At 40.6% G+C, this 143,737-nt stretch overlaps 3 protein-coding genes across 14 annotated transcripts; all 3 read right to left on the bottom strand.

The window, feature by feature from the left end:
- Positions 1 to 41,851: 41,851 nt before the first annotated feature.
- Positions 41,852 to 71,805, bottom strand: treh (trehalase (brush-border membrane glycoprotein)). Of its 7 annotated transcripts, none has more exons than XM_048264469.1 (16): positions 71,557 to 71,802; positions 64,356 to 64,456; positions 64,120 to 64,267; positions 63,864 to 63,951; positions 57,568 to 57,668; positions 57,351 to 57,443; positions 53,261 to 53,377; positions 53,056 to 53,178; positions 52,903 to 52,952; positions 50,234 to 50,434; positions 49,547 to 49,764; positions 49,034 to 49,145; positions 46,599 to 46,711; positions 46,172 to 46,208; positions 45,003 to 45,054; positions 41,852 to 41,981 (listed from the first exon to the last, which is right to left on the bottom strand). In XM_048264469.1, the coding sequence occupies exons 1-15, from the start codon at positions 71,643 to 71,645 to the stop codon at positions 45,008 to 45,010; spliced, it is 1,638 nt and encodes a 545-aa protein (XP_048120426.1). In that variant the 5' UTR covers positions 71,646 to 71,802; the 3' UTR covers positions 41,852 to 41,981; positions 45,003 to 45,007. The 7 variants fall into 7 exon arrangements, 5 of the variants coding, with proteins under 5 accessions (XP_048120426.1, XP_048120425.1, XP_048120424.1 ...); XM_048264468.1 differs by having other exon boundaries at positions 46,155 to 46,208; positions 71,557 to 71,800; XM_048264467.1 differs by having other exon boundaries at positions 44,885 to 45,054; positions 46,155 to 46,208; positions 71,557 to 71,791.
- A 146-nt stretch (positions 71,806 to 71,951) lies between these two features.
- Positions 71,952 to 97,343, bottom strand: ddx6 (DEAD (Asp-Glu-Ala-Asp) box helicase 6). Of its 4 annotated transcripts, none has more exons than XM_048264475.1 (14): positions 97,200 to 97,343; positions 82,815 to 83,399; positions 82,564 to 82,627; positions 82,380 to 82,484; positions 79,235 to 79,364; positions 78,994 to 79,140; positions 78,807 to 78,901; positions 78,589 to 78,711; positions 77,712 to 77,840; positions 77,049 to 77,165; positions 76,831 to 76,894; positions 76,585 to 76,686; positions 76,307 to 76,488; positions 71,952 to 75,413 (listed from the first exon to the last, which is right to left on the bottom strand). In XM_048264475.1, exons 2-13 carry the CDS (start codon positions 83,003 to 83,005, stop codon positions 76,313 to 76,315), a joined length of 1,443 nt encoding a protein of 480 aa, XP_048120432.1. In that variant the 5' UTR covers positions 83,006 to 83,399; positions 97,200 to 97,343; the 3' UTR covers positions 71,952 to 75,413; positions 76,307 to 76,312. The 4 variants fall into 4 exon arrangements, with proteins under 4 accessions (XP_048120432.1, XP_048120428.1, XP_048120431.1 ...); XM_048264471.1 differs by having other exon boundaries at positions 71,952 to 75,566; positions 97,200 to 97,342; XM_048264474.1 differs by lacking the exon at positions 97,200 to 97,343 and adding an exon at positions 97,001 to 97,023 and having other exon boundaries at positions 71,952 to 75,566.
- Positions 97,344 to 101,679: 4,336 nt separating this feature from the next.
- Positions 101,680 to 124,952, bottom strand: bcl9l (bcl9 like). 3 transcript variants are annotated; one of them, XM_048264464.1, is made up of 10 exons: positions 124,814 to 124,883; positions 123,014 to 123,132; positions 112,384 to 112,474; positions 111,854 to 112,210; positions 109,822 to 109,944; positions 108,921 to 109,080; positions 108,717 to 108,801; positions 105,845 to 108,224; positions 104,794 to 105,048; positions 101,680 to 104,601 (listed from the first exon to the last, which is right to left on the bottom strand). In XM_048264464.1, the coding sequence occupies exons 4-10, from the start codon at positions 112,131 to 112,133 to the stop codon at positions 103,406 to 103,408; spliced, it is 4,479 nt and encodes a 1,492-aa protein (XP_048120421.1). In that variant the 5' UTR covers positions 112,134 to 112,210; positions 112,384 to 112,474; positions 123,014 to 123,132; positions 124,814 to 124,883; the 3' UTR covers positions 101,680 to 103,405. The 3 variants fall into 3 exon arrangements, with proteins under 3 accessions (XP_048120421.1, XP_048120422.1, XP_048120420.1); XM_048264465.1 differs by having other exon boundaries at positions 123,035 to 123,132; XM_048264463.1 differs by lacking the exon at positions 123,014 to 123,132 and having other exon boundaries at positions 124,814 to 124,952.
- Between the last annotated feature and the right edge of the window lie 18,785 nt (positions 124,953 to 143,737).

The raw sequence follows: 143,737 nt of genomic DNA, 5'->3' as shown, positions 1-143,737 counted from the left end.
CTGTGTACTCTATCCGCCTCTGCAATCAGTGCACCTGCCTCAGTGTTGGTTTGTCTAAACACACATTGCTTTTACTCAGTGCCTGCCCTCAACTGCTAATTTCTTGCTCTACCTGCCCCCCTAACTAACCCCTTGTCCTAGACAGCTGTGCCACGTCGATATCTGTTTCAAGCTCTCACATCCATTAGTTTCATTCACCTAACTATTAGTCAACAGATTTGTAGCCCATGGGTTGTGTCTAACATGGATTATTGAAAAAGAATTAGACAGAACTGGGGGAGGCAGAGTCCTGGAACATTTAGAACAGTGGTGGGTGAGTCCATTATGTCTCGTGTCGTCATTGATTGCTGGGGAGATGGATGTGGTTAAGGTAGGTCAACTTCCGGATTCCTCACATCAACACACAGATAAGGAATCCATATGACAAATCACAAAGATTAAAATGTATACTTTTCATGTGGGTCCCCGAATGGCCTACTCACCCTTAGTGTGCCTTTTAAGCTAATAGTTCAGTACGACTAGCAACTAAGCACATTTTCAATCTACATAACCATAGTTAACAGTAACAAATATTTATGTATATATACTACTACTACATATCTTGAATTTTCCATAAGAGAGATTTTACATCAAATCTAAAGCTATTACTATACAATCAGTCCTACATTGATTCACTAGAGCAGTGTTTCTCAAATTGTGGTCCGCAAGCTATCCCAAGTGGTCCGTGAGCAGACGTGGTAAAATATAATACAGATAAGTTGTTTGCAATATTGAACCAACTTGTATGTAAATCCAAACGGTTCTGCAACACTATGCCTAAGTAAGCTATGCCAGTATAAATCATATGAATCCTCTGACACAATAAGCAAGATGCAAAGACAATAAGCAAGTTCATTGAGTAGGCCTATTGTGTAATATACTGTTGAAGTATGTCTCCTCTTTTTTTAGCTAGATGGTCCCTGAGTTTTTTTATTGGTTAAGTGGTCCTTGGTCTGAAAAAGTTTGAGAAACACTGCACTAGAGTGAAGTGAACAATGTACAACACATAATGAACATGATTTTGTAAGTTATTAGCATCATATATTCAGAGCCAAAGCTTCCAAGTTGGACATTTCAAAATTGCAGGAGCCAATATGAGTATGAAGGTTTTTCAACAAAATCTCAGTAGTTCTGTATATTCTAAACATGGGCACCTATGCTATAAGTTGAGGTACAGTATCTGCCACCAAGACAAGCCAATAAATCCATAAAATCAGTTATGAGTCTTATAAATCAGGTAAATACTTAGATAAATAAAATCCAACGTAACAAAGAAAAATCAACAATCCCAGTCATAAAGAACTCAGCAGGGAAGCTAACCAGCTCACCTGAAGAAATAAGGTGAAAAATGTTTTTTTTACCAGTTTTACAATAAACTATATTCTTCAGAAATAAACCCCAACCAGGAATTCATAGACTCTTTCCTAAACAGCATCAAATTAGCACAACTCAATGAGACCCAAATAAATAACCTGGAATCACCTATAACTCAACAAGAACTGTTTGATGCCCTGAAACAGATGCCCAATAATAAAGCACCAGGTCCGGATGGCTTCCCTGCTGAGTTCTACAAACAATTTTTGACCATCTTAGCTCCACTTTTCACCAGAATGATTAATGAATCAAAACAGAAAGGATGTCTTCCAACTAGTTCCACCACAGCCTCAATTTCACTGCTCCTCAAGCCCAATAAGGACCCAACATTGCCATCCAGCTCCCGGCCAATCTCTCTCCTCAATGTGGACAATAAGATAATCGCAAAAATGCTAGCACACAGATCAGCAGAGGTCACCCCATCCATTATCCACCCAGACCAAACAGGCTTCATTAAAGGCAGAATTTCATCCACCAACACCCGCAGACTGTTTAATATAATGTATCACTCCACACATTTTCAAGATAATACCATCATAGCAACTCTGGACGCAGAAAAAGCATTTGATAGGGTGAACTGGAGTTTCCTTTTTTCCACTTTAGGGAGGTTTGGCTTCGGGGAGTCGTTCATTAACTGGATTAAACTTCTATACACCTCTCCTTCAGCCACAGTAATCACCAATGGACATCACAAAGTTTCACTCTTCACCGGGGAACTAGACAGGGGTGCCCACTCTCCCCCTCTCTATTTACAATCATGTCTAAATGACTACCGCCCAGTAGCCCTGACGTCTACAGTGATGAAGTGTTTTGAGAAGCTTGTGAAAAACATTATCTGCTCATCCCTCCCTGCCTCCTTCGACCCCCTCCAATTTGCTTACAGAGCCAACAGGTCTACAGAGGATGCCATCTCAAACTTCATGCACACCACCTTAACTCACCTGGAGGAGGGGAATGGGAATTATGTGAGGATGCTGTTCATTGACTTTAGTTCAGCATTCAACACGATAGTACCTCTCACCTTGGTCACAAAGATAAAGGCCTTATGACTGAACACCACACTGTGTCACTGGATATTTGACTTCCTCACCAACCGTTCACAAGTGGTTAGAGTGGGGGGTCTGACATCTGACTCATTAACCATCAGCACTGGTGCTCCCCAAGGCTTTGTTTTGAGTCCACTGCTGTACAACATCTACACACATGACTGCAAAGCCAACAGTAGTCATACCTCCATCATCAAGTTTGCAGATGACACAGTGATCTTGGGCCTGATTAGTAAAAACAATGAACAGCTCTACTTGGATCAGGTTGATGAGGTGGCACAGTGGTGTCAATCTAACAGCTTGACACTGAATATCAATAAAACCAAGGAAATGGTAGTGGATTACAGAAGGAAGCAGCAGAACTACAGTTACACCTCACTAATGATCAGCGGGCAACCTGTAGAGAGAGTCACAAGTTTTAAATACCTTGGTGTCCACATTACTGAAGACTTAACATGGACTGTTAACACTCAATATGTTCTGAAGAAGTCCAGACAACGACTCTACTTCCTTCGTCAGCTAAGGAAATTCAAAGTTTCTACATCCATCATGAAGGCCTTCTACACTTCAACGGTTGAGAGTGTTCTAACTGGTAGCATCATCACCTGGTATGGGAACTCCACAGTTAGAGATTGTAGTACTCTGCAGAGAGTAGTGCGCTCAGCCAGAGACTTTCTAATGTGGAGACACGGCACTCAAAAAATACTCCATAGAAATGCATGGGGCTAGTTTGTCACGCCAATATGGCCGTTGTCTACACATATCCCACTCCTTCCTTGGCAAAATGTCGACATGTGAATACATTGAGCCAATCATGTGGTGTGATGTGAATACATTGAGCCAATCATATGGTGTGTTGTGAAGACATCGTGCCAATCATGTGTTGTGATCTCGCCGCTGGAGCAAGATTGGTGTCGTGAAGCCTTGCGCACGCGCAGTTCGACCCAAAGACTGTGCTCGATGAGTGCCCATAAAACGTTGGTATATGGCCGCCGAGTGGAGGGACTTGCCTAAAAGGACTTTGGCTCAGCTGAACGTACTATAAGAACTCAACTCCCTGCTCTACAAGATGTCTATGCCAGAAGAGTACTCCTAAGAGCCCAAAAGATTCTGAAGGACTCTTCTCATCCTAACAATGGATTATTCCTACCGCTGAAATCAAGAAGTCACACTATATCTGACTTTCTCACACTATATCTGAACTCACACTATATCTGACTTTCTCCAACTTTTGCACATCTCCATAGAACTTTTTATTTATTTTTTTGATTTCTCCTCCATCTATCTACCCATATCCTTGATTGCCTAGCCTTTCTGCCCCCCACCCCCATCCCCAACACACACACTTACATCATCACTGTCATCACCTCTATACATACAGCACACTGCTAGCAACAGTAAGCCTCCTCTACATACTTGCTGCACACTGCCCCCCCTCCCTACATACACAGCACATTGTCTTCAGGATCTTCTCCAACACACATCCTCTACATACTTACAGCACACTGCCCCCACCTACCCACACACACACTACACACACACACAGTCACTGCTCCACTCCCGCCCACACACACATCTTCACTGTCATCACTCACATACATCATACATACAGTACTCTACTTGCAATAGTAAGTCCCTTCACCATACTTGCAGTACACTGCCCCCCCTCCTCTCCCCTACCTACACAGCACATTATTTCATCAGGAAGCTTCTCCAACACACTTCCCCAACATTCTTACAGCACACTGCCCCCCAATACACAGCACATTGTCTCATGAGGAAGCTTTTCCAACACACATATTGCACACTGCCCTCTCCCCACATACACAGCACACTATCCCATCTCCCCTGTCATCCCCCCAACACACACACCAAGACCCCTGGCAGTTGGGTTAGCCCCTTGAGCCGTGGATCTGCCCAAGGTTTCTTCCTTGGTAAGGGAGTTTTTCCTTGCCCCTGTTGCTCTTGGGTGCTCCTTGTTGGTGCCCCCCCCAATCCCAATCCTCCCCCACCTTTCTTATGCAGCCCTTGCCACTTAATCTACTAAACCCCTCTAACCCCCAATAAATGCACAAATAGGCTGACACCAGACATAATTTCACTGCATTTCTTACTTCCAGTAACTATATGCATGTGATAATAAACTTCCTTGTATCCTTGTATCTTCATTGAACCCCTAGCAGCTGCCATCCGTCAGAACCCCCTCATCAAGGGTGTCCAGACTCCATATATGCATCATAAAATCAGCCTTTATGCCGACGACATTCTTCTCTTTCTTCAAGACCCCACAACATCAGTAAAAGAAACTATCAAACTCATTGACACATTCTCTAAAATTTCTGAATACTTAATCAATTGGAATAAATCTGCAATTCTTCCATTACATCCCAACAGATGGGATGTGACAGCCAACTCTTCACCTATTCCACTCTGCACTAACTATATCACTTACTTAGGGATAAAAGTCTCCCCCAGGCTGTCAGACTTATTTAGCCTAAATTATTCCCCTCTACTCACTTCAATAGATGATGACCTTCAACACTGGAAGAACCTCCCATTATCCATCATGGGCAGAATCTCAGTAATCAAAATGACAAAAATAAAAATAAACTATTTACTCTCTATGATTCCAACCCAGCCCACCCCACTCTGGTTTAAGTCTCTCGATTCATTAATCACTAAATTCTACTGGAAAGATAAGACCCCAAGGATCAAACTCACCACTCTCCAAAAACCAAAAGCACTGGGAGGACTAGAGGCCCCACACTTCCAGCACTATGCCCTGGCCAACCAGCTCCACTTAATTTACAAATGGCTACACCCCACCCCCTCAGACAACACCTGGTTAGACCTAGAACAAACAATCTGTAAAGAAACTAGATGTACCGCAGAGCGGTACAAAACATGACCGCCGCCCAGTCCAGCACATTTTTTCCACAAAAATAAATCACTGTCTCACTAAATTGCATTATCCACACTCAATTCTCACTGGTATCTGCTAGACAACAAGTACCAAAACATGATTAGTTCATAGATTTCACATGTAAAATTCATTTTATACAACCCCACCCCCATCTTGCCTGTTCATAATTCTGAGAAATTCTTGAATTGTGCATGTGTGCGTGTACACGTTTATGTTTATGTGTGTGGGTGTGTGTGTGTGTGTGCGTGCTTGTGTGTTTGCCTGCGTTTGTGTGTTTGTGCATGTGCATGCATGTGTACATATGTCTACATGTGTCATACGTATGATTACTGTGAATGTATGTGTGTGCGTGTGTATCTGTTTATGCACATGTGTGCACATGGAATGGGTTAACATGACCCCTGGAGACAAACATAAGGAAAAAATTGGTCATCCTAGGCCCTACGGTTCTCAAGATATTCACAGAAAACTGTGTCTTTCTCCAACTTTTGCACATTTTCACAAAACTTGGCATGCATTCGGAGGGTGTCATAATGATCCTACACTTTGAATTTCTTGCAGTTTTGACCATGTCAGCCAGAGATATTGTGATGAAAACACCTAATTTTTTGCTTTTTAATTTTTAACTAGGTGGCGCTATACATGAAGTGGTAATGGGATGGGTTGACATGCCCCCTTAAGACCAACATACAAAAAAAAGGTGGACCTCCTAGGCCCTACGGTTCTCGAGATATTCACAGAAAACTGTCTCCCGCCCACATTACAGGCCAGTTGGTGTATAGTAACATAAATTTATGTAACATAATTTATTGTGTGGCCCCCATGAACGGAATTCCACCTAAACTTGGCGTGCATTCAGAGGGTGTCATAATGATCCTACACTTCCAATTTCGTGCAGTTTTGACTATGTTAGGTCACAGATACCTGCGACATTACAACACCTCATTTTTACTTTTTTTGTGTTTAAATAGGTGGCTTATACATGAAATGAGTGGTTATGGAATGGGTTGACATGGCCCCTTGAGATCAACATACAAAAAAAAAGGTCCTCCTAAACCTTACGGTTCTCGAGATATTCACAGAAAACTGTGTCTGTCCTACCCTACTTTCGGGGGGTGCAGTCCAGCGGGGGCTACAGATCAAAACAAAAAACGATGGTTCCATGCTATCCATATGGGGTTACATGCCCACCAGTTTTAAATCTACCCCGGTCTTTCAGTGTCCGGGAATCCTTGACGAAATTTGAAATGCTTAAAAAAGAAAATAAAAAAAAATTAAAAAAAAATAATCTGACTAAACCTATATGACCGCCGCTTCGATGCGCGGCGGTCATAATTAAAATCTCAGATCTCCCTTTCTGCAGTCAGTCAATCAAAAAACATCCATCCTTCAAAGCCCCAACAATTTCATCTACTCTGACAGCCTGGTGGAGATTCTACCACATCACTGATTCACCTATAGCACCATCAATTCAAGACCCCAATTTGGAATAACCCAGATTTCACCGGCCAATAAAAAAAACACTTAACTTTCACACATGAATGGGAAAGGGCATCACTCACCTTCAACACATTCTTCAAGACAATAATCTGGCCTCATTTTCCTGTTTGGTCCAGAAGCACGGCATCGGGAGTAAACACTTCTTACAATACCTGCAAATTAAATAATCTATCCTAGGAAAAATTAACATCCAGACAGCTAACCTTGACATTCCCCCACCAATCTCAGAGCTGCTTAATATTCCCTCTCCCAAATTTACAAAACTTATATCTCGTTCAGAAAAAACAATTGGCCTGCCATATCACAAATGGGAATCGTACTTATCAATTACTCCCGGTGCCGACTTCTGAACCAAAATGTGCAAAAACTTCTACCTCATGACAAAGAATAGTAATCTACAACTAATACAATACAAGGTTCTTCACAAATTTCACTTCACTGCACATAAATTGGCTAAAATGGGGTTTGGTTCGGATCTATGCTCTCACTGCACACAAAATAACCCAAACACATACATTCATGTGGTTTGGCATTGCATTCCAATCAACCACTTCTGGATGAGTGTCACAAAATCTCTCTATTCCATCTTTGGCTGTCACATTCCAGCATCCCCTTCCTTATGCACACTTGGTGATACATCCACTGACTATCGCCAAAAAAACAATCCTCATGAACTGGAAATCTAGGAACAATGTTCACATCACTCATTGGAAAAACTTGTTAACAGACTATATATCATTAGAAAACCTATCAACTACAAACTTAATCAATACTCAGGATACAACCTCTCCTTGGTACCCCTTTATCATCTACTTACAGTTCTGACCCTCTTTGCCTGAGATCCATCTCCACACCATCATAACACACTTCATCAATAGATACACATATCATCGAACACTGGGCAGGGGATGGTAGCTGGAACTATTATTGTTATTATTATTATTATTATTGGGGGCCAAGCAGCGAAGCTGCGAGGCAACCCATAGTGATTCTACGTGTTATTATTATTTTAACGAAACGCTAATTTGCCATTGAACCATACAGTAAAAAGTTGGGAAATTTGGCACATTGATTCGGTTCAGTCATATGTTTAATTTCACAAAGTTTCATATCTAAACTTCTGAGTGCTCTAGCGCCACCAACGTTTCAGATTTTTTATTACATCTATGCACTTAACGTTTCAACCCTACACCACATTTTGAACATTAAGGTATATTTGGAATCCTTGGATGAGACCGAACTCGACGCACCCCATGACGTCAAATTCCGCCATGTTGGATCTTCCACCATATTGTATTTAATCAAAAACACTTAAGTAATCACAGGTCACAAAGTTTGTCCGATTTTCACGAAACTTGACGCAGATGATCTTCAGACCATGACTCACAAATGCATTGCTTTTTGGAGCCATTTTCAAAACCCGTCGCCCTCGTGACCAATCTAGTACAGGAAGTAAAGTGATATCTCAGCAAGGCTTTCGCGTATCAACACCAAACTCAGAACATGGTCTCAGGACCCAATTAGGAGGAGGCTGAATACATTTGATGACTTGATATTTGGTGGCGCTATAATTAGGAAAATTACATTTTGGCCTGCAACAGGTGATGTGTTTGGAATTAAAACTTACTAGTGGTGTCTATTAATACTGTGGGAGGTCCTAAGGCTGACAGATGTGAATTTGTGATGTCAACGTAATTGATCAGGCTGCCATATTGGATTTAATCAAAAACACCCAAAAGTTTTCAAAGGTCACAAAGTTTATCCGATTTTCACGAAACTTGAGATGATCTTCAGACCATGACTCATAAATGCATTGCTTTTTGGAGCCATATTGAAAACCTGTCGCCCGTGGTGACCAATCAAGTTTGGCGGCAAAGCCAAACAGGAAGTGAAGTGATATCTCAGCAAGGCTTTCGCGTATCAACACCAAACTCAGTACATGGTCTCAGGACCCAATTAGGAAGAAGCTCAATAAATTTGATGACCTTTGACCACTATGTGTCATATCTCAGCAATGCTTCCACGTATCAAAACCAAACTTGGTTCATGGACTCATGACCACATCCTGAGGACACACAATAATTTTAGCAACCTTTGACCACTAGGGGTGATATAATTTGCAACACTTTCTCATATCAACGCCAAACTTGGTATGTGGACTCCTGACTACAACTTGAGGACGCACAATAAATTTGGTGACTTTTGACCACTAGGGGTGCTATAATTATCAACACTTTCTTGTATTGACACCAAACTTGAATTGTTGATTTGTGACTACAACCTGACTTCACACAATAAATTTGGTGATGTTTGAGGTGTGCGTATGTGTGGGGAGCTATTGGGGTGTGTGGGGGAGGAAGTTTATCTGTGTATATGTGTGCGTGTGGGACGGGGGGGTTAATTGGGTGTGTGTATAATGTAGCAACATTGGGTTGCCATGACAACTCCTGCTCAACTGCTTGGTTTTTTATTATTATTATTATAAATAGCAAATAAATAGCATCCCCTTCTTCCCCTCCCCCTTTTATTTACATCTCTGATAATTTTACTAATTTCACTCTTTCTTTCTGCCTCTCTCATCGTTATTCTGCCGGGGCCCCATTGGATGGCTTGGGAGACTCGGTCCTGGCGGGTCGCTGTGTGGGTTTGGCATTGGTTGGGTCCTGTGGGTTATCTATTGGCCCTAGGCCCCCGTTGTGCACCCTCCTCATATGCTCATGCACACGCCTTGTCCTGGAAGCACACAGCACACTTTACTCTCTTTAAATTGCACTACATGTTAGGTGACATTCATCAAACATAAACAAAAACTACAAAACAGGCTAGGGTAAGAGTGGAGTGCAGGTAGATGCCTCATCAGGTGTCTGTCTGCATGCCTCACTTATTTTAATGCACACATTACAGAGGAGGCATACATCTTACACAGGGTAAGTGTGGTGTGCATGGGGAAATCATGACAGATATTCACCATGCATGCCCACTTCTTTTAATGCTACACACTAGATAGAGCCCTCAACCTGGCCATTCACATACATATTTAGGTCAAGAGTGGCGTGTTGGGTGGAGGTCTGGGGGCGAGGTGTGGTTGGTTGTGGTAGTGGGGGATGTGTGCATATGCTGGGGCGATGGGTGGCACGCAGGTCCTCCCCTCTGTCAGCTCGTCGCCGTATAACTGCAGGGGCTGGGTGGAACTGTGGCCATTAATGGGTGCCCAGGTTGTCAATCAGTCAGGCAATCAGTTATTCTTATTATTACACTTATCTTTAACAGAATAATTACAACTCCTCTCCTCTGAAACCCTCCCCCTTTGTGTTCCAGCTTCTCTCCTCCTGGCCCAACAGCAAGCCAGCCTTACACATTTGCACACACACACACACACATCCTCACACACTCACTACCCCTCACCCCCCACCCCCATCCCAACACCACCTCATTCACACCCTCAGAGCTACCATCCGCACCCCCCCAGCCCCCCTTCTTTTCATTCCGGTCATCAATTTCATCCCTGATAATCATATCTGTAATCATCCTGGACGCAAATCATCCTTAGCCTTTCTGTTATTAATGTTATGTTGTGTTAAGAAGCCAAGTCAATGTGATGTCTTGTTAAGTTACAGTATATGTGTTTGTGTAATGTACATCTGTTTGTCTTATGTAGTATTCTTGTGCATGTCGTAGTGTTGCATTTTCTGTTATGTTAAGAAGTTATGAGTCTTATAAATCACATGTGTTTACTTAATTCTTTACATATTTATGGACCCATCCAGAAAAAAGTAAATTAAATGCTCATCTTTATATTATAAATTTGACTTCTTCAGGTTAATGCCATTCAATGAAATACAAGCATCCAATATTCAGGATCTGGCCATATACACTATACTCAGACACTTACTGTAAAAGATCTGAACACAGGTTACTATGACTGAATCCTATGTCTATGGCAATGTCTATAGCTACAGTAGGTACAAAATATGGCATGAAATGTGAGCTGGTAAGACTTTATTTATGTGACCCAGCAGTTAATTCTTTCTGCGTAGGCTGTTTTTGTTAGATCATCTGGTCCAGAATAGGTTTATGCTGCCTCTTAGTGGAAAAAGACAAGCACTGACCCAGAGTGCTACAAAATGCCTGGTAACTTCTGGGCAATGGCCAGCAGTAGAGAACAGCTGGATTTAATTTAGTAGCAAACCATGACAGCCTAGGCAAAGTTCTTTTAGAATCATCATTAGCAAGCCTATCTCAGGAATAGTGCATAAAACATTAAGGACAAGTATACAAGTCTTTCTGTGTCTGGATTTATCTGTAGGAAGACACTAAGGATAGAGTTATTGTTGCTCATTCCAATAAAAGAGGGTACTTTTCTCTATACCAATTGCCGAGTCACAAGCTCTTGGAGCAGGTCTTGAATTTTGCTACTCAGAAACTCTGGGACACAGGGCAGGTAAGATGTGCATGTTTTGATGGGCAGTCAACTATGTTACCCCTTAGAAATGTCACTCTTACAAACCTAAAATGATTCAATAATCCCTATGATTTTGCTTCTCTGGGCTGCCTAAGTGTTAAAAGGGATTAGCAGAGTTCAACACTTGTCACCCAACTCATTATGACACCTTCTACAGACTCAACAGCAATATTGTCTGACTGCCTTTCACATGCTAAGCAGCAAAGCCCCCAGCTGAATGACATTTAACTTTGAAGATTAAATTCCTGCAACACAATTACTCAGTGACCTTTGAATATGCATTTAATTTCCACAGTAGTCTTGTACATTGCTATCAACACAAAAACTGACAGCAGATAGGCTATTACATGGATATTTGCACACAGTGGGACAGAGTCCGACAATTTATTACAAGATGTCATCTGCCAGCTAACCAATATACTCTACTGAAGTAATTCCAGGAATATGTGGATTTAGGAAATTTGTACCCAAAACAGAAGATTTGGGTACAAAAAGACATAAACTAGGTTATTATATGGCTCTTCAGAAAGCTGCAGAAAGTTCCATTGACATGAATGGGCCTTCCCAGGTACAGAGATTCGATAATTCCATATAATAACCGCTGTACAAAATGAACGACCACTGTCAATGGTAGCGGGTTTTGTGTTTCTGATTCATGTCTTTCATATCATTCCACAAGTAATCCCTTCACTTATCGCAATGGAACTCCATTGAAAGTGAAAGTCAGCAAGTAATACAGTATGTTGTTATGCAACATCTGAAACTTTTGCATTATATTGTTGTGGCAAACTATTTGTTTCTCAGCCATGAAAAAGGGTCCTGTTTGCTCTCTCGAGGCATATTTTCCAATAATGACCAGCGGACAATACATTTTGTCTTAGTGATTATCAACTATAATTACCCACAGAAATGTCACTCTTACAAACCTCAAATGACCCCATTGTTGGCAAATACATGAATGGAATGATGTGTATATGTTCTTTTGCTCTTTTTAGATAGAAAAATTGGCAGGAAAACAAGCAAGCTCAGCCATGCACTCGCCCAGACCCAGCAAACAGCAGCACCTCGGATCAGGAGTCGAGCATGCTAGCAATGAAGCTAAAAGCCCAGGCTGCTAGCTCTCTTGCCAGCACTACTCTTAAGATGTTGGGAGGGAGGTTCACCACAACCCAGTCTCACGGCAGTTTGTAAAGGCATCACATTAAGAAATCTACTAGAACAGGGATTCCCAAACATGTTTTTATGTAGAAAAGGTAGCATGTTCGCAATTTCACCAATAAGTCCTACACTACCCAAGATTCCAATATTGTTGATGCCCCAATATAAAGATCTGGCTGCAATTCCACTCTGACTTAGCCATGAAGCAGGTAAGTTTCTTCTCACAATTTACGTTGTGTGTGTATTAGATTAGCCTGGAATAATCCAAACTCATTCACAAAGTGAATATAGTCTGGTGATTTATGATTGGGATTTGTTTCCAACACTTGCATCGCAATCTTTGAAATCATTGATCCAGCCTTACCAATCACATTGATCAGAGATTCCTAACATTACTTCCTACTTTGCCTAAACTTTACAAACTAACAATAAACAGCCAATTAACAATGTATGTGGGTCTACCTTTGCTATAAATAAATGTCTGCATTTTTCCAACTGCAATTTTTGATGTTTGCAGGTAAGTTTTGGTTTCGTCTTCCACTCTTGTCGCTGATTGGCCTAACATTTTTCTTGTCTGAGGGAAACGGTTATGAACTATGGTGCTCCAGTAGCCTGGCTCCGCCCATCTACGTACTTCCGCTCAATTTAATTTTTCTTCAGTACTCCATCTGGGATAGCTTACTTCTCCCTCGTTTTTTTGGCTTCAGGACGTCTGATCCAATCTGCGAACAGAGGGCGTGGCTGATAGAGATTACGTTACACAGACATGGCCTCTGAATTTTCTACATCCCCACCCCCGAAGCAGACCGCTTCATCAACGTGGGGAGTGAAAAGAGCTCATATACTTATGAAATCTTTGACCAAATGTAAATAAAAGGCACAAAATAAGGTTGGGGTGAGAGTTATCTGTGTATACATTGAATTTAGGCAACCATATTTTTAGCTCTTTCCAGTTACAGAGTAAACTATTCTTAGCTCCTTCCACTAACAGAGTGTCACCAACAAAGTCACAGTCAAGCTGTCATACCTTCTATCACTTGTACAATTCTATCACTTGAAATACCACTAAGATGACAATTGGCTATGTTATACCATCCCCCTTCATGCAGACCAGAGAAAACCTTCGCTGCATTAATTGGTCATTATGTCTTTCTGGATTTGTTGAGGGGTTTTTGGAAAATTTTGTCATTATCTGTAAGTGTTTATGACCATTTCAAGCCTAATAGTGTAATTTTTTAGTGTTTGGATTTGTAAAAAAAATAACTTAATATCAGACCATGCTGCTGCCAGTTATATCCGGTTGCTAGCATGCTAGCTAGCCTCTTAGCTAAAGTAACATTTTAAACAGAGAAGTAATTTGTTTGTAATTTGCAATGACAACTAACTGAATGCAATACTGACATTCGTTAAAGTGGATAGTTTATCCTTAAGTGAACTTGCAACAGTATATTAAGTTTAAGTAAAGTTCCTCAACTGCTAGTCACTTGCGCATAGCTGTATTGCCATAGCTACTGCCATCCACTTGTAGGGGAGAGCCGGGACGATTGAAACACAGGACGAATGAAACATTCCAGTTTTCTCTGAGTGTAATTATGATAGACAGACGTCCTTTGGTCAAAACATAGAGCATGTTAATCTCCTTCAGCCAATCAGCCAAATATCTTCCTGCTATGTCTTTTATCACGGAGTTACAGGCGATAAAAGTAAACTTCATTAGCGGTTACATTTTTTTGATTATTAATGAGTGTTTTTCATTTAAAGGTTCGACTTTGTGTCCCAGTGTCAGTAGTAACATATGTTCTTACCTTAACTTTCACGAGTTGAGTCATATCTCTCTCATCTGTGGCGGTCGATTTTGATTTCATGGCGCCCCGCCACAGATTAGTCAATGTATGGGAAACACTGATGAAATCACTATAATACTTCTGCTTCTTATCACAACCCTTCACAACGCATGTTATAACCATTATTGTTCACAATCTACTTAACCACTACCTGCTACTTTGTTAAGTCAGCTCAAACTAACGCCAGCAGGGCAGGTTGTCTCTATTTACGGAAATGACTGTGTGTGGGCCTCGGAGGGGGAGGGGTCAGCTGAGGGGTCGATCCAGCTCTGTGGTGGATAGGATCTACAATTAGGTGTTAACTAATATTACCACGCTAGCTTAGCTAGTACGCTAAGTACTCCCAAGTGCTATTGCAACACACATTGTAGTTCTCCTGTTTATTCGCTTGGAAAATCACCACGTTTCATGTTGTGTGACCTTACACATTTTTATTAACTACTCGTGCAACTGTATTTAAGTAAGGAAAACGTGAATGTTTTTTATTACTGCTATTTTCCTCCCTCTATGGCTACGTCTGAGCCCGCTAGCATAGCAACATGCTAACACATTCGCGCCGCACACCAGAGCGTTTGAGTGCACGTACGACACGGGAGAGGTATGACTCAACTCGTGAAAGTTAAGGTAAGAACATATATTACTACTGACATTGGGTGGTGTGTTCCTTTAATGCTTATTCAGTAGACCATTTAGTGTTCTCCACAATCCCAGACTTTCATATCGCATGCTTGTTTACATGGACAGCAAAACAAGCTATATGACATATGTCTTTGTCGAGCCTATTGCCGACCAGGCTGTAACTCCATGTATTTTAAGTAAATGCACTAATATCTCTGTTTAAACAATCATTTATGGAGGTGAGACATGGAAAAACAGTTTTAGGAAGATGGAAATGTAGTGTGTACCATGTGAATAGACTGTTTTTATGGAATTATGTTATGAATTATGAGAACTGTAATATTTGCAAAGACTGGTGTATTTGACATGTGTGCTGTTTGAGGCATTTACTTGAAACGAACAATGTGCATGCCTGTGGGACAATGGCTGGGGTGATTTGTGTAATGGACAGAGATTGTGGACACCTCTGGGAAAGGGGAAGCTATCAGGCATTGGTTGATTAACCGATTGCTTCTACCTGAGCAATGGGGATATTAGGTGAATGTGTGTGAGGTGAGGAGAGACCCACGGAAGGCGGACAGCACAACGAGCCGGGCGAACGCGGGGATGACGAGCTGACAGAGAGTCCACCGGCAACGCACGCTAAGTATCCCATTAGGGAAGTTTATTCTTCTGTAGCCTTGTGCAGGGGTGTAGCGATTGGGGAGACGATCGGGGCAGCTCAGCTGATGAGCGTTGTTGGCTGTTTACAGTGCAGGAGCGGAGCAGCGTGGTTACGAGTCAGAGGGAGGAAGAGGAGAATGAAGGAGGCTCTTCACCTCAACGCACGCAAGTATTCCGTTGAGGCAACTCTTATTTCTGTAGCCTAATCTAGCCCTGATATGGTGTGTTGTAGGCCTATGAGCCCACAGATTGCTGACAGGAGTTTTTGGCTTAGCCTACAGCTTCTGTGTTTATCTGCCTGGGAGGCAACGAGTGTCTGAGACTCACAGCGGCTGCAGTGTTGGCAACTATTTCAAATGGAAAGTACCTAAAGCCAGCTCCAAAAGTCGCTAAATGTCGCTAGATGACATCACGCACTAATTTGCATATCAATTACATCACCAGGTCGTGACCCCCCCCACCCCCCCACCCCCCAAAAAAACAGTGATGGCCCTTTAACTCATTGAGTGCCAAAAACGTAATATTACGTTTTTCCTTCCCATGCGTTGAGTGTCAAAAACGTAATATTACGTTTTTAGCTTTTTTTTTAAATTACGAAACTAGACACTCTAACACACCTTATATCTGATTTTGGGAACTCTGTGATGAATGGAAATAAAATATGACGATCGAAATCTGGACATTTTATCATAACTCGGTTGCCGCTTTGGGTCGAACCAGTGACGGATGCACGTCAAGTCAAAACTAGGCCATTTTCATGGGTCTATCACTAGGTGGCAGTCTCGCCATGTCTCGCTATGTCTCGCTGATCACTTCCCGGAAAGTTTACACAAGACGCTTCATATTTCATGAAAGACGTTATATCTCCATTTCTAGAAAAAAAAAAACAGCGATTTTGATGAAAACTAGCCACTGTTTAGCTTGGGATTTCTCAGAAACAGAGGCGTGTAGAAATACACGGTTTGCACCCACGAGAGCTTAAAGTCTCACCTTTTAATCGAGCCATTGTATGTGTTCATAGCAGTCAAATCAGTCATTTCCAACCTATTCCCAACTGCAATTTGCTTTGCACAGCTTGAAGTCTGATTAAAACTTCACCAAAAGCTACACACAATTTAACCTTACAAGAATAGCTATATTTTGGATTTAATTAGTTAATGTCCGACAGAATTTTTTCCCCTTATCCGACAGTCTGTCCTGCATTGACAACATTGAGGCTACATAGCCTGAACGAATGCTTTAGGTTTTTCTAACTTGTATGCTCGATTTTGAACTATCTGCTTGTGAATGAAGTTGTAGCCTACTTTCCTTTGTTGAACGGTGCTGGAAAGCGTGTCCCTGTTTCCCTGTCATTGCTCTCGTCTCGTTGACTCTGGTTGTAATCTTACCCGAAGTTGCTGCACCTTCCAATAACGTTGGAGCTGTTAGATCTATAGAACATCTACGTGGATAACATGGGCTGATACAACATAGGCCAGTCATTACTTTTATAATCATGGGGCAACGCTTTGGGCGAACTCGATGTAGGCTAATTCACAAATGAAACAGGCATGAGACTCTTACACAGCACAGCCGAACTCACTACTTACTCAGAAGAGTAAAAAGGGACGTTACATGCCATCACATCAGAGTCTCAAAAAGTCTCCAAGAACGCCAGAAAAAGTAGCTAGATTTGTCGCTAGTCACTTTTTACAAAAAAAGTCGCTTGGGGGGTCTAAAATCTCGCTAAATATGGCGACAAAGTCGCTAAGTTTGCAACACTGAGCGGCTGGGAGCGAGGCGATTGGTCAAGGGGAGGGACTTATACTCCGGCATTGGCCTCGGCTGGATTTCCATGACCTCCCGATTGGATTATTAGTATTTGTTTTTTCTTTCTTTTTTTCTGGTCGGCGGGGGAAGCCGACCAGTGGACATTTCTTCTCTGTTATCTGTTTGTCTGTCTGTCCGTCCGGATTCTGCTGCTACCTAATGCTGGACAGGAAGCACTGTGGGTGAGCTGGACAAGGAGTGTGTCATAGTGTAACCTGAGTGGTGTGCGGTTTGTGCTTGTGTCACTTTTATTGTCTCATGAGTGTGTTGGTTTATGTGTGATACATTTAGTGTGCAACTTGAACTATTTATTCACTTGGCGGCTAATCTTTTAAACTATGTTCTTGCTATTTGTGTAACTTAGTTACCGTTGTCCATGCCTGTCCCACCGCCCTATGTAGTATTCCTTGTTAGAGCACTTTAAGATCGGTGGCAGAGAACTCTGTTGTTTGTCTATGAATTTAGAGCCTGTTAATAATAAAAGTATTGCCTTTTCAAATTTCTGTGGTTTGTGAGTCTGGGGGGAGTTCATTGGCCTGTAGTCCTGTTAAAGGGCAGCGACAAAAATATATTTGGGCCTGGGTAGGGGGTTGAGTTTTCCCATGTGAGAATGGAGACTGACGGCCTGTGGGTCGTTAAGGGTACTTGGATGTGCAGTGGCCTAATCCACCCCATGTAAAAAGCTAGTGAAATGACATTTTCAACAATAGAAACATGATATAAATAGGAAAGTTTACTGTTCTAGCTATAAAAATGGCAGAATTATCCACAGGGCATGATATCAATAAACCACTTCATACACGCATCACGATGATGGCAATGAGTTGTTAACAGACATGCACGAAGACGTATAGCCCTGCAACAATCTATCTAAAATAACACCTTTTGGGAGTACCATTCATGATATATCCCAGATAGCAAAATCAGATTGGCAGATAGCGGACCGCTGGTGGTATGCCACCGGTGGCGTGCCACTTGTGGTCCGCCGTTCGACCACCATCTCTTTAAATTTAACTAAATATTAACACTTTGAATGCCTATTCCGCACTGTTTTCGGAAGCTTTGGAGTGCCAGCAATCTTGATCATTGTTGACGATTTTTGTAGAGCCACAGCGTATTCTATGTTATAGCTATGGACATATACTATGGCTTGTTTGAAAGGTGAGACTTTAAGCTCTCAGTGGGTACAAACCGTTTATTTCTACATGCCTCTGTTTCTAAGAAATCCCAAGCTAAAGAGTAGCTAGTTTTCATCAAAATCCCTGTTTTATTTCTAGAAATGGAGATGTAGCGTCTTTTATGAAATATGAAGTGTTGCCTGTAAAGTTTCCGGGAAGTGACCTAGCGAGACCTGGTGAGACTGAAAATGGTCTGGTTTTGACCTGACGTGCATGTGTCACTGATTCAACCCAAAGCGGCAACCATCAAAAGCAGAGTTTTAAGATTAAATGTCCAGATATGTCCAGATTGTACATTTTCATGAGTTTTCGATCATCATATATTTCATTTCCATTCATCACAGAGTTCCCAAAATCACATATAAGGTGTGTTAGAGTGTTTTTGGCACTCAACGCATGGGAAGGAAAAGGCACTCAATGTGTTAAGAAAAGTTAATAAAATGATATATGGATGTGAGAAAGTAAACCTCACTTCTCACTGTTACGTACTCCCCCATTGACTTTGAATTGCGTTACCTGCGAGAGAGGGAGAATCTTTGGACATTTGCACACGCACGTACAGTACTTACACCCGCACGCTCCCATATAAACATTGACTGCTTAAATAATGATGTTATTTTGTGAAGGTGTATGGACGACTTATGAACACAGGGGTGATGTGTTTAAAGGGAAGGCCGGCGCGGGGCTATGTGCCATTAACGCATTTGCGTTCATTTTGTTTGTTTGTAACGCGGTTAGTCCGCGAACACTCAAAACTCATGTGTCACTGCTTATACCTTTATACTTTACCACCTCCATGACATGTACTGTAGTGCGGTACCCACTATTTCATGTCCCATTTACTCCCTCTTTCTGTTTAAAATCCTGGTTAACTCATACATACTGTTACTCACACATTTCCTGGTTCGCGGTCCGGTGTGACTGTTCCTATGCGGATGCGTGCGCCGCTGTAGGGGCAGTATTTCTCCCCGTCTTAGGGCAGAGGGGGCAAAGCATGGTACACAGGGGTGTTCGGTTTGTAGTAATGTTTTGTATGTATATGTGGGGTGTGAATAGCTGGTATAAATGTTGTATAACACGGTTTTGATATAATAAGAATAGTTTGTTTTCATTTAATGTTTATTTTGTATTTTTTGCCTTAGGCTAAAAATAATACCCTCATTGTTGGTATGGTCCAATCAGTCCTGAACGGGCCAATTTAGCCTAATACTTTGGCCTATTTAAGAGAGCCTCATTCTGCATTAGGGGAGAGAGGGTGAGTACTAGCTTGCTGTGAGGCTACAGTATGTACAAAGTATTTTGTTTGCCGTGCTAGCGTTTGGAGCTAAAAGCATTGTGCTATTTTGATTTTTTTAATTATTTTTCTATCTTGAAATTTGATATTGTTTTGGATACAACGTTGAGCTCTGGTTTCCGTGTTTTCCACCTCCACCATCTAAAGCCAGTGAGCCTACACATCCCAATACTTGGGGTGACGCTCCGGTCCCTCACAGTTAGTGGCAGCGGTGGGATTGTACGCTGACCGACACTGGCTAATAGAGGAGGAAAACGGCACCAGTCCCGGCGGAAAATGTCATACCAGAGACTAGCCAAAGATGACCCGAAGGAGGTTGAGAAGGACACAGATGAACTCCCAGATGGCGATGCTGGGGCCCAAGCATTGGGCGGAGACCAGACAGAGGGAACTGACCTAGCGTCCTTGCGTCATCTTCTTGAGAAGTCTCTGTAGACCCATGAGAGGTAGGCGTATAAGCAGCGCTGGAGGAGCGTGCAGATACAGCTGAACCAGTTGAGGGATGAGGTGGACGCAGAGAGGAGGCAGCCGCCTATAGCTCCACCAGGGCCTCAACCAGGAGCGCCAGTTCAGCCGGCAGCACCAGTACCAGCGGCGTCGGCGGTACCAGCACCTGCACCAGCAGCTCCAGTTCCGGCTCCGATTCCAGCTCCAGCGGCCCCGGTGGCACTAGCGGATCCTGCATGTCCTGCAACTCCAGCGGCCTGGGCCAGCTCTGGCATTCCAAGGTTCGAGGAGGGGGACGACATCGAACAGTACCTCACCACGTTCGAGCGGTTGGCCACTGCTTACCGCTGGTCCAGAGAGGACTGGGCAGTGTTTCTGGTGCCCTACCTCACCGGGAAAGCCCGCAGCACCTATGTGACCATGGATATGGACCAATCAATGGAGTACGACAGTGTGAAGGAGGCAATACTGCACAAGTACGAAATCAACGAGGAGGTGTACCAGAGGAGGTTCCGTGAACTGGATGTCAGGTCAGGAGAGACCCCCCGTGAGCTGTACACCCGCCTCAGGGATTTATTTCAGAAGTGGATTAGGCCGGCAAATAAGTCGGTTGAAGAGGTCGCCAAGATGCTCATCCTGGAACAGTACCTCCGCACTCTGACACCAGACATTCGAGTCTGGGTGAAGGAGCACAATCCCCAGAATGGTCAGAGGGCGGCGGAGCTGGTGGAGAACTTCATGTCGGCCCAGCGGGGCCACAAGCACTTCCGACTGGAGTCACAGCCAAGACCAGTAGCCCAGAGATAGCCTAGAGCCAAGAACCGGAGGTCCGGTGGTATGCTATTTTTGTGGTCAGGAAGGACACATCATGAGTGCCCGAACAGGAAGCCCAAGCACTCCAGCCGTAGCTGTATGCCCCGTCCAGAAGAGGGCGGTATAGGTTGTATGGGAAAGCTACAGACAATGCCGGTCCTTGTTAATGGAAAAGATGCCACTGCCCTGCTAGACACAGGAAGTACCCAAACACTTGTGCAGCCCCACCTAGTGGAGAAGAGGGACTTTGTGCAGGGTAGGAAGCTGAAGGTTCTGTGTGTCAATGGAGATGAACATGAGTATCCGACAGCAGAAGTGTACATACATATTAGAGACCAGATGTATCAAATGATGGTTGGTGTGGTAGAAAAGCTTAGCCACCCTGTGGTAATAGGCCAGGACATTATTGTGCTACCAGAGTTAGTGCAGTCCAGCAAACTGCACTGCACTAAGCCTGTCAGAGTTGCCTTTTCCAGAGGGGGAGAATACCCCTCCAGCCAAAACAAGGAGCAGAAAGACCAGAAGACAGCGGAGGCAGGCTAGGCTAGTGGGCAACCTGGAGAGAAATGAGGAGCCTTAACTCACCCAGCCAGAGGATGATTGGGGTGAGGTCCCAGATAATTTTGAGCAGCTGCAGAGAGAGGACCCCACATTGCAGAAAGCATATGACAGGGTCACACAAGTAGATGGTATGTCCACTGACATGCCTACTTCCCTGTCTGGAGAAGGCTATGTAGTGAAGGAGGGATTGCTTTACCATGAGCCAGGAGAGGGCAGAGCAGCTGGTGGTTCCGAAACAGTTGAGGGAAAGGGTGTTAGCCATGGGGCATGCCATCCCGTGGGCAGGTCATTTGAGCAACACCAAAAGCTATGAGCGTATTGCAGCCAGATTTTATTGGCCAGGGCTTTATAGCGAGGTGCAGCAATACTGTAAATCCTGTCCCAAGTGTCAGTTCACCAGCAAGAGGAAAACTAGCCAGACCCAGACAGGCAACAAGTACATTCTAGTCATCTGCGACTACGCCACCAGCTACCCTGAGGCATTCCCTTTGCGCAAGGTTACCACTGGTCCAATCGCACAGGCCCTTTTGCAGCTATTTTCTAGGGTAGGCATTCCCCAAGAAGTCCTAACCGATCAGGTCACAGCCTTCCTGTCAAAGACATTAAAACAGGTGTATAGCTTGCTAGGCATCAAGGGCATTCGAACCACCCCGTACCACCCTCAGACAGATGGGCTGGTTGAATGCTATAACTAGACTTTAAAGGGCATGTTGAGGAAGTTTGTAGCGGCCAATGGTAAGGGCTGGGACCGCTGGCTGCCTTTGAACTTCTGTATGGGAGACAGGTGAGGGGGCCTTTGGATGTCCTGAGAGATGCCTGGGAGGGACCTCAGACCTCCAAGTCTCACAGCATCCTCACGCATGTCCTCAAAATGAGGGACAAGATGGAGGAAAAGACCGAACTGGTGCGAGCTAACCTGGAGCAGGCCCAAACGCACCAGAAGGCCTGGTATGACAAGGCTGCAAGGCAGAGGCACCTCAATCCAGGGCAGAAAGTTTTGCTTCTTCTGCCCACCCAGGTGGCAGGGTCCATACGAGGTGGTGCAGAAAATGGGTCCAGCCACCTATGAGATTGACCTTCCTGGGAGAAGAAAACCCAGACAGACCTTTCATGTCAATCTCCTGAAAGAATGGCATGAGAGGGCCATGCAGCCAGGATTACAGCTCCGGGTGCAAGCTGTGGCGGAGGAGATAGATAAATAGATATCCAATTCAAGTGTCTCAGTAGCATACAGACATCACACACAACATGCACTTACAGCAGAAATGGTAAACATAAGTATAAATATAAACTAGGGCTGTCAATCGATTAAAAAAATTAATTGAATTAATTACATACTCTGTGATTAATTAATCTAAATTAATCGCATAAATATTTTTTGCTGTGAAAGTATTTTAAATATTTAAATTCAAATGAATCATTGAATAATCAGCATTAGTGACATTAAAGTTCAAAAATTCTTTTATTATTATTTTCACTGTTCAAATAATGGCCATAATAATCTATGATATGACCTAATATGCTGAGGAAATCAATTCAAAAGTGCTTCGGGAAGAAGTTTTTTTTTCACATACAAGGCATTTCAGGCCACAGATATAATCTAGGGGACACAATGAAAATTAATTAACACTCCCCTCAATGTCGACACTTATTTCTTTGCATTGATGTGCGACTATAGAGTTGATGAACTCCGGTGATATGCAAATACCTTGCTGCAGACATTGCAGAGGACTTCATTTTCAACACTTTATTTTTTATTTACACCATCAGGCCATTTTTAATCTCCTCTCCTTCATTTTACAGTCTAATTTTTACTGACTAGAACGGCTCAGGGTCAAAGGTCATACGGAATCGATTAATCTGCACTAATTTTTTTAATCAGTTATTTTTTCTCAAATTAATTAATTGAAATTAATCAGTTATTTTGACAGCCCTAGTATATAAGTATAAGTATGTATACTCTTTTGATCCCGTGAGGGAAATTTGGTCTCTGCATTTATCCAAATCCGTGAATTAGTGAAACACACGGAACACACAGTGAACACACAGTGAGGTGAAGCACACACGTAATGAGCTGCCTGCATCAACAGCGGCGCTCGGGGAGCAGTGAGGGGTTAGGTGCCTTGCTCAAGGGCACTTCAGTCATTCCTACTGGTCGGGGTTTGAACCGGCAACCCTCCGGTTACAAGTCCAAAGTGCTAACCAGTAGGCCACAGCTGCCCCCACCACCACTGGACTGGACAAACCTCGAAATTTGTTTAAGCCATTTGCCAGTGACCATGCGTTTTAGATCGCCAAAATATAGCCCAATATTTCAGTTTTTCCATTTCTTCTCTGTCCAGTGTAGTCTCTGAACGGCTGTAAGGGAAGGCAAATGACAGGTAGCAGCTTCCATGGTAGTACACATCCACAGCAAACACATCAAATGATTGTCCACTCAAAAGAAGACTTAGGGCCCTATCTTAACGATCGGAAACACAAGTAGCCTATCAAATGCAAAACGCAACTAGCTTTGTGGGTGTATCTCGGGCACTTTTTCTATTATACCACCAGGATAAATTACTCTTGTGCCCGACGCAAATCTAAAATGGGTTGGCATTACTCATAGGTGTGGTTTGGGCGTCACATGCAATAAATCAATTAGAGCGTCTTCTCACATTCCCTTTAAAAGCAGGCGCGCTTGTCCCATGGTGGATTGCTATTATAATGGCTGATTTGCCAGGTTCACGCCAGGAGTGGTTCACAGCCAATGAGACCGACGTTCTTGTCAGGGCCGTAAAAGACAGAGAAGTGTCATTGTATGGGACTTATGCTTTGGTTGAATAGGCATGGGAGGAAATTGCCACAATTGTTTCCATGGCTGGCATTTTTCTTTGTACATGTAAATAAAGAAATGTCACAAAGACATACTTTCCGATGTTTTGAGCTCACTCTCACTGAATCACAAGGTTATGAATGCATGGTGATATTTTTGCACTGTAGTCTAACATTAGATCGAGATTACTTTGCTTCACTATACCTCACTATAGACAATGCATCTCTTCTGTCAGATAAACTCTCCTCTTCCGTGCTGCTGCTGGGGCATTTGGGTTAAATGGCATTGGCACATGCAGTTCAACATCACGTCTCCTTAAGTCCTCTAATATTTGCTCATTTATGTTATCAGCACATCCATGATTAATGGAAATGTTGTGTAAAACACAACATGCCACAAAGACTGCTGCGACTTTTTTCGGACTGTACTGTAAAGTGCTACCGTGGAAATCCAGAGTTCTCGCAAAAGCATAATCTGAATTGTCTCTGCGAGATACTCTGGCAACGAGTAATGATGCATGTTACTTTTACCCCTTGCATCGCGAGGGACCAATCACGTTGATGTAGATGACGACAATGCTGCAATGAATCAGTCAGTAAACATTGGTCGTGGTGTTATCAAATTGCGTTGAAGTCCGGAATCAGTCAGTAAACATTGGTCATAGTGTTATCCAATTGCGTGCAGTAAGATTTTCAAATGCATGCTTGGTGTCGGCCTTCGAGTTGGACCATTTTCATTATTCGTGGCCAGACCCTTAATCTTTCTAAATTACCAGGGTCTGGATTTTCCAGGCTAGTAAAGTGCCTCCTGACCTATCTAAATACCTGAAGTGCATCTTCAGTATGCCGAATGTTCGTTCAATTACACTGCGTGTTTGTGTGTGTTTTCGATTAACTAGCATTGCCAGGAGATGGCAGACATCTGTCACAGCCTGATGGGTCAACCCAGTCTCACGTCTGACCGTGTCACTGTCACGTTAATTAATCTATTGGGACGTGTTGTGTAACACATTTCCTTGTTAAAAAACGTGTTGAGCAGGACGTAATTATTGTGTTACTATCACGTTGTATTACGCTTTCAACGAGCCAACAGAACCACGTCATCTGTCAAAAAAGCCTCACAAAATGGTGAGAATGTTATTTGATGCTTTTGACGTGCAGTTTAAGCCTTCTTTGAGTTGTGGGTTAGAAGGAGCCACCTACCTTCTAACTAGCAGGTTTAGAAGGCTGAACCCCAGAATCCAGAAACAAGAACCGAGCAGGGACGGAGAAAAAAGAAGAATCCAAATGGGAAATGAGGTGAGCCTGCTACTGCCGCTAGCATGATCATTTTGCTAGCAATTGAGCAAAACATTCTAAAGTTAATTTAACATTAAATAGTAGCCTATGCATGAGCAATACTGTGAATTCAGAGTAGGCCAATTTATAATTTAGCTACATGTAACGTGCATGATGTAATGTTACATTAATATGTAAAACCGCTGTTGTCTGTGTAAATTAACATTGTAATATTGTTAGTGTGGGCTACAGCTAACAGCTGGGAGGTATATCAGCCAGGCATGTATAATCCATAATCATGATGAACGTGAATAGATTTTGTTGTGAAAACGCGCATTGTTTTAGGCCACATATCAGGTCTAAAACAATTGTATTCTGACACAGCACTTCTCCAGATGTTAGATATTCACTTATATTATAATATAATATTGTATTTCTTTAAAGCCGGTGTTGCAGGTTAACCACCACTATTGATTAATGGGTACAGCACTCAATCTATGTATATTTAAGCAATATAGCACGAGTGAGTGGGGTTGGTCATGGATATTCCCACGGGTGTTGTTCGGCCGTAGCCACGAGGCCGGAGGCCACCACAAACGAAATAATCTGAAAACACCCCATTATTGTTTAAAAATGTTAATTTCGACATCGTTCTTACGCATCAAAAAATAGTTCCCTTTTCAATAGACAGCGTATTGGTTGCTAGGTAACCAACATTCCAGACCCACGGGTCTTTGTGGTTTACATGTCTTCTTGAAAGAAATGTTGAAATCACATTCATATCTAGGTTTGCTGCAGGCATGTTACAAGGACACTGGGCCATGTCGGGACATGGTACTGCAAAAAAAACGGATACAGAGTCTACATTGCAGAACCACTCAACTTTATTAATGAATAAATGTTACACCAGAGAGGGTTAAAGCGGAGCGAGAGGCGCAAATGTTCAACAAAACAACTTACAAGACGATTTATACAGACAGTATCTTCACAAAGTTTAGCGTTTGCAGCCATCTTGAATTTAGTCACGATAGCAGCAACTGGAATCCATGCATTTCCACTGAATTATTTTTGGAATCTGATCCCTTATCATACCTGTTCATTCTTACTCGTTGCTCGACTTATCGTGACTAAATTCAAGATGGCTGCAAACGCTTAAACTTCGTGGAAAATACTGTCTGTATAAATCGCCTTGTAAGTAAACTACCAGTGCTTTATCAAAGTTCTCAATGTCTCGCTTTAAATGTCAGGGCCCTCGAAGTCTACCAATGAAGTGTGGAGATACATTGAGCCTCGTAAATGGGTGTAAAACAGTGATTTATTTGCATGGTTAGCCCGATGCGAAGCACCACTATTGAAAAAGCTGTTGGTAGCATCGGCTAACTAGCCAGATTTTGGAGTGCAGGGGACAAGCCGAGATGGGCTATGAGACATACGCTCACACTCGGTATCATGTTTCAATACACTTTAGGTCAATATCACAATCGAATTCTCCTTTAAGCTGACATGCAATTGTTACCATTCTATTAAACCAACGTTCACCGACAAACAATCAGGAAGCGGTTCTTATTCCTACTCGGATACTAGGATCAAACACATGAAGTTGTATCTCCGAAGACATTTTGTGCAACAGTTTTGACTCGAAGTTTTAGCCAGGTTTTAGCACTGTAAAGTTGAATATGGAGCATAGCACAGGCAGAATCGGATGAGGACGACTGGAGGGGCGCCACAGTACTGTTAGCCAATCAGAGGCGAGGTCATGAATATTCATGAGCAAGAGGCAAATCCTGTCGTTCCTCCCCTCCCACCTTCCCCACCAAACTAGAACAGCATGAAATAGATGCAGGAGAGCATTTTTTTCACCAAAACCGGCTCACAGGGCATTCATTAATACTAGAGACCATGGCAAAATTAATGAAAAAACGATAAGATGAGACCTTTAACGGTTAACATTACTAGCCTAAGGTGTAGACATTCTATTAGGTTTAGCTAGCTAGCTGCTATTGTTGCATCATGGACAACACTTAGAGCTAACATTAGCTTTTTAGATATGATGTAGTGCTAATGTGCTGGAGAGTATTGGAGTGGACGTGTAGAAATTGAAGACACAAGTACTGTGCTTAATTTCATGGAAATGGTATTGCAAGTAATGTGTTTTGTTATTGTGCACTATCAAACTACTTTGTCATGCTTTGTGCACTGACATTCTTGCAAAACCATTCACACCCATGCTAAATTATGGAAATGTAAAAGTTGAATTGTATTGAAAAGGGCCATGTATGGTCATGTAGTATATTTGAGCACTGAAACCCCCCCTTTTTTTACATTTTAGAGAGTGAGGCAACACTCGAAAGCTACATCAAGGACACCGGAGGATGGACCAGAAGACCTGAGAGCAAGACGACCCAAGCCCAACACATAGTATGTTGATGCTTCATCATCACATAGACCAAACACTCTGTTTGGGTTGTTTTCAACCCAGTCGCTGAGTAAAATGGGGTCCAACACAGCATTGGGTTATCTTAACCAAGCAAATTGGGTTACTAAATTTAACCCAACAACTGGGTTGAAATTTAACCAATATGTTGGGTTATGTTGACACAACTGTTTAGTTAAAGTTACGTAATGTTTGGGTTATGTAACCAAATCCCCAAAAACTACTGGTTGATTTTTAAAATACTCTGCTTGTACAAACTTTTAATAACTCAAAGTTTGTATTTACTTACTTGAAAGTCACACCTTCTGTTAACAGCTTTAGGCCTGATATAAACAGTCTAGGCCTATATTAAATGGCCATCAAAAGCCATGCAATGAAATAAAACAGTTCGACACAATTATTAATTTGATAATTTTCTTTATTTTTGAATAGATAGCCTATAAATGGGATTCCATGAAGGCAGGCAGATTCCAAAGTCCGTTTTGGGGGTCAGCCCTGTCAACCAAACAAAAAAAGAGTGCATTTTAATCACTGTTAGCCTAACGTTACAGAACTTTATATTATGACTTGCATGAACCATTACCAGTGAATGATATTGACAGACATAAAAATCCACCAGGAGACAAATTATTAGTGCAACACACTCGGAAACCATGACCACCTAATATTATGGAGTTGTTTTAAACATAATACCGGTAATAGCCTACAAAACGTGCGTTTCTGTCAGATGAGCTTGATAACAACATTACCATTAGCCTAACATTAGGCTGACAAACATAAGTTCAGCAGTGCTAACGTTAGCTAGCTAATGTTAACACATTATTCAATTAGTGAATCCAAGTTAATGTTACCACCAAGAACCACCCAGTAAGTTACATGGCTATAATATGAGGCTACCCTGAATGATTTAATACAATGTTGTTTGGCATGATTATTATCGTAAGTTACGTGTTGTGAAGAGACTACTTTGACTGTGTTAGCTAGCAGCTAGTTGACAAACGTTAGCCACGACGCATATTTAATTAGTTTCCAAGTCTGCTAACGTTACCTACCAGCTGCTGGTATGCTAATTGTAGTTCGTTGTAAAAGTTCGTTTTGTTTCTGTTCAGCAGTTCCTACCCAGTGAATACAGAACTATGTTTTTATGAGTCTGTATTTGTGTAGATTTAACATTAACAGTAGCTAATATTAGTGGCACCTGCTAACCTGCTTGAAGCTGAACGAAATGGCAGGCAGAATATTCCTTGATATCACGAAGGGTATGTCTCTGGGTGGACTTTTAAAATCTGTCTGGATAAAAATAAATAAATAAATAAAAGCAGATACATACCTTCCGAAATCACATGATTTTTATTGCATGTTGACAGCTGCTGGACTTGACGGTTGAAAGAATATGCCTGCCTGCCTGAAGATTTTTTTTTTCTCAACCTTCAAATAACTATGCAGCTGTGTTGAAGTCACCCTGGTGCTGGACAGGAGGGAGCACAGCCCTAAACTATCAACCCAGCAGTGATAAACCATCAACCCAGTTACAGAAATGACCCAATATGAGTAAAAACAACCAAACAAAATGACCCAACAGCCTCAACCCAGCGTTTGGGTTGAAAAAATAACCCAGCATTTTTTAGAGTGAAGGTAATCAAAAATTAATGTTTACTTATGAATATAACTTTTTTGTTAAAGGTCTATTTTCGAATGCAGAACAATCTTTTGTTTCTGAGAATTTATACATTTGTTTGAGTAGTTTTGATCTTTTGAATAAAGAAATTAGCTTCAAGCTACTGGGGACACAAAGTGAACTGAAAATATACCTTTCCAACCATATCTTATTATGATGGTTGGTACAGCTTCCCTACAGTCTCAGATAGCAGTCTCGGATGGGGACACTTCATGAGTGGGAATATCCCAGGACATTACATATTACGCGAGTATACCCTTTACCAACGCCACTCTCATTCATGCTGTATATTCTGTTCACTTGCAGGTTTCAGAGAATGCTGGTAGAGCTCTCTATGAGTGTGAGCTGTGGGAGATAACCAAGAACTGACAACCACCTACAGAAGAGGTGGCAATAATGGCTCTCCAAGAGGAGGTTGTGAGTCTGAAGGCTTTTATTCAACAAGGTTTGTAGAGTGTTTTTATACAGATGTGAACTTTTACATTAAAATTTACATGTTTAACTTTAATGAAATAGCAGCTTTTTGGTTGTACAAGTTTAGTAAAAAATTGAGGATGAAACTAACTTTTCCTTTCAGTGTGTATCTGTGTGCTTCTCTCTTCTGTGTATATGATATATTAGTTGTGTTGTCTCATGTAAAAGTGTTAGGCTGTCTGTGTGGACTGCTTCACATTTTCGCCTCACCATCATATATCTTTTCTGTGTTAGTAAACTGTAACTATTTGAGGTCCTAATTGATTGTGCTATTTTTTAGGAGGCACTTAGAGGGAATGCCTGGACCCTGAGAGGACTAAGGCGATAATTGGTGAGTTTATTAAGTGTGCTTGCAAAGCAGCACACTTATTGTTCTTCTTAAGTTTTATTTTTCCCGTCTCCCTAATTTTTGTCAGCTCTAGCGCCTAGGCCCTTTGAGACAGAGACACCGCTCCAACTTTAAAACGCCTGGTCAGTACCGTGTAAGTTGCTCGCGAAGATGACGCCAGGTGGGCTTGTCGCTCGTCCGCCATATTGGATTGAACAGAAAGTTTAAACTAAATTTTCACAGGTCACAAATTTTGTCCTAACGCCATGAAACTTGACGACATTATCCTTGGACCAAGCCTCACAAAAGTTACCAGAAGGATTTTTGATTTTCGAAAGCGCTTGTCCGCTACAGCCAAATGAAATCGGGCGGCTAAGTTCAAACAGGAAGTCGCCCATATCTCAGGAACACTGTCACATATCGATACCAAATTTTGTATTTGAACTTGGGACTCCAATGTGAGGGTGCATAAGCAAAAAAAAAGAAAACATTCCAAAAGTTTCCATCATTTCGCAAACCACCCACAGGTATTTGGTAACTCTCACCATTCACCTTTGCACCATTCACCTTCTATCACAATGCCTTCCAAGTATGCTCAATGTCTCTAGGCAGCCACAATGTCTATGGGCTACAGTAGCCTAGCTAATGTTAACTAGCATTACCAACCTCCCTGCAAAACTCACCACACAACTTTGTAGGTCTTGTCCCTCATGCTGGCCCTTACAAAACCCACAAGCTAACCCTCGGACACACAACAGTCAATAATGTGACCCGATTTAAAGTGGTTTTCACCCCTTTGGACACTCTTGATTCCGTCTTTGAAACAGTGAAATATTTATGGGGGCATGGACGGTTTGCTAACCATTTTACTGCAGTGTCTAGCTGCTAGCCGGTGGTAGCATCCAGCTTGCATGTGCTATCAGCTAGCTAGCTAGTTCAAAAGTTTAAGTACTTACTGAGGATATACAGGGCTTTTTATGCCTCGAAGTTGATGTTTTCTATAAATTGAACAATTCATGTTCATAGAAACAACAAGGTCACTAAAACATTATATTTCATACCTGTGTTGCAGCATGTAGGCTACATTCTAATGTCTGAAAGGCTAATGATTAGCCTATCGGCTACCTGAAATAAGTGTTTAAACTAGCATTTACAGTGTTCTATTTGATGGTGTATTGGCCCTGACTAAGTTTGTGTGATGTATAAACCACAATCCTTGTTGATACAAGTACCAATGTTTGTCTAGAACGTTTTTATTACAGTGCATGAAAATGCACTGTACTGTTCTTCCTAGGCTTCTTATTCTTCCGCTAACGCATTTAATGCAGCTTCAACCGTTTAACGTAGAAACTTCATTCAAACTATGTTACGTAGGTCTTACTTAGGACATGGGGGCTTTGTATTTTTCATCTTTGTAACTTTTATATTTTTTAAACTATTAATTCCAGCCCATCTTGTTCAACTGTTTCCTCTGTCCACAACATAATTTAAATATATTTAAACTATCCACCTATTTAACTGTTCAGTCATTCCAACTATATTAAACCTCATCTACCTAGTTCAGTCATTCCAACTATATTAAACATCATCTACCTAGTTCAGTCATTCCAACTACATTAAATCTCATCTATCTAGCAAATAGTTTAACCTTTTAAACTATCCACCTATTTAACTGTTCAGTCATTCCAACTATATTAAACCTCATCTACCTAGCAAATAATTTAACCTTTTAAACCATCCACCTATTTAACTGTTCTGTCATTCCAACTATATTAAACCTCATCTACCTATTTCAGTCATTCCAACTATATTAAACATCATCTACCTAGCAAATAATTTAACCTTTTAAACTATCCACCTTTTTAACTGTTCAGTCATTCCAACTATATTAAACCTCATCTACCTAGTTCAGTCATTCCAACTATATTAAACATCATCTACCTAGTTCAGTCATTCCAACTACATTAAATCTCATCTATCTAGCAAATAGTTTAACCTTTTAAACTATCCACCTATTTAACTGTTCAGTCATTCCAACTATATTAAACCTCATCTACCTAGCAAATAATTTAACCTTTTAAACCATCCACCTATTTAACTGTTCTGTCATTCCAACTATATTAAACCTCATCTACCTATTTCAGTCATTCCAACTATATTAAACATCATCTACCTAGCAAATAATTTAACCTTTTAAACTATCCACCTATTTAACTGTTCAGTCATTCCAACTATATTAAACCTCATCTACCTAGTACAGTCATTCCAACTATATTAAACATCATCTACCTAGTTCAGTCATTCCAACTATATTAAACCTCATCTACCTAACAAATAATTTAACCTTTTAAACCATCCACCTATTTAACTGTTCAGTCATTCCAACTATATTAAAGCTCATCTACCTAGTTCAGTCATTCCAACTATATTAAACATCATCTACCTAGCAAATAATTTAACCTTTTAAACTATCCACCTATTTAACTGTTCAGTCATTCCAACTATATTAAACATCATCTACCTAGTTCAGTCATTCCAACTATATTAAACCTCATCTACCTAACAAATAATTTAACCTTTTAAACCATCCACCTATTTAACTGTTCAGTCATTCCAACTATATTAAAGCTCATCTACCTAGTTCAGTCATTCCAACTATATTAAACATCATCTACCTAGCAAATAATTTACTCTTTTAAACTATCCACCTATTTAACTGTTCAGTCATTCCAACTATATTAAACCTTATCTACCTAGTTCAGTCATTCCAACTATATTAAACCTCGTCTACCTAGCAAATAATTTAACATTTTAAACTATCCACCTATCTGTTCAGTCATTCCAACTATATTAAACCTCATCTACCTAGTTCAGTCATTTCAACTATATTAAACCTCATCATGTTGGTTGCCAATTAGCACATAATCTGTTTTAACAATATATTTCACACCATATGTTTTGCATTTTCATGCACTGGTAATTCCCTGGAATTGCATTTTCTAGTTCACATTAAGATTTTCACCATAGGCAGTAAAAGACGCCATCTTTGTCAATAATGTTCGCTGATGAAGTTTCAAACTATGATCATAACGGCCTTTCCACCAATCAGAGGCATCACTGTGGGATTGTTCAGGATTGTGGGTAATGAAGTACTTATCCAAGACATTGCGATTAAAAGACATTTATTTCAAAACAAGGTTAGTGCCCCTTGAATTTTCGCCCTCTATATGACCATATACAATCGCTTAGTACAGCCGTAGCTGGTTTTGAGTCTACCATGTGCAGTTAAGTTTTTATGGCTTATACCCGAATTGTCAATGGAGAAATTTAATTGAATTCTTACTTCCGGAAACTCCTGTGGGCGGGACTGTGATGCTCTATGGGACTCACTGTATGGAAGTAGGCTAAAATAGAGATGTTTTAAATAAGATAAGGTTAGGATATGCCCGCTTGACAACGGCAGAGATAACTGGCCTTTGGCCATAGCAACCATCCATTTAGAACGACTGGCCTTCATAGCAACCAAGGATCTTAGATGTGATTCATGTAGCTACAGTATGCATGCAATATGATGCAAAGTATAGAAAGGTGATGAAATATACAAACAGGTCAAGAAATATAGTGCAATGTAGACAGTAGTATACAGTTGATTTACAGAAGGTGGTTTAGAGTAATACAGTGGGCAGTGCTTCGACTTGGCCAGCTTCCCTCGCGGCATCACGCGACTTTAATTTGTATTTTTCCAGTGACGCTGCAACAACGCTGCAACAACCGGCAGAGGTCTCAAGTGAGCAGGGTGTCGTAAAAAGAAATGGAGCTGGAAAACCCTACACAAACTTCACTACAGACTTTAGCAGACTGGTTTAGAAATAATTGAATAGCCAGAAATATGCCTGCCCTGCCCTAATAAAGAAATATTTGGTTAACGGCGAGTGAATCCCGTTTGCAGCTGTAGAAGAAACGCAGGACAAATTAAACATTCTGGTTTTCTCTGAGTGCAACGATGATAGACAGACATCATTTGGACAAAATATAGAGCATATTAACCTCCGTTACTCAGCCAAATGCCTTCCTGTTACGTCCTGTTATCACGGAGTTACAGGCGATAAACGATTGTTGATGGTCACAAGTTTACTTCATTAGCGTTTATTTTTTTGATTATTAAAGAGTGTTTTTCATTTAAAGGCTTGACTTCGTGCTTATTCACAAGAGCATTTAGTGCTCTCCCCAATCCCAGACGTTCACATTGCATGTTTGTTTGTAATGGATGCAACCGCTTAGATACGCTTTAGGGGCGCCGATACGTGGGTGCTCCGTCTCTCGGCACCCACTGAAAACATCGAAGCACCCACGTGTGCCAGCTTACAGTCGGCTAAATTTACATTAATTTAAAATCAAACATCGCAGTTTATGTTAAATTCAGCATCTCTCATAATGCGATTGGATATGTTGCTGTCAATTCCCTACTCCATATACTAACCACCAATGAGAGCGTCTCTCGTATGAAAATTCCTGACACTTCCCACCTGAAGAATTAACGCAAGGCTTTGTCTGAATGTTTAAAATGTATATAGCCCTGAATATCATTTTAAAAGTAGTCTGACAAAGCTTATTGTTTTACAAGGATACAAGGATACAAGGAAGTTTATTGTCACATGCATATAGTTACTGGAAGTAAGAAATGCAGTGAAATTATGTCTGGTGTCAGCCTATTTGTGCATTAATGGGGGTAAAAAGTGCAGTAGAAAGGGGTTTAGTAGATTAAGTGGCAAGGGCTGCATAAAAAAAGGTGGGGGAGGATTGGGATTGGGTGGGGGCACCAACAAGGAGCACCCAAGAGCAACAGGGGCAAGGAAAAACTCCCTTACCAAGGAAGAAACCTTGGGCAGATCCACGGCTCAAGGGGCTAACCCAACTGCCAGGGGTCTTGGTGTGTGTGTTGGGGGGATGACAGGGGAGATGGGATAGTGTGCTGTGTATGTGGGGAGAGGGCAGTGTGCAATATGTGTGTTGGGGCAGGGACTTACTATTGCAAGCAGAGTACTGTATGTAATGTATGTGAGTGATGACAGTGAAGATGTGTGTGTGGGCGGGAGGGGAGTGGAGCAGTGACTGTGTGTGTGTGTGTGTGTGTGTGTAGTGTGTAGGTGGGTAGGTGGGGGCAGTGTGCTGTAAGTATGTAGAGGATGTGTGTTGGAGAAGATCCTGAAGACAATGTGCTGTGTATGTGGGGGGCAGCAAGTATGTAGAGGAGGCTTACTGTAGCAAGCAGTGTGCTGTATGTATGTGAAGTGATGACAGTGATGATGTAAGTGTGTGTGTTGGGGGTGGGGTGGGGGGGGGGGGCAGAAAGGCTAGGCAATCAAGGACATGGGTAGATGGAGGAGAAATCAAAAATAATAAATAAAAAGTGTGCAAAAGTTGGAGAAAGTCAGATATGTGTGTGTGTGTGTGTGTGTGTGTGTTTTGACGTGTGATGAAATAAGAAAATAAATAAAAGGTCTGTAGCATAGGGAGAGGGATGTAAAAGTGCTAAAAGTCTTGTAGGTGTGTGTGGGTGTGTGTGTGTGTGGGGTCATGAGTGCTGAGGAGTGAATGAGTGCAAAGTCAGTATAGTGTGAGTTCAGAGTTGGGAAATGTTTGAGAGTGCTGAGGAGTGAATGTGTGCAAAGTCAGTATAGTGTGAGTTCAGAGTTCGGATGGCCTGGGGATAAAAACTTCTCCTGAGTCTCTCAGTTCTGGCTTTGTGACTACATAGGCGTCTTCTTGATTTCAGCGGTAGGAATAATCCATTGTTAGGATGAGAAGAGTCCTTCAGAATCTTTTTGGGCTCTGAGGAGTACTCTTCTGGAATAGATATCTTGTAGAGCAGGGAGTTGAGTTCTTATAGTAACGTTCAGCTGAGCGCACTACTCTCTGCAGAGTACTACAATCTCTAACTGTGGAGTTCCCATACCAGGTGATGATGCTACCAGTTAGAACACTCTCAACCGCTGAAGTGTAGAAGGCCTTCATGATGGATGTAGAAACTTTGAATTTCCTTAGCTGACGAAGGAAGTAGAGTCGTTGTCTGGACTTCTTCAGAACATATTGAGTGTTAACAGTCCATGTTAAGTCTTCAGTAATGTGGACACCAAGGTATTTAAAACTTGTGACTCTCTCTACAGGTTGCCCGCTGATCATTAGTGGGGTGTAACTGTAGTTCTGCTGCTGCCTTCTGTAATCCACTACCATTTCCTTGGTTTTATTGATATTCAGTGTCAAGCTGTTAGATTGACACCACTGTGCCACCTCATCAACCTGATCCAAGTAGAACTGTTCACTGTTGTTACTAATCAGGCCCAAGATCACTGTGTCATCTGCAAACTTGATGATGGAGGTATGACTACTGTTGGCTTTGCAGTCATGTGTGTAGATGTTGTACAGCAGTGGACTCAAAACACAGCCTTGGGGAGCACCAGTGCTGATGGTTAATGAGTCAGATGTCAGACCCCCCACTCTAACCACTTGTGAACGGTTGGTGAGGAAGTCAAATATCCAGTGACACAGGGTGGTGTTCAGTCCTAAGGCCTTCATCTTTGTGACCAAGGTGAGAGGTACTATCGTGTTGAATGCTGAACTAAAGTCAATGAACAGCATCCTCACATAATTCCCATTCCCCTCCTCCAGGTGAGTTAAGGTGGTGTGCATGAGGTTTGAGATGGCATCCTCTGTAGACCTGTTGGCTCTGTAAGCAAATTGGAGGGGGTCAAGGAGGCAGGGAGGGATGAGCAGATAATGTTTTTCACAAGCTTCTCAAAACACTTCATCACTGTAGGCGCCAGAGCTACTGGGCGGTAGTCATTCAGACATGATGGACTTTTTGTTTTTCGGTACTGGAACAATAACAGACTGCTTTGAGGCAAGTAGGAACTGTCTCTTGAGCCAATGATGTGTTAAAGATATAAGTGAACACAGGAGCTAACTGAGCAGCGCAGGATTTCAAAACCCTGTTAGAAATTCCATCCGGTCCAGTAGCTTTTCTACAATTTACCCTCCTAAAGGCATTGCTCACATCGACCTCAGAGACACAGAAAGGTGCATCCTCATTTGCTTCACATGCTGCAGCTAGTCCAATATAGTCTGTGTTTTCATGTCAAAGCGAGCATAAAAGCATTAAGTTCATCAGGGAGGGCTTTACTCACATTCATCATAGGAGGGACTTTCTTTCAAAGCCAGTGATGGTTCGAGTCCTTTCCACACTTCGTGCTGGATCACCCTCCAAGAAATCAGCTTCAACTCTGTCTCTATAGCCGCTTAGCATCTTTAATTGCACTCACGTAAACTATAAGATGCTGCTTTGTAATCCGTCATATCCCCTGAAATAAGCCCAGCATTATAAGTCATGGTGCGTGTCTTTAATGCCGTTCTCACTTCTCTATCCACCCATGGTTTCTGGTTAGGGAAGCTTGGATCTTTACAGTTGGGATGATGGAATCAGTCAGCATATTGATGTAACTCAATGATACTTCCGTAGAACTCATTGATGTCAGCAGAGTTCGTCTTGAACATCTCCCAGTCATCGTTGCTAAGGGCGCCCTGTAGCCTGGCTTCCGATTGGTCAGTCCAGCTTGACCTCCTTCGTCACTGGGGGGTCCGTCCGACTTCTCTGTTTGTACATAGGCAGTAGGAAAACAGCGGCATGATCTGATTTTCCGAAAGCTGGTAGAGACTTCGCTTTGTAACTGTTCTTGAACTGTGTGTAGCAGTGATCCAGTGTGTTGTCACCACGTGTAGGGAAGTGAATGTGTTGAATAAATTCAGGCATGGACCGGTTCAGATGTACTTGATTGAAATCACCGCCACAATAAGCGCAGCTTCAGGGTGCGTGTGTTGTTGTCTATTTAACACTTCTTGCATTTCTGAAACCGCAGCATCTGTGTTGGCTTGTGGAGGAATGTAGACAGCGTTGAATATTATCGAAGTAAACTCACGGGCAGGTAGAAGGGTTGACAGACGACGCTAGATGTTCTAGATGAGGGCGAGCAGGACTTTGAGAGAACGGTGACATTTCTAGGATCACACCACTTGCTGTTCGTCATGATGCAAACACCGCCACCTTCGATTTTCCAGATTCCTCAGTCCTGTCAGAGCGAGCAGCAGCGAAAAAACTCCACCGGAGTGATGGCACTGTCCGGAACAAGTTCAGTTAGCCATGTCTCAGTAAAGCATAGAATGTTACAGTCCCTGATGTCTCTTTGAAACTGTATCCTCGCTCTTAGTTCATCCATCTTGTTCACAAGAGACTGGACATTGGCTAGGAGAATGCTATTTGTGAAGGAGAATTTTGTGACACAGCTAAACACTGGTACCTCATAGAACGTCTATAACATAGCCTAGGTGGTCGCAACTCACAAAAGTAAAGCAGATAAAAAGAACTCACGCAAATCTAGCCTACAACACGCAGACAGCTTCATGCAGCGCATGAAGAGAGCGCGCGCGCACAGGTGCTTTATGATTGTTGGCTTCTGATGGTATCTTGCTAATTCACTGAACTGCATTAGGTGACACAAATGGTATTGCCTTTATCTTATAACTCCTTGTCTGAGCGACTACCAGGCCTATGGTTTTTAAAACTCAGATGTTCCCTGACAAAGACATTCGAAAATTAAGAATGTTTATTGACTTGAAAAATACACTAATTTTTGCGAACTCCCTTCATTCAACCCTTGAAGACATCGCGGTCTGGTGCGCCATGTAGATCGTTTCTCGTACCATTTAATTTTTCAGAATTTAGGTCTACAATAACGTCATCACCAAATACATTTTTTATTTTTAGTTGATCAACCACAAAGAGTAGCATAGGCCTACTGTGCACAGTGCACTGACGACTGTAGCAGCCCAAGGTAACCAGTTGTTGTAGATGAGAGGCAACCCCTTGTTTCAGGTAGCCAACAATAGTTAATTGATTCGCGTAACATATTAGTTGGCTCAAAGAGTAGGCAATCAGGATGGAGAGAGTCACCCGTGTGTTGCTATACAAAAAGTACTTCGTACTATCTTAATTGCTTTATACTCAATACTTGACCAATGGCTATTGCATCTGTCTATTGAAAGTGAGAATGTGGCATGTGATCTACTGTGTAGGCTTAATAAAATAAAATAAACATATTGCTAATGGCCTACAAGTTGATCTGGGGTGCGTATCCCGTACAACTACGGGAACAAACCGTACAACCCGTACGGAGGTTAGCTTTTTACTAACAGGATGCATCGTTCAACTAAACAACATGTAAGTTACGACTGTTTCCCAAAACTGTCGTACTTACATAGTACTGTAAGTTTGGACCATGATAGTTTCCAAACTTCAGTAGTCTGGACTAAGGTGGTTAATGATGTTTAGTAGCACGTGAACGGGCACCTGCACATACTTCTGTGGCGCATTATGCTAAGACCGCAGATGACAGCCGCCGTTGCACAGCAGTTACCAGTCCCCTGTCCAAGAGTTCGAATCTGGGTTAAGATTTTGACAACAATATTGACATCGTTGTTTACCTAAGTTTATCTTTTGTGCAGATCATATTATCAAAATCAGAATCAGCCTTCTTGGCTTGGTTTGTGTAAACTAACAAGGACCCCCCATGAAAATCAAAGGCTACATATTCTCAGCTGACTCGTCAAAAAGTGCGCACCACCTTATTATTATCGAGAGGTGTAGTTGTAACTACACAACTTTAAGATAGTGGTTGCGAACGTTCGTTGCTACTATGGTTTTGGGAAACACTAACGTAGTGTAACGATGCATTGGACTATGTAAGTTCCAAATATGAAAGTAATTCTGCGGCATAAAGCAGATGTATTTGTTTATTGTACAGAAAAATAAAAATGACATGTCAAGCAGTCAATTGACTACATTGCAGTCAAGAAGTAGGGCAAATTAATTTACGAAACTAAAACGTGGTTCATAGTTGTCTAAGCCTCTATAGCGTAGCCTGTTAAAAACGTTGCAGAAGCCTACCCAAGGCTACAGATTAATTCTGAACAGTTATTTCTCTACTGGCTCAATTATCACACCACTGTTTTGATTTGCATAGTTGCGTTACCCCAACACTGACAATAATGTAGACAGCAAATTTCGATTTCGATTTTCATTACCACCGTGTAGTCAAGCCTTAAGCCATACCCAAGTAGTCTAAATCGAGGTAAATCGAGCTTTTTCAGAAGGGGCGGCAGGCAGAGCGATGTCCAGTGGCAGAGCGACGCACAGTGGCTGAAAGTGGTACTAAAGCTTCACGCAGCTTCACTCCTCGTAATGCGCGACTGAAGTGGCCAGTGTATGTGCAGTGTATTAGCAGTTATCTCATACAATAAGTAGAATAATGTATGTAGATGTAGCAGTAACATTATAATAGTAGAAATAATAATATAGATATATGCCGTGTATTAACAGAATATAATAAAACAGAATAAATATGGATATTCAATATGACAAATTATATAACAGATATGTACATAACATACAGCTATGTGCAGTGTGGAAACAGTGTCATTGTAGTACAGAAACAACATTATAATAGTAAGAATAAGTCTCTGTGCAGGATGAATAGTATGAAGATCAGTAGAATAACTATGTATAAATGTAATTACAGTAGGCCTATGTACATTTGTAAATAAATAGAAAACTATGGGTGAAAGGGATAAATAAATTTTATTTAATCGTAAAAGTAAATTGCATTCAATTAAATTGCAATTAAAAATCTTTCCAGTAGGGTTTAATGTCAGGCAAAAAGTACAACCAAAGCTGAGCTTGATCAACTAGAACGTCTAAAGAACCAGAACTTGAGTGTAGTTTTTACATCTATGTTAAATACATATATTTCCATGTATGTATCAATATATTTCAAAATATAAGTAAATATTCAATATGGGCCACTTTCTTATATTTTATGCATATAATCAAATATATTTAAATATCTGACACTAAGAAGCATGATCACATGATCTATATATTTCAGACATATATTTATCTAATATAGTTCATATTCTACTATGGTTTGATATTCCTAGGGTTATTTCACTATTGTGTTTACTTAAAATCAACCATAGTATCAGTATAAAGAGGAAGAATCACACAACACTGTTTTATTCTATTTTATTGAAAATCTTTGTTTTTGTTATGGAACCTCAGTTCTGTCACTTTGGCATTTCTTGCCTGGCCCAGCAATCTGGAGTGAGTGTCTGGCCTGGGAACTGCTTCAGGGTGGTCTCTGAATAAGACAGAACATATACAAATAGAACATCCAAAATATTAGTGACACAAATACAGATGCTAAAGTGCAGAAACAATGTTGTGTTATCACGATAATTGGAGATAAATACAAAGTGAGTTGGAGAGAAAGACAAATACAAATAAAACTAGACTGCATTTCCGGTGGGAACTGTGAAAGTGTGCTTGCCCTGGTCCGGTCACCAACGTGAGCAGACAGTGACATACGCTATGCTGAACCTGGCTTGATCCAAGCATTCTAACAGTGCCTTTCAGTGTTGGAGCAGTAGCAATACCTCAAAAGCTCTATTCAACTATTGCCTTGCGGGGTGAATGCGGTTCGTTGGATTTTACCTGTGGCCTGCCTTCGAATTTAGCTTCTATGACTAAAATCAAATCAGTAAAATAAAACAACAGCAGTGATTGGCTGCAAAAATAAATAATGTCACGCATCTTGCACCTCTCAAACTGGGCTAGGGCTAGGTAAACTAGAGAAAAAAATGAAATTATGAAATATGACTAAGGCATTAAAATGCTGCTTGTTTATCAGGATACTTTTTCACTGATTTATTTTAAAAATATGAGCTATGAGTGTGAATGGTATATATTCCATCCCCTAATTCTGTTTTACTGGTTTATTTGACAAATAATCTATATGGATTTGCTCTATAAAGACTTTATGTCTGTTTGGGATTGTTTTGAGAGCCTATTGATGTATCTCAGAATAATGGAATGTCCACAACATTAGTGATGGCAATCTGAATGGGATTAAATGTGTGATGTTTTTTGTGTGTGTGTGAATGTATTTTACTTAACTCATTGAATGTAGCTGGATACTCATGAACGCATGTCTCTAATAGCCACAATAGGAGTAATTTTAGTAACACCGTATTTTGTGTGGCCCATAACGACCCAGTGGATCATGAAAACGTGCCAAAATTCACATTCCTTGCTTGTTGTTGGTACATTTTAATCCCATTCAGATTGCCACTTATCTGTGATGTAAGTGTTCAGTATAGGTTTAAGGTCTGGGGCAGGGATTTGACATTCTGTGACTTCTTCATTGAGGGCAGCACTGTCCGCTTTCTCATTTCCCCTCAGACCAACATGGCCTGGGAAATAAATATATGTATATATTTATTTAACATAGATGTGCTTATACTGAAATATGTTCAAGCTGCATATATGTGAATATATTATTTTTCTGTATGGGTAAGATCAAACGTCCAGATAAAATGTCCAGATCTTGCGTTTTTTAATGAGTTTTCAATCGTCATATATTTCATTTCCATTCATCAGAGTTCCCAAAATCACATATAAGGTGTGTTAGAGTGTCTAGTTTCGTAATAAAAAAAAAAAAAAAAGCTAAAAACGTAATATTACGTTTTTGGCATTCAACGCATTTGGCACTCAATGAGTTAACTTTTGTTTGCCTTTCTAATGTATTTTCACTTTCACAGACATCCACTTCCCAGTCTGCTGGACTAGGGTAGGTTATTACGTCATAGCCCTATACGTGCAGTAAATAGTTTGAGTTTTTTTTAATGGAATAGAACTACTACTGTATGTCGCTGCTTATTGACATCTTATGTAAGGGATAATGTATAGAACGCCGGTCATTATTGGGAAAATAAGTCCCGACAGGGCGAACCGGACCCCGACGCACAGCGGAGGGGTATTGTTCCGCCCTGAAGAGACTTATTTTCCCAATAATGACCGGCGTTCTATACATTATCCTGCTTATTATACGGCTACTTGCCAAAACAAAATAATAAACTCCCCAAGATATGACTTTAGCCTACATAGCCTATTGAATCAAACATTCTTTAGAACACAGCTGATCAACCGTCTGCTTTTTTAAAAAAAAAAAAATAATATTTTTTTGGGCTTTTTATGCCTTTAATTATAGGACTGTGGAGAGTGACAGGAACTGAGTGGGAGAGAGAGCAGGGGTGGGATCCGGAAAGGACCACGGGGCGGGAATCGAACCCGGGTCGCCGGCGTACGATGCAGGTGCCCCAGCCAGCTGCGCCACAGCTGGGGCCCTGCTTTCACTTTTGAATGAAGTTCCAGTCCTTGCGTAGTGATATGAAAGACGTATCAGAAATACAAAACCTGTTGCCATTAAGAGCGGTAATTATATGTTTGCAGCGATATCATTTATTACATGGCTCTTCACAAGGCAAGTAGAACGCTGCAAACATATAATTACCGCTGTCAATGGCAACGGGTTTTGTGCTTCTGACATATCACTACGCAAGGACTGGCACTTTATTCAAAAGTGAAAGCAGATGGTTGATCAGCTGTGTTCTAAAGTTCAGCGTGTGTTGTTGTGAACTATTTGTTTCTCAGCAAATGCCACGATGAACGGTAACAAATAGGCTAGGCTATGTAGGCTAAAGTCATATCGTGGGGAGTTTATTATTTCGTTTTGGCAAGTAGCCATATAATAAGCGGGATAATGTACAGAACGCGGGTCATTATTGGGAAAACAAGTCCCTTCAGGGCAGAACAAGACCCCTCCACTGCGCGTCGGAGTCTGGTTCGTCCTGTCGGGACTTATTTTCTCAATAATGACCAGCGTGCTATACATTATCCTTTGCGTATGATCTCTAAACTTTGATTCTTTTTAATGTCACAATCGGTTAATTCCATTCAACTGCGCTTGTGGGTTCAGCTGTGGGCACGCAATTTGCCTTGTAGAGGGACGGGTGGTGATGAGCGCTGTTTACGTAATGAAGTGACATCTTAAATTCCATGTAATATGGCAGTGGTCACCAACCTTTTTGAGCCCAAGATCCCTGACCTTGGCCCTGAACCTCTATTTTGAATGGCTTAAGCAGATTAATATAAATCGTACAAATGTATATAATGTTCTTAGTTTCCTTACTCAGTGCAATTCACCTCTGGTAGCATGACCATCCCTATAGCAGCAGGAGCAGGGCAAGTATGAAGAACAGTGACTGAATCCAGATCAGTCTAAAGCCATTCAGATCAGCTGCTGCAGAAGTTAGCCTCTCACCATAGTTATCCAAGAGCTGCAGAGCAACACCATTGGTCCAACCAAAACCCAGCTGTCAAGGCACACACACACACACGCAAAGCTTAATTTGAAATAAGAGCTAAATGTAAGAACAACCAACGTGGGTTTAAAACAGGTATTGCAGTTCAATCAAAACATTCGAGAGCGTTGTTTCCTCCCTCCCCCTCCAGACTAGGTTGTTTAAATGAGGATTCAATCTCGCATGTATGGCGTAGCGCCAAATGCAAATCATTTCTGTGCTCTCAATCATAATTGTTACAGTTGTAATACGTTTTATTCACCACAAGATTATTTTTCATCCCTCAATCTGCGCTCATTTTCATTATTTATGTGCTCGCATAATTAAGGCAGCTAAATGACGCCACACGCATGGCGCATGAGCCAAGCTACGTTAATGTAAGCAAACTAGCACACATGTATGGAGCTAAATTTGTCTCAATAATATTTGTATATGCGCAGAGGGGGATCCACAAATATGTGTGTTTTGATATCTACAAATAAAAAAAAATCATATTTGTAACTCGTATATTGATTTTTACAAATATAGATGTGCATTTGTAAATAAAATGCCATTTGTAAAACCGAAAATTTAATTTGTGAAATGTGATTCTGCATTTGTGGATCACCAGCACACGCATTCTTCGCTTTCCAAAGTCCAAAGTTTGAGACGTTCTTCGCATGAAAGTCGCACAAATCCACACGTAAATAGGCCTAATTTAATTCAACAGCACACAGAAATCGCAATCCAGTAGATGGGGACATCCACAAATATTTTCCTGACTTGCATTCGTGTTTTGATGTCCACAAATAAAAAAAATCATATGTGTAACTTGTAAATTGGTTTGAAAATATCTCCTGCGCCCCTGAGCATGGCTGACTTGCGGTGTGTGTGTACCAGCTGAAGGAATTGAAAGATTAGTAATAAAATTCATTTTGTGCTTGTATTCAGCAGATGTCCCCTTGTAGATGAGGTGTGTTTGTGAAAGTGTACTAACTGAGTGCAAGGTCACAGCACATGGATTAAAGATCTGCCACTTTTTATCTACAATACTATAATGATTTGCTTGGTCCAAAGACAAAAATACCCTCCACTGAAGTGTATCAGAGTCATTGTGAATTAATTGTATATACCTGAACCTCATATTCACCTCCCCCACCAGGCTTTCCTCCAGCGTTGACATCATACTGTTACAAAGATATGGACATCAAATTACATCAACATAATATAAGATGCATTTACATGAGCTTTTTTTCCCAGTCAGATTGAAATCATTCTGATTAGAGATTCCAACCGAACTGTTTACATGAATGCTAAATAAAGTGATCCACATTTAATCCATGTTTACATGTTCCAAAGCAGGATGTAACTTTTTTGACATCAATCCGATCGAAAATTTAGTCGGATCGGGCCAAATCCGGAATTTTAGGGTCCATGTAAATGGGACTAATAGTGTAAGTTGTGGGGAAAACAATTGAGAAAATATAATCATTGTGGATAGTAAAATATGGGGGGAAAAGTTTTGCTGTTTTCATTATTATTGTAATAAAACATTTTGTATATTATAATTATACAACCTTCTCAAACATGGCTTCATAAATTGAATAGGCTGCCCAGTTTGTTTGGATCCACTTCTGGGCAAGCTCAAATGCCAGTTCTTTAGGTTCTCCTGAGGGGATATCAGATAAACCTGACAAGTAGGTGAAAACACACAATCAATGGAAATTCAATGATTTTTTTAAATAAAAGCAGAGGAAATGCAACAAATGTTTACAAATATGTATTTATGTTAACAAATATTTAGGAGACCAGTTTTTTTATTTAGAGTATAACAGAAAAATAAAAATAGTGCCTAAGGACTTCTCTAAACAAAACATTTTTGGATTGCATTTTATGTTTACAGTGGACATTCTCCTCTGACCTCACCCTTTCACTTTATCAAGAGCATCTGAATATAACAAACCACGTTCCAGCCAATCACCAACAAGAGGGGAAAGATGACTTTTTGGATATAAGGGAAACCTATGGAGCTGCATCAAAGTGGGGAGGGAAAAGGGCTTATATTATACACACTAAATCTTTAAACACACGTGAATAAAAGGTACAAAATAACGTTGGCGTATGAGTTATCTGTGTCTTCATGGGATTTAGGTGACCATTATATTCCTATTTTTTGCTCTTTCCAGTTTACTACCAAGAGTGTCACGAATGTAGTCACAGTCAAGCTGCCTGTGGCTGATTAAGTTATAACTAAATTTGGCAAGCTTAACTTGTCATAACATCAACTAAACATAAGTCACACCTTAATTCTATTACAAACGTAATTTCTACAACAAGGTGAGATAATTATGTTATACTGAAGTTCGACAGTTAGCTAGCTAGCAAGCTAACCGTTTTACATGGGAGATAATAGAGTTAGCTACGAGCTAAATTTGTCCTCAACATTGGGGTATTGGAAACGAATTAGGTTCGTAATGCACATAGTTTCGACATCAATCACTTAAATATACATATTTCTTCATAATCGTTGTGTAAATAGGATTTAAAGTCCTGTAAATTAATAACTAGATGTAACATGTGACTACTGGCTGAATTTCCCATTGGAATCAATAATATATTGCTAGCAGATAAATGTATCTATATGAAGATGTGCCGTTAGTAAATTGGGGGAGGGGCAAGCTTGCTCCATTTTGTTTGGTACTTTGAATGTCAACAGAAGTGATGTCATGCAGGAACTCATAGTGCACCTTTAATCCTGACTACACAAATGTTGATCACACTACATGAAGTTGCATAGGCTATGGCATCACAGGGCCCAAATTTTATCATTTTTATTTTTAATTATTTAAATATTCAAAAGACCTTGTTCATGAGTATGTGTGAAGAATTACATATATTTATAGTAAAATATGTAACTATTATTTGCTAGTTCAAATTCCTTTTCACCTAACAAAACCCATTTGTCGGCCATTTTTAATAGTGGCCACCTTGGCCCCCAGGGGCCAAATCTGAGGTATACGATTCTAAATCTACCTAATTTGATGTTTTTCATCACAAAGTGTTAAATTTTTCTGCTTAAAGAAGCCCTATGCAGGTCTGGTTATTCCTTCGCTGTTTCTGGGTTTTCGCCTGATTTGGGCTCGCATTTTTCACGACATAGCTCCCCCTGCAGCTTCGGTAGCAAGTGACTGCTACGCTAAACCCCCACTACCTAGCAAGCTAGCCATCAAGAAACCAAGCTAAAAACATACAGGGCTCACAATAAAACGGTCGAGCAAACACATTGTTCAAGAGACTATCAAACCACATTACAAAAACGAAGTTCACCCAAGGGTAGGCTACTTACAATTTCAACAGCAACAAAGCCAAGTCGGTGTCCGTTTTGCAGTCTTCTTAGAAACTACAATCTGACTACATTTTTGAGGCGCGATTGGATACTTCCGCTGAGTTACATCCGGATTTACCTGGTCCGGGTTCAGAAAGTTGCATATTCGGTTTTTCCGCGGAGAAGCGATAGAGGGAGACAAAACACCCACCAAACAACCCAGAAAGTGTTGTAGAACCATCAGAATGACTCTCACCTGCATAATTTAGTTCATTTTTGCTAAAATTGTTGCATAGGGCTTCTTTAACTCCCCCACTAAATAAGAAATCGTGTAACGTGTAAAAGAAATCATGTAAAGTGTAACACTAACTATTTCAACTTAATAAACTAATTTAGAAATCATTTGGATGGTTATCCACAACCACATTGTTCTGCCGAACTTATGCTAACTGTTTCACTAGCTTGTAAACAAATCCATGTGCTTTATCGTTACTTTTTTCCACAGTTTGAAATAGCATAATGCACAACTTCTCCAGCAGTGGGGGAAATATAGCTAATCCTATCAAGGGAGGCTTTAAGGGGGAAACTTAAGGTGTTCTATGCAACCGGGCACAGGTATTTATGCCAGCCTATTAGTGTTATGAGTCTCATGGGTAATATGAACAAATAAAGTGGGAAATAATTCACCCTGGATGAGCATCTGCTGTAGCGGGGACCAGGCATTGGGCATGTCCCATTGCTCTCCGCTGTTGTGGAGGGAGGTGGGAACACCATGGGGATAGTTCAGTGCTCCACTGTCCTGTACACAGTGAGGGGTGACTTGAAATGAAATGATTCATGAATAACTCACTTCAATTGTAGGAGAATGTCAGGTATTTGCTGTGTGCCTGTCCAGAGGAAGTTACTGAAAATTATTTCAGAATGTGCGATTGGACTTGTATCAATGGACAGTTAAAATCATACACATGCAGTGGTTGACAGTTAAGCCCCTCTAACCTTTCAGAGAAAGGGTTACGTGAAATAACATAAAACAGAATAATATAAAGAAAGCTTTTTTGCAATTACTAAAGCAGGATTTCTGATAGGGCCTACTTAGAAAACCCAAAACACATACAAAATACAAAACATCTTTTAGACACATCACTTGTGCCTCTGTGAACAATGGTAGCCAGATGTGACCTGATGCAAAAGTGCACTCACCTTCAGGTATTCAAAAGCCCGGAGTTGCATATCACTGTGATTGAAGCAGTGTGCCCAAAGGGGTGCCAAGTTTGATGGGTAGAAAGCAAAGTTGCTGCTGTTGGTCTGCAAGCTATAATCAAACCAAACACCCTTCTCTGAATTCCACAGCACCGCCTCTACTGCTTTAAGTCGATTATTGTATGCTTTGGAATAGTGCTGAGCTGCAGCATCATTTCCTGAAGGAGGAAGAACAAACCGTCCTGCAATAAATGTGTCCAACACAGCCATACTTTTAAGAACCTGAAGAAACTCTGAAAATCTTTATATGATCTGAGGGCGAATACTTGAAATCAACTCTTCTGGATAAAAAGAAGACCATGAGTGGGAAAGGACCTATAGGTATGAAGATGCAGATGTTGATTAATGTGAATTCATTTGAAGGGATCTAGCAACCCAAAATCTTGGTTTAGTTGAAAGTTGCAGTCCACTATACATCCACTACATACATAACCCTATTGTGGATTGATCTTATCCCCTGATGGTTTTATTCCCCTGTGAAACACCAGGATTTTATTTCCAGACACACATGACCGTTAATGCATCCATGTGCCACTGGATAGACAAGCTCACTGAAATTACAGTAGTAACACAATACTAAGGCCATCACTTCAAAAGTTTTGCACAGACACTGACATATTTTCTCACCTAGTTCATGATGGAATTGGGCTAGTGTGTGCTCATTGAGGCACATGAGGGCATTGAGGTCAGTCGGAACGAAGGAGGAGGTGTAGATGTCTTTCAGGGTGGCATTATTGGAGTCCTTGTTACCACCAAACCATCGTGAGCTGAAGTCCCAACCAGACTCTGCCCCTGCCTTTAGTTCTACAAATAACCTTTCCTTTTCCACTGTCAAATGAGGACGTTCAGCAATCATTAGTCAAACATTACACAGAGACAAGAGCAACAATTATGACAAAACTAAATTAAGTGTTACACCTTCATATTTGGAAATGACAATGCACTTTTTTGCAATACACAAGAAATGCATGGGCTATTGAAAGTCCCATGGAACAAAGGCTGTTTATTGTGTGTTACGTAATTTTGTATTTACTCCGTTCTGATTTCCATTAAATGTTGCTTTGAAGGGATGCATTGCATGCACATCTTATGTTATTTTATGGGACAATGGTATGACATAATGGTAATATCTATCTACTACTGTATAATGGTAATATCTACAGTTGCAAATGTGCAAAGTGAAATCAAATGTACACTCGCTTCCCAGCCTAATATTCCTACTAATTCATTTTTACAGCAAGTCATTAATATTGGTAATTGCCACTTAATAGAACCCATGGCAAGGTTTTGTATTAGTGGTAAAGTTCTCTTTTATCAGACGTTTCATATCAGCCTCCCCATTTGGAGCAGTTTGGAAACCATTTATTTTGGTGTTGTGTGTATGAGCACTGCTCTGTAGGGTTTTGTGAGGGACAGCAGTTCTTCCTGATTGTATTTCTGCTTCCTGGACTGCACTCTGCAAGTTTTCAGAAGATTCTAAAGTTATGTGTGTATACAGGGGTGCAGGAGATATTTTGAAAGCGAGGGGGACCAAATTGTGAACACAAACACATAGTGAGATCAGATTTCCAGATATCGGATCGCCACCTCTGTGTGTATAATACCATTGATTGTTTTTAAAATATTTTTTGATAAAAATTGTCAAAACTGTGAGATGAGCACAACGCCAGATCTGCCCTAAGACCAGCTTCTTGCTATGTGCAATTCTACTTTTATTTATTTTTTTTAGATTTATTTCACACTACTTGGGCCAATGGTAGAATACTCTAAAAGCAACATGGGATGTTGATATTTTATGAAGCCATGAATGAATCATCATGCCTATGATCCAAACACTACATGATCAAATAGCCTAGTTAGGCTTATTTAAATTGTCTGATATAAACCAAATCAACACTCCACTATATGTTTGCAGTTAATATTTATGCAACGTTTGAACATGTTGGCTTAACAAGTTACCAGTCCAGAACACACAGAAAATTGCAACAGAAAGTTGCCTTTATAATCAACTACTATTTGTTCCAACAGCAGTTAAACAAAGCATTTATAAAATTGAAAAAAAAAAAAAAAAATATTACATAAGTAGTAAAATAAAATACTGTTGTTACTCTAGTAACAGGATTAATAGCCTACGGTTGGCAAAGAAAAGTCATTTTCCTACCATGGGTTTCCAACACACGTTCTCAAGCTCATTCTCTTGCCGCTCCTTTCGAGCTAATTGCCAGAGGCTGAAGCCTACTACATTTAAACACAATTGTTGCGCGACTCAAGGCATTCCAGCCTACGAACTTAATAAAAAGTACTAAATCATGCATAATTAAACAATAACTCAATTTAGGCTACTTGGCTATGCAAAAAGGTTTCCATTACAGCACAACTCCTATTCAGTGAACGGCTGCCTAATTGTCTCGCAATAAACAGCGGTGGAAATCCCGACACTTTTTCAACTGCATGAAACGTTACAGTGAACCATCAAATATCTCCCAGATTTCAGTGCCCATCAGTCCCAACATTTAGAAATATAATCAAACAGCCCAAAAGTAAATTAAATCCCAAACCAAACCGAAAATGTTATGCTTTTGATGGCCTACCGGTATGCCGCTCCAAACGAAACGCATGTCTAAATGCAGGTTAGGAATAAAAAAAAGTCTGCCTAATAAAGATGCTGTGCTTTGCAAAAGACCCCAGCCATAATTTGAGGATTTATGCTAAGCAAGTAGTCTGGATTATTTTATGATGGTTGTTAGTAGACAAACTGGCTTCAGATATCCAACAGAGTGAATATGAGATTGTGCATTCTTACACAATTTCTTTCAACTTTTTTAGCGTAACTATAAGGCTTTTTTTCCTTATCAAAAGTGAAGGGGGCCGACGGCCGTCTCTTCAGCACTGCGGGGGATATATCCCCCACGTCCCCCGTGCCTCCTGCGCGCCTGTGTGTATACAATATATTTCTAAAAATAAAACATCACATAGACATTTAATACATATAGAGCATCTGACTGATCTCCTTCTGTCTTTTACTTAGTTTGTTCTTGCCTTCCTCTCTCTTCTTTCCTTCCATTTCTCCTATTCTCACACATACAATAGAACATGACCAAAGCTGCAACCTTTCCAATTCTATCTACTTTCGTTTATTGTGATGACGTTTCAGTGCAATCTGAACCAAGATTACCCACCTCTGTGTGTGTGTGTGTTTCCCTTTCACCTCACAACTATGCCATCGCAAACACTAACCCCAAAGATTACAGTGAGAGGCTATAATAGATACAATCCATATGAAGGAATGGGCATACCTTCTGACATGTGTTCAGCAAGGTCCAAATCATCAGTGTAGGACTCAGGTCTATATAGGAGACCAAATGTTTATGGTTTTTCCAAAACAAAGAAACATGTATGACAGTCCTTGTATGCTAAGTATCTCCACTAGGTGTATACATGACCCTTACCTTGGCTGACCAATTTGCACATTGTAGTGATTAAGAATATGCTTATTTCCATCCACTTCAACTATAATGGAACGATTCTGCATCCAAAAGTTGTATTCCCTCTCTAAAGCAGGTACAGCTTTCCTGAGAAAAGAAAAGTCAATGGAGAGTGTCCCTTCTCTTTACACATGAGATGGTAACACTGTAGTATATAGAATGGTCTTACTTCAGGAAATTGATGTCTTTGGTGGCTCTAAAGTAATCCCGTACCATTACAGTGAGAAAAGGAGGCTGACTACGACGCTCATAGTAAATCCTGCCTCCATTTGGAACAAAACCATACCTGTAGAACAATTAAAAACAAGAGGATACTGATTAAGTTAATTGCTAACAAGTTACTCCGACATAATAGCATTCAATAAGAACATTATTATTGAACTGAAGGGAACTTCATTAAGACCTTTTGTCAGTAGTACTTTATTACACAAGGGGTTCAAAGGTTTGGAAGGACAGTCAGAAAAAAATAAATCCTCCAAACCTTAGCTAAACAATGACAAAAACAAACTGTTACTACTGCGCTCTAACACAATAACTAACAATGTAATACAGATATATTTTGATGTCAGTTTTCTTCACAATTTCTTTTTCTATGTCAAAGGTTTGCACAGCCAAAATACAAATAAAAAAACAAATTATTATGTATAGTGTAGTATTATCTTGGTAACAACTCTGAGTCTGAGCAATTACTTCTTTCAAGATTAGTGTCCTGTCCTATTAAGGATAATAGATAGATTACATGGATAATCATAAAATAAATAGGTTTAGTCAAACCAACATTGATTCTGTAAAGTTCTGACACTTGATTCTTTATAAGAATGTGAGATCAAACAACATATGTACGCTTAGTGACTACCTGAGAAAAAAGATCATCCCCATCCCATCTCAGGCTGCAGAAAGCGGTAGCTCTAGGTCAAGACAGCCTATTGCCAACGCTGGTGCGAGATACTGAACAAATGCTCATTCGACCTGATGGCGCTCGTCACTAATTAAATCACTCAACAACTGGAATCTACACACAAAGAGCTAAAGCAGACAGAAGCCAAGCTCAAAACAGTAACTGAGAAGAAGAGGTTTACGGAAATCAAGGAGATGGAACGCCATTAAGCCGACTGCGCCAGTGAAATCAGAGGCCTAAAGAAATCCTAATTTGCACGACTACAAACAAAACAAGGTCTACTTCTGGAAATCGGAGCCTCCAGCCAAACCCCAGCATGACCGAGGACAACAATTACAACCTGCACGCCAACACCCAAATGAGACACAACAACAGACCATGACGGTCCTTCTTGTTGTTTGAATCTGGTTCTGACGTGAGTGGCGCGGAGCGTCACACACAAAGAAGGCCTCCAAAGCCGCCACGATGGGGAAGAATTTTTTCAAGCGGTGTAGAAGGGGACAGTGCAAAAGGATACATGCAGTCTCGAAGCCGCACCAACAGGACAGCACCACGGTTTCTGAAAAGACACTAACTGACCCTTGTATGTTGGCATTGAGTAAGGGACTGAGTTTTGCACCTACTGCCCAAACTAATAACTTTGACATTGTTATTGACTTCCAGCTCATTGCCTGCCCCTGATCCCATTGTCCCAACCCACAACCAGTTCAGAAAAAGATCTACTTTCATTCCCCCTAAGTATCGCAATGCCTCCCCTTGATACTGCCGTTTGGTGGGAAATTATGTAAATTGCTTATTAAAAAAGAAAAAAAAGAGTACAAAGTCTATAATAACTTGTCAAAAGAAAGAGAAGCTTTGGTTGATCTGGATAAAAACAATAAGTTTGTGGTACATCCCGCTGATAAAAGCGGCACTATTGTGTTACAAACATTGTGGATTGTAATCATGAGATCGAAAGACAACTGGTGAACTTTTTACGAGAAACTGTCTTTATTAAGTCTGCAGTGGTCACGCTTCCATCCTATGTGAGGGATTCTATAGACTTCATTGACACATTAAAAAAGTAAGTTAAATCAAACATTTTGTTAGCCACACTGGATGTTCAATAGCCTGGGTGCCATTCCGAACTTAGTCCCGACTTGAGGTCAAAAGTTGAGATGTGGGAAAACTCGTGGTTTCACTTTCATCAAGGGAAAACAGCGCTGTTGCATTGCGACATGTTCCCTCGTTCGACAGCCTTTCCCAGCTGTTTAACATGTTTGTAGCATATCACTGTTCAACAGAATTAAAAACGGAGGGGATATAGGAGAAGGCTGGTTCGTGTGTTTTCTTCCTACACCTCACAGTAAGCTATTTTGTTGCTCTGATTGGTTAGGTCTATCCAATTGAGTGCAGAGGCATTCCCCCCCTGTATCGGTTGAAACACGCCCCATAATTATGTCCCAATGGAACAGTATCAGACTCATATTCTGACTAGAATTGAGTATGACTACGTCAGGCTAGATGTTCAAAGCATATACACAAATATCCCACATTAGGGTGGTATAAGTGCATTAAAACATTTTCTCAGCCTGAATCCAAGCCTAGCATAGACTGCATTTTGGATTTTGGCATCACATTACGCTTACCTATGCATGGGCCTTTTTTTTTAAATAAATTTATCTTGAGCCCAGTAAACCCTTTTCATGAATAAATCTTATTTTATAAACGATTCATTGATACAGTGGATGAACTCGTGCACTTTCATGCATATCTCAACTCTTGCAATGACCATCTAGACCACACTAGAACATGATATGCAGTGTATTAGCTTCTTGGATGTTTAAGTCTATAAAGAGGGGAGGGAAATAAAAACTGATACTAACACTTTACTGAGAGGAGTTTTGTTGCCTTCGGGCTACAAAAAGAGAGCACCGGTAAGAAGACAAATGCCCCATGTGCTGTGTAAAATACTCCCCTCTGGTGTTCATACACGCACAAACATACCCACACACTGGCAAAGCCATACACATTAGTGGTGCTATCACCTGTAGCACCACACATGTCGTATATATGATTGTGTCCTTGCGGCCTGGCACATGTGGGTAAAACCATGTGCACATTGCACAGGAGGATCAGTAAACATAGGAGCAACATTAGAACCTGGGACGAGCGCAGTCCCGTAGCTGCCCACTTTAAGCGAGCTGGTCACAATGTTAGCGCATTGAGATATGTTGGGGTGGAATGTATTAAGAACCTATTCTGTAATTAAAATAGCCCCACATAATCACATACCCTTCACCATACCTAGAGATTGGCATGGGGTACTTTCCATAAGATCATCTCTCAATGCAAATCAAACCAACTATTAGACTAACTGAAATAAAACCATGCCAATCTCTAGGTATGGTGAAGGGTATGTGATGATGTGGGGCTATTTTAATTCCGAAGGCCAAGGGAACTTTATCAGGATGCATAGTATCCTGGATCCGTGAAATAACTGGCCTTTATTTAATAAATAACATTTATTTATTTACAATACATTATTAATTCACAAAGAAAATTGGTATCCTCGTTTTTTTTAATTAAGGCATTAAGATCAGTTTCCAAAATGTTTTTATTCCTCTTTTTAGTCAACTTTAGCATGGGTGTGTAAACTTTGTAACATGACTGTATATTACAAGTGAGTAGGGTAAACTTAACTAATAGATATCCTTACAAAACTTCCCCGGCTGATTATTTATATTGACTCAATATTTTTTGTATTGTATATGCTTTCTGTGTAAATAATATGTCAACGAGCCATTATTTACTGAAATATGCAATAACGTGCATACATTTCGAGCTCAGAAACCATAACACTGGATAAAGTCAGGTTAAAAAATATTTGCCAGTAGTTGGGGCTGAGAAAGTCTATAATTTTTTTGAAACTTCAAGAGCATCACTAATGTTTTGTTGCTCACGTTATTGGTCTGGGTAGGGCACCTTTGAAATTGGTGGAAAATAATTAACAATTTGTGACTCTTTTCATGGAATTACAAGGGGTGACTGAAAAACCTGATTGCAATAGATGAAAGAGTTCCAGACTCCAAGGTTAGATTGCTCAGGTATAAACATTATGTTATGGTAACCCTTACTTATTTTCACAGTGTGGTTTGTCTCTTAATACATTCTCCAACATCCCGATAGCAAAACATTTCAAAACGGTTAGAGGTAAAATATCAAATCATCACAGTATGTCAAATCACAACAACACACAATTAATTGTATAGTATTAACATAAAGAATTTCCTATGGACATGTACTTTTCAAAAATGTCTCTTTTGAGCATGATTGCTAGTTAAATCACAGACAACAAACACAACAGCAGGACTGAGCTCACCTGTCAACCAGGTATAGAAAGTTATTGATCATCCCTTGGGCAGTATCAGTCATCTCGGACAATAAGAGGCCATTGATTATCCAGTAGGAGTCCCTGGGGTAAGATGAGTTAAGGTGTCAGTGGAGAAATGGCATGTCTCAGCAGTTCACGTCTGAGTATGCCTGTCTGGATATGAAAGCTCATTTCCGAGCCTATAACACAATGGACTACTGCTCACCAGTAGTAGAGTTCTCTGAAACGCCCTCCTGGTACAATGACTGGGTTAGGGGTGTAGATTTGTGAGTACAATTCAGGATGGTCCTTCACATCCATGGTAATCTATCGAAGACCACAGAATGAAACTGACTTTAAAGTTAATTTCATTTTCAAGCATTAACAGCATTAACTGCTGCATTAAGCATTAACTCAAATACATGGAGAATTCATCAAAAATGTGATAGTGGTACATGGATGCAACAGCATCACATTTGAAATAGGCAGGAACTAATAGGATCACAAAATAGATCTCCTCTCGTATTATAAGCAATGACAAGCAATTATAAGCGACTAAAAATCTACACTAAAAAAAAAAAACTTAGGCTTTAGGCCTTTCCTTCCACTGTTTAATAGAATCTTTAACCCTTAGAACCTTAAGCTGTTTTTAGGGCATTTTCACTACCTTTATTCATAAGGATTTATTCTGGTCATTGTAAGTGCCACACACACATATTATATATTGTTTTTTTCAGCAGAGTCTAGGCTATCCAGATCAGCCATTTCATGTATTAGTACTAGCAATGATTTTATTTAGATTTTTAAAGAATTAAGCGTATTATAAAAAATCTTATATTTTGACATATATCTCACCACAGCAAGCTCATAGCTCTACATGCATTTCATGTGTGTGTAGGGCAGACTGTCCTGAATCTGGCAATATCATTGCCATGGTGGAGAGATTCTCTGGGGCTGAGCAATTTCCAGACATATGTGGTGTGCGCCTTTAAAAATGACCTTTCTGCGCTCCATATCTGTGACACGAACTGATCTGACCTGACTTGACCCAAGTTTACGTGTTAGCCTGTGTGTGCCTATGGTGTCTGCACTCATGACTTTCTACAACTTTTTACTGCATTGCCATGAACAAAGTTAGTGCTGCCGTGATTAGGTCGATTAAGTCGACTAATCGACCATGAAAATTAGTCGACGGCATTTTTTTTTAGTCGAAGAGTCGTTTTACTATTGACCACCTATTTATTTTTGGTCTCCCGTCTCAAATGGCTCACTGTAATGTTATTAACTCTTGAAAAGGACGACTGTCTTTGGATGTTAAACAGGCTACTTAGACTTTGGCAGTCATGTTTTAAACCCTGCTAAGGTTGCAAGTGGAAACGCATGTAGCAAAGCTGCGTGCCTGCCTGCTTTCAGCGCGATTCATTATTAGGCAGTTAAGCGGGGGACCTTAAGCTAGTACGCTAGTCCACACTCTGACTAATATAGGCCTAGTATTGTGGAAATTGCAATAAATGAAGTGAAGAGAGTGGTTCACGTTGACAACGCAACGGCGTGTCATTTATTCATTCATACAAAAAAAACGTTAAAATGAATATGCGCTGCCCGTGATGCCAACAATCAAGGTGCGCGTTATTTCCCATGTTCAATAAGTCACGATGCATAGGATATTCTTTTGCGTTCAAGCCAACAGATAAAGTGAGGTATCCTATGTGGTAAGACGCACAAAGTGCCTGTAGCCTACTTGTTTAAGTCCTCAACTCCTGTCGCCTTTCAAAGTTGGCTAGACCATCGTTTCTCAAACTTTGGGCCGCTGGACGAGCTCTGGCAGCGGCGTGGACACTGCTGGTGGAGTGAAATTATTCCGGGGCTTCGATCTGATAATTTGCTGCGCAATTGATCAAGGAACCGCGGACCGACAGAAAAAAAGAAAACAAACGTTTCTGCAATCAGTGTCATCAAACATAGAGGCATACAATTAAATGGTGGTATGAGCGTTCATTCAATGCATGCGTGTCTTGGCGAAACTGAAACCACTTTCGATAGCGTTGATAGCAAAGCTCCGATTCACCTATTGGAAGGCTAATTATGAAACAACATTTAATAGAACAATGTGGATTTATGCAACTTCCATAAAAACAGAGCACAGACTAATACACTATCTAGCATTGTATTGTATAGTCAAATTTGAATAACATGGCCAAAAGCTATTGTGGCATAATTAAATATCATGTCAATATTCTTTCCATTTGCCTACCAGTGTATGATGCTTGCATGAGGGAAACGTCCCAAAACAATGGCACCCATATAATTGCTGTTGTTTTGAGAAGTATTTATCATGTAACCATGCAAAAGCAATGAAACTATTGTAATTATATTTTACATTGGTAAAGCAGTCCTCCGTTTTCACAAACTTAACTTCACAAAATAATTGTGATGTGATATAATGATAATTTGATGGGGGGTGGGTTCATGTAGGTGCCATGATCGGCCCTCAGGTCAAAGTAGTTTGACAAGCATTGAACATTGTCTATGTCCATTGCAACACTGACATACAAATAAAGTATATCAAAGGTCTGAAATTAGATCTGATGGTAGCATTTTAAATGGGTGATTTCTTTTTTTTTACACATAATGTTTTTGAACAGTTCACTTAATAAGCTTCTAACAAAAGTAGAGTTATCTATATTTTATGTTTCCCCTTCAGTTGAGTTCAAAATAAAATGGACACAACGAAATAACAAACACTTGATTTAAAAAAAAAAAAATAGTCGTTTAGATTAGTCGACTAAACGAAAAATTAGTCGAAAGATTAGTTGTTGATAGTTGATATTCCAAATTATGCATTCACATGCAATAAATTGCTTTGAAGGGCCATCCATCCATATATATCATTGCTAAAAGATGCTGTTGTTTTCATGGCACAGGATATTGCCAATAGGGTCGATACGGGCCACACCCTGATATTTAATTGGCCTGTATCTTTGAATTGATTGTGCTCCTCCACATAGTCATAGATGTTGGGTTTCTGACAAGTTGGATAGGTTGGATACTTGGCTAGGCCCTCTCCACTTTAGCCCAGATTAGATGATTTCCAAAAAGAATGGCAAACTTTGATTGGTCTAACCACAGGACCTCTTTTCACGTTACCTCAGTCCATTTTAAACAAGCTCAGGCCCAGATAAGAGGGTGGTATTTTCTGTATCATGTCTCAATACAATTTTAGCTGTTACAATTTTGGCTGCAGTTTTTGAATTGAGTATCAAACTGGGCACATAGACAATGGTTATCAGAGGTTTTCCTGAGCCCATACAATGACAGATCTGGAAAAAGGTCTGGTGTTGATGCAGTGCCATCTGAGGTCCAAAAGACCACGGCCATCCAATTTGTTTTTCAGCTATTTACCTTGTTTGCAAAGATGTCTCTGGATTCTCTGAATGTTTTAATAATATTATGTCCTGTAGATGATGAACTCCTTAAATATGTCACAATTTCATGTTAAAAAGCATTAAAATGACATTGTTTCTTCATTTGTACACACAGGTTTACACAGAGTGATGAATACCCCTACAACTTTACTTCTAAGAGACCCTGCCTCTCTGGGATGCTCTTTTTCATACTCAATCGTGTTGCAAGTTACCCTAATTAGTTGTGAAACATTCTTCCTTTTGTTTTACACAACCTTTCCAGCATTTTGTTACCCCTGTCCCAACTTTTTTTGAAACATGTTGCTGGTATCAAATTCAAAATGAACATATATTTTCCATGAAATAGTCAAATTTGTAATTTTCAACATTTGATATGTTGTCTGTGTCCTTTTTGCAACTAAATATGAGTTAAGAGATTTGCAGATTATTACATTCTGTTTTTGTTCACATTTTACACAACGTTCCAACTTTTTCTGTTTTGGGGTTGTATAAGGACATAAGGACTATTTAAAGAAATACATCATTTGTACTTCACATAAGGTTAGAAGTTGTATTACAATGATGTTGTACTACTCTATTAATAATTTGGTCAGCTGTGTGGAGGACATTCAATGCTGGCTGGCAATGACTTACATATTTCCACCCTCTGCAAATTCCAAATATGTACTGTATGGAGCCATCGCTTGCCAAAAAACGGAACAACCTTGAAGTAGGCTATGGCAACCCAACTTAAAATCAGGTATAGATGTGTAATCTGTCATCAAACTATTTGATCTTAGTCCACTCTGTTCCGTTTATACTGGTTTAGTTAAGCACGCAGACCTTCTCAATTGTAATGGAGAGTAACTAACCCTATCATGACAGTCAAAAGCGCATCGTCACTCGTCAAAAGCTTATTCAAATTTAGTAGGATGTCCAGTCCACATTGGGAGGGTTTTCGTCGAGCGCATGGCACAACAAGGTGTTCCTAGGTTTTTTTAATCAGCCATGGGTGTGTTTGGGGTGTAACATAATTTAAACCAATGAGAATGACATCTGTCATTCCCTTTAACGGCGCAAAGCGCGATGTTAAATAAATGCATCGGTATTTTGACATTCAACGGCGCATTTAAAGGAGGCTGCTTGCGAGACCGTATGGAATAGCCATTCCACTAAACCATACTGCATTTGCAATCTTCTATTATTTGAACTCATTGGCAAAGTGAAACTAACTTCACCATGGTGTCAGTCAACGACAAGACAGTTATATGCAGTTACTTTCACTATTGACTGACAATGGATTACCAACGAAAACATAGGCTGGAAAAAGCAACACTTACCCTAATATTGCTCAAATGACTGAATAAAACGGCATTTATCCTGCCGAGGAGTTGCTTAAATCTCGTGACAGTGCGTCTTCAGCTGTGCTCCATACATGTCTCTCGTCTCTCCCCTAATCACTTTTAACCGTCATTAACAATTTGCAAATGATGGTGAATAACTACTCATCATGAGATGTACAGTATTTCGTAATATCTTTATTCTAATTATGTTTTTTATTATGTTTATGTTTTATTGTAATCATGCAATTTGTAATGTTTTGCTTGGACGTGCGCTGGTGTGCGTTCATGGATGATAGGTGCACCCATCAATATGACTGTTGACAATGCGCTCTTAAAATAACATATAAACAAGTCGCCATAGACTTCTGACCAGGTGTACAATAGCCACACCCCTGGGCGCATTGTTTAAAAAATACACGTGCAAAATAAGCTTTGCGCGGGGGGGAATGAGTTTTACGCCATGCGCCAGTGTGCAAAATACAGCCCCTAGTCTTGAAAAGGTTCGTTGACTTACAACTTCCCTCAGGGGCGTAACTAGCAACAAAATTAAACTTAAATGTTATACGGTATTTAAAACAGGTCTGAAAAGCGTTTGGAAGAGCTGAAGAAAATGCTAGGCCTACATATTATTCTTTGAAAAACTATTCAGATGTGCAATATTGAGATTTCAAAGGCTACTGCAATCTCGTCTGATGCATTCCATTTAAAGGTATTGCTCAACACTGCTATTGGTCAGCTTAACCAAACCATTAATTGAATCCAACCTGGCTCAACCCACTTATTGCGTTTGATCACACCTTCCCACTGGCAATTCTCTTGCGCAATAGGCTACTGCGCATGCTCTACCATATTCACCGGTGATATATCGCTGCCAAACTCAAGGCCTTGGTGTTTTTATAGACAGCTCTTTGAATTTTAACAAACAAGTGAGTAGTGTGGTGAGAGGCAGCTTTTATCATCTCAGAAATATTGTCAAGTCATTCTCAACCCCTAAAGACAGTGATCCCTGCTTTTATTACTTCCTAGCTGGATTACTGCAACACACTGTATCTAGGACTGACCCAATTTAACCCTCTCACGCTCACAATTGGGCAGCAGCTAAGATTTTAACTGGTACAAAGAAAAATCAACATAAGTCAAACTGTACAATTTGTTTTTAAAGCCCTAAATTGTTTAGCACCTCCGTAGTACATTTGCGATCTGCTCTCAACTACTCTGCATCAGGTCACTTTTCACAATGTTCCTCTCTCTACCCAATTCATGCCACAAATCTAAAAGAGACTTTTCTGTTGCTGCCTCCAAGCTTTGGAATAGTCTCCCACTGCAGATCCTGTCCCACCATAGATCATTTTAAATTAAATTTAAAGACTCACCTTTTTTCTCTAGCTTTTAGTTAACTAAATTAATTCAGCTAAATATTTCATTTTTATTATTTAACTATATTTATTATGTTATTATATATATATATATTTTTAATTATTTGTTCATTTGTTTTTGTTTTGACCTGTGTCTGGTCTGTGTGTGAGCACTTTGGGTTGCACTCTGTGTATCGGAAAAGCGATATAGATAATATAAAGGCTTACTTATTCACTATTGTTCTGTTAACAATCCAGATTGGGTGAAATGGGTTAGATACCACCATTTTGAATGAAAGTATCTTAGGAAAATTTCTGTGGGGGTACATCACTGCACCTTAATATTGTGCAAGATTAATGTTGTAAAAGATTAATGATATCATAACATAATAATGGCCAAGGAATTGAACAAGGTTCTACCTTTCGGCCGAGGGACTTCCACAGGCGATGAAGGTCTACCGCCCAGTTATACAACTTTGGGTCTTTAATCTTCGAGAGGAACTGAGGTCTGCAGGACAAAATACATGCTATGAAGACTCCACTGTTTTCTTGTTAATATCAAGTTTCACACTTTAATGTATTATACACAGTCCTTATACATGTCTCTCTAGATTTGGCTGAATACTGTGCAATAGTGTGTCTGCGCAATAACAAAGACAAGATATCATGATCTTACTGTTCATGCCAGTCTGCTGGGGTCCAAGTCTCAAATTCCTTCCCTGGGGCATCAAAGAACCTTGTCAGGAAGTCTTTCAGGATGGAAGATGTGATTGTCTGATTCTGAACTCCAAATGTCAAGTTATGAAAAGCTTCAAGCACTACATCTGGGTAAAGGAGTTCATCATTAGCCACAGGAAAATTCACTGGAGGAATACAGGAGTTTGGCTCAAATCTAAAAGGAAAATAACATACCTGGGGATGCCAGCAACTTCATGTCCACAAAGTGCTTATCATCATTAAAGAGTTTAGCAGTCTGCACTCGTCTCAACAGTTCTCCAGTGCAGTAAATTTCACTGCCAGACACAGATAGAGAGATAAAGCAGTAAGGTGGATATAGACAGCCAAGAGCTGCTAATGGAAAAATCTGGTGATTTTTCATAGATCTCCGTTTCTTGAGGTCACAGAGTACTGTCGGTATGGAAAAAAACAAAAAAACAATCGGTATTACCGACAGTACTCGGTCACCTACAAAACCTGATGTGAAAATTCTCCTTTAACTTTGCCTTCTCATTAAACAAAATGCAATGAGCATACTATTCAGACCTCAGTTAATTGTTCTCTTTCAGTCGAGTTCTGAACCAATCTTTAACAACCCTTTTTAATGATTTTAAGCAGAGACTTTCTAATGAGGAGACACAGCACTCAAAAAATCATTCATAGAAATGCATGGGGTTAGTTTGTAACGCCAATATGGCCGTTGTCTACACATATCCCACCCCTTCCTCGGCAAAACGTTGACATGTAAATACATTGAGCCAATCATGTGGTGTGATGTGAATTCATACATTGAGCCAATCATATGGTGTGTTGTGAAGACATCTTGCCAATCATGTGTTGTGAACTCGCCGCTGGAGCAAGATTGGTGTCGTGAAGCCTTGTGCACGCGCATTTCTGCTGAATAGGATGCCCGATGAGTGCCCAAAAAGCGTTGCTATATGGCCACCGAGTGGAGGGACTTGCCTAAAAGGACTTTGTTTTAAGGATGCACATCATGACAAAGATTCCTTTCTTCCTTCTTCAGTGATTCAAAGATCTTCGAACCAGCGCTAAAGAAGTCTTCAACACGCTGAACGAGCTACAGCCCACCACAGTTGGATCCGACAATCCCCTTTCTGGGCCTCACTGGTTTCCAACCCATCAGTGGCTATCAAGACCCACCACAAGTCTTTTTCAAGACTAATGAAAAGCAAGGATGTGGATGAGCATGACCTGAGTGTAGCCTGCCTCTCTGCTCACCTGATCACTGCAAACACTGCGCTGTAACGGAACCTTGAACACTGTACTACGTTCTCATCTGAGCATTCCCCCCCTCGGACTCGCAGCAGTCCCCACAGAGGCGCTCTGGCCCTGTAGCTGGGATCGCTGCTTGTAGCTCGGAGCTTCCTCCTCCTTCCTCCCCATGCGCTGGATTGGAACCTCGGCATCACTGGGGCCAAAGCAATCAGGATCACCACCATGCCGCGCATGAAGGAGGCAGTAGCTTCCTACCTTGCCCCACAAGCTCTGTCAATCATGGGCAAGCCTGCCCTGCGGATGAAGACCTGCAGGACAACCACCTCTTTGGCAGACAAGATGTGTCTGTGTAAGGCAGGTCTGCTGAGCCCTCAACGCAGTCGCCCTCTTACAGGTGTACTATGGCGAGCTACTTTGCCAGTCGGAAGCCTGGGTGTCAGCCAAACCCTCACCAAGCTACGCAAGACGCTGGACTTTGTGTTCCATGCGGTGAAGGGGCTCTCCATTAGCCCAGACCTCTCTGATGGGGAAAAGATGCCTCTGCTCAACATTCTGGTTGAGGCTCTTACCTCTAGACCTGTATTCACAACCGTTTCCGCACGCTCGGAACAGTCTGGATGCCTCTAGTAATGCACCCTTGACTACACACTGTCGAAGTGCGTCCCCAGCCAGTGAGCTGTTGCTCCTGCGCGGTCTGCGTGACTCCACCACTGTCAGACACTAGTTACTGTAATGTATTGCTTTTTGCTGTAACGCAGTAATGTAAGGCATTCCACAATTGGGTAATATTTTACTCTGTACAAATTTCAGTAACGCGTGTTAAAATTAAAGGAGAATTCTGGTGTGATATTGACCTAAAGTGTGTTGAAACATGATACCGAGTGTGAACGTATGTCTCATAGCTTATCTTGGCTTGTCCCCTGCACTCAGAAATCTGGCACTAGTTAGCCGATGCTACCAACAGTTTTTCGATGGGGGTGCCTCGGGCATCGGCCTAGCCATGCAAATAAATCAGTTTTACACTATTTACAAGGCACAAAGTAGCTCCATACTTCATTGGTAGACTTCCGAGGGCCTTGCCATTTAAAACGAGACATTGAGAACTTTAAAAAAGCAGTGGTAGTTTATTTGCAAGACGATTTATACAGACAGTACCTTCATGAAGTTTACCGTTTGCCTCCATCTTGAATTTAGTCACGAGCGACGAGTACGAATGAACAGGTATGATAAGGGACCAGATTCCAAAAATAATTCAGTGCAAATGCATGGATTCCAGTTGCTGCTACTGGAAGGAACCGGAATCCATGCATTTCCACGGAATTATTTTTGGAATCTGATCCCTTATCATGCCTGTTCATTTGTTTCATTCGTCAGGGTCATTCAGTTTGTTCAGGGTCCTTTTATATGATATTGAAGTGATGCACTCAATTTCAGCTCCCACAACAGAGCCAGCTTTCCTTACCAGCCTGTCTAGTCGCCCAGCATCCTTCTTCTTTGTGCTTCCTCCCCAGCATACCACTGCATAGAAGAGGACGCTGGCAACAACAGACAGGTAAAACATCCTGAGGAGCTTACTGCAGACATTGAAGGACCGCAGCCTCCTCAGGAAGTACAGCCTGCTCCGCCCTTTCTTGTAGAGTGCTTCAGTATTGGTTGACCAGTCCAGTTTATTGTCCAGGTGTAAACCCAGATACTTGTAGGTGTTTACCACCTCCACATTAACCCCATCAATGGAGACTGGTAGCAGAGCGGGCTTAGACCTGCTCTCGCAGTGTTGAGTTGACCTGCTCTCGCAGTGGTTGAGTTTGCACCATTGCACAAAGTCCTCCACCAGACTTCTCTACTCCTCCTCTTGCTTGTCCCTGATACACCCCACAATTGCAGTATCGTCAGAAAACTTCTGCATGTGGCATGACTCAGTGTTGTAGCAGAAGTCAGACGTGTACAGGTTGAACAGCAGAGGAAAAAAATTCTGCGCAAATAGTAGAACGTTATTTCCTGTTACTGGTTGAAGATTACTCCGGCTGCAGTAATGTGGACATGGGTGGACTCTACACTACTCTACAGTAATGTGGACATAAGTGGACTCTACATTTGTGAGATGGACATAGGCCTACATTCATTATTTACAGTTTGTCAGAGACAAGGATATGTAGAACATAATGGTTATGTGCAGTTTGTATGCGAAACTGTAAGATCTCTCTACCTTGTGAAATAGCACAAGAAATGTAAAGAAGCTCTGAGCGATATTACATGGTTTCTAAGCCAAAAAATGTTTTGTCACAGCAAACATCACCTCACCACCACCACTTCACCTAAACAAATGTAGTCTCTGTGGACAGCCCAGGCTCCAAAAACGGCAACAAAAACAACCTGGTCCAGCCTGGACCATAAAAACAAAACTGTTCCAGCCCACCACCGACTAAATGCGCATTTAGGAGAGTTTCAATTGCACAGGAGGGAAGGGGGAGGGAGAGAAGCGAGCTAGCTCTGTTTTGTTTGAATGTCAACAGAAGTGACGTTACCCAACATCGCTTAGAGCACCTTTAATGAAACATCTAGAGTGGTGCCACCGAATCCTTTTTTATTCTTAATAAAGCATAAACTATGCTCTTCTAATGCATGGCAGCTTTGTGCTGTGAACTTGAATTAAAGGGATATAAATGAAAAGAAAAGATTGTGTAGCCTATATCTTGTCATGTCTTTAGGCTAATATAGTGGGCTCTCTATTGATGTTAAAATAATCACAATTTATCAGACTTTGACCTTTTGTCTGTGACTGCCATTTCTCAGGCCTGTAAACATAAAAAAAAACAACATGTTTTGACAAATATTTTAGTGTGACAGGAACCAACTCTTCCTCCTAAAATAATTTTAAAGAAAATTATTACAATTCAATTCAATGACTTAATCAATAGAAGTGACGTAGGGCCTAAGTCACTTCCTCTGAAAGGGGCACTTTTTGTGGGGGTTTCATTTCATGTCATAAAATCTATTTAACCCTCCTGTTGTGTTTGTCTCATGTTCACTAGTTTTAGGTTCCCGGTCAAAAAAAGGAGGATATGCTGCCATTATCTACGGTTGAGTCGGTCTCATTAAGGACAGTTGCCAAAATACCGGTCAGAGGGAGAGAGTCAGAGGAGGGGTAGCCTTACCGTGTAGAAAGAGGTTTTTGAACTAGGCCTATAGACGCCCATATAGCCTACTTGAGGGGCAATACATATCAAAAGTTACAAAACATCTATTGTGTTATTTGTATCAATCCACTATAAACATAATATCTACATACATAGCATTTCATTGGAGGCTAGTTTCACTTTGTCCCACAGCAACATTAAAATAGTTTTGATTTGTGTAGGCCTACAGTGTTTCTGTATTGTATTAAGTGTCTCATTATCATGAATAATTGAACATGCATTTTAAGTTCCATTCAAGAGGGGTGGAGTCACATTTGATCATTTAAAAATTTACTTGAAAGTAAGAAATAGTTACTTTCTGAAGTAACTAGTTAGCCTACTTTTACAATTTGTAACTAAGTAATTTAGTTACTTTTTGGTAGTAGCAACTAGTAACTAACTAATTACTTTTTAAAAGTGGCCAGTGATTTTTGACCGGGAAAACACATGGGTGTTCTAAAGCTAAATAAAACACTCAAATTGTTATGAAAATTATAAAAATTTGTTTTGTGTTCAAATGAAGTCATGGAGCCTCATGGTAGTCAGAAGTCAATATTTTTGGGAGAAAATAATTGTCAACACAACAAAAGTCTTATGCTAAGTAGGCCTAGGTCAATGGTGTTATCACAAACTATAGAAGATGAAGATAAAATTAGACAGAGGACACTCCTTTTTTCTGATTTATTTAGCAATAACACATCTGATAATCTAATGACCATTCCTTGACGGAACAAAGTTTTATTCATTACCAATAAAAACGGGACTTTCTGGGGGAGAATGTCCAACAAACAGCAATAAACGGCAACGTCTATCCAGACAATAAAACGACACAGAACCTTTGAACCACTATCAACCTCCAAGTCTGGGCAGCCGTGGCCTACTGCACTTCGGACTTGTAACCGGAGGGTTGCCGGTTCGAAACCCGACCAGTAGGCATGGCTGAAGTGCCCTTGATCAAGGCACCTAACCCCTCACTGCTCCCCGAGCGCCGCTGTTGTTGCAGGCAGCTCACTGCGCCGGGATTAGTGTGTGCTTCACCTCACTGTGCGTTCACTGTGTGCTGAGTGTGTTTCACTAATTCACGGATTGGGATAAATGCAGAGACCAAATTTCTCTCACGGGATCAAAAGAGTATATATACTTATACTCCTGACCACGGAATAATTAGCGCACAGTCGATGATGTCTGCACTCGCGTAGGCCTAGAGAGAGAGAATCAGCAATCGTCCAAATATCCCCAAATTGGCTCGGTTCTCTAAAGCAGTGGTTCTCAACCTTTTTTCAGTGATGTACCCCCTGTGAAATATTTTTTCAGCCAAGTACCCCCAAGTAACCAGCGCAAAGCATTTTTAGTTGAGAAACTTTGGAACTAATAAACACATACACCTTATATTTTCCTGAAATATTTATTAAATAATTGTTTTTTTAAGTATTTTTGCATGGATTCTAAGCTGTTTTTAGGGCATTTTCACTACATTTATTCATAAGGATTTATTCTGGTCATTGTAAGTGCCACACACCCATATTATATATTGTTTTTTTTTTTTCAGCAGAGTCTAGATCTGCCATAATTGTATGGATTAGTACTAGCATTGATTTTATTTTGATTTTTAAAGAATAAAATATAAAAAGTGTATTATACAAATTCTTATATTTTGACATGTATCTCACCACAGCAAGCTCATAGCTCTACATGCATTTCATGTGTGTAGGGCAGACTGTCCTGAATCTGGCAATATCATTGCCATGGTGGAAGGATTCTATGGGGCTAAGCAATTTACAGAGGTACATGTGGTGTGCTCCTTACAGAAATAAATGCCATTTTTTTTAATTTAGTAATTAAAAATTACCTTTCTGCGCTCCATACTGTATCTGTAACACGAACTGATCTGATCGGACCTGACTTGACCCGAGTTTACGTGTTAGCGTTCTGCACTCATGGTTCTCTACAACTTTTTACTGCATTGCCATGAACAAAGTAAAGGCAAAAAAGGTGTTTCTTTGTCGAACAAATTGGGATTCAATGTGAGCCTTGAATTGGATGCCATGGAGGAATTTGCTAGGATCTCAAAACCGGATTATGAACATTCTTTGCCATAAAGAAACACGTTGGATTAACATGCTTTGCCACAAAAACAGACAAATACGTGAGGTAAATCGAGCTATATGAAGTTATTATTTTGCTGTCACTTCGTCTGTTTTATAACCCAGAAGGATGTACTTGGTGTCAAATGATAGCTCTGTGTCTCCTCTTTCATCTGATATGCTTGCGTTCTATCTATGCGTTCACGGGTTCACGAGTAATAAACGAGAGTAATGGGTGCGCAGGTGAACGCAGAGAAGCAATTTTGATTTAATTTCATGATTTGTTTTAATCTTCATACTTTAACGTACAGACAAGTGCGTGGTCTCGTTGGAAAGCCCCGCTTATGCTCTGTCACGCAATAAAGGCTTCATCTCGCTGCTATAAACAGCGGAGCAATGTAACAGAGAAGAAAGGGTGTGTTTTTTGACGCACGTTGCGTCAATCGGCTTCTAAGGGTTAAAATCTCACGTAACCCCTGGAGTGCCTTCGCGTAGCCCCATTTGAGAACCACTGCTCTAAAGGGCTAAAAAACAGCCGCTCAGTCGGCAGAAATAGAAAGTGAAACTTTTTCTCGGTGGTGGCAGAGCCCGTTAGTCATTCTTTCTATTGTGAACGGATATTTCAACAGTTTTAGATGGACTGGCAATTAGGCTGATTTGTGCATAGAGATCTTAAGTAATTAAAAACTTACAAAAGTACTGTAAGGATTTATTTATCACATGTAATCACTTAGCCTAATATTCTTTTCACCACCAGACTTAAGATACAATTACAGTACTTACAGCTTCCACGTCTTACTTACAAAGCATGTTTAAGTGCAAGCTACATTAATTTATTGCTTTCTTTAACTTTAGGAGAAGTCCCGCAAGTCAGCTGTAGGCTACTTCTGTAGACCTTACCTGTCACATGGAGGTGGCAGCAACGCATACGCTTGGGCAAAGAAAATACAAAATACTAGGCTGACTCGGTCCACATTATGAGACGACATACTAAAGGTAGGCCTATGTGCAAAACGGAAGCATGCACAACAGTTGACGTTCTTTTCCAGACTAGTTATCAAGTGCCACAGAGGGCAGTTGGAGCCCTAGCTAGGCTACAACGATAAGAGTAGGTTAGGCCTATTGGTCATATGAAGTCATGTGACCAATCTGTCCCTATCGATTACAAGAGGCTTCTTTTATAGCCCAAGATGATTAAGTTAAAAGGTGAAAATACATTTACATAAGTTAATATATAACTTCTGGAGATGGTGTGGGGTTTGGCCACTTCCAAATCAACAGCAAGACAGCAAGAGTGGATTACAGTGAGCTTTATTTCCGAACAAAAACTTTCAAGTCACTTGAAGCCACGTCAGATGGTACCACAGCATTTAACTTATCACAGATTCATAAAATATATGAATAGCCCACTGTAAAATTGCCAATTGAGTTTTGGTAGGGCAGAAAAAAAGAACGTCAAATGACCCAATATTTTGCTTTTCCGTGTAAATGCTGCGGAGTTGTATCAATCTGAAATTTGGGAAACAAAATCTGGCTTAAAGGGCATAGAATTTTTCACTTTCATAAAACAAAATATTTCCAAGTAGTCTTTCCTACTTTCCTTCCCTCCCCATGCTAATGCACCCATATCCTTCAATTACACTGTGAATAGTAGGGTTATGTGGTTGAATAACCACCACCCTAAACACAGTTGAGGTAGGAAATGGATGCATAAGGGCAGCAATCTCCCACCCCCAAAACCCTCAACAAACAAACAAAAAAAACAAACAAAAACCTTTGAAGAATGAGATAAATTTAGTCACTTGCGTGGTAAGATGCCCTTTATCTCATTCTGCAAAGCAATTCCACACATACACATACACTCACACACATACACTCACACATACACACCGCTACCTCTCAACTCTTGCAGCCTAGCTACTCCCAGCTAACATAAATGCATTACATGCTTTTTGGTGTTAACTGGCAGCTTTCAAGGCAAGACAAGAAAAATGCAGGTAGCTGCCAAGACATCCTGTGATCTGGCCCTTGTTCTCTCATCTAGTCACACAAATCTCCATTTTTTCCCCCCACCCCACGAAAGGTCAATTACATGACTGGTAGATTTGTGTGTTTTGAGGGGGGCACTATAGCAGAGAGAACAAGGGCCTGAAGTTCCACTGCACATAACAAATTGCCCAATTCTAGGAGGAAGTTCCTATTAAGTTGACCTCATTGTATCCAATTTCCTCTCAAAAAGTTTTAATTTAAATTGTTTTACTCAATATTTAAGTGTGCACAAAATGGCCTGTTAGAAACCAACAGCATCTATGACACTTGATGATTAACAGTGGAACAATGAGCATCTTACAGTTATTGGGAAATTGCCACTGAGGGCTTGTCTGCACACATGCATCAAGTTTGGCAGCTCTGAATATCAAGGGATCATTTTAACAAGAACCATTTACCCAAATAAGCTTTCCCCATCCCCAACCATATTATCTTAAAAGAACACGGCAACATTTTGGGAAGTCAACTTATTTTCAGTCTATCCCAGTTCGATAAGAGAAAACGTACCCTTCTCTTCTCTGTGCATGCAATAACCCAGTCTGACAGCATTAGCCTAGCATAATTCACTGGAAGTGGGACCAGTTAGCCTACAGCTCCCTTTTAGCTATAGACTAATTGGTCTAACCCACATCCAGTGAACTATGCTAAGCTTGGCTAACAGTGTCAAACTGGGTTATTGCACAGAGAAGAGAAGGGTACGCATCCTCTTCTTTGACTCTTGGGTAGATAGTAAATAAGTTAATTTCTCAAAATGTTGGCATGTTACTTTAAGTAAATATGCAACAGAAAAAGAAAAAAAATTGCCCTTAACTCTGCATCCCAACCACAGTTTTTTTCTGAGCTCCCAGGCTTAGCGTTAAAGGGGATGCTCTGCTGCACACACCCACGCACAAAAAAAACTGTAGACACACAAATGTGTGTTATTACTGCCCATGGCCTCTGCATGAGCCAATACCACCCACATCCCACCCCAAATAAAATTTCCCATCAACACCTCAGTTGCTTAGGCCGACAGCCGACACTGTGTAATTATCAGTGCAGTCGGACCCTGAAGTCCAGTCAAAAATTAGGCCCACATTGCCTTTTACTTGCATTTGAGCCACTTTCATTTTTTTAAAGCTCAATGCGGTAACCTCCAATCAATTTTAGTGTTAAATATCAGACGGATTTTTTTTTTTCGCCTTTACCACCTCCTCCCTAAGCGGAGAGTTCACAACAGTCTGGGTACTCATGTGTGTACTCACTTGCAGAAGTCATTTTAGTGCATATGGCAGTGAGGAGACCGATGTAACAGCATCATCATATTTACCAATTTACAATCTGCCAATTAAGCTGCACTGCAGCAGAAGACTTACACTACATGATGCAAAAGTCCATTTATGCTGTGATTAGAAGTCACTTTGACTAGGGTGTGCCTACCTTGCACATCTGTATTACCAGATGGCAAGCGGGCAAGTGTGTTTGTACAAGGCATTACTTTTTTTTGTAGCAGCCTAAAGATCAAGAGTTTCTGTCAACACTGCTTTAAGGATGCTTGGGAAGCTATTTAACTAAAAAAGTGCCAACAAGTAAACCAATTATAAATCTGGGAGGAAACCTCCACTTGCATCCACATTCTTTCTTGTACCACAAAATTAATCTTGAATCAATAAATACATTTAGTCAAATTTGCTGCTCTTTAGCAGAGGAGAGAGGGGTTGGGAAAACACTTTGGTTTCAGTATAACTATATATATAATAAAAAAAAAAAAAAAAAAATAAAAAAAAAAAAAAAACAGTGCTGACAGAACCCCAAATCTCAGAGATGCCCTAGTCATCATCAAGCCTTTAAACACATTTTAAAACAATCCTTAAAAATGAAAGTATTTACAAGTTTACAGTGTGCCACATAAGCAGTGAAGATGGCACATCTTGAAGTGAGGGGATTAGCCACCCATTACGAATGTCACTCCTTGGGCTGAAGAAAGATTTGTCCAGATTCCATAAGGAAGGAATCACGGTTGAAAGGAGACAGTTTGTAGAGTATCTGCTCATGTCTCTCAGTCTGCACAATGAAGACCGAGGAGGAAAGGTAGAGTCTATAGAAGTACATGTTCCACGACACCAAATGGATCAACAGCCAGCACCAGCCTTTAAGGAAACTCAGGGTGCAACATCAGTCCCACAATGGCTGAGCAGGAGTGGGGAGAATACACAGCCATATCTCTCATTGCAGTGTTGTATCCGATGCAGTGAAGACAGCATGAATGTGTTCAATTATCTCTGGCTTTTCTCTTGTGCCCACTCTGTAATGGAGCAATAAGTCTCAGCTTAAATCTATTCAAAAACTAAATGAAGAAAAATGGCAAGGGGTGTTTGGGGTGTTAGAAGTGGGCGCAGTAGATGTTGGGAACTGGAAGACGCCCAAAAGACGATGTACATGAGGGGGTGTGGACATTATGAGATTATTTTTAAAAGCTGCTTGTTAAGGCACTTGATACAGTTAGTTAAAAAAGGAGAAAATGAAACGGAAAAATAGTTGCTGCTTGTAATAACTGATAAGGTGTGGGCTGTTGGTTGTCATTTCTTTTCGCATAAGAGGTGCTCGAGTCCCTTTATCCCATACTTCCCTCCTCAGTAAAGTGTCCGAGTCTTCTGAATGGATATCCAGCTCAGCCTCCTATTCAGAGCCGCGATTTCCTTCCCCGCATTCATCAGGCATTTAGATTTCTTATGGAGCAATTGAAATAAAATAAAATAAAATAAAATAAACAGACATGGGAAGAACAAAAACAATGATGCGGACCACAAAACAAACAAACAAAAATCCCCACAGCAAAGTGGGGGTGGGGGTAATTAAAGGGAGCATATGGGAAAGATGATCTGGAGGCAAGAGGGAGAGGGGAGAAAGTATGTTTAGAAAACACCTGTGGTAAGCATCGATTTCAATTATACAACAGTTAGGTCTGGTTGACCTATTTATTAATATCTGATTGGATAAGAGGCATTCCAGAGTGGGGATATCCCAAGATAACCCCACTCGGACTGTTCACTGCCATTAAATCACGCCAACGTGAACATTCCATCAATTCAAAACAAGAGAAGAAGGATTTCTTAAGGTCACACTTGTGAGAAAATGGCGTAAATGGAATAGGGTTAATGTGCCATTTGGCGCCTGACGTATAGACAAGCTAGTAGGCTATTAATAAAAAATTAAAAAGTGTGTGCATAAGCACATGTAGCCTCTCACTGATTTTGCTCAAGTGATATGCTGCCTTGCTTGGCAACAGGAGAGGCCAAGACTGGAACTATTTTTGGGACGGAGAATGAACTAACAAAAATCGACAAAATAAACAATGGAAAACACATTTGAGGTCTTTACGCTCAATTTGTTGGTAGTAAAACTGTTGTATAAAAGCAACATGGCACTCGTGATCATGGGATCGGTAAAGTTGCCTGTGACCCTGGTCCTCAGTGTTCCTACGGCCGAACCACAGCCATTGGTATATGATCCTTACCAACCCCACTGTGACTTGTGCCATATTGCTTAAATCACAAATACAAAAATGTATAATGACATGGAGGTGGGTGGAGTGTAAAAATGCAAGAGTAGGGCCTTTTACCTCTTCTTACGGCTTCACTGCCTCTCCACTCTCACTGTGGTACTCAGCCACATAGAGGCTCTTATCGATGCTGCTGGGGATAGGTTTGATCTCAGTTCCCAACTGCTCCTCTATACCCTTCAGGTTGAAGCGATCGTCATAGGTTATCAGATTGATGGCTAGACCCAAATGTCCAAAGCGTCCTGATGTCACATACATAGACAAAAATAAATATTAGGAATTTTATATCATATTGAGGACTGGTGTTCACTGGTTCACATTTGAATATGATTGCATACCAGATCTGCCAATACGGTGAAGGTATGTCTCTCCAAGCTTGGGAAAGTCAAAGTTTATCACCACATTCACAGCTTGAATGTCAATTCCTCTGGTGAAGAGATCTAAAAACAAGAACTAAAGTAAGACTAAACATACTTAAATGACACTAAAGGTTCATCACACAGAGGGTGACAATGGTGAAAGTCTTGTCTGCTGCAATGACAGATGATGGGCACAAATTCTTATTTCAGGGAGGCAGGTCTTACCAGTGCAGACAAGATTCCGGCAGAGACCATTTCTGAAGTCATGGAATACACGGTTACGGTGTTCCTGCAAGACATAAAAGGGTAGTTTCACGATCAGGATAAGTGCTTGGCATAATCCACATGTCAGATGTGGATAGTACATATCTAAATATTGACCAGTAGCCATTTTTTTAAATCCTTTAACAGATGTAGAACAATATAAGACAGCGACCACATACCTGTCTCATCTTTGCATGAATGTAGAAACAGGAGTAGCCAAGTTGAGAAATTTTCTTTGCCAGGAGCTCAACTCTCTGAGACGAGTTGCAGAAGATTATTGATTGATTAATTTGGAGCTAAAGGGGATGAGGAGAGAGAGAGAGAGAGAGAGAGAAAGAGAGAGAGAAAGAGAAAGAGAGAGAAAGAGAAAAGAGAGAGAGAGAGAGAGAAAGAAAGAAAGAAAGAAAGAAAGAAAGAAAGAAAGAAAGAAAGAAAGAAAGAGAGAGAGAGAGAGAGAGAGAGAGAGAGAGAGAGAGAAAGAAAGAAAGAAAGAAAGAGAGAAAGAAAGAAAGAAAGAAAGAAAGAAAGAAAGAAAGAAAGAAAGAAAGAAAAGAGAGAGAGAGAGAAAGAAAGAAAGAAAGAAAGAAAGAAAGAAAAAGAGAGAGAAAGAAAGAAAGAAAGAAAGAAAGAAAGAAAGAAAGAAAGAAAGAAAGAAAGAAAGAAAGAAAGAAAGAAAGAAAGAAAGAGAGAGAGAGAGAGAGAGAGAGAGAGATGAAAGATGCATGAGTAATACTGGTCTCAAACACTAGATGTGAAAAACAGAGTTCTGAATTCACAAACTCCACACACTTACAACTGAACACAAAAGAAAAAAGTCAGGAACCAAAATGATAGGAACTCACCCTAGAGAACAAAGTATTAAGACAGTGTACTTTCTGCCTTTCGGTGACATAGGCATAATACTGAGTCACACCCTTCAGAGTCAGCTCCTCCATTAGGTTAATCTCATAAGGCTTCTGCAGATGGGAATTCTAGAAGGAAAAAAAAAAAAAAAAACTTTGTTAAAAGAATTCACTGCATGATGGTCTCAACCACAATCACCGGTTACACATCTGGTTTAACAGTAGAATGTGTGAACGACGCAGATCATATCCATGCCACAAATTCTGACATTCTTTTACATTGTTTATTTGTTGGTTTTTCATTACTATGAGGGGTTTAATCCATTGAAACTTAATCCAACCACCCAAATGAACAGGAATAACTGTTTTTTATTAAAGTTTGAACACTATCATTGCTAAGCAAATGTGATTTCAAATAGAAGGCATGTCCGTAAAGTCAACAAGTTGACAGTTATTGGGTAATTAGAGTAGTTTTATCATGAAATGTACCACCTCTTCACATTTATTATATTTCAATCCATTCTATTTCAATGTGAAATGGAGGGTGATCATGTCTTGCTCATGCTGTAGATAAACTGAAAAGAAGCTTACTTTTGATGCAATTTTTTTTAGTTTTACAGTGGAAAAGGCACCCGTTTCATTGAATGACCCTACGGTACATTTCCATTAAAGCATGCATTAAACAGCAGCTGGAAACAGAGACTTGTATCTCCCCTTCAAATATGTAAATGAGTTAAAAATTACTTAAAATTCTTTTTCTCTACATGTCCCCAAAACAACCAGTCCTTACTTTGCCCGAGAAGCTGTAGATGCTGGACTAATTTTGGCTCCCTACTCAGAAACCTGAGAGACATTTTTTCCCCCTAGCAGAACGTACCATAAACTTCTGCACACTGATGGGAAAAGTAGCGGAATACAGCAGAATTTGTCTTTGCTTGGATAGGAAGCTCAGAGTCTCCTCCATCATCAGCACAAAGTCCTGTGACAGGAGCTTATCAGCCTGTTCAAAACATGAGTAGGCAATACAGGTTGAGTGCAACTCTTCAAAAACACATTCCATAACAGTGTGTGTATTCCTTCATTCATTCAACTTGCCTCATCCAAAACGATCATCTGCACCTGGCTGACTTTTGCCACTCCCTTTTTGATGAGATCCAGGATCCTTCCTGGCGTGGCAATGACTACATGTACTATAAAAGGAAAAGATCATGAGTGAAAATACATGTGTTGGTGAGTGATATAAATTTGTGATTCATGTAATGCAAGTAACTTCACACCGTACCAGTCTCATCAAGTCGCATGATGTCATCACGAAGGTTGGTGCCACCAGTAGTCGCCATAACCTTGACTCCGCCCATGTGTTTGCTGACCTGGATGCAGATTTGACTCACCTGCAGTGCCAGCTCGCGAGTAGGAACGATGACCATTGCTGAAAAAAGAAAATGATTATTTATCCATTCAAAATCATCCATGGCGTAGTATGAAAATATCAATATAATTTCATCACACGTTCAAAATTTCACCTTGTATGCAGTCCTTCTTTAGGTCAATGCGTTCAAGTAAGGGGATGAGGTAGGCGCCGCTCTTTCCAGTGCCGTTCTTTGCTCTGGCCAGAATGTCCCTCCCTGACAAAGCAATAGGAATGCTCTCCTCCTAACAGGACATATGACAACAGTCTCAAACTCCAACATACTATAAATACCTTCAAACTGGCTAAAATTTTGAGATGAGAGCTTTAACATAATTAAAATGTTACATGTAAAGTTGATCAGAAGGGCTCATTCATTTTAAATATTCACAGGTATGCTAGTCATTGAAGCCTGAGAAGTGGACTGATGTTAATAACACGTTTGAATTACATTTGTGTAGGTGAGAAAGCATTGCTGTCCAATTTTGTCTCAGCCATGTGTGTTGAGGGGAAGTCATCAACATGACCACTCACTTGATGTGAATTCTCCAGACAATTATCTGCTCTGTTCAAATGGACTCAAACATTACCCAAACTTTTTACTGGGCACTGGCCAGGTCTGTAGTTGTATTTTTGGGTTTAAAGGCACAGAGTTGAGCTACACCTTGTTTTCAGTCTTTAGATTTTTCTGGTGCGACAGTCAAGGTAAAAGTTCAAAACAACCAAAGGACTCGCACATAGGTCCAAAAAGTTGGATCAATATTGTTTTTTTTTTGTTTTTTTCCCCTCAGACAAGCGTGCAAAATGTGCAAACATGTGCAAAGGTGCTACCCTGTCTGATATTAATATAATAATGGAGCGGCCTGAATGCGGGACTATTGACGGACCAACTATGACTTCAATTGAACCCCATGCAGAGACACACACGCACGCGCGCGCGCGCAGGACCACTTTGGGGGTGCCTCTCTTTCGTTGCTCTCTCTCTCTCTCTCTCTTTCAACAGGATTTGTCACCGCTGAACTCAAATTATAGCCTAGGTGCTTCAACATCAACCGCTATCGACAGGAAAGGAAAACAAACATTTAGCGATCAGGAACCGTCAGGAATTTTGCAAATACAGAAGCATGACCGCCTAGGCTATAACGTAGAGAACATGGATGACTTCTCTATTTGACGTTTGATTGCGAATGTGAACAGACAGCTACAGACACGGAGCGCACATTAGGCCTACTTTCACTTTCTGTGCATATTCATTACGTGAAAAATAATTAGTAGCAAAACAGCGATCAAATATTACATGGCAGTGCGTTTTGTTTTCAAATGTTTTCATGCATGTCTAGATAACAGGTGAGGAATGTTTAGGAGACTCGTAAATCCTCAAATTTAGGCTGCGCAAAGCACAGCACCTTTATTTGGCCATGGCTTGTATTCGAGTCAGCTATAATATAGTCCTTTATTTCTTGCGTTTTATTGTGAGACATAGGCCTACTTTTCGTTTAGAGCGGCATGGGTAGGCTATCAAAAGCAGATGTTTAATTTGATATTTAATTTACGTTTGGACTGTTGATTATATTGCTAAATATTGGGACTGATGACCACTGAAATCTGTGGGGTATTTAATGGCTTACTATTAAGTTTCATAGTGTCAGGAATTTCAATTGCCATCCACTTATTGCGAGATAAGGTATCCGCGCTTTCATTCATTCATGTGCTGCTGCAAGGGAAACCTTATTCCGTATAGCCAAAGATGTCCAAGATAGCCTAAATGTAGTTATTTTTTAAATTATGCATGATTTACTTTTTTATAAAATTCATAGGCTGATGCCTGGCAGCAACAATTGTGTTTAAATGTAGGCTTCAGCCTCTAGCTCAGAAGGGTGCGGCATGCGACTAGCTTGAGAGCAACGTGTTGGAGACTCATGGTGTAAATTACTTTTCATTGGCAACAATACAAACCAACAATATAAAATATTAAGAGGAGCTCTTATATGAGTTAAATTGAAACAAAATTATACTGGCTTTTATTTGTCCAAATCTGAGGCCCGGCTATAAATAGAATCCCTGCCATAATTTGACGATTTAGGTATGCGTTTCAGGCATAGTGCAAGCACTAATCTCTGACTGAAAGTGCACAGGACTTGTGCATTTGAGAGCGCCCTCTCGCGGCTGTAATGTTTCACGTAGGGTTCATGTCAGTTAATATAAATGAACACTTAAAACATGTTCAATTATATATTTTTTCATATAGAAGTCGCACCTGACTAAGTCGCAGGACCAGCCAAACTATGAAAAAAAGTGTGACTTATAGTCCGGAAAATACGGTACATAAAACAGATATTCATTTACTTTAAAGTGACTAGGGCTAGTGTTTTCAGCATGACATTTGTTGTGCATATAAATAAATTACACTTAATAGCGCAATTCGATTACTCGATTAATTGATGAAACAATCGCTAGAATCCTCAATTCCAAAAAGAATCGATAGCTGCAGCCCTATGTAATGGAGGCGAACTGAGCTAGCATGCTAGTTGGGCATGTAAATCCTCACACAGATAACCTTAAGAACGCTTCTAACCGCTGAGTTGGAAGCCTGGGCTTTTAGTACTGTGGTTAGAGCGTTCGACTCCCATGCCGGTGTGTGTAGAGGTGGCAGGTTGAGGCCCGTGAGCGGCGGAGAACCGACCTCTGTTACAGTGGTGCCGTGACCCGGATCATGGGAGTGAGGCTTTAGGGAGGTGAGTGTAACGAGGCGAACTGAGCTAGTATGCTAGTTGTGCGTGTAAATCCTAACACCCCTAACCTTAAGAACGCTTCTAATCGCTGAGTTGGAAGCCTGGGCTTTTAGCTCAGTGGTTAGAGCGTTCGACTCGGTGGGTGTTGAGGTGGCAGGTTGAGGCCCGTGAGCGGCAGAGAACCGACCTCTGTTACACCTATTTAACACTCGACCCTACTTGTATGACACTACATGTGACACGATATCTGTTCAGTAATCCTCCAAAATTCTGATTGTGGTTCCAAGTAACTTCCCTGTACCCAAACTTTAACATATTTTATTAACTTTGTTCAAGAACAAACAAAGATGGTTTTAAATATAATGACAAGTTTCACTTAATCTCAAGACAAAGTTATAGTCTGCACAAAAGACTGAAAACAAAATATTTTTTGGGGTCAGACCCAATTTGACTGTCATTCAGGTAATGGCAAATAAACAATTTTTAAAGATGGCCTAATCCTGTGCCGAACTTTTGTTAAGTGCCTACCTGAATAGGGGAAGGTTTCTCCCAGCCCATCTCAAAGATCCCCATAAGCAGTTCCCGCTTCAAGCAGTAATCTTCAAATTCATTCCCCTTTGTTGCGGTCACATCCTGTAGAGAACACTATACAATTAAGTCCTCCACTTAACTAATCAAGAATTCTCTTTGTTTAAATTAGTCATGTTCTCACCGAAGTTCTCATTCTCATGTCCTTTGGAGGGACCTTTAAGTTTTTCTTCCAGTCATCTCCAGGTCTGATTGGGAAATATTCATTAAAAAGCATTATTATGAATGCACATTTAAAACATGTTATGGTAGAAGACGACATATTTGGCTCAAAACTTTCAGCCTCATTAACCCCTCTTTCCCCACAACAAACAAAACCACCCAAATGATTTCACGAGGAATAAAGTTTGGAGTTTGATCAAGATAAACATTTACTTGATGACTGTGTTTGTTGGTGCTGGCTGGGAACTGCCATTGTTGATTGTGCTGGAGGCTTTCACTTGGCTTGCTGGTTGTTGAGGACTCCCTCCACCTGGGCCACCTGCTGGCTTTCCTGAGGCCCGAAGTTGGCCATTCTGATTAGACAAGCCCAAAATCACGTGGCTCTCTGTTCTTGCTGTACTCATAGTTCCTCTTCAAACAGCAAATTCAATCTGACAGATGTAACAAAGGAATATGCTTTTGCTCACAAGAGTTCACAAGGATATGTGCAATTTGCCGTCCTACACCTTGCAGCTCCAAAAGAAAAATCACAACAGAGAAAAAAAAATCCCTTCAGATAACTTCAGGTTCTTCTTCCATCAATGTTTTCTTTGAAGATTCAAAATAAGATTCATTCAATTAAGGAGTCAGTGATGTTGCAAGCAGAAAAAAAATGGCTAGAACGCCCAAGTCCACTTTTTCAAAGGTGTACACCCATGAGAAGAGGCCAAGACACCAAAGTGTCAGTCATTTTAGTGTTTCCACATCAACTCTTCCTATTCCAAGTTTAGAAGTTGAACAGCTTCCAAAGACATCAACCTAAGAGAAAGGAAAGAAAAAGCATTTTGAATCACATAGTCATAAAAGGAGTTCAGGCATGCACCAAGTGATTTGCCAGGGAGCGGTGAGCCAGTTCTGTGACCATGGTCGGGATGCTAAAGTTATCAAGAACTCTTTTCACATTTCCTTGCCATCAAGGAACTTCATCACTGTAGTTGTATTGCCCAGTTTACAAAGCCAGGGTTGTAAAGGTACAGCACAGAGGAGTTCGACTGTAGGGCGTTTGTCTACAACTAGCAAGCTAATCAGCCAAAAGCCAACAAATTTGTTCTGTGAGCACAGACAGCAAAGCAACTGACCCCGAGTTTACTGGCTTGCTATTTGATGTACTTTGGTATGCAAATGGCCACATCCTTCTGTAAGAGCTGTTCTAATGCAATTTTCCACAGGAATCGATATGGGAATCGATAAGTAGGCTTGGGTATCGAATATCGAGTATTGGTTGGAACCGGGACTATCTTTGCGATTTTCCCGGAATTGTTCAAAAGTTTAAATTTCGATTCCTAGTTTCGATTCCCAGTTCGCCGACCGGAAGAAGAAACGGCTGAACACCAACGAAGAAGCGCATAGTTCATAGAATTAAAATTCATGGAGAATGTCAGACTATTTCATTCAGAAAGCAGGGTTCCCGCGGATCCTTAAAAAGTCTTAAATACAACTGAATTTTCGAAAGAGGTATTAAATGTGCGTGTGGGACCGCCAGCGAGTGCAAGAGAGCGAGTGATGTCTCCATCCAGTTTCTTGTATTTAAAACGCAATTGTGAGCAAAAGTGACTAGGCTATTAGGCTACGGGAGGAAGTGTAGTGGTTGCAGAGTGTCAATGTTTTTCACGGGTTTGGTTAAAGGTGTGAAAACGGTAATACAGTAGGCATAAAAATAATATGCGTGACGTTTTCGTGGTGTAGCTGAGGCCTGAGATAGACAGGTAGCCTACGTGGAATGAGGAAGCCTATGGTAGAATGAGCGGGAGAAAGAGTTTGTAAGCCAGTTAGCGATAGGTTAGCTATATGTTCGAATTTAGGCCGGACACATGGATTTTAAAAGCCCTGTCCGGCGTCCGGCGCAGCCTCAAGCCAGACGCTCATTTGTTCTCCTTTTTGGAGTTGCTCTTGGCATCTAAAGTCTTTGCTCGGACGCAGCATCGTTTCACAAACTATGGACACGAAGACTATTGGTCAAATTATGTGCAGTGCTTCGCAATCAGGAGGAAATACTGTTAAGTTGATCTGTTTGCATCTTTCCAGCATGTGTTGCTGGCCTAGCCTAGGGAAGAAAATATCTGTCTTATAATAGCCTACCTGTAATATCTGCCAGCAGCTTGCTTGCCAGCGTTTCCCAGTAGGCTAGGCCTACTTCGCCAAAGTTGTGAAATATAACCGCATATTTTTTGAATGTCGGCGACTGCTACATTTAAAAAAAAAAAAAAAAAAAAAAAATAATACATAATAATGCGTGCTTGAGATGAAACCAGCAGTTTTTTTTAGCAGGATCATGCCAGGAGGACCTGTCTCTTAATTTAAAACAAGTCAATGGTTTTACAATGTTTCAGTCAAGCTTTGGTTGGTTTAGATACAACTGGTATGCAAAATGTAAAGTAGTGGATTAACTTTCATTTGCTGTGCTGCATATTGGACAATAGATGCACATAGTAAATTATAAAGTAGGCTTATTAAAATATTAGCTTAGTCTAGCTTAGCTTAGTCTAACTTTGAAAAAAATATTGAAGGGAATCCAGTCCAGTGCACATGTCTTTGGCAAGTAGCCCTAGGCTACTACAGACACAGGTGAAGAACAGTCAGCCTCAGCAGTAAGCAAAACCAAATACAGCCAGCTTCAAAAGCAAGCAGCCCAGACCCTAAAATTGGGCATTTATAGCTGTGAAGGTAATTCACACACACAATTATTTTGCACCAAAATATATTTGGTAACTTCTGTAGACATCCAAAATGGGGTGGGGGTTAAAATTAGTAGGGAAAAAAAACTTGCATAAACATATATATATAGTTGTGGTATAATCTTAATTTTCATTTAGATGTCTTGGAAAGGTCTTAAAGTCTTTAAATTTGCACTTGGAAAATGAACCCTGAGAAAGACCATTGGTTAGCTAGCTCATTTAAAATATCCTAAACTTTTTTTGACCCTGCCTTTAAAAAACATCGGAATCGAGAATCGTTAGGAACCGGAATCAAAATAAGAAATCGGAATTTAAATCGTTCAAATTGAAACGATACCCAACCCTATCGATAAGGAATCGCATCAATAAGCATACTCGACAATAGCATATCGATATCGATCATTTCTTAACAATGCCCATTCCTAACAGGAGCCGTTTATGTTTTTAGTGAGGGGGTCGTAGCAGGTCGAGAACAAGACACCTCGATGAGCCGACGGCAATTTGCTGTTGAATTGTGATTGTTTGAAAGCATGCAAGACTTGATTAGTCTCAACTCAACATCGGGCGGTTATTTGGAATCTTAAGACATTGGCCTGGAGAATCACTTAATTTCCAGTCAAACGCAGCAGTCAGGATATACAGTGGGCGTCGCTTTCAGTCTCTTCAGTCACTTCAGTCGCGCATTACGAGGCGTGAAATTGTGTGAAGCTTTAGTACCACTTTCAGCCACTGTGCGTCGCTCTGCCACTGTACATCGCTCTGCCTGCCGCCCCTTCTGAAAAAGCAGGAGGCTACCATTAAACATTATTGTTGCCGAGAGGAATCCCAGCCTACGAATTCAATAACAAAATAAATTATCTACTGGCTCAATGATAATCAATAAATAACTGTTCAGAATTAATCTGTAGCCTTGGGTAGGCTTCTGCAGAGAACAATGTTGTTGCCGATTTAATACCATTTAACAGGCTACGCAATAGAGGCTTAGACAACTATGACCCACGTTTTGGTTTCGTAAATTAATTTGCCCTACTTCTTGACTGCAATGTAGTCAATTGACTGCTTGACAGGTTATTTTTATTTTTCTGTACAATAAACAAATACATCTGCTTTATGCCGCAGAATTTAATGACTTGGCCAGCCTATAGAGCGGGCACATTTTGGAGAGAATAGAGAATGCATACATAAGAATCTGTAGGCTATTTGTGGCGGGTTACCAGCAAATAATGTTTAATGCATTAACTCAAGACGTCAAACGTTTTCTAAACAATACAAACAGAAAGGATGCAGCAGGCAGCAAATGTAGAAGAGTAATTTCCAGTGGAAGAACAAAATGCTGAATGAAGCCCAAAGATATGAAGGCATATCTGGCAAGTTGTTAAAGACATAAAAGTTAAAGACATAAATGGTTGGGCTATAGGCCTAGTTTGCAAGAAGGAGACATAACGCGTGAGCATGCCACACTATCCACAGCTGTGGTTGCGGGGGTAGGATGATTACTGTTAGCGCAGGATTTATATAAAATTCTTCAACAGAAGGCCTGCCTCGATTGCAGGCTTACTCAAAAAAAAAAGCCTGTGGTTTGCGCAGCCTACAGTAAGTAGGTCTTGGTGAGTTAGGAGTCCTCACGACTTATTTTAAGCAGTCTCAGAGGTGGAAAGTTGCGTTCGTTGGGGGCAGGGCCAGATTAACAATTCATAGACCCTTGGGAACTAAATGTCTGATGGCCCCCCCTGCCCCCCAGCCAACGTGAATCGGGCGGTCAGTTAATAGGCCTATATCGTGAAGATTTTTTATTGCCATTTAAGGCACGAGCGCATCTGTGAGGCCAAGCCTCACCAAGTAGCCCGTTTGTTTACAACTAACATTACATTTAATTAAACTGCTTATAGGCTATGCCGAAATAGTTTCAACATTTTGAATATCAGTGTCGGGTGAATTAGGAAATGTTCTCAAAGTAGCCTTATGGCATAATGTGCAAATAATATAGCCTAGATATTCCAATATATTCGAATACATGTGTTTATTTTAGAGGGGATATTCAAACGTCATTTTTGAGCAATTTTGAGTCCTAGTCCACTGTAGGCTACGCCAATCGCCTATTAACACTTTCCACCTAACCTCAGTGAGCATATCGGCAATGACGCCGTATAGTCCGCAATGATGGTCTTATTCCAATCATGGCTAGTTGTTTGGCGATAGAGCTAGTCGGACAGCCTTTTTTCCGCAGGGTCCTGATGCACTCACTGACTTCTGCATTGACGACAACCATCTCTGAACTGTGTAAATGGGCTATGCATGGGGTGTCTAACCAGGCCTTTTTATCAGGCCACCAGGCCCCTCCTCCTCCTGGACAATAGGCCAGAGGTGGAGAGGTGGAAAGATGAGTTGTTGGGGGCAGGGCACCCACACACACACCATGACACAGCATTTCCAATTCAAAAGGGAAAGCACTGCTCATTGCAAAATGCAGAACCTTTAAAGGTAAACAGGCCTATAACTTGACTAAAACCGTGCAAAACTTGAGGCACATCGGTTATCATCTGAGCAGTCTCATGTATATCCTCATTTTGCGAATGCGAAAACGATATGAGCCTGTTGCATTTCGTTAGATGTCCGAGTCACGCATAATGTTTGAAAATCACTGGCTCATAATCACAATAATTAAACACATGACAGTTGGATACTTCATTATGTTCCCATGCATACATTTTGGTGAGTAGCATAAAGATCGTTAAAAACAATAAAGTATGGCTCTCCGTTTGGACATCGAAAACTTATATTTTAAATAGGGTAGACTACCGTCGGAGATGCGGACTTGCAAAGGCCTCAGGATAACACGTTATCTCCACTATCATCAGTCAATGCTTTTTGAGGATGGGCTAGCCTACATTAAGAACAAGCATATTTCTGGTCGATTTAAGAAGGGCTTTCAATCGTATGTCCCCATGCACATAATAGAAATGCACTCGCTCAGAGAGCACAGACCTCCGCCAAGGCAGCTCAATTAATGAATTATTATTATTTAAATCTAAGTTATTGAATTATTTCTTGAATGTAGGCTATTGAGTAGATATTTTTGGTATTTCGTGTATTTTTCAGTAGTGTTCACAAATTGTTGTTTTGTTTTATCAGAACTGATTAGGCTACATCGTGCATAACGTGTAATTAACGTGATTAACACCTGTGTATGACTGTCCATTGTATGGCAAGGCTATTGACACCTGTCCCTGAGTCTGTATGGGCAAGCAATTACCGGGTATGCTCTAAACTTATAATAAAATAAGCACCTGCATTCCGGAGCGGTGCTTATGAGCCTGTTTACACTTGCTTTAAATACTGTAAATACAGGTGTAAACAATCACCAAGATGCAGGGGCACAGCAGATACTTTGAAAGTAGTCTCTAGTGTACAGTGGAGTTTTCTTATATGTATAAGACTTTTTCTGCTGTAAGTGTATTGTTTACTGGACTAAATAAAAGTCCTCTTCCTTTTCACAACAACCTCTGCTTCATCCTTTGCTTAAAATAGACCACCAGTCACACGGTTACCCTTTAAACCCGAGACGAGTGAAACACTTTTTAATTAAACGTAATTTAGAAAGACATCGTAAAACACTTAAAGTTAATATTTTGTATTTTAGATAGATTGCTGCTGGGCTATACAGTATGTCTTGGTTCATGTCTGTTAACAACTCATTGCCGTCCTCGCGGTTGCATCCATCCGCCCTTCTATGAAATGAAAAAGACGTAGGCTATCTGCAAGCTGGCCTATGATTTCAGTTAAAATACAGTACGTGATAAACCCAGAAAAAGTTGACAGGTAGGCTATGTTTCGGTCCCGGTGATTATTTATACTTTTCAAGGCATTTTAAGGAAGAAGTGGTAGCATGCAAGCTCCCAAATTGACCCAGTAGCCTACAGAAGGCATCAATAAATTGAAGGGGAGGGTCATGCGTTTTTTCATAATCACTTTGGAGGGTCATAGAAAAATGTCTTGCTGGCGAGGGAGGGTCACGTCTTTTTGGACTAATGCTCCCAAAACTCCTCCGGTAGCCCCTTAAATAAATAACGAACAGTCCCTAATGAAGTAAACTTGTGACCATCAAAAAACGTTTATCGCCTGTAACTCCGTGATAACAGGACGTAACAGGAAGGCATTTGGCTGAGCAACGGAGGTTAATATGCTCTATATTTTGTCAAAATGATGTCTGTCCATCATCGTTGCACTTTGAGAAAATTTGTCCTGCGTTTCTTCTACGGCTGCAAACGGGATTCACTCGCAGTTAACCAAATATTTATTTATTAGGGCAGGGCAGGCATATTTCTGGCTATTAAATTATTTCTAAACCAGTCTGCTAAAGTCTGTAGTGAAGTCTGTGTAGGGTTTTCCAGGCTCCATTTCTTTTTACGAGACACCCTGCTCACTTGAGACATCTGCTGGTTGTTTGGGTTGTTGCAGCGTCACTGGAAAAATACAAATTAAAGTCGCGTGATTCCGCACGCAGACCGCGATGGAAGCTGGCCAAGTCAAAGCACTGCCCACTGTAACTACCACTGGCAATACTGATGGATACATTGCTGAATTATTAAAAATGTTAATACACAAAAAGTTTTCTAATTCATTTTACATCAATCGACAAATTAAGACACAGTAAATGGTTTGGGTGGGCTAAATATTTATAAAAAAACACTTTTTCAAGGTGGGTACAGTGACCCAAAAAGCAGCTAGCGCAAGCTAACTTGATGAATGATTATCTTGATAATTCTGAAAGTTTGGCAAAAGAGGGATAACTATGATAGCAAGTTCACAGCATCTTTAGGCTCCAGGCATAGCTTTATTCATTTTGGTGTGCACATGTATTTCCCCGGTAGTCGTTGTAGAACCATTTAAGCCCATCTCATGCGTTTCAATAGGAAATTCCTAAAATTGAGGTTTAATACATTTTCACTGTAACCCTGTGACTTTGATGTTCTTTTACCTCACTGACTTCATTAGTTCACAAAAGCAAGCCAAACATAAAATCAAATGTTTAAAGGTTGTATCAGCGATTTCAGGCCCAAAAAAGGCCCAAACATATGATCACATTCAGCTAATCTTTCCTAATGATCCGCTAGCTGTCTGCCCCATAAGCAGGCCGTCAAAAAAACGTGTCTCTGTAGGCACCCTAGGCTCCGAGATCTGTACACAAAAACAATTGCTACCAACAAGGGTTGGCGACCCACTCAAAAGCAAAATAAAGTGTTTCAACCAATAACTGACGAGATGCGCGTTTAGGAGAGTTTTAATTGCACAGGAGGGAGGGGGAGGGAGTAGCGAGCTAGCTCTCTGTTTTGTTTGAACATCAACAGAAGTGACGTATCCCCGCTATCGCGGATACAACCTTTAAAATGTTTGTTAAATGTAAGACATGTTATTGAATAAATATTTCGATTTCAGTTCCTGCATTATTACAGCCCTGGTTTTAAAGCGTTTTTCCAATTATTCACAAAAATGAATGCTGATCTTGACAGCATGCAGGTCTAATTCTAACTACGATTCATTTTTGTTGTCAAATGGAAGTTCACGGCTCATCTGTCTCCAATGCTTCCAATTAGCCCATTTCACAAGATGGGGCCGCTGTGTAAATCAACTTCCTGTGGAACAGCACAGACCCATAGACAGCAAAAGAAAAGTCCACAGGAAAGACAAAAGCAGGAAGACGTTTTACCCTGCCAATTAAGGAATCATTAACATCAACAAGGCCGGACACCTGGACACTGTGAAATAGGCTTATACTCAATGTAAGATTCTAACTGAAAAGCACTAACATGCAGCTTTGTTGTGGGAAGTAAGTCTCTCTGGTGACTGAATTCTATAATGTGTACACAGGAGACGTGCTGGGACGCTCACCAGAGCAAATGGGTTGGATAAAGATTGATCATTGGTTGAACTTTTTTTTTTTTCTTGCGATATGCATAGCCTACAAACAATGTCTGATCGTTGCTGATTCTTCAGTTTATGTTCGTAAGCAAGTAATTCAAGTTGTCAGCACTTTAGCCGGTGGGTTAGCTATGTTATTATGCCTACAGGCTTTGACAGCTAGCATGCTAGTTAGCCTAATTCAAGTGCTTGCAAAAGGACACTGTCAAACTGCAACAAATGTCTTGTAATGAATGTAATTTTCTTCCATATAGTGTTCACAGTGAATCATATAGAGCTGCACAGTCCCGCCCACAGCCGATGCCGGAAGTAAAAATTCAATGCAATTTCTCCAAAACCAGCTACGGCTGTAGTAAGCGATTGTATGCTCATATAGACGCCAAGAGTTCATGGGGCACTAACCTTGTTTTGAGATAAATGCCTTTTATTCGAGATCTCTTGGATAAGTACTTCATTACCCACAATCCTGAACAATCCCACAGTGATGCCTCTGATTGGTGGAAAGGCCGTTATGGTCATAGTTTGAAACTCTCTCAGCGAAAATTATTGACAAAGATGGCGGAGTATTTTACTGCCTATGGCGAAAGTCTTAATATGATTAAAAACTTTCTTGACGAATATTGGTACTTGTAAAGGACTGTGGTTTATCCATCACACGAACTTAGTCAGGGCCAATACACTATCAAATAGACCACTGTAAATGTTTCAAACACTCAAACTTTTCAGGTAGCCGACAGGCTAACCTTTAGCATTTCCGAGAATGTATGTCATTACATAATGCAGCTAACATTAGCCTACATGCTGCAACACAGTGGAGACCGTTTTCAACACGTTTCATCCAGTCCTTCTAGTTGCAGAGTTTGCAGGTGCTAAGCTAGCGCAAGTAATCAGTATGTTAGCCTGCCACTAAAAACAGTCTTACCCACTCCACAGTACACCCAGGCAAATACATTATAACGGCAGACAAATAAATTATAACGGCAGACTGTCGATGTAAATGTCTGTGTTGATAGTTTTATATTTCTAACATTATTCTATCCTTGCATTTCAATGATTGCATAACATTTTGAGGGACTAGTTTCTTAGCAGTGGTTAGTAGTACTGCATTCCAATCAGGATACTGTTGTGGAAAATGTCTACCCTGGAAATCCAGAGTTCTCACGAGAGCACAATGGAATGAGCAATGATGCAGGTTACTTTTACCCCTTGCATCCCGGGGAACCAATCAAATCGGCATATCTGATATATGCAGGCCAGTGGCGAGCTAAACTGATGACGACAGAGCTGCAACGTTGGAGGTCAGTAAACATTGGTCATAGTGTTATCCAATTGTGTCGAAGTGCGGAATCATTCAGAGTAAACATTGGTCTAGTTATCCAATTGCATGCAGTGATATTTTCAAATGCATGCTTGGTGCCGCCTCTCGAGGGCCATTACATTGTTCGTGGCTAGACCCTTAATCTATCTAGATTGCCAGGGTCTGGATTTTCCAGGCTAGAAAATGTCCACTTCCAAATCCAAATGTCCAATTAACAATTACCACTTGACTATTTAGTAATTTAGCACTCTGGAACAAGGTATCCGAAGGAGACAATGTAGATAGAAGATTTTCCGAAGACTGTTGATCTTTATTCACCGTATTGCAATGATAGTACAGCCCAACCATCAAAGCAATAAGGAGGAGATGTCATCAGCTGGGGCCCCCGACAAGATCTCCCCTACTATACCCTATATTTTATACTCCTCAGCCCTTGAGAAGTGCCACCCTCTCACGCTATCTCCATCAACACCCTTCACCAATCAGTACCAATGTCGCTTACATTGGTGGAAACCATCTTCCCATCATGCATAAAACTATATGCAAACCTATGTAATGCATAGGTAACATATGTAAAATAGTGCAACCCTAAGTTTTTCTGGTTCCTTCCAGTTTGGTGAAATAAGGCCTTCTTATCTTATTCTCTTCCTAGCTGGACAGGCCCTAACTCATAAGGCACAGCGGCCTCCTCATCCCTGTCCTGTCCTCACCAGCTTGATAACACCCTCTCTCCCTTAACCATACGGGTATTCCATCAACCTCGCTAAAGGCCAAACCTGGCTTATTTCGATAAATCTCGCTAATTTTAGTGAGAATTCCGTTCCATTAATGAGGTTAACGTGAATCCCAGTTTGGTAACCATGGGAATTTATGCCACAGAACTAACCTGCTCCGTAGCAGGTTAACTTTCAAGCGAAATTAAGCTGTGTTGCAAAAAAAACAATCAGTCGGAAAACGAGTCCAAAAAGATGGTTCCGTCAACCTGCGCTCTCGTCACCTGTAGCCTATAACTTTAAAAATAGAAGTAGGCCTAAATGTTTTTTTTCCCCCCGACAGTGCACCAAGCATGGATTTACACATTCACTAACTCCAAAGAATATGAAGATTATACGATTAAAAATGTTTTAACTTCACATGCGTGTGGTTCTAGGAATCGTGCTACTCTGCGTCATTTACGTTCGGTGGTGGTGTAATGTGCAGCGAGACGGCATAGGAAAGGAATTACTTTCTTGCGTGATCGCAGGTTCGCTTCCCATACGAAGTATGAAGGCTACATTGCTCATCACCTTGATAATGGCATTTTTAGATATAATCTTTGATGAAAGACATATGTCTACTGCTGATAAACAGTCATGCACATTTGGTAGGCTGTTCAGTGACAGCTTTGCAGGCTATATTATAGGCTATCTGATGCAAGCCAAACGATCATTATTCTGTAGCCTATGAATGTCAAATCAACTGTGTGCTACACAGATTAAATACTAGGCATAAATTGAATTGAAAGCCATTGCATTTCAGATAATTTTATTTCAAACACTTTGGGACTTCTGGGAGACAATAGGCTATTATGTTGATACTAATTTATTTTATGACCACCTACACCTAGACAATAATTTGGAGTGAACTCTTTTAATATAAGAACTTAGGCTATAGATAGTTTTGAATATATGCCAAAGTTGTTTTTGAGTTTATACTATTTATTCATTCACTCGTTTTGTTCAAGCATAGACTGTATAGTCTAGATGTGTTCAAGAGTGAAGCCAATCAAACTCGCAATTGATTTCAAACCATTAGCATTGTTATTTTAAATGTAGGCCTATGCTTTCATTATTCTCCAATTTCTGTAGGCAATCTTTTTTTCTCTCGATGTTAAATTTGATGACTTTCGATGAAAATCCTGTAGATGGCGCTTGCCTATCGAACAGAAATCGTCTAGTATTGTCTTAATTTTACGACATATATCGTCTTTTCGTCAATCTACGGTTTTGGTCTACTTTTCTACCTCGTGCACGAGCAGAGATGAAGCTGAACTAAACCTCGCTTGAATAAACGAGGCCAAGATGCCGCTAACTTGAATAAACGAGGCCAAGATGCCGCTAACTTGTGTTAATGGAACGGCTTCAGCCCCAAGTGAAAGTCTACGCTAGTTCAAGCCAGGCTATTTCTGTTAAGCGCCGCCTTCATTAGCGAGGTTGATGGAATATCCCCCATGTAAGGAGGAGATCCTCTCATCCTGGTACCCCCAGTACTTTTCCACTCACCCCACTCTTCTGACAGTTGGTCTGGCCTACACAAGATACAATGACCTCACACTGCTCACAGCAAATGCAGTGGCATTAAGACTTATGACACTCATGACTACATTCTTCTAAAACATGAAAACCCATGCAATAGTATAAACCTTTATGAAACCCATGATTACATCCCTTCACATCCTGAAAACCCACCATAATACCTAGTAAAATCCTAGGTAATATCAGTCCGCTGCTGCCATAGTACTTTGTTTTTTACTCCAATATCATTTATGAACCGAAACAGTTATTTTAAAACAGGTATTCACACAGACGTTTGCATTTTTAAAACAGCAAATTATTTTGATTTCCCCTGATTTCAGAGAGGCTACTACTACAATACTAAAATAAGATGTGGATTTTGAAACAACTGTTTTTATACAGAAAATAAAGTTTGTTTTGCTTTAATAAATGACTTAATCTTTTTTAATGTCAATTCAGATAGCTGATTCTATGTCTCAGCCACCTATAGCCTCATGACCTTTAACCTCTACCTGTGATCCCATGATCTTCAATGCCTTATCAGTTCATTTAGGCTTACTTAACTGTGTTGGGTTTAATGAGGATCCTTCAATCTGCTTGAGAGGTATAAAACAAACATTGCATGTCAAGTATGACCTCACATGACCTTGACCTTTGACCCCAAGACATTAAACACCTACTAATTTCATCAAGAACTTATGGTGAGTAAGTACATCAGGTTTGGTAAAGATCTTTTACCAGTATGGGAGAGCTAATATCTATGTGATAATATACAATTTTGGCCTAATAATCATTATACCATGGTCCATTCAAAGCTGTATATATTTTTTCTGGTACAAATCTGCGCTGTAGGCACCTGAAATTCTTAATCTACATGAAATTATGGTTCGATTGATACCAAATATCCTTTTGCTGTATTTACTTCCACCTTCAAACCTAATTCGCTCAGACTACTACCACACATGAAAATCCGCATACTGTTGCTTTAAACTGGCATGCTGCTTGACCGCGAAGTCTGCAGGTTTCATTTACTGTCTATGGTTTCATATTTGGTAGAAGCTAGGCTAACGTTTAACATTTGACGTCTTCAGTCCACTGGGTAAGGTTAGCTAGCATGCGGGCTACTTCTAATCAAAATGGCCTCATGTGATGTCCAATCTGTCCGATTTTACTCGACCATAAAGGCAAACTTCCATCAGGTGGCCCATGTTATAGTTCAGACTTTAAGTCAACAGTAAATTTGCTTCTAGCGACGACTAATGTTATATGGTCATCTAACGTTAGCTGACTGGATGACACCAAATTTTGATTGCGTTAACATTAGCCACGTTATAAGTTCCGTCCTTTACATGACAGACTGAAAACTAGGTTGTGTTTACGCTAGACGATATTTTCTACCAGATAACCTTAGAAATGTTACATTACTCACACTTTATCAACGCCATATTAACGTTATCTCCAGTGGTAGTTGTCAAATGAGACTGCTACAGCTTAATCTAACGTTAAGTCAACCAACACGGTCTGTGACCAGTTAACGTTAGAACTAGAAGCTAACTTAGCAACTTGCTGGCCTTGCCTCCGTCCAAGATAACCAAGTAAGGTAAGGTTGAAGTTGCATATCACATGCGCAAAGCTTAATTTCATACTACAATGAGAATCAATACAAACATCCAGTCACTAACAACCAACCACTTTTTCCAATGCCCGTCAGGGTGACGTTAGCCAAGTTCACTATATGACGTTACCTAGATAGCTATGCTAACGTTAACATAATGAACGTTAACGTTAATGTTAGTTAACGTGAAGTTAACGTTACCCTTTCGATACAGTTTTTAAATCGCAGCAATGTAATGTTATTTTAGCTGTCTTAATTACCTAAACGAGCATTGCATTTAGTAAACAGTGTGGACATTGACCTTAACCTACAATTAAACGAAATCCAAGTCAACGTTAGCCATGTAGTTAACGTTATCCTGCGTAATAGCTAACGTTATCCGTAGTTGTTTTAAGTTAGCTTTCAAGCTAGCCCACCAGTGTGGTGTACGTTTACAGAACACCGAGTCGAGTGCATGACATTATCAAATAAAGTAAGCAAGTTACTCGGCCTGGAGTATTGTCTACTACGAAATAGTTTGAAAGACAGCTGGTAGGTGCATCCATCATAATATCACTTACTGGAGACCAGCTTGCTTGCACGCCAGTTAGCAGCACGTTAGCCGTAGAGCAAAATCGAGGCAGCAACAACGTCATACGGAAAATATAAAGCTAATGTTGGCTAGTTGTTAGCTAGCTTGAATGTAATTGAAATTATATAACGAATTAGAGTTGTGTGTGAAGCACTGGCTGATCGAACCTTCGGTGTTGCACTACTTACCACAGATGTCCAGGATTTAGTGTTTTTTTTTGTTTTGTTTTTAATTATGTCTATGCAACTATCTTCCTAGAAACGTCACAGCGTTCGTGCAGTGTGTTTTTCAGAACTATGCCGAACAGCAAACATGGCTACCCCTCGTCTTTAAACCCTCCCACTGGATGTCACCTGACAAGAGGGCTCCGTTCGCAAACACCGCAGTAGGGGACCAAACCTTGAAGGTGTAGCCCAACCAGAACCCCATTTCTAAGGGACATCTTTATATTATAACGTTACACAGAGGCGGACAGAGTACACAGCTTCATTACTTGAGTAAAAGTACAGATACCCCTTGCTAAATTTTACTCAAGTAAAAGTACAACAGTCAGATGACTACTTAAAGGAACCATATGTAAGAAATGTATTTCAATTAATCATATGGCCCTGATATGTCACTAGACATTAAGAAATCAAGAAAAAAATTAAGAAATGTTCATTTCAAATACTTATATCACTGACAACAGTAGTCCGACCAGGATATTGCCATTTAAAAAGTGCAGCCCTCAACTGATGTTGATGTTGTGTTTTGTCATGTCATGTTGTGTTTTGGCCTGATGCGCCACCCTCTACCTATCTACTAATCACAAAGTCAGTAGTGTTTTGGCATCCGGGTTGGCAACCTCGAGTCAGGGGGGAGGGGGAGGGGATACACCACTCTACAGTAATTTGAAACTGATTGCAGTACCAGTTTTGGCCACAATCTTACATATGGTTCCTTTAAGTAAAAGTACTGAAGTACTTGTTTTTAAAAGTACTTGAGTATCAAGAGTACAAGAGTAACCTACATTTTCTAAATATTTCATTACTACTGCCATATTTATGTACCGAAACGTCCTACATGGAGTTATGAAAAATGTTAATGTTATTACCTTGGAGGATGTAAAAGGAATTGAGTAAAGTAAAATCAAGTTATTTTCATCTTTTTACCATGTTACCAGGGATGGGCAGTATTTCTAATACATGTATTTAAAATACGTATTTCATATACAAAATACTATTTTGTAATTGAAACACTTGAAGCGAAAACTATCATTATAACTTGTTCAGAAAATTGAAATAGTCTGGCGAGGTGGGGCCACGGGTTGGCACATTCCCGGGATGGACCTGCAGCGTCTTCATCCATTGTTTCGTCCATGGTTTCGTCTCTTATCTAAATCTGACCATGGAGTTGACTTTGGCGGAAAGCTGAAGGTGATTGCTGATAGGCTGTCCCAATCAGTGGCGCCTGCACAATCCAATCACGTTTGAGAGGGAAACAACAAATTGAGGGTTTCCGAGATTTTTCTTTTTTCCTTTTTTTAGAAGAAGTAACGGGTACTCACGGTTATGGATAGAAATGTAGTGGAGTAAAGAGTACAATATTTGCCTCTCAAAAGTAAAGTCATGAGTACTCCCCAAAAATTATACTCGAGTAAAGTACAGATCCCTCAAAATTGTACTCAAGTACTGTAATCAAGTAAATGTACTCAGTTACTGTCCGGCTCTGCATATACATATCAGTATAAATGACAGGTAGGCTGCTCTCCGGCACCAGTGTAGGAGTAGTAGGTAGAAAAAAGTAAAACTATAAGTCATGACATTTTATTTGACCAGCTAAAGCATTACCAGCAAGCCGTCAAGCTGGCAAAGACTGATTATAAGGCCTACTCAAATATCATCAACAGAAATGCCCACAGACCGAAGGTGTTGTTTGATACAATCAACTTTATAATAATCCTTCGACTTCTGCAACCTTTGCTCCCTCAACGGAACTGTGTGAGAAGTTTTTACATTTTTTCATTGAAAAGATTGATTTGATAAGAGCTACATCTCTCCTCCAGTTTCTGTTCACTCGGAGATGCAAACTCTTTCATATCTCCAATACTTCTCTCCGGTCTTCTGGGCTTCTCTCCCAACTGTTTGAAGTTGTGGCAAAGATAAAAGCAACATGCTGTCCCCTCTGATGTCATTTCATCACACATCTTTAAAGATGTTTTTCCTGCAATCAGCCCCCTCATTTTGGCCATGATAAATGGCTCTTTGACAAATGGCACTGACTGTCCCCCTCCTCTGTCAAACACGCCATTGTACAACCCCTTCTTTAGAAGCCCAGCCTCGATCCAAATAATCATAAAAAGTATAGGCCCATCTCTAAACTACCCTTTGTCTCTAAAATCCTGGAAAACATGGGCTCTTCACAATTATCCTCCTACTGTACCTGAACCAGTCTGGTTTTAGAGCATTACATAGCACAGAATCAGTCCTGCTGAAAGTTCTAAACGACATTCTGCTCTGTATTGACTCCGGCTCTGTGCTATTTTAGTCCTACTCAGTGCAGCGTTCGACACGATCGACCACTGCATACTTTTACACTGCCTTAGAGATAGCGTAGGTCTGCAGGGTCCAGTTTTAGATTGGTTCTAATCATATCTTTCTGATAGAACTTTTAAAGTCCAAATGGGAAACTGTTCCTCCCTATCTGCCTCCATCAGGTGTGGCGTCCCCTCAAGGTTCAATCCTAGGCCCTTTTTTATTTTCACTGTAGTGTATATGCTTCCCCTTAGTTCAATTTTAGAGAAATACAATATTCAATATCACAGTTATGGAAATTACATACAACTGTACTACAGTATAGCATCTGTATTATCAAAAAACTGTTTGACTGCTTGGGTAAAAATTAAATGTTGGATGGCAAGAAACTTTCTGCAACTAAATGACAGCAAAACTGAAGTGATTTTAGTTTAGATTTTAGTTTTTGGAGCACCAAGTGCTGTTTCTGAAATAAGTGAAGCACTTGGACCTAGTGATGGCAGTCTGACACTGAAGCTTCGATACGTGCTTCAAACCATTAACTACAATTCCATTTGAACCACTGCTCCGAAGGTTGCTTTGGTACGGAAAAAACACGTGACATATGACGTCCGAAGCAGAAACTGCTTCGTTCTCTGAATGAATCACCTGAGTGGTTCGCAGCGCCACCGCCTCGCGAACCAATCGTGCTGCCACTGCAACTGGCACGGCCTTGTTTCTAGTCTGAATTGTAGTGCGCTCAAAGCATAAACACTTTAGGCTAATGCACAACATTGCGTTTAGATCGTAGCCTCTGTGACAAGCATAGTTTGTTCGTATCGATTTATTTTTATTACAATGTAAGAGAGACGTGGGAAAATTTTATTCTGATGGATCCTGATCGATCTTTATTTGTAAAAAGAATGATATCTCATTCTTATTCATGTGCACTACGTATGTGTGGGGGTGGGGTGGTTAGGTGCGTGCACTAGATTTATTTCACTAGTAAAGATCCTGTCCACTATCTAGCCGGGATAATTTAGATGCAGTCTTGGCTTTTCACCAGGAGGAGGTCGCTGTTACTGAAGCCTCGAGTAATGAAACCATTTTCGAATCAACTGTTCAAAGTGGTTCAGTGCTTCATCAAAGCTTAATTTGCCCATCACTACTTGGACCTCTGGCTGACAACCTCTATCCGGTTGTAAAAAACCTGGGGGTTTGGCTAGACCGCTCTCTAAATTTTAACAAACAGGTCAGCAGTGTTGTGAGTGGGAGTTTTTATCATCTGAGAAATGCTGAATCCAGTTTTATCCTAAAGTGATTTAGAGAAAATCATCCATGCCTTTATCACATCTAGGCTAGACTATTGCAATTCACTTTACTCTGTTTTAACCCAATCCAGCATGGCCAGATTACAACTGGTGCAAAATGCGGCTGCACAACTAGTAACAGGTACCAAGAAAAGAAAACACATCACCCCATACTTTCTCATCTTCATTGGCTACCCGTTAAATTTAGAATTTACTTTAAAATTTTACTTTTTGTTTTTAAAGCCCTACATGGGTTAGCACCATCTTATATTACTGATCTGCTGACATAATTTCTAGATCGCTCAGATCATCTTCTCAACAGCTCCTCTCCATTCCCCACACACTCCTTAAGACAAAAGGTGACAGAGCGTTCTCTGTTATTGTCCCTAGGCCCTAGTCCCTTCGGGATACACCTCTCTACAGTAATTTGAAAGTGATTGCAGTACCAGTTTTGGCCACAATCTTACATACGGTTCCTTTAAATATCGTAGGCCTAGCAAATAGCCTATGGCGATGACAAATTTAAAATACATTCATTTCACTCGTCTCGCTGGAGTGAGTGCATAATGTGGGCTGTTGTGCAAAGAAATGAATTAGGGAGATGATCTGCATCTCCATTTACAGACATTTAGACAGGAAATGAACAAACTACTGTTCTGTACTGTTCATGTTGTCAGATATGTTAACCACCATTTGCCATAGATTATTTACCATCTCCCTAACTTTGTTGCTGCCTGCCGGCCTTTTCTATGCAACAAATGTTTGACACTGCACATACAAAATACTCAATCCAATTACGTTGTCATTTTCATCTCTCATCTGTATCATCTTCTTCTAGTGTCAAGAAATGCAAACGTTCACACAGGTTGTTAAAAAGATTTCATTTATTGGGTAAAACTTTTTAATTACAACTCCGTATACAGTTTACTCACCACCGTTCAAACTCCCTGTTAACTTTCAGTTTTTTTGTGGGGAACCACCATGGGGAAATAAGAGGGGTTTTGTGGGTGATGTAGTCCATTTTGACAAGGATGTTTTAATGTATATTACTAACATGGGGTTTTTATCTGCACAAAAGCTGTTTTGGTGAGAGAAAATTGTATGTATTAATGGTTTATTAAAAATATGTTGTTAATTAATAACAGTGTTGTTATTTAGTTACTTGATTATTTTAGCACTGTGGCTATCCAGTGGCTGGGGCCACAACTAACCCTAACTTTAGGCTGTATTAGACCCTATGTACTGGTGGTTTGTTTAACATGTCTGAAGGTTGAAGCCTATTGGTCAAGTCTGTTCACATAGTCTGGCAATTTATGTCTATTTGTTTTGCTTTAGTACAGTTTTTGTTTAGCATGTTTTGATGGATTTCTGCACTATATTTGCACATTTTAAGAAAAAGACCAATGGAGTGAAATTGGATTATTTTCACACGCCACTAGTGTGTCGTGGCACAGTGTTTGAAAAACAAGGAGCTAGAGAAACACAAAGAAAATGTTGCTGAATCTGACCAAAAGTGTAATGGATTATAATCAAGGACAGTACCTTTAAACAGCTCAAATAACCTGTCAGACAGGAATCCACATTAAATTGTGGCTGGTTGAATAATGTATGTGGGCCATTCCGTGTCAGATCAAACAAAATCTGGATCAGATTTTGCTCAGTTTGTCTGCATAATGTTTAGGTCCCAAAACTAACACCTGTGAAATAGTTTTGTTAAATTCCAATGGTTTGATGTTTCTCTCAAAAATGCATTATCTTGGAAGTAATGTCTGGGCATTAATATCTTCAAAAGTAGGATTCCGAGCCTGACCAAACATATTCTCAGTATGACCTGACCATTACAAGTTTGTACTGCATACCTATTGATTTTAGGTCCTAGATTAGGAACAAAGTGCAAAAAAGTTCAAAGTTTGGGATGGCTAGCAAAAATACTTTTACAGAAATTAATGTCCAAACTTTCCCTGATAATGTGCTTTTCAGGCTGAAAAAACTGAAATGTATTCCTAAATTAAGACATAGGATATTCACAGAAATATTCTACAGGCCTTGGTTTTGGGATGCATTCACAATATATATATATAGACCAGGTTAGAACAAAATATGAAATTGTGCAGCAACAACCTTATGATGACACAAAATGACCAATGTAACTGGTTATTATGTCTTCTTCAATTTGTTTTCACCTCTCAATTCACCATTTTTCAACACATAGATAAGTACTACATCACAACAAGTATAAGTTTGACCTTATTATTCTTTTTAGACTTAAGCAGTTATAGAGACCATTTGCAAACAAGAACCAATAACATTTCATATATATCCATGTATGTATGATTCACATGTACAGATTTATATTCCATCTGACAGCAGTTTGGTATGAAATTAAAGGCAAGCAATTAAACATAAAAATGATTTTCAACCCAAAACACGTCTCTCTCATATATACATATATTACAAATATATAGAAAATGGCAATCCGAATTGTAGAAACCTTAAAGTAGGCCTAATGAAGTAACAATACTATTACCAATAATTATTAACAACCATTATTTTGGAATCTTTAAAACAGAACACTTAGTAACATATAAATGTTCAGAAGGGCATGTTATGTATATTTCCAGGTGCATAGCCCAAAGGACTGTTCAAAGACATTCCCCTCTGTCTGAGAGACTGAGGTCCCATCATTCCAGGGTGCGAGGGGGCCATAATAAGACCCTGTGGGGACATCAGTGGGCCCTGCTGCCCGAGCTGTTCCCCTGGAATGGACATCCCCCTTTGCTTTGCCTGCATCATCATCAGGCTCTGCTGGGCCATTAAGTTGTGTGTGTGCTGCTGTTGTGGGGACATCATACTGGGATGTGGGTGGGATGGGTGGTGTTGGAGGCTATTAGACATCATGACCTGCTGTTGCTGTTGGTGATATTGTTGCTGCTGCTGGGGCCCCAGGCCTGTCCTGACCATCATATGTCCAGGGTGGTTCATAGGTCCCACAACCATACCTCTCCCTCCACTCTGGGGCATTCCTGCACGGATACCATAGTGTGAGGGATGAATTGAGAGCTGTTGTTCTGCCATCATGTTTTGAAGGTTGGCAATGTGGGGGTTGGATGAAGCTGCATTGCTGTGGTGAGGACCAGAGGAGAGCTGCTTCAGAAGCTGTGTGGGAGGGGGCTGCTGCATGGCCTGGCCATGGTGAGAGTTCGGCTGAGGCTGGGACATCCCCTCACTCTTTGGGAAGTACTGTAAGGTGCTGCTAGGTTTGTCAGAGGGAATGATACGAGATAGGTCAAATTCAGGAATGCCAGTGTGCGAAGGGCGGATTACATCACTCAGATCTGGACCGTCGCTCATGCGCATTGAGAGGAAGGAGTCTGAGGGATGGGTAGGCTGCTGGTGAGGTAATCCTTTCCCCAGCAAATGAAATTGTTGGGGAGGGAGCATATCATCAGGGTGCTGGCTGTAATGCTGGGACAGTGCCCCAACTGGGGAGTGTGGAGGGCCTTGAGATGGAGCCTGCATGCGAGGAAAGCCCATCATCTGGTTTTGAGGATGCAATGAGGCATTGCATGGCCCTATCCCTCCAGAGAGCCCCCCTGCACCACCCACAATACCAGAGTTCATACCTGACATGCTCATAAGATTAGGGGAGGACAACATGGACCCTGGAGGACCATGGGAAAGCTGCTGCTGTCCTTGCAGCAACATCCCAATGGGACTTTGTGGGCTGCCAGGTGGGCCCATGCCACTCTGGGAAGAGAGGAGCATCTGAGGGGATGGATGGTGGGTTCCTGATGGTTAAGAAGGGAGATAAAGTGAAAGTTATCTGAGAAAAACAAAAGGTGCCTTTGAGTGCAGTTCATACTTAGGATAGTCTTATTTATTTTATGATGTGCTTCAGTTATGTACTGACATCATGGTGGACAGTGTGTAATTCCTCCCTTATCATAGATGTCTGAAGTTAGATTTGTGAAATACTATACCTTCCATGTTAACGCCTGGCAGAAGGGGCCTGTCTGGCATCATCTCATCATCAGAGGTGGAAATGGTCTTTATTGCTTCATGGTACAGAGGAGCGGAGCTAGACATGGCGTATTTGGACATCTGAGACATGATCAACGACAGGGGATTCTGGGATGGAGGGGCATCTGGAGAGGATGTGAAGGGCATGCTGGAATTCAGTGAGCTGGGTTGGCTAGTTACTGTTGAGTTTGAACTCTTTGGAGGCAGAGTTGGACCTGAGAAACAGTATGGACAAAACCATGAGACTTCTTAGACTATAATTTTAACATTTAAGCCATTTCACTATTATATTGTCTCGGACAAATGTTGCTGAATATAATGCAATTGGCAATGATTGAATCAATTTGAAGCAGGGCTAGGACATTTGGTTAAATAATCCATTGCAATAATGTTTCCTTAACAAATATGTTATTAGTGGTTTTCACAATACAATTAAACTAATCATTCCTTTACTTTTAAGCCTCCTTTTTGTTAAAATGACTTTGCTAGATTTTCCTTAGGCAGATTCAGAACATGCAAAATCACAGAAAATCACATCACAAATGCAATTGCAAACAGAAATCTATTTATTTTACAAACAAAATAACACCAAAAGTTTTGAATCCCTTAATTTCAATAGTGTGTACTGCCATCATGTCTTTTCCTATGTAGAATACTACAGCATGTGTCATGTCTGTGCCTGTGTTTTTTGTTGGAAAACTAGAAACCCTGCATGACGGTATGAATTGGTCTCTCTCTCCGACTGCCTCACTGCTAGTTTCAGTTAACAGGCTTGACTGAATGTTCTACTGGATAGCAATTATTTAGGTAGTTAAACAAGTTCATAGTACATCCATATTAGTACACTAATTTGACAGATAGCAGTAAACTACACCAGTTTGCTGCTTGATGTACGTTAAAAGAGCGGTCACCTTCCCTGACGCAAATTACCTTTGTTGACACCCCTGTAGCCCCAAGCAGTATGCTGGCATGATCGGTTAGAATTGTATGTCATAACAATTTTCCTGTTACCTGTTTCAGAGTTGCTCGTTCCATTGCCCATGCCCTTCCCATTAGGGGGTCGTCCAGGACTGGGCATACTGGTCTTTGGGGATGTGGTCCAACTGGGAGAGGCCATGTTCATTACAGGGGATTTTTGGTGTCCTGGTGAGCCAGAGGGAGAATGCATGCCAAGGGATGTGGTGCCAATCATCTGCGGTGACTTCATGGAGGTTGAGGATGGAGTGCCTGCCCTAGATGCAGCAGGAAGATGTGGATGAGAGGGACTAGTGGTGGAGACTGGGGTGGGAGACTTCAGTACCGAAGCAGAGGGAGAGGGCATAAGGGGTGATGGCTCTGGGCCAATGGAAGGGGACTTGAGTGGATGAGGTGGGGCCATCGTTGGGGAGCCCATGGAATTAACATTGACTGACAGGTTGGATGGATGACGAGGACAGGAGTCAGACCCCCTGGGGCCTGTATCTAGAGGCATGTGGCTTAGGTGGGATGAGCTGCCTAGAGTAGTTCCCTGCTGATCTGGCCCAAAATTTGCTTGATCAGTTTGCTTTAGGTAGGACCTCTCTGATTGTCCCCCACAAAATCTTTGGTTAGAAAATTGCACAGGACCCTCTGGTCCAGTAATCACAGCTTTACTTGCACCACCGCGACCATTCTGCCCAGCTCTAAGACGGGAAATATCTTCTGGGCTTAAAACTTCTCCTACACGATTAACTCCTCGCAGTTTCTGTGCAAGCACCTGCTGTTCGTGTGCGTTCAAGTTGACATTCATGATTAGATGAGTGCTTAAAGGAGATTCTCCAAGATCTCTTAGGGAGGGCCCATCTCCTTCTCTTACCCTGCCAAGGGGAGAGTGCATTATGGCTTGTGAGTGTGGGAAATCCATGGTGTCACCATGGGGGCCGATACCAACAACTTGGTTAGGGAGACTCGGCCTTCCTGTGTTGTTTAATAACCGTGACTGTCCCATTCCTTCCTGCTGCTGCTGCTGCTGCAGTACGGCAAGCCGCTCTTGCTCGAGCCTCTGCAGCTGCCTCTTTTCCATGATGCGGAGTACCTCTTCACGCATAAGTTGTCGCTCTGGGTCACCATGTAGGTGTTGAGATGGACCACCAGGTGGGTAGCATCCATGCAACAGTGACCTACCACCACCAATATTGAGTGGCAAGTCCTCCACCCAGCCCATTCCAGACCTTTGAAGTCCAAGACCCTCCATGGTCAAAACTCTCCCAGGGCTAACAGGATAGCCCCTTGTCCCCGATGGGCCTCTCTGCATCTGTCCCACAAATCTTGGGCCTTGAGACCCATCCTGGTGGATATCGATTAACCGAGGGTTACTTCCCATACCTCCACCCATCAGAGGTGCAGGGCCCCACTGCTCGTCTGATTTGCTGTGGTATGGTGGGGGAGGACCCCTCATCATGAGGTGTGGACCCCTGGGCATGCCCATCTCTGCCATCATGCGGTAGTGCTGGGGATGTGAGTGTGGGTGCATTTCCTGTTGTCGACGCTTCTCCTGGTAGTACTCCTCCTGAAGCTTCCTCCATGCCATCTGCTCTGGCGTCAGCCCATCATGGTCCTGCAGCAGCCCCAAGTCCAGTTCTGGTGGTGAGGACATGTGGTGGTGCTGCTGGGTTGGCAAGCCCAGGTGGGGCCCTATAGCAGGATCATCAAGTCTGGATCCCCCAAGATTCTGTGTTTGAGACATAATCGACTGCAGGGGCTCCTCATATTTTTTTAAAGTACCTACTTCAGACATATCAAGAGGAAGATTATTATTGTTCATGTTCTCAGCATTCTTAGTGCTCTCACTTCCCTCTTGCGTTCTGCCATTGTTGTTAGTATTGTTATTGTTGTTTATGTTGATGCTGTTGCTGTGGATGGCACCAGGGTTACCATTTGGCCCTTCCAGGTCTCCTGAGCCTCCACTGACACCACTGCGGAGCAGTAGTCGCTCAATGTCTCTGAGTGTTTGCAGAGAGCGCTCCCGGTGCTCCAGCTGCTCCTTGGACAATCGCTGTGGCCCTTCACCCTGGAGATGTGCTGGCAGCACTGAGGTACTAGAAGTGGGAGAGACACCAGCACTAGGGTGGGCCATGTTCCCCACACCCTCTGCTCCCCCAGGCCCTGTTACATCTCCAGCTGGTGGACCAGCACTGCCTTGCAAAGGCTGATGCGAACTGGAAGGACCATCCAGAGGTTGTTGGACTGGCAGGTCAGCCTCTTGAGGTTGCACACTCGATGATGAGCTACCTGTGACCTGTGTACCAATTGCCCCTCCAACAGATGCTGGCCTTGGAGTGTCATTTTGAGATTTCAGTGTTCCCATGGGTGGTGTGCTTCTGGAGCTGAGTTGTTCTGGTAAACTGGGCAGCTTCCTCATTGCTGGCAGACACTAGGAGGCAGAAGAAGACAATTCATTTAGCTACTGGCTATTAAATATACATCACCCTGTGAAAGGTAATCAGGGTCAAATATGTAGTTAAAAAAAATATGTAGCTTAATTACACATCCCTGTATATGCACCATGTTTAAAGGTGCAGTCACTGGCTTTTGTTGAGATAAAATTGAAATGTCTCCAGATCTTCAATAATGACATATATCAGATGCAGATGAAGAACAGTCGACAATTGTTCTGTACATCACTTTAATTTTATTTTAGGAATTTTCAATGCATTTGTTGAGGGCCTGGCCATGAGGCCAAATAGATCAAAATGGTGGGAAAAGGGAGAAACAAAGAGTATAAAATTCATATGTTTCATATTTATTACCTCTTCCAAAGAGGTTGTGTTTTGGTGCCATTTGTCTCTTTTTGTGTGTTTATTTCTTTCTCTGTCAAGTAGGATTATGATAAATCAGTTCAATATATGTATGCGTGATTGCCAACCTGATCCAGCTTTGTACGAGGGACATTTTGCTGGTGAAACATGAGTATCGAGTCTGTGTGGCCATGAATTACTGCCTCAGCAGCGCTGAAACACATGAAAAAGGTACAATTAGTTAGGCTTTGTTTATTATTCTCTGGATGACAAAGAAAATGTCAACTTCAGTACATAGGGCTCTTGCCCTCCAATATCAGCCACCTACTCACCTATTGGCTAGGCTGGTGGTGAAAACATACACCACTTGTTGAGCAGGACGGGGCAGGTCAGATCGGAGGCCCCCTGAACTAAAAGCATATCCTGCAGGAGGAGCAGATGACTGCCCTCCAACACCAGCAGTACCGCAAGTACCAGTGATCATACGCTCTCCTGAGACAGAAAGTGAGAGAGCAGAAAAAAATTAAATGGAAAAAGATCCTATAATCATGTTTCCTTGTATATGTGACACATTAATACATATAAAGGACAAAGTACTGTTGCACACTCGAGCGCCACTGCACTCTCAGATTGAGAACTGTAAGATGACACTTTCTCAGACCTTCAAGTTAAAGACTTGCAGAGAGAGAAAGTGAGAGAGAGAGAGAGAGATGCTCAAATACTCACTGATTGTTAAAATACATAGTTTTTGCTGTATTTGACATCCACAGATGAGCCATATGTGACAAGGTTGGCTTATTGTTAGTAGTTCTCAGTTTTTAACACTAGGTGGAGCTGACCTAGTATTTATTATGAGACTGGCAGAATGTTTGACCATGTCAATATTCAAAAGAATAGCAACTAAAACCTTTACAAGACCAACTAATACTGTTATGCAAAAACACTGATGGAAAGTGATTGGAATTAAGTGAATAAAGACTAATTTGATTAACTTTGTCAGTGACTAAATATTTCTGTCTGTTTCTAACAGGTTCTTCTTCTTCTCAAGGGTCTCTTAAGATTTGTCACATTCAAGAGGACACAAAAATGGATCCTATAACAGGCAATTGGAGATCATGATTTGCTTGCAATTTGCCAAATGCTGTGTGTCCTCCAGGGGTCAGCAAAGGCATTTGGTGCTACAAATTGTGCATGTCTGCTGGTGCTCTTTTAGTGTCAGTGAAGAAGACTCACGATGAACTGCCATGTTAGGTTTGTCCTCATCTTCCTCTGTGTCTCCTCCAGAGCACCACTCATCACCACTGTAGGGTTGCTTCTTCTCCAGAACACAGCGACGCTTGCTACGCATTACGCCGTCTAGACATGCATGCACACACACACAAACACAAGCAAAGGGAGATAAAGCAAGAGGTTACTGTCTGTCAGAGTAATATTTGTGCTTTGGATTTTCACAGACATCCAAGAAAATACACATAGAAACCACCTGCGTGAATCTGTAAATCAAAGGCAAGATGAGAACAAAACCTTCACATGACTGTGCTGACAGCAAGAGGAAGTGAGGGTACACTGGCCTTGAAGTACTCTACAACCTTGATCAGACAAGTGCAGCAATGCAAAATGGTCACTGTTGCATGTATGTGCTACTGAATGATAAAACACAAATTAATTTGTTCGTATTTCAGTAAAGTTTTTCAATAACTGTATAAAAACATTTCAAACAAAGAATTGAATATGAATATGCAGAAACAAAGAAACAATTGTCCATCAAAAATAAATCATTGTTGCAGGTCTAGAACATTCCAGTTATTCACAAAACAATAATGTGGACATGGTGTTGAGGGTGCATTAAGTGGCCTAAACTTGTAAACTTTGTGTTCACACCAGCCTTTCCAGATTCAGATTCCAGTTTCTCGAAACACCTGGAAGCTCACACTAAAAGGCTTCCTCTCCTGCCGGGCGGGCATGCATGGAAAACAGAAGTGCAAGCTAGATACAGAAGATCACTAGAGAAGAAGCGCAATGTTACTTTCTAATGCCATGAACGCATGGTTTATAACAAGCAGACTACAAAGGGCTCTCAGTTATGACTGGGAAAAACAAATGGGTAAATAGCAAATTTAACTTCTCTGTCTGGTTGGATGATGCAAGATTAAAGCTGCAGTGGGCAAGTCTGACAGTTTGAGGGGACTTAGCCAAAATGTTAACTCTCATGTCCCTCCCCCACTACCACCGAGCACCCTCTCATTGAGTTTGTGCTCGTCAGTGCACACCAGACTGTGATTGACAGTCAGATCTCACACAGCCCTGCTCTGATTGGATCAGAAGAACCAGGAGCTGTGGATTTTTGCAAAACAAATAACAGGCTCTAGGTGGAGGTAGAAGTGTGGGGTTTTTTTGTAAAACCGGCTGATTTATACGGAGCAGTGCCGGTTTCAGAGAATATGATCAAAAAAATCTTGTCAACTGCAGCTTTAACTAATGAATACGAGGTCAGTAAAGCCTGACACATTATTGGCAGCTTAGTGTGGATGTCACACCTCTACCATTCCTGAGAGTGTAGGGTCAGTGGGTTGTTTCTTTTGTTTCTTTAATGACTGCTCTGCCAAATTTTCATTTAGTTAAATAAATTCTGTACTACATGCTATTGTAATTTGTATATAGTGGCTTTTCAATGAAGAAGAGATATCATGATGAAAGAGATCCTCCATTCCCAGATCTTTCAGCAACAGAATTTCTAACAGCAATTCAAAAAAAAAAAAATAGTACATTTCACCTATGCCTTACAAAATCTGCTGCCTTGCCAACGATTACAGACAGTTAGCCAGCTATGAAACAGGAAGGAAGGAGGGGAGAGAGAAAGAGAGCGCTGACTCATTTGTTAACATAAAGCCGTGTCTGCTGGGAATGAAAGAGGATGCTTAAAAGGTCATCTGTTCCTCCTCTGCTTTGACACAGTGCACTGGCTGAGGACAGACTGTCATACCTCCCTCTAGCTTCACGCTCAACCTTCTTCACTTTACCTTTAATATGCTTCCTCAAACATATTCTGTCTCCTTCACTCTGGACTGAACAGAGACTTATCCTGAGTTATTGCTACAATATGACCAAAGATATACTGTGGATGTATTATATCAGTAAAATGTAACATAATACAAATATAGATGCAACATCTTTGCATTACCTTCGTCTATGTCCATCAGTATGTCAACTGAGAAATCAAGAGACATGGCATATATACAGTAATACTCTCTTTAATCTACTGTACCTTTAGCATCAGGCTCCAGGGAGTCTCTCAGGTCACCTGCGTCCATTGAGATAGCTCTCTCCCGTTTAGTCTTGGTCTTCAACATTGTTACTCCTCCACCAACACCTGATGGACCCACGCTGTTCAATCCGGGAGAAACCTGGTTGGTTTTGACTCCATGACTTCCAATCCCAACACCCTTAGTGCCAAGGCCTTGCTGCTGGTTCGCATCAGAAATCTGAGTTTCGGAGCTACTAACCACTTGCTTACCATTAGTGGTCAGTTTATTTTCAGGGTGCATTTGATTGGTCGTTGATAACAGTACCGGCAAGTAATGTGTTGTGTGTACTCCTGAGGCTCACAGAATTTCACACAGTACTGCAGACAAAATAAAGAGGGTAGAGGTCAGAAGAGATGGTTCTGATGCCCTAAATAAACATACCAACACTACCACCAATTTCATATTTGGATGGATGTAATTAGTCATGTCGGAGTTGAGGTTACTGTGCTTGTTTCATAAAGGGTGTGCAGAAAAAAATGAGCTGACTTACACCAACTATTTGACTTGGGCGATACATCCATCAATGTAGCAACTTCCTTCTTTCAGAAATCTACTGAGCTGCATGCTGTCTTCAGCTCTCTCTAAGAGTAGGAGGGGGGGGTAGAGATTATCAGTATAATGACACATGGTGAAACTGATTGAGTCAGTTTCTGCCAATCCATAAAATACCAGAGCTGTCAGAAGAAAAAAAAATCAAAGTTTCCTACTCAAGGAGTGGAGGGGCTTGATGTTCTGAACTGTTTCCAGTGCAACAAGCTCCACCCATAGCAACCAGCTTTCAAAACCACAAAAACTCCCCATAGACATTCCACAGCACCCTCAGTCTCTCTCAGCTGGCTGTCTCACTCCCATCACTACTTTCTCAACATAACAGTAGTTCTTTCAATCAGAAGTCTAGCCTACACAAAATAGTTCATCTGGGAGCAAATATTCATACACACCCTGAATGTGTACATGTACACACATGTGCGCGCTTACGCAGTAAAAAGTACAAGTCATTGAGTAAGGAGTTGTGAGGCTACATTCAGATTTCAGACCCTGCCTGATGTTTATGTGAATGCGGTAATCATAGTACAGAGCCAACACACAGCAGTGACATTCCTCACCCTGTTCAGGCATCTCAAAGCAGACACAAACACCTGCTCATGTTCATTACTCCTGGCCCTGATGTGTATCTATATCTCAGATTTATAAGGGGAAAATGTTTACTATAACTTGTAGGCCTATTATTGAAATGAGAAAAAAATTCTGCCTCCCCATCATCATGGCCGGAGGCATTGTGTTTTTACGTCCATCCATTCATATGTGATATCAAAAGAATGGTCAAAGGTCAAGGTCAACATGACCTCACAGTCTTGTGAACATGGTATATCACAAACGCCTTGAGGGAATTACTTCAAGTTTATCACAAACATTCACATGAATGTGAAGGATGAATGAGAATACTTCATCACTATTCATGTCTATGGGAACAAAATGGTGGTGGTTCCGGTCTTCATAAAGGGGTGTGTTTCGCGAGAGCCACCATCTCGTTGCTTTACGTCGAATGAGTTGGAATATATCTTACTCCAACTTACTCAATCTTGAATTTAATATCTTTCTAGCTTTTAGATCGATCATTATCTGTTGTCAAGCAAGCACGTACATAGCAACTGGCCAGCAGACAGCAGAAAAAGCTAGGTGCACACCTGAAATAGTTTATTTTCTCCATGGAAAAGCAAAACAATTCTCTCATATATATATATATATATATATATATATATATATATATATATATATATATATATATATATATATATATATATATATATATATATGAATTATGAAATATCTGATTTTTTTGCAAGCAGGGATCTACACTGTGAACAGAACTTAATGACTAGGCCACACAATAACATTGGATGCTGAAATTTGAAATTCAATCAATTCTTCCCCTGTACCTTGCTCAGAAATATTTATGAAAAAAAGTTCAGCCTATTCAAAACTGCGAGGTGCGATCACTGGGGTCCAAGCAGTATTACACTGGGTCAATAGTTTAAACAGGTGAAATCAACCACAATCCCTATGCCAAAGCAAACAGCAATCAGCTTACGCCATGGTTATATTACTTGAGACATTTCAATAGCCTACCTTAGAACACCAGAGGATTATAATATTATAATATAACATATCTATACTATTTTATATCCCGATACAAAAAGAGAGAATAATAAATGTCTGATATTTATGACAGCACACTTTATGCAGATTAGCCTATAGCCTAAGCCTACTATTTCTATTACAACTCTACCTCTTTAATTCAGCTGTCTGGTTGAAGCCTGGAAATACAGTATTGTTAACAAAGTACCATAGTTGGCTAGCTTATCATAGTCTACTGATTGGACTGTTCAGTTTCCCCATGTGTGTTTAAGTTCCAAGATAATACTTGTTCTCCTTGGGACAGGCCCTTTTGGAAAACATTGGTATCGAGATGATCAGTTAACTTGAATGCAAGAGTTTTAAACAAATGCAGCATGCTAATGATGCTAAGTGGATTTAATAATAATTTAGCTAGTCGTCTTCTATGTGTCCTTGCTTTCACGATTGTGTATGTTTTATTTGGATTGTGTTGGCCAAGTCGCATGTGTCCATTGAGCGAGGGAGAGCGGGGCAAGGAGAGGGGGGTTACTTCTATACTGTTTGGTAAAGTTGAACACATAGTCCACAATTAAAGCAACGAGAGGTATAAAATTATGAATTATTTATTTATTTTTGGACAACGTAGGCTACCGGTAAGTAAAGCGGGAGATGTGTGTTGCTTATGAGGCCGCGTAAGCTGCAAAGCACTGCGTGAAACACTAGAAAGGGTGTGTCGCGGTTCTGCCTTTTCACACTGCGACACAGTTTTGTGGATATGAGTGTCGCGATTTCGGCTTCGAATCGCATATCGTTACAGCCCTACTAAGTATTGACACCTAGTTCACTTCCTTTACCCTATATTCAGAATTCCTTAAAAAATAAGGATAGGATATAAATAGGTGAAGATGAAGTTTCAAAACTAAAAATGTCAGTATACGGTCACATGAAATGTCAGTCTCTGCTAATGTTTTGTTCATAGTATCCTTTCAATTCGCTTGATTTGGCACTGGCTTAACTTATTCCCATCCTCCCTCTTTCCCTCAATCTAGACCTTCTCTATTGCACCTTAAACACTCCCTTGTTTTTCATTTTCAACATGATACTTGTTGTTATACAGCCTATTCTTGAGGGAGTTAAACAAACTACAAGCATAACAACAGGTTACCCAAGGGAAAGTGCCTTGATCAAAAATTAATAAAACAAAACAAACAATAAAAAAACAACAAACAAAAATAGGTGAAGAAATTTGAGTTTTATTCCTTTTCAAATTTTGTCAGCTGTAACAGTCTCAAGGCTGATTTGTATTCAAAATTGTCACTGTTAAAAATCCAATGTTTCTGTCTTATTTATCTCCTCGTTTCCAAATTGCTGCTAAGGTTTACAGGGCCATTCTTCTTCTTATAATTGCTGTTGTCAAATATGCTATTGTTAGTCACAATTTTTGTGCTATTGAGGTTTTCACTTTCATTACTTGTGGTATAAATATGGCTGTTTTCGTTATCAAAGTCTTGATACAGGAAATTGAGCAACACTTCATTTCCTCCGCCAACTGTTAGTGGCATGAGTAGGCCTTGTGCAGTCAACATTCCTTCTAGACATAAAATGATGTAACATTGATGGTATAAATCTGTTAAATATTAAAAAATTAAATGTGAAAAAAATGTATATAGTGAAACCGTGTCAGAATCAGAGAAAATGATGCACAAAGGGCACAGAAAACACTATGATAGTTTCAGTCTATATGCCATCAGAATTACATCAAGTATACTTTTGGTAGTATGTTAGATTCTCTTGGTCAGTGGCGTAATGATTTTTAGAGGGTGTAAGATTGCAATTTCTGGATTGTGCACCAAAACACACCTTCTGCCACACTCCTGGGCTCAAAGCTTAATAAAAGTACAGTGCATGGTGAAAAATCCGAGAGTAAGATAGGAATAAACTTTGCGTCAGGATAATAATCCGCTTTGTGCCAGGTTTTGCGTCAAGAAAATAGGGCCCATTATTGAGAAGATTGTCAACTTTCACAATAATATTTTTCTATCTTCTTCAGATAACCTGAATTCCTGCTATTTTGCTGACCAAATAAAAACCAAATAAAATCACATATGCTTGGCACTGTGATATTGCAAATAGAAGCTCCAAGAGATCATGAAATCACAGGGGAGTTGGGTTACATTACTGAGGCAACAAGCCATAACATTGACTAGATCTGAGCAAATAGGCTACCAGTGATTAAGATGCAGGATAAAAGCATCAGCATTCAGCCACACTGAGTTGGTTGTTGCTGAAAACTAAGATGCACTGCTTGATTGCGTTTTTCGACAGTCTCATGAATAGTATTCTTAAAGAACAAGATGGAGAGATCTCAGTTGATGTAAAGATGCTCAGTCATTACTAAATTTTTAGACTCAGTAATCTCAGTATTACTCCCTATGTTTCTCTCTCAAGATGACATTTGTGTTTGGGGTGAGGCACAAATGTTCACAATAAAGTATATGTTACTAGCCTATAACAAGACGAGCGGTTGTAGAGAGGTATAAGGTTTTTTTCCATCACATATGGTAGAGTTTACAATAAAATGGCTCATTTCATTTTTGTCTCAAAGTAAAGCAAAGATCCATCTTTGAGAACTAAAATCTTCCTGTGCTCAGCGTTTGGAAAGAGAAAAGAGGAGTATGTCAAAACTCACAATTCTGATTGTGAGATTGACTGAGGGACGCCATGGGCCCTATCTTGGCGATCTAAAACGCATGGTCACTGGCGAGTAGCTTAAATAAATGTAGGCGTTTGTCCAGTGGTGGTGGTCAGGTGCCTGGCGCAAAAAGGCTGTTATGTTTCTTAGTCAGTCATAGTGTTAATTTTGTCACCTATTTTTAATTTAGTCTTAGTCTTGTGACGAAATGTCCTTTTTAGTCTTTGTCATATTTAGACATTCAAATATCATTTTTGTTAGTCAAGTTTTAGTCGACTAAAAGTCTCGTCATTTTAGTCTAGTTTTAGTCAAAAGAAAACTAAAGGCATCTTAGTTTTTTATAACAATTATTTCTGATTACCATTTGAGTCAAATAGTGTTTCACACATCACAATTTTCCAACAATATTGTGTGTCCACAGGGCTACTCGTCTGTTATAATTACTCATTCTGATTTTTTTGTCAGTCAGTATGTTTACATGCACAGGTAAGTCGAGCTACAGTTATAGCTCGGCTGGGATTTGACCATAGACAGTAAAAGATTTGAATGGACCACTGTCATATTCGTAGACCAGTGTTTCTCAAAGTGTGGTCCGGGGATCACTGGTGGTCCGCAAGCTATCCCAAGTAGTCCGCGAGCAGACGTGGTAAAATATAATATATATGAGTTGTTTGCAATATTGATATACATACAGTATGAATCCACACAATAAGCAAAGAGCAAAGACAATAAGCAAGGTGGTTCAGTGAGTAGGCCTATTGTTATTATAGGCTACTGTTAAAGTAGGTCTAATCTTTTTTTTTTTAGCTAGGGTTAGTTAAGTGGTCCTGAAACTGAAAAAGTTTGAGAAACGCTGTCATAGGCCAAAGTATTAATGTTTTACTCCGCCTCGCTAGATGGCGATATGCGCCCAAACACAACACATTCCCCAAACAGACTCCATCTTAGCCATAGCTAACTTGCTAGCGAACTTTCCATATTAGCTTACTTGCTAGCAAACTTTGAATCATCAGTCTAACTAGTTAAATAGTTGTAGGGCTGCAGCTATCGATTCTTTTTGTAATCGATTAATCTAGCACTTTATCGATCGATTAATCGAATATTTTTTTTTTTTTTTTTTTGCATTTTTAAACAACCAAAACAAATAATGCATAACGAAAATGACATGGCTGTAAAATGATCAATTGCCACAGAGGTATTTAGGCCTATTCTAACTCCAACATTTGGCTCCAAAACTAAGCCCATTTATTGCAATTTACCCATTTAGTGTTTAGAAGTGCCAGTGCCAACAATTAAATAATGTTCAAAATGCTCTCTGTAAAATTGCAGCCTCTTGTGCATGACTTGCAGCTGTCCATACTATGTTGTGAAGTGCTGGGAGGGAAAGCAATTTAAGTTCCATGAACTTAAGTTCCATTATCTAGACCTGACATTAAAGTAAATATCTGTTTTATGTAGATTTCTACACCTGCAGCATTTACCCTTAGGCTACTAACAAATAATTTTACCATTAGGCTACTAAAAATAATTTCTGGGGTGAGCCTATTTGCTATGGTAACCTAGCAACCTGTGTGTGTGTGCACGCGTGCGGTGCGTGATGGAAGATGAGGGTGCATACGGTATAAGAAGGGGTTCTTTTTTAGGCATACCGTCTTGCAATTGAACGTGAATAAGTTTACTACTTAAAAACATCAAAGCTAAACATTATATCACGACATCGCTACAAATATAGTATGTGATTAAAATCAGCCAACATCAATGTAGGCTATAGGCTACGTAGATAGATGATAGATAGGCTACATAGATTGATAGATAGCCTACTTTATTGACGCTTGGTGAAACAGCATGGAGTGGATGTTTTCGGTTCAGATGCTTGTTCTTTTACTTTTTGAGTATGTAATGATCCCAAAACTTTACTTGAAAACATTATACATTCTCTGCCATTTATAGACATCTTGACTCTGCCATCGCGCCAGCTAAATTCCAAATGCATCACGATTCACGCGCTAGTGGTGTGCTTCCTGAACAACGGTCCGTGTGGAACAATCAGATCCCTGCGCGTATAGTGCGCGTCATAGCAGAGAATGTCTAATAAGGGGAGAACCTTCACTCTCGGAACTCTTCCGGTGTGGTACTGCATCTAGGGGCGTTCGCGGGCGAGTCCAGAATGAATGGAGGTCTATGGAGCTGTACCCCTCAAAATCCACTTTTCTTGGGATATCATTTTTTTTTTCCAAGTAATTTTTTGAATATTGTATTCGAAAGGGGAGGCAAAGACAATACACTTGGTTGAGTATTATATTTTTTAAAGACACTTAATTGTTCTAAAAAGCCTTTCAAACGTGTCAATGACGTCATTCATTAGCATGATCAGAGCATAGCATAGCATCAATGCTAGCGTGTTATGGGCAACAACGACCCAACCTGTAAGAAAACGAAAGGACATGACTCCCGGATTATTTCACTTTTGATTGATAATCCATATCCATTTTGCGAAAAATAAAATAATATCTGAGGGTTTCAGTTGTTAAATAGGTGAAAACAATAAATGTAGCCATGTAGCTCCATAGGACCCCATGTATTTTGGACTCGCCCGCGATCGCCATCTAGGTGAACTCTGGTGAACTGCAGCCAAATTCGGTTTGTATGGGATTAATAGAGAGTGGGGAGGCTCTCCGTAGACGGGCTCTGGTCATAGTAATTTAACGAGGCTTCGAGGCAGGGTTTTTGCCTCGAGTAATTTTTGTAATCGAGTTATTCGAGTAACTCGATGAATCGTTTCAGCCCTAAATAGTTGACATTACATGATGAACATTTTCGTATGGACATTCTGGGGGATGTTAATTTGTAGCTTCAACTTCTGGGTATGTAGCATTGTGGCATAAAGCTTAGGTAGTTAGCTTGCTAACTCTGGCAGAAATCTCCAGTGTTCTTGTTCCATGTAGTTTCGTGTTGCAGCCACAGGGTTGCAGCAACAGCACGTAGAATAGCCTACAGGAAAGCTGTTGCGTATGAACTCATTCGGAATATTTTGAAAACGTAACAGCTAGATATTCTGTCTTCTCATTTTGTAGACGAAAATGAAGAGAGATTTTATCTTAGTTTTTATTTCATGCAAAACATTTTAGTCTCGTCTTTTTTCGTCAACAATAATGCATCTTAAGATAGTCTTAGTCAGTGTTTCAGGACATTACTGTCGTCTCGTCATCATCTCGTCTTAGTCATGAAAAAAAAAGGTCGTTGACGAACATATTTCCTCTCGTCTAGTCTGACGAAATTAACACTAGTCACTCAGTCATGGGTGTGTTTTGAGCGCAACTAATGAAATGCTTTTTAGTTGGTGAAGATAGTGATTTTTAGATCACGCGCCAGATTTCATCTTATGTTGTTAATTGCCACACCCCTGGGCACATCGTTTAATAAAAAAGAAGGGCCAGGCGAAAAAATCAAATGTAAGATAGGAATAAGATAATAAGAATACGCTATGCGCTGCGTTTCTAATTGTCAAAATAGGCCCCATATGTCTACAGAGGAACATTGTAATTATTTTCAGTAAGACGGTTTGTTAGCTCTGCTCATAGGCCTAGGTGTGTGTGTATGCATGAAGTGAAAGATGCAGACAGACAGAGAGCATAGCACCAGGGGTAGTTTCAGAAAGAGCAAAGGTCTCAAGGGTTACAATATTAAAATATACTGATAGGGAGATGAAGAGCATACAACTACCTTCACTTTCAGGTGTCTGTTTGATTCTTCATATGAATTTGAAGCTCAAGGTGTCAGATCTAGGTGAGACAACTGGCATTCGGAGATAGGTGGGACAAAATATCAATATGGCTACCGGTATATCATATTACTTATTTTTCATGTTATCAATTTGACTTTTAGGTACCAGAGTACCTAAAACTCTAACCTAAACCTATTTGCACTGTTTTAATTCAGTCATGAAATGCAATGAATAAATACATAATTCCAGCGTTTTGTCTTTTCTTTCCTCTTCATTTACTCTGATATTGTGATGTTTCATAGATTAATCTTTTGCCATGAGTATTTCAAAATCGCTGTATCGGGATATCATTACTGTGGGCAAAGTATCGTGACTGTATTGATTTGTGAGCTAGTCTGTGATTCCCACCCCTACTCACAGCTGCTGACTACCTGCACTCTTGAACCAGGAAGTTATAGAACCAGAGTGCACATGGGATCAAGGGTTATATCTTCTGGCATTTTCTGGGAAACCAGCCAATTAGGAGTAAGGAGTCAAGAGTACTTGTAAACAGAAAGTGAACAAAGGAAGGATAATTAAATTTATCATGGTGGAAAGTAGCTAACAAGCTAAAACTTCTGGTCTGCAACACTAAGGGCCCTATTTTAGCAATCTAAAACGCATGGTCACTAGCGAATAGCTTAATTAAATTTAGGGGTTTGTCCAGTCCACAATGGGTGTGGTTTTGTTATAAAACGTCGGCGCCTGGCACGAAAAGGTAGGTCTTATGTTTCTTATTCAGTCATGGGGGTGTTTTGGGCGTAACGTCCTTTAAACCACTGAGAGTGACATCTGTCATTCCCTTTAACAGCAAGCAGCGCAACTTCAAACAGTGCATCGGTATTTTGATAGTCACTGGCGCATTTGAAGGAATCTGCTTGAATGTATTCCACTAAACCATGCCGAGTATAGCCTATACACGTATCTGCACTCGTCTATTATTTGACCTCATTGGCAAAGTGAAAGTAACTTCACCGTGGTCTCAAAGTCAACGACAAAACAGTTATACACAGTTAATTACTTTCACTATTGACTGACAATGGGTTACCATCGAAAACATAGCCTAGAAAAAGCAACACTTACCCCAATAATGTTCGAATGACTGATTAAAAAACCTAAGGACATTTATCCTGCAGAGGAGTTGCTGTTTACATCTTGTGACAGTGCGTCTTCAGCTGTGCTTCATACAGTATGTGCCTCTTGCCTAATCACTTTTATCCGTCATTACCAATGTGCAAATTATGGTGAATAACTTACTCACTGTGAGATGTATTTCGCAATATCTTTATTATGTTTCCCATTGTAATTGTCATTTGTAATGTTGTGCAGGGATGTGCGCTGGTGCGCGTTCCTGTGAATGAGCAGGGTTGCGCAACCGCCCATATCACTGTTGATAATGTGCTCTTAAAATAATTGATAATGTGCTCTTAAAATAACATAAAATAACAACTCGCAAAGTATTTCCAGGTTTCTCTTGTTCAGTGGCGTAATGATTTTTAGAGGGTGTAAGATTGCAATTTCTGGATTGTGCGCCAAAACACACCGTCTGCCACACTCCTGGGCTCAAAGCTTAATAAAAGTACAGCGCATGGCGAAAAATCCGAGAGTAAGATAGGAATAAACTTTGCGTCAGGATAATAATCCACTTTGTGCCAGGTTTTGCGTCACAAAAATAGGGCCCATTATTGAGTCCCCTTAATGCTTATCCAGGTTCATATCTCTGGTGCTCTGGGACCACAGGCCACTCAGGATAGCCTGTGGTGTGCCATAGTAACTAAGATGTTTTTTTTTCTGTACAGTACATGACAGCAGATGTTCTTTAGAAATAGGGATAACCATGTGAGATTGAGAGGCCTGTTCTTTGTGGGTGTCCCCTTAGGTTAATGCACAAGAAATTAAACATCTTGTCCTGTATTAGATTGCTCCAGAGTACTGATAGTTTTTGCATAATTTATGCTTGGACTTGTCTTCGAAAATGAGAGCGAGACTACTGTATAATGGTCCTGCTCTGGGAATATTAATCCAGTTTTAACTGTACTCATTTGAATGGAGTAATCCACTATTACTACTATTTTTTACACACATTAAAACAATATCTAGATTCTAGTTTCACTATATAGGCCTATAACTTACGTTTCGGCTCCAATCTGCTAGGTGGAAACCTTCTCAGTATCACATTATTCTTTCATAGCTCACCCTAGCCACGCTGCCTGTAACTCACCCCAAAGCTCTCAGATCACCTTCCCAGATAACACACAATTTGTCAACAGCACTAAATCTGCTTGGCCTTGCACCACTCTATAATGTACATTGCCTTATGAAATACACTATGCATGGAAAATATTTAACTAGGCTTCATATTAGAATATTAAATAGATTTTTGTGAGTTGTAATATGGCACTGTTGACAAAGTTGTGAGAAGTCACAGAGACAACAAACTTGATACATTTCTGACATCTGACAACTCTAAAAGGATTAGTCTTGGTCTGATATATACTGTTTAAATTACAGTAATTCAGGTATACTGAAGAAGATATAATTCAGTACAGGATGTCTGGGTGTGTTAACCATAAGCACTGTTCTTGAATTGTGCAGAGACAGCAGATGATAAAAGTGTCATCTTGATGCTTCACAGTTTCTCCTTGTAAAAAGAACAGCATGGCCACCTGTGGAATGAACACTAGTTAGCATAGCCCGCACGTGTATGCCAACTTTTGGGTCACTTTTTAAACTTTTCTCTTTGCATGTGTAAGACAAAGTCTGGATCTACCCTCTCCGATGATCTCATGCTACTGTACATGATAAAAGGTTACTGGATAAATAGCTCTCTCGGGCCAATAAATGTGAACAACACTTTAGGTCCAGGCTCTTTGAGAAGGCAACATCTAAGAACTGAGTGTGTAAACAGTGGCCTAGAGTGAGAGGCATTGAGCTAGGGCACAGAAAAGGACATGCGGTGGGTTTCAACCTCAAAGACAATTCAGATCAAGTTGCACACCCTGCAAACCATGTCCAATGCTATAAATAGCCCAGCTGAATCTCACAGACTGACAGGGAGACCAACATAATTTGCAGTGTAACTCGGTGAAGGATACAAGCAACTGAAGAGTGTCTTGGGTGTGTCATCACAAACATGGAAGAAACCTTGACAGTGTTACCATGGAAATTTTAACGTATCTTGATTTCATGGTGACACTGTCTTAGAAATGCAGCTCTTAAGGAATGTAAAGGAACTAAAAACAATGATGGGTTGTTCCTGCCAGTGCCATGGATAGGTGACTGAAAAATAACTTTTGAGTCAACACATTGAGTGTGCTCAAATAAAATTGAAGTCTCTCTTTTGATATTATTATTCAATTACACATCTGACAATAATTCCCAGCATAACACAAGGTCAAAGGCCAGACCTTTCACAACAGGCCTCGGAGTACATAAAGTTTTAAAAACGCGTGCATTACCAGTGTTGGTGTATGGATTACCTACAATCCAACTATTGTTTAAGCAATGCACAACATGTTAATATTTTCATCACAGATGTGTCTGAGGATCTAACAGGCTCCCGAGGCTACTGCACAGATTTAATCAATTGTTTCGTTCAGTATAGTGTCAACTGGTGACGAAAGACAAGAAACACGTAACAGGGTTTTTTCAGCCAGGTGCCTTGCCACCTGGATTGGTCTCACTTGATGCTGTAACTGGTGTCGAAATGGGGGTAGACAGGCCGTAAGTAAAGTAACAAGTGTGCGCAGTTCTTTTCAGAGACAACAGCTGAATTGAATAATAACTGTAGTACGTCCACGTATTTCATAGTCCACTCAGCCTTTTCCATGCTGCGTTGAATTAGCTGTCCAGCTAACTTAGCTGATAGCAGCATATCCCCAGACCAAATTCTTGAAGTGCCTGACAGAAGTAGCCAAGCAAACAGGTCGGTATACAAGGCTGGATAAAGCACTCACTTGCTTGATAACGATAAACCACCCATACGTTATACGACCATCTGGATATGACCGCACATATATTAATACAGCCGTGTACGTCACACTAACATTTTGTATACTAAGTCACATGGAGCATGGCCTGGTGCGACAATCTCCTTTCTGATTAGCTAAGCTGGGTCTGGAAGCTAACGACAGTTTGCTAGCTGACGGCTACGGTAGCTGACGTTGCTATAGTCTTGCTAGTTCAATTGGGTTACACATCTGCACATGATCCCTCTGTGTAAGTCCCAACTTAAGATGTTATTTATTTCAAAACAGTACGTTTGTCAATAAGGCGAGTCGTACACTTTGAAAAGTCGCAAATGTGCGTGATAGATTGGTTATGTAGTTGGAACTATAAATTTCCTACCCCATTCCGCTGTCTGTAAGAGGCCGATGTCAAGAATGACGGCAAACCGACATCACCTGAAGTGGCCGCCACTGCTTTCATTGCTGCCACTGCGCAATATCCCCTCGGCTATAACAATCAACTACCAGGTAACGTTACATTTCCACGCATTCGAGTAGCCTACAGCCCATTGGGTAAAACAGATGTCAGCTTTCTCAGATTAAAAATCCACGCGGTGAACGAGACCTTCAGTTGACCATGTATATATAGTGACTTGGAGAAGGGGAAAGACACTGCACGACACTGTCCATAGGTACCACCGGATCTGAGTGCTCGAATAATACAACCGACTGATGTAGCAAGTCAGCCACCCGCTTTTTTCTTCATTGATGGTAGCCAAAGCGAAATCAGCCAACAACAAACTTCACACAGCTTTCATACTGCCTTCTTTGTAGGTCATTAGGACAATGGCAGAACAACGAAAACTGTATAACCAAAATGCCAAGTTTGTGATAAAAAAAAGCCTAGCACAACAGTAAAAGCCTAGGCTGCCCATGTCAATTAGGCTATTAACAAATTAAATTTTAATTAGATTAGTCCTATTATTATTTTTACTAGGCTATTCCTATTCTTATTAACAACAACAACAACAACAACAACAATAGGCTAATCATAATATTATTATTATTATTAATAATAATAATAATAATAATAATAATAAATAGCCTATTATTAGGCCTAAAACAGTTCAGGCCTAAGTATTGTTATTTAGTAGTGTTTGATGGGGTGGGGGGAAAGTAAATGCTTTGGCTTTGGAATTTATAGGCTAATTCAAAAGTGAATATCAGGAGCCTACCCTACTTTCACCACTTATCTGCATTATGCAGACTGTAGTGTTACCATGATGATTAAAGAAGTGTTTTTGAAAAAAAAAAAAAATGCTTAAGATCCTTGAAAAGCACTTTTTCTTAAAGCACTGAGCCAGAAAGGTTTTTGGATTTTCTGGTGATAGGTTGTGAAGCGGCTTTTCAGGTGAGGACTCCCTCTGGTGGACCTAAATACTTAGGCTATTAAACCAAAAAATATTATCCCCGCAAGAGGAGTTCTGCTGAGCTAAATAGGCCTACCTCCTGGCCACCTTAAATCACAGGACAGACAGGCCAGCCCTCCAAGATAGATTTGCTGTGCAGAAAATGCAAGTGCTTCATATGCTATCTTAGACTATAAATCCTCATTACGGTGTCCGCCAACTTATTTGATCCCAAATTTTTCCTAAAAATGTTCTTTAGGCTACATAGGCTATACAATAATTATTATGGTTATGGTTATGGTATTTAGCAGACGCTTTTATCCAAAGTGATACAAATTACAACAACGGGAACGGAGAGCACTGGGCAACTCATTCCACCAACAAGGATCTACTGAGGAAAAGAGTCTTGAATTTGACCTAGCGTTTATGGCTGGTCAACACAATAGACGCTCATCAAAGACCGCAGTGGGTAGTTGGGGATATACTTCTTGATCATTATGATTAGTAATGCAATTGCAATAATTATAGTAATTATTATTAATGCATTGCTTAGCATTGTATACACCATTGCAAAACAACAGTTGACCACACGGTTAAGCAACACAATGATATGGGTTGTCTGCCTGCGAATGACACTCATCTGTCTGCCCCATTATGGTTCCCTCTGTCTGTCAGTCTATCATGTGTCAGAATCATTTTTGGAGTATAAATAACAACAACAAACAACAAAAAAAGAAAAAAGCAAACAAAAAAAACATGTATACTCTTCGCATGTAGCTCTTGGGAAATTACTTTGTTGTTAATGCCACTTGTGACATGACCTGCCACATCTAAGCTCTAAGCTATATTACTTCGCAAAAGAAAAGAAGAGGAAAGCAAAGAGAACAGAGCATGTGTAATAGAGGGTAACGAGGATCTTGAGATTGAGAGGGGAATTATGTTGTCATAGAAACTAGGAAGGATCTGAAGACCTTGCAAAATTGATTTAACTCTAAGATGGGGAACAGTGCAAATAATATCAGTGAAGCCACACTTGGAGAGGTGCATGTAAAGCTTCAGTCCACCCAATCATGTCATCTCAATGCAGCAAACATCTTTAATCTTTAATACAGAGAGTTCCTCAGAAGAGATATATAAAAGTAGAGATAAAATGTAAAATTGATGCACACATACATCAGACATGGAAGTGTCCTGGATTATAATCAATAGAAAGCATCATCAAAAGCTGCAAATTAATTTAAGTAAGAATGGAAGAGGGAAAAACAGACGTCAATCTGGCCGGTGGGGGAGTCAGATGTCGGCATAGTGCCTGTATGTGTGAGAAGTTTAATTTGAAATGCTAGTGATGCTGAATCCCCTTTGGAGGACAAGCTTTCCATATTAATGAAGACATGTTGAACTTTAATGGCACTGAGGGAGCACAGACCTGGATCTGGATCTACTCCAAAATGTAATGGGTTCCTTGCCCCGCGCTCTATCGATCCACCAAGTTTTTGTATAGTCTGGCTGACTGATTGACAGCCAGACAAACAAATTGAACCAAACAGAAGAAATGAACTCCCCAAGACGTAATAACAGAGAGGGTTGAAGTGGAACGGTTAGTCATCAAGGAGCTTTGGTTTATAAAGCAACAGTATAAAATACATTAATAAAGCCCTGTTATATACCATGCAGATGATGGATGGAGACCATTTAGACATACGCTGTGTAGATATACAGTTAGCCTACAAAGGCTGAGGGATTGAACGCGTATCTGATCAGGAGTGCATTTCAAGTATGTGGCTCAATGAGTGAGTAACCCAGATAAGTTAACCCAGAGTAAGTGGTAAACAAAGAAAAGAATGGCTTTGTTTTAAGGATTTGTGAGCATGTCAGCTTGTTCAGTGACGTTTCAAGTAGGCTGAAAGCAAAGAAATGGAATGACTGTTGTGTTATATAGGTTTATTTGGGTTTTCATGTCAGTGGCATGCTAGTGCTGTTTTAGTTCACTGCAGCATCCCATGTTTGCTTTTTATTTAGAAAATGTTGAAGGCCTCAGCTAAGTTAAATAGTGAGTTTTATTGGATGTGACTGGTGTGAAACCCATCATAGGCCTATATAGTTAAACCCTTTATGCACTCACTTAGAGTCCATATCAAGGAAGAATATTTGAAATATGCCCAATCCTTTCCTTCAACCCCACACTAGTTTCCTGAACCATTTCAGCACCCCACAACACCCCTCTCTGTGCCTTCCGCTAATTTTGTCTCATTTAAGTATGGGATTAATGCTTTCTAACTCCCAATACTTTTTTATTATACCAGACAGATATGACTTGTATAGATAGCTTCAGAAATCCCATCATTAAATGTGATTTTCAGACACTGCCACAGATGATGAGCTGGTTACCTGGCAACCAACAGTTTCCATGGAGACAATAACCCCACTATTGTGTTAGTAATATACAAGTCAGTTCAGCCTACTAAAGAGCCTCCAAACATTGTTCAGTGTGGAGGGCAAACAAAGACAAGTGGCCAGTCACACACACATTCACACAACTACTTTTTGAATATACAATCTTTTTTTTTTTTTTTTTTTTCAAGTCAAGTCAACTTTATTTATATAGCGCATTTATACACAGAGGTCATTCTGTGTGCTTTACATAAACAAAAGCAAACAGGAATAGCTGATAAAAGCATAGAAGGGCAAAGAATGGTTTAAAAAGTAAAGAATAATAATAAAGATCATAATAAAAAGAAAACATAAAACGCACAAGGTAAAATCATTTAAAAATAAAGAATAATTAATAAGCAAAAAAACAAAGGCAAAAGTAGTATACATTACATTACATTTGGCTGACGCATTTTTAACCAAAGCGACTAACAACATGGTAAACAGTTTAAGTTTTAAAGCAATTCTCAACAATTTTAGGACAATTTAAAAACGGTAGAGTACAGTAAGAATAAGTGCATCAGTGAGTGCTGTTTTAACAGTTACATGTAAGTTCAAGAGTATAAAAGTAATAAAAGACAAGGTAGAATAATTTTCAAGGCAGATTCAGAATTTGCAACTAGCGCAGTTAGCAGAAAGCATCTGAGAACAGTTTGGTCTAGATTTAAAACTGGCTACAAAAAAGTCTCATGTGTGGATGTAATGGTATGTAGGCTACACATATGTCCATGTCTAAATTCTGCCTACATTTCGAATCTCAGATTTTTTTTCAAGTCTTCTCATCACTTCCTTGTTTGAATCATCTGTTGATACTTCTGCCACTGTCCCTGTACTCTAGTGATTTACAATAATTTGAGATTTCCGACTTTCAGTTACAGTCTGTCACTAGTAACCAATTTCACTGTCCACAGGGTTAACATTAACAATAGGATATTGACATGAACTCCGAGGCACTGTGCTCTTGAAATTATCAAATTGGCATGCATACATTTCTGGTTCTTCATGAGAATCCCTTTAAATGTACTAAGGATATTCTACCACACATGAGTGTGTGTGATGTTATGGGTTGTTATATATGTTTTAATGCTGTGATGAATATGTTTTACACAATATTGAAGTATCATTCCTTTCATGGTAAGACCAGTAGATGGCAGTAAAGTTATTTTTTCAGTTGTGTCTCACCATGACCACCTTATTAAGATCCGTAGTAACATGAAAAAGGCACTCCACTGAGTGCTGATCACTTTAAATGTGACATTTGCTGGCAAATTTCAAATGTAAGTCACTAATGTAAAACCAGAAAAATGACAAAGAAGTAAGAGAAATATTTGTCTCTTGAATGAATGTGGTATTTACATATCAGTGTGCATCCTGCTGGTCCTGCATTTGTAACACACCGATATGTGTGTTAATTAAACACAGTAGGTGACAACCTGTTGCTAAGTGAGAGAAATTCTCTTCAGATCCCGAATCTAAAACAAAATTCTCATAAACAAAGGCAGCAATGTACTTTCCTTTTGAATCTTTGAACAAAAAGACATCCAAGCAATCTGGATTTCATTATGTTTCTTTGTCTGTGTGTGTGTGTGTGTGTGTGTGTGTGTGTGTGTGTGTGTGTGTGTGTGTGTGTGTGTGTGTGTGTGTGTGTGTGTGTGTGTCTGAGGAGAAGAGGAACACGAGAGAGAATGAGATGGATAAACAGTGTGTACATTAAACGTTATGCAGGGAAGAGTTATAGCTCTAGTGCTGCTCAATTTTCGCTGCCTCTCTCTTCAGAAGCACCTCTCTGAAGAGTCCACACAAAAAGACCTGGCCTGGGGTGGCCTCTCTCGTCCGGAACTGCCATCACAGTCTCATTAAAGGCAGTGCAACGGTGGAACATCATATAAGCACTGCCATGTTTGACAATCGCCAATCCATAAGCACGTAGAACTACATTTCAAATTCAGAATGAAGAGACATATATTGTTTACTGTTTGTGTGTGTGTTGTCTTCTCCAGACTACACTGCTCATAGTGCAACCCCACCTCCCCAACATCTCCCTAAACTTTCAGAACGCTGTCTCTGTAATTGATCCCACATTGGACATTTAAGTTGCCAGAAGCGATTCATATCGTTTTTATCTTTCAGACATGGCTTCTACTGCTTCCAGATGCGGAGGCACACCAGGGTTCAAGTTTGTTTTTCAAAAAACTGTAGTGCTATAACGCCTGTGCCTCCTAGAACTATATAGCTGAAACGAGTATTAAGGCCACAAAAGAGGGGAATAGTTTCTGTGTTGACTAGGAGGAGTTACATATGTGTATCTGAATGGGTTTGTAAGTGAGTGTTTACTGTTTGATGTTTTTGGCTGTGAGTGCCTGCACGCTTGTCAAGCTGAAAATCATTTGAGTGCACTTTTGTTGATGTTTGTGTTTGTTTATGCTCTTGGGTGTTAAGTACAGTAAACATTATTGTTCCACATTTTAAATAGTGTTGTGGTTAAGGTTTTGCTCAGGAGCTGGTGCTCATTGAGAAAATGCCATTTAAGAATAGTGTAGTTGTCAGAGCATTGACTTGGATTTCATTCACATTCTTTCTTTAATAGTATGCAAACTTGGCACATATGTAGAGTCATTAGAAAGCCATAGAATGTCTGACTATGTCAAAACTATTTGGATGAAGAGTGTTGTAAAAGAGAATGATCAATATTACAGAGAATTGAGAGATCTACATACTCTTGTTGTTAATTATTTGCACAGTATTTCAGACACAAGGAGCCTATGTGCCCTGATCCTGTTTGGGGAAGAATGTGAAATTGGCAAAGGAGATGGATATATGGCTGATTCAAAGCTACCTTTCTAAGGTGATGCTTGTCCCATGCAGTTCAGCACTGGGGAGGGCACTGAGCAGTGGGACAGATGGAGCATCAATGGGAGAAGGCCAGGGTGATCTCTTTGAAGGCAGCCTAGATTGCTTGCAGATTTCAGATAGAGCCATAATCACTCTTTCATTATCCCCACAGTGTTTATCTATGGAATCAGCTGAAGCTATGGCCTGATTGTTGGTCTAATTGCACATAATTGTAAACTGGCCATGAGAAAAAATAACGGTAAATGGTTTGATAAGGATGCGACAAATGAGTTTTGGAAAATGAACCACAAACATTTATTACTCCCTTTTCCTCGCCACTAAAGAGGGAAACATTTGAACCAAAATAGGACGCTGGTGAGGTCACACTGAGTGCCCAGTAGCAGAACACGTTCGCTACGTGATGGTTTCCTTTTGCCCAGTAGCAGAAGTTTTTACAAACAACAAAACACCACTACCCTGTTTTGGTCAGTCATGGAGAGTCCTATCTGATCGACTGAGCCCACCCACAATAGCTCCTGAAAACGCTGAGGCTTGCTAAGCTTGCCCTCTTAATAAGAACTGGATGTGTACTCTCCAGTAAGCAGCAGGCGATGAGCAGAGCCTTTGGAAACTAGGTTAGTAGGTAGGAGAAGAAGTGCTCTGTTGGTTTAGGAGTGGTGGGCGTTCGCTTGAGGTTGACATACTGGCTGGTAGGAATCTATTGTAGCCCTGGCCATCCGCACACTGACGGACAGTGCAGCAGTCTGTGCACAGCACATAAACACTCCATGCTACATTAGATTCCAAAGTCTTTCCACATGTTGTTTGCAGAAGGCCTCAGTGGTGCTTAAAGCCCAATCCCCATCTGGCTCTTTCCAGGTTAGCTTGTCTAGGAGTTCACACACTACATTCCCTGACATGAACCTGAGATGCTCCTCACATTAGCACATGCACGGCTAAGCTCATCCAGCCCTCTCTGTGTCCCAATTGTATTCATGGTTAACATAGGTTAATTGTCCCACGGTATGTGTAATTCGTTCCATCAGATGGTAAGGAAGAATGCAACAAAATTCTCTCTAGAGGGTCGACCATTTGGTCAGGTAGCAAATACGTTAAGTATCTTGAGTACCAGTTAAATTTATCCATGCGCATGTTAACGCTCTCCTGACACTCCAAAACTCCTCCACATTTTCAAGGGTCAGAGATAGGTAGAACCTGATGCCTGGAATCCGTTACTGTGCAGGCTGAACTTCAATCTAACCCCTCAGACACTGGAGGTAGACTGTGCTTTAAACTGTGTCTTTATGGGCATACTGTATATTGGGGCAGCTGTGGTCCACTGGTTAGCACTCTGGACTTGTAACCGGAGGGTTGCCGGTTCGAGCCCCGACCAGTGGGCCGTTGAAGCAGGCAGCTCACTGCGCCGGGATTAGTGTGTGCTTCACCTCACTGTGTGTTCACTGTGTGCTGTTTGTGTTTCACTAATTCACCGATTGGGTTAAATGCAGAGACCATATTTCCCTCACGGGATCAAAAAAGTATATATACTAAGTATATACTTACAGAGGAAGGGTGTGCATAGTAAAACGTCACATACATTATTGCGGGATTGTCATGAAAGAATGCATAGAAGACATCATGTAGCTATCTGAAATCAATCTGAATTTGGATCAAAACAAAAGCAACTGGGCTTACAGTTAGCAGTAAAAATATTTTTCTGAAGCATATTTTCCTTTTTATTCAATGCAGACAGTTAACCATCCCTACTTGCCCCTCCGATCTCTATGGCTTCCATGGCCAGCCTGATGCCTCGGTGGTTTTGGCAAGTAAGCCTGTCCCAGAGGATCTGGAGTGACTACGTGGCAGGAGTTCTGAGGAGGCTGGAGTGGAACAAAACCCAACCGTAGTGAGATGAATGATGAGCAAAAAGGGACTTGCAGCGTCAAAGAAATTGGGAAAGGTGTGCACAATATGGAAACGAGAGAGAAGGGACGTGTGTGTATGTGTGGTGGGTAAGCGTTACTCCCTAAAACATGTAAATTCGATGGATTCTGATAGACTGACAGCTTTTTATTGTTTGAAAGTGATCTCCAGCGATATTGTTTAATGTTGTTATCATAGTATGCGGTGTAGACGTTGCCATTCATATTAAGTAGAGCAATACTTAAAACTGTTGTTTTTGCTGCTATCGTTCCTGGTGTGAAAAGCCAATGTGGCATTAGAGATATCTAAGAGTATCTCATTTTCCTCAAAAATCTAATGCTCTGACGTTTTCAATGAAATTACAGTTTTGTTCACTAATGTGGCATTACATTACAATACATTGTGGCATATGTCAGCTCAGAATATATCTATCTTTTCCTCTGTGCCTTCCTGGTTCAATTGCAAGATGAAACATTGTAAGATATGAATAGATGTCTCTCAGATTTCATGTATCCCTAAGAGACAAGAAATACTACTTTCTGATTGGCTGGCAGGGTGGAGAAAACTCCACTCTGTTTTGCATCGGGGAGGTCTTTGCCTCTGTCTCCTCCATTATTTCTGCATATCAGGACACCTCGACGGATGTTATCCCTTACATATGTAAATCCTCATGTCAAATCCATTAAGTGTTTTTTAATACTGTCCTGTAATGAGAATGAGGTTCAGCTATTAGTTACTCAAGGTTATGGTGTCAAAATTCATGGTTATATGGGGTCCATGTCCTAATGTTCTCCCCCAGTATCTTTATCTGTATTGTTTTCCAATTTTAGTCTTGTAGTACTTGATACACCTGACAATTCAAGCTCCCAAGTTAGTTTTGAAAAAAGTTGTCTACACAGTGACAAAAACGGGTTTACATCCTATGTTGTCCTTGCAGAAGAGTGATAAAGTGTACCATTTGGCTCCCTCAGTTAACTTTTCTTTTAATTTTTTTGAACTACAGACATGTCCAGAGGGGATCATAAAAGAAAAAAGTTAGATCTAACAATTTTAAGTTTGATCAGGGGCATGGAACTTGGCCTCATCCAAGGATTCCAACGGTACCTCATTTATGAAAATCGGACATACGGGTCAAAAGTTACATGCACACACCTTCATATACACAGGCAGCCCAGCCCAGCCCATTAGACATTGCCAGATGGCTTAGAACTCTGCAAGGTGCAAGCTTAAACAATTAGAGCTGTGATGTCATAATCGAAATTAGAATCCTGAACATTCCGCCATTCATTTCAATGGGGCCCAAAAATGCAGAAAAACGGGAATAACGCAAAAACGACAAGGGCCAGCTACACGAAAGTAACAAGCAAGCTACACCGGTTCGGGCCTGAATTTTTGGAGTTAGAACCGCGTCGATAGCTCAAACGGTCGTAGTAGTTCGTGCAAAAAGTGGGTGAAAAGGAATAATAAAGAAAACTTATGAAGAACAATAGTGGGCTTGCTCCGCAAGCTCTTTGCTGGATCAAACCCACTAAAAAACAGGTTCTGGCCAAGATTCTGGCCTTTGGCTCCCATACTGTGATAAGCATAGCCTACTACATGGTTATAGGTATTCTAAATACTTACCTGAGTGATGACATTTTGGCTTATTTGAGGGAAAAAAATCACAGATTTTTAACGTATTTAAGTATTTGAAATACTATAAATACAATCCCTCAAAGTGTTTTGTTACGAACATTTGATTTTTTCCAATCCTTTAAAAAATTACAAAATACACTAAAGTAATTAAGAGTGTGTCCATGAGAGGACCAGACGGGGGTGACACATGCTACGTCACTGATTTTGATGAAACTTGGACAGTTTGAAGGGTCCACCTAAAAACTCGAAAAAACGAAAATAGTACAACATTTGAAACAACCCAGGGGGAGTTAGGCCCCCGTCCTTGTTTTAGGCCAAAAAACCTCAAAAAAAGGCCCAAAATTGCATAAAATGTTGACATCCCTCCTGCTGTCAAATTTAAACACAGCAAAGTAACAATCCATGCCATCAAAGGTCCATCCAAGGTTAGTTTAAAACTGGAGTTACAAGGCGTAAGGTGTGTCTGGTGTCAGTCCAGGACTGCACGTCTCCACTATGTCACATGCCTTTTGGCGAATACCCAAAAAATAGCAATATTTAGACATGAATATCTCCAATGAGCAACCTCCTTTTTTCAGAATTCTTTCTGCACATGAAAGGGCCATCTGTGGACTTCATAAATCAAAAGAAAAATGCTCAGCCTTTTTATTATTTTTGTCGCTGTAACCGCCTAAATAGTGTGATCCAGCCAGTGATTTCAAATACATATCTATTTCAATGATTGGTTGAAACATAATGTTTAGGTCATTTATGGTGGACAAATGGAGATATATTATCATCAATCATGTCTACTGATCAAATCCAAGCTAGATTTAATGTCCTAAGTGCAATATATTCCTTAAGGTAGCTCAAAATGACATCATTGGGTGACATACACCAGTATACCCGTAGGTCCAATATTTGCAAATGTGATATCTCCAACATATCTCAGGGCTAGAAACAGTCACTTAGATTCAAATAATAACTTGTAACATTTTGGTAGCCAAAGGTCAAGGTCACTGTGACCTTATGTATATCCCTTTGTGGTGGATAAATCTCAAAAAATCCCTGACATAATTTCATATGTGATACAAATATTCACTTTGACTCACAGATAACAAATATTTGAATCTGGTGGTCAAAGGTTGAGGTCAAAGACCTTGCATTCTTGTAAATTGTATATCATAAATGCCTGTAGGGATGTTTTTTCAAATTTGGTACAAATATTCACTTGCACTTTTGTCTTCGTCATTCATCGGTGACCTCCAGAAGGCTCAACAGTGGTATCTGGCATCTCAGACCCAGCTCCCTCCACACTCATGATAGGTTGTCTACCAACCAATACGACACATTTTTTGGTAATTTGTCTTCTTTGCTGTGGCCGTTTAGCAACTATACAACAAACAAAACACCAACCCTTAATGAGGGCACCAAGACGTACCACCAAAGTATTTGGTCATTCCTCTTCTTTGCTTCCACAGTTTCTGATCCAATCAGCAACATAACCAGACCAACTGTAAGCCCTTGATGTGGGCACCCACAAATACCTACACATTCTTCAGTCAATCCTCTTCATTGCTTTGGTGGTTTATTATCTGATCATTAACATACCCAGTCAAACCGCAAGCCTTTGATGCAGACACCAACAAATACCAACAAATATTTAGATACCAACTACCAACCATTGTCACAAATTCTTCAGTCATTCCTGTTTGTTGCTATGGCCATTTATGATCCGATCAGCAACATACCAACATCCAAGCAATATCATACATTCTCTAGTCATTCCTCTTCATTACTGTGGACACTTATGATCTGATCAACAACATACACAGCCGACACGCAAGCCCTTGATGTAGGCACCAACAACTACCACTCCAGAAACACAGCAGCAGCGTCTCAGTCAATTCAACATGACCCCAAATAGCATGTGAGTGCCATAGCCATTGGCTTGCCTTTTCAGCAGCCTCTGATAATTGTTACAGCTCCTTTCAGTGACCGTCCTCAAAAAAAGTCTAACAGAAGTTTTGTGGCTGATTATATTTGTGAACTATTTCACTATTCACTAAAAAATATTTTTACAACTTGAACATGATATACTGGAAACACAGAGTATTGTTATTATTGTTATTATCACATGATAATAACATTGTTATTTTTCATGTGATAAATGGTTTTAACATTGGAAAATGTTAATCTAGCTTGGCATTACTCCATTAGCACTGTTCCATTAGCCCAACACAGCAGACAGCGGTCATATGCAGGAATTAAAGTGGGACGCAGTTCCGCCACCTCGGATAATTTAAAAATAAATATATTCTTTCATACCAACGATACAGCGCGATTATATTGTTAAAATAATTGGGGAGTTAATTTTCGTGTGTACAGAGGTGACCAAGAAGCTATCAATTCTTGTCCAAAAAGTATTGCTACACCACGATACTCAATATGTTGTCCAACGGTGAGTCATTTTTCCACGTTGCACCGACACTGGATTTTAGGGTTCCCCCACCTGCCAAATCCCACTTTAACCACTGGTCATGTGGCATGCAATGGAAACAGATTCACAAGTAATGTACATTATCATGTTTTCAATGTTTCAGACAGATTTCCTTGTGGGACCCTAATATGAAGCTAGGTGGTTAACCATATCAGAGTCTCTGCTTTAAAACAACTTGTACTAATAAGCAGGGTCTACAGACATGTTTTTACGATGGATGTACATCGAGGTACAGTAGGCTACAAAACAAGTAAAGCCCAGGAGAGTACTGACTGACTTGCTATATACGAACACCCAATACCCATCCATAGTAATCATCATGTCCTTGTCCACGGGGTAACCATCATGTCCTTGTCCACGGGGGCAGCCGTGGCCTACTGGTTAGTGCTTCGGCCTTGTAACCAGTAGGAACGGCTGAAGTGCCCTTGAGCAAGACACCTAACCTCTCACTGCTCCCCGAGCGCCGCTGTAGCAGGCAGCTCACTGCGTCGGTATTAGTGTGTGCTTCACCTCACTGTTATGTGTGTTCACTGTGTGCTGTGTGTGTGTTTCACTAATTCACGGATTGGGATAAATGCAGAGACCAAATTTCCCTCACGGGATCAAAAGAGTATATATACGTATATACTTGTTTGTAAAAATCTCATTTTGGATGTCCACAGATCCAAGTAAACCAGCATTCTCTTTAGAAGGTTTTTAAAAAAATATCTGTGTGGGCTAAAACACTGTTTATGTGTGGACGAAAGACCCAAACATAAAATATCTGGTTATGTGTGTACAGGGCCTAGGCCTAAGTTGTGCTAAATTTGAAAAAACTTCTTCAAGGTGTTTCCAGGATATTGTAAAAATACAGTAGGCCCATGTTGTTTTTTTGAGAGATCACAGTAACATTGACCACTCAAATCTAATCAGTTCATCTTTGAGTGTAAGTGACTGTGTGTGCCGAATTTGAAAGAAAAAAAAAACTTCCTATAGGCATTCCTCACAAGAATGTGAGGTCACAATGACCCTGACCTATGACCTTTGACCATCAAATTCGAATGAATTTGTTATCTGCGAGTGAAAGGCCCTTTCCGAAACTAGCTACACCCTCTCCCTAGCCACTTGCACTCCTAACCAAGTGTTAAAGGAACACGCCAACATTTTGGGAAATTATCTTATTGTCTCTGCCATAAGTTAGATAAGATGATACATACCCTTCTCATCTGTGTGTGTGCAGTACCTCAGTCTGAAGCACCCACTGTTAGCATAGCTTATCATAGTTCATTGAGGTGAGCAGTTCCAACTAGCCTATAGCACCCAAAAGTGATAAAAGAACTCCAACATTTTCCCATTTACATGGAGAACTCGATTTAGCTGTAAGGGTGATTCCCACCTGAGTGCACACCGTAACTTAGGGGAGTTGGTAGGGATTGGTTTCAGAAAGGGCCAGTGTGAATGTTTGTATCACATTTGCAATTATGTCAGAGATTTTTAGAGGTTTATTCACCACAATGGGATGAACATAAGGTCACAGTGACCTTGACCTTTGACCTTTGACTATCAAAATCTTACAAGTTATTATTTGAGCCCAAGTGACTGTTTCTAGCCCAGAGATATGTTGAAGATATCACAATTGCAAAAATTAGACCTACGGGTATACTGGTGTATGTCACCAGATGATATCATTTTGAGCTACCTTAAGGAATATATTACACTCAGGACATTAAATGTAGCTTGGATTTGATCAGCAGACATGATTGATGATAATATATCTCCATTTGTCCACCATAAATGACCTAAGCATTATTTTCAACCAATCATTGAAGTAGATATGTATTTGAAATCACTGGCTTGATCACACTATTCAGGCGGTTACCACGAAAAAAATAATAAAAAGGTCAAGCATTTTTCTTTTGATTTATGAAGTCCACAGATGGCCCTTTCATGTGCAGAAAGAATTTTGAAAAAAGGAGGTTGCTCATCGGAGATATTCAGGTCTGAATATTGCTATTTTTTGGGTATTCGCCAAAAAGCATGTGACATAGTGGACATGTGCAGTCCTGGACTGACACCGTCACACCTTACGCCTTTGTAACTCCAGTTTTAAACTAACCTTGGATGGACCTTTGATGGCATGGATTGTTACTTTGTTGTGTTTAAATCTGACAGCAGGAGGGATGTCAACATTTTATGCAATTTTGGGCCTTTTTTTGAGGTTTTTTGCCCTAAAACAAGGAGGCGGTCCTAACTCCCCCTGGGTTGTTTAAAATTTTGTACTGTTTTGGCTTTTTGAGTTTTTAGGTGGACCCTTCAAACTGTCCAAGTTTCATCAAAATCGGTGACATAGCATGTGTCACCCCCGCCTGGTCCTCTCATGGACACACTCTTAAATACGTATTTCAAAGACATTTCATTAAAATACTGCCCGTGTCTGGTTGTAATTATATAGTCTTATGATACTACTGACCTTTTCAACGGCAAGGGAGGCCTGTAAATCTTTGCATTGAAGATTAGGCTACATGCTACAGTGACATTCTAGTGACCTTTACACACCTGTCCCTTTCCTATCATTCATGAACAAGCCACACAAAATTGGATATCTAGAAAAAGTTGGATATTTAGGAAACAAAAATGTTGCTTCATCTAGATTTCCCCACCATCATCACACAGACGCACATGCATAGCCCCAAAACAAACTTTATGTAGGAGGACTTGGGAATGGCCGTGGATGAGATGAGTAAGATACACATGGCAGTTCTATCCACCCCTCCATGTTATGAGGGCCCTCTCTCGTCTCCTCTCATGTCTTGCCAGGGCCCATAGAGAGAGTGGCTCAAGCTGTGCCCGGCTGCATCCATGCCAAAAGGGCACTGCACCTGAAAGCTTTTAAAGCACTCACAACATCCAGATAAGACCCGCATACCTTACTAATACCGCTTTCCCTTTAAAATTCCCAGTCTTTTCTAATTCTATCTGCCTCCACCCCCCACAAACACATCCAGTCACAAAACACTTTGTTTTTCAACGACTCACATTTTCCACTCCTCCTTCCTCCAACTCACTCCCCAACCCCTCGTCTGCTCAAACAGATGTGTCTGGCCTTTGAACATGGCAGCACTATGTCAGCCTGCTTTAATAAGGGATATGTTTCACCACAAAGGAATTTGGTCAGCCTGTCTATCCAGGCTACAATAGGCCCATAAGTACAGATCATGATTACTGTAATTACTTATTACAAATAACTCACAGTCGTTCAGTACTGCTTGAGATGATATTTGTTGAAAGACAGAACAACCTGAGTATATGTGTCCATTGTACAGCTAAAGTAAGGTGGAAGTTAATTTGTTGAATGTTAATGTATATCTACTGTTATCAGTTCAGTTACACTTTCAGGACATCATTACAATTTTGCAACTATGATTCTGTGTTCAACTAAAAGAAACCCCACAAGAGTAGTTATAACAACAGTGTCCAGGAAAGAAGAACATTAATAATTGAGTGAGAAGGGCAGGTTTCTGTCACAGGGTATGAACTTACTCAATGAAGATATCGTTTTACATGATGTCAATGCCATGTCTTTGAGGCCCAGTTTAAAGAAAATTTCCAAATATAATGTTGATCATCAGTGACGATCAGGGATGTAGTGGTAAAATAAGAGGTGGGTAAACTATGAATCACAGTGAGGTGGACTGTGTCATGCGGTATCGGATTTTTAAAAAAGGCATTCAGAACATGTTTGGTGATTGTTATTGTCCAATGTTTATAACAATACCAGTGGTATTAAATTGCTCCTAGAGTGTCAATGAGTGCATATTGTGAATGTGGATAATACAGTGTCATTTTTGTTAAAAGTTGGAAATGGTAAATAAACTCTTTTGAGAGGTGGATAAACTCTAATAAGATTTCTGAAATTTCAAAGGTGGATAAACTGTGTTTACTTGCGTTTAGCCTCCACTACATCCCTGGTGACGATCCCATTTAAAATGTTCTAAAATCGTGTTCATGCTCCCAGTTCTCTCAAAGATAAACTCCCGAGGGTCATGTTTATACTTTATTCTCAGGTAATGGAATTTCAAACACCCTGTCACTGCCAGCTTGATCAATAATGGATCATTTAGAGATATCAGATGGACACTGGCCACCATCTCTCAGAAAGAGAAACTGAAGAGCATAAAGGGCGAGAGACAGAGAGAGAGAGCACACATACTCAGACAGCACTCCAACTGAAATATACTGAAATTTAGAATCTTCAGCTTGCTTCCTGTAAGTTCTCAAGGTGTGTGTGTGTGTGTGTGCTTATGCTTATGTTTATGTGTGGTTGTTGTGCATGTGTGTATGTGCGTGTAGATGTGTGTACATGTGTGTGCATACTGTATGTGTGCTTGTGTGTGTGTTTTTTGTTTAAGGGAACTGGCCTGGAAACTTTGTGCTTGCAGCAAGTCAATATCTACATGCCTCTTGATTCTAGGTTTGTTTTAGGAATTTCCTCGAGTTTGTGGCACTATGGGAAGATTGCTGGCGAGAACTCCATACTTTCTCATCTGTTTCCTCCCAGCTTTGCTGCCAGGTAAGACATTATAAGATTCCATCAGATGGCTCCTATGACAATAATATACTGTATAACCCTCATGTTACCCTTGGGGTCAATTTGACCCCAAGCAACGTTTAACATCATAAAATATATGGTTCGAGTTTAATTAACTTACTATTATAACTGTATAAATATAATATTTTATAATGTTACCATTTTACTGGAGTCTGGCTCTGTGTCTGTGATGTAGCATGAGGATTTACACTATTTACATACACATACATTCTTACTGGTATGTAATCAGACGCACACATTGCAAAGCAGCTATGGCAATTACATGATTTGTAATCTGAAATAATAATAAAAAAAACAATAAGGAAAGATTTGTTATGTATTAGTAGACTAGGGCTTCAAATTTAATTTTTTTCTGAGTATCCATGGTGGACCTCTTGGCCTTAACATGGGAAGACAAAATTAGAGAATGTTATTTCTTCTGGTGGACCGCATGACTGGTGAAAAGCAGTGAGACAAAGTAAGCTGACATCCTTGGGTCAATTTCATATATTGTGGGCAGAATTGTAAGTCCAAAGGGGTCATGAACAAACTTTCTCTGACCCCATGTGGGACCTTTGAGGGACGTGCCCAGTCAATTTGAATACTGAGGTCCCACCACAGGCTAATGAACTGTGGTTTTACAGTTAAACCAGCTGTTGAATATCTATGACGCTGCCCTAGCCCACTCTGCCCATAGAAATCCCACAATAGGCCCACACAGGCATGTCTGCCAACTTCCATATCCTTTTACCTACTATGTCTTGTCATGATGGGTTCTCACATTTGTGCATATTAACTTAGGCCTGCAGATCTTGGATCCTGAGGAGGTTGACTATGTGAGGCATCAGAAGACGGGGATGGCGGGTAGTTCCGTGGAGCTGGACTGTGGTTCCGTGTCACCCACTATCTTCATCTGGGCCTACACTAAACCTGGAACAGAAAGCAACCAGGTCCTGGTCTACAACTATGGCCAAGGTCCCAAGCTTCAGCCGCTGTCAAAGAGTATTGCTAACATGGACCTGGTGTTCAACTCGTCCACTCTGCTCATCAACAGTCTGCCCCTCAGTGCCAAGGGTCTGTACACCTGTCAAGCCCTGTATGAAACAGACAGTGGGGCCAACATCACCTTCTACTATAATGAGCTGGATGTCCAGGAGGGAGAGGATTCTGGGTCTGCTATTTCAAACATTACACTGACCTGAGTCTCTACACATACAATACTGACCCTATAATAATGGTCATTGGCTAGACAGACTCCAAATGTAGTGTGCTGTAAATATGGCTATTTTTCTTTTCTGGGTGTCAGAGGAAATCTGTTTTATCAGTGTGTCTGATTTCAGTTTATTATATGGTAAGAGCATCTAGTCATTAATCTTGATTGCATATAATTGCTTGATTGACATATGCTCATTTGATCACACAGTCATATACTTTTTATCAGTTTTCAGTGTGTATAATGTGTGTAGAATATTTGTTTTTCAGTAATGGCATGAATCGTGAATCATGCTTAATAAACACAGACTCTGTACACTGTTTCACTGTAATGTGGACTGTGTTACTAACCAGAAAATGTTTTTGTTTTTTGTTTTGTTTTTAACCAACCTTGAGCATTGCAGACAGGTAGTCATGTCTGAATGTAATTGAGTACTTGTACTTGAGTTTACTTGTACTTGTAGTTGAATTGCTCTGACAGAGTAACACAGTGACATTTTTTTGAGTCAAACATTCTCTTTCTTCCAGTTCAGAAGAGATTTTACTGAAATAAATAGATATTATATTCTCATTTAATCTGGATTCATACCTAGTCCAAATTTACATAGCCTAAGGGCTATTCTACTTGTGGAGCCTCTGGTTCTGGTAAAGTGGCCAGAATAGCACAAAGTGCCGGGCAGGCTAGATTCAAGGCTATTTTGAATGTGCATAAATCAAACAGCACAGCACTCAGCCCATGAAGATTTAATCAAGGTTGACTGAGGTAACAATTTTCTTTTAACTAGCCTGTCCAACTTGTCATCGGTGGTAGCTTTAATGAGAACTCATTCTGTCACT

The sequence above is a fragment of the Alosa alosa genome, chromosome 15 (genome assembly GCF_017589495.1).
Source record: "Alosa alosa isolate M-15738 ecotype Scorff River chromosome 15, AALO_Geno_1.1, whole genome shotgun sequence".
Classification (NCBI taxonomy): Eukaryota; Metazoa; Chordata; class Actinopteri; order Clupeiformes; family Clupeidae; genus Alosa; species Alosa alosa.
The sequence above is the reverse complement of the archived record's forward strand: the minus strand, read 5'-3'. Positions and strand labels throughout refer to the sequence as shown.

Bases quoted from the DNA above. Each gene is read 5' to 3' on its own strand.
- treh (XM_048264467.1), bottom strand. From the start codon at position 71,645: ATGTCGTCTCATAATGTGGACCGAGTCAGCCTAGTATTTTGTATTTTC. The intron at 63,952-64,119 runs GTAAGATCATGA...TTTGTCCTGCAG, and splicing joins CCAGCAGACTGGCATGAACA to ACCTCAGTTCCTCTCGAAGA. The intron at 49,765-50,233 runs GTGAGAAAATAT...TTCCTCCTTCAG, and splicing joins CCAATTCCATCATGAACTAG to GAAATGATGCTGCAGCTCAG.
- bcl9l (XM_048264463.1), bottom strand. From the start codon at position 112,133: ATGCACCCTGAAAATAAACTGACCACTAATGGTAAGCAAGTGGTTAGT. The intron at 108,802-108,920 runs GTGAGTAGGTGG...CATGTGTTTCAG, and splicing joins ACCACCAGCCTAGCCAATAG to CGCTGCTGAGGCAGTAATTC. The intron at 105,049-105,844 runs GTAACAGGAAAA...ACTGTTTCTCAG, and splicing joins AACGAGCAACTCTGAAACAG to GTCCAACTCTGCCTCCAAAG.
- ddx6 (XM_048264475.1), bottom strand. From the start codon at position 83,005: ATGAGTACAGCAAGAACAGAGAGCCACGTGATTTTGGGCTTGTCTAAT. The intron at 79,365-82,379 runs GTAGGCACTTAA...ATGTCCTGTTAG, and splicing joins AGAAACCTTCCCCTATTCAG to GAGGAGAGCATTCCTATTGC. The intron at 76,687-76,830 runs GTAAGACCTGCC...TCTTGTTTTTAG, and splicing joins CCGGAATCTTGTCTGCACTG to ATCTCTTCACCAGAGGAATT.